The 144,179-nt window shown below is 35.8% G+C and overlaps 1 pseudogene; it reads right to left on the minus strand.

The window, feature by feature from the left end:
* Positions 1-19,839: 19,839 nt before the first annotated feature.
* Positions 19,840-112,658, minus strand: LOC149558643 (uncharacterized; annotated as a pseudogene).
* Positions 112,659-144,179: the final 31,521 nt, after the last annotated feature.

Below are 144,179 nucleotides of genomic sequence, written 5' to 3' on the forward strand. Positions count from 1 at the left end.
TAGGTTTAAAGACATCTTCTAGAAGAGTCTAGACTTTGGATGAGGATAAAGACTTTCTAGAATAGTCTAGAATTTCCTAGGATGAGGATGAAGACTTTCTAGAAGAGTCTAGAACTTCTTAGGATGAGGATAAATTAGATTTTTAGGAAATAAATAAAGTTTTATTTATTTCAAGGGTTTGGGTTGAGGAGATATTTATTAAAACTTTTTTAATAAACATGAGGATTAATATTTAATCTTAATTAAATATTTTGAGTTGGGATTAGGGGTAGGAAATGATGGGATTAGCCTTTAATCAAAATTAAAGAAGGATTAGAAGATTTTGGAAGAGGTTAGTGGTCTTAAGGAAATTGGCTAAGTTTTGGGCAAAAAATAAATATTTTATTTATTTTGGGTTTTTTGGTCAATTTATTAATTAAATAATTAATAAATAAGGAAATAATGTTTAAATAAGATTTAAACATTTCTGGGAGGGATTCCTTAATTAAATATTTTTAATTAAGATAAAGGGATTTAATGGCATAAAAATTAATTAATTAATTAATTAACTAATTAATTAATAAATGATGATGTCATCAGGACTTTTTCAAAAAATAAAAATAATTTATTTTCTAAAGGTTTTTAGGTGTCTACAGTTGGAACTCGCCACCGTGAATATTTCCGCCGGACGCTATGTCGCTATGGAGATTTTTCGGCCGATATGCGATAGTGACATAGCGCCAAGGGCATCAAAGAACTTTTCTGACCCACTGAATGCCAGACCCACCCCTGCAACGTGTCGACAGGGCATCATTGCACTATCATAAATATTGTGCATTTCCTTTATAGTGCGATGGCGCCAACTGTCGGTACCACTTAGATCTTACGGCCAGAAACTCGTGGGTCATATCATTAAATATTAATTCGAGACTAACCGTTGCACAAGCCACGCATTCAAATTTAAATCCTTGGCGGTAAAACCAAAGGTAACACTTCTGGCGACTTGCAGGGGGCATGAGCCTACTCAATGCATGACCAGTGCCTGAGAATGATCCATTGGGCCATGGAGTCAGAAAAGAGGGCCTGGAAGGTATGAAACTGAGAGCTGCAAGAAACCCTAACCCTTAATGAGGAAATCAAAACATTAAAAAACCCTTGAACTCTGGCTCTGCCCCTATGACTTGGAAACAAAAATAGGACCTCCTCAGCAACCTGAGACTTGTCAAAACTTCGAGAACTGGCGACTCAAGAAGTGAGCCATGTGCACGCGCACTTATTGCAATAGGAACGAATAGGAAGCAGCTAGGCTAACTATGTACATGGATTCACAATCCTTCAGAAACAGGGCTTCAAATGGATCCCATTGACTGGAATGGGCAAAATTTCACCATTTGGCCTGCTTAGCTGGAATGCATTGGCCTGTTTGCAACTGGAGATTAGATAAGGGCCACTCCATAGGGGATCAAATTTGGAGTGCCTTCCTAGTTTTGCTCTGTCTGAGTCCCACTTGAGAACTAAATCTCCTTCTCTAAAGATTCTGGCCCTTACTTTCTTATCAAAACTCTTCTTCATCTGTTGCTGGTGTATCTCCAGGGTTTGCATAGCTTTGTTTCTCTTTTCTTCCAGTAGAATAACTTTTCCATTCTCACTGACATGTGACTATTTTCAACCAATTCCAGCTGATGAGCCAACTCCAAGGATGGGAATTCCAACAAGATTGGAAGTCTAGCCTCCCTACCATATACCAGCACAAAAGGTGAATTCCCAATATATCTCTTGGGTGTTATCCTATCAGCCCACAGAGCAATCCTTAATTTTTTATGCCAAACCCTTTGACTGTCTTCTATCATTTTCCTTATGATTCTGATCAGATTTTTGTTGGAAGATTCAGCTAAACCATTGCCCTGCGGGTAGTAATTCGATGATGTGCTCAGATAGATATTGTGACTCATTGCTCATGCACAAATTTGGGTTCCAATAAAAGATTTGGCATTATCTGATATGATAGTAGAAGGAGCTCCAAACCTAGATACAATTCCATTAAGGAATTCAACAACTGATGGCTCTATAGCATCCTTCAAAGCAACTGCCTCTGTCCACCTAGTGAAATAATCGGTAGCAGCCAAGATCCATTTGTGACCTACACTAGATGGAGCATTAATGGAGCTTATAAAATCCAACCCCCACTAGGTGAAGGGCTGATCCACCTAAATAAGATAAAGAGGAAGAGCTGCAAGTCTCTGTAACAATCATGGAATAGAGATGGCCAATAATATCCAGCCCTCATGATCTTCATGGCAGTTGTTCTCGCAGAGAAGTGGCCACCATCAAGGCCATCATGAAGTTCTTTAATCATCCTCTCGACCTGATCCTCTTCAATACATCTCAACAAGGTCCCATTAAAATCCCTCCTGAATAGGATATCATCAATCACAACATAGGGAATGGATTGCAGTCTATATTATCTTCTTTTAGCTCTGTCCAATCCCTGAGGGTATCCATTCCCTGATAAAAAGTTCCTCATGTCATCCATCCAACTCCTTGGGGCATTAACATTTCTTTCCTCCTACTGCTCTGCAATTACCATAGCAGTCCCTTCATCTGAATCCTGACCTGATAACATTTCTTTGCATAATCCTCTCCCTCTTACCAATTTGGTAATCTGAATATCAACATCATATTCCATTACCCTAGTGATCCATCCAGCTCTCTTTTCACTGATGTCCTTGCTTAACAGGAAGTCTTTTACACTCGCATGGGGCACCAACAAATGGATCCTATTGTGGGATAAGAGGTGTCTAAATTTCTTCAAGGCTCTAATGACTGCAAGGGCTTGCTTCTCAAAAAAGCTATACTTATCTTCATACTCCTTGAGTCCTTCACTAAAGAAGGCTATGGGCTGCTCCTCATTCTTGTCATTTGTCTGAGTCAAGACAGCAGAAACACTTGACTCACCACCTAAAGTGTAGAGGATGAAATCTTTCCAAAATTTGGGTTCATGAGAGTGGGGGCTGAGGCTATGGCTACCTTAATTTCTTCAAAACTCTCCTTCCCCTCCTTGGTCCATGAGAAGACCATATCTTTCTTAAGCATGGCTGTGAGGGGTTTCACCATGATGGCAAGATTAGGAATAAACCTTCTTACAAAATTTATCCTACCAAGGAAAATTTGCAGCCCTTTCTTGTGTTTAGGGAGAGGAAGGGAAAGTATTGCTTTTGTTCTTTCTGGATCAATGGTCAACCCATCCTTAGATACAATGTGTCCCAGTAATTTTCCTTGGCTTGTAGCAAAGACACACTTGACTGGGTTGAGGGAAACCTCAAACTCTCTACATCTTAGAAATACCTATCTCAAATGATCAAGATGATCTTTTACATTCTTGGAATATACAGTTATATCATCAAGGTATACTAAGACAAACCTGTCGATTAATCTTTTGAAAGCTGCCTCCATCACCTTTTGGAATGTGGCACTTGCATTTGTTAGTCCAAATGGCATCTTGAAATAAGCATAGGTGCCCCATTTAGTAGTAAATTTTGTCTTATATCTGTCATATTCTTTAACCAACACTTGGTTATAACCAAAAAATCCATCAAGAAAAGAGAACCTCCTTGACCCACTGACCTTGGATAGAATTTGCTCCATAGAAGGGAGAGGATGGTGATCCTTAAGGAAAGCCTGATTAAGATCCCTAAAGTCCACACACAATCTGATTTCTCCATTCTTCTTCCTTACAGGGACAAGGTTAGCCACCCATGATGAGTGTTTCATAGGAAAAATTATGTTAGCTTCAATCAACTTGGATAGTTCCTTCCTCATTAAGGGTTCAATCTTGGGATTCACTGGCCTTTGTTTTTGCCTTACTGGTTTGACCCTATCAACTAAATCTATGGTATGCTGAAACAAACTAGGGTCAAACCCCTTTAATTTATCATATGACCAAGCAAACACATCATTAAATTCTTGACATAGACGAATGAAATTTTCTTTCTTAGCCTCAGAACATACCTTCCCCATGTTAAGATATTTTCCATCAGCAATAGTAACTAGAGCATGATCATCCTTTTTTGCAGCTAGATTTATTCCTTTGCCCCTTGTCTGATCATCAAGATTAAAGACACTCTCCAAGGTAATGAGACCCTTGGGAAACTTGTTGGAACTGAGGTGAATGATCTGATCACCATAATGATCTTGTAGTCTTGACTGATTTCTTTCTAAAAATTCTGCTTCATTCTGCAAGAAACTTACAATCTGCTCATCAGACTCAAACACCTGCCAATGAGTATTATTATTAGGAATAGCAGGCCTTATTACCACCCTTATTTGTTGCTTCTTCTCTTCCTCAAGATTCCCTGGCACATCATAAGATGCACCCACTGCTGCAAGTCTATCAGCATATTTGTTTTCTTTCCTAGGAATGCTTTGGATATTAAATGCTTGGAAACCCTCAAGCAAATCCCAGACTCTGTGTTTGTAAGACTTGAGCAGGCCATTTTTGGTGATATTCTGATTTCTCACTTGGTTCACTACCAACTCACTATCTCCATATACTTTCAAGGCTTGAATTCCCCTCTTTTGGGCAAGTAGGAGACCTTGGATCAAAGATTCATACTCGGCCACATTATTGGTACAACTGAATTAGAGCCTAAAAGAGAAGTAGTATCTTATTTGTGCAGGGGAGATCAACATAACACTGACCCCTACTCCATTTCTATTCCTTGAGCCATCAAAGTACATATTCCATATTCCACTCATGTCATTATTAGCTCCAACAAGATCAAGAACTTGAGCCTCCTTCTCTATTATGCAATATGTACTAAGACCTGCCTCAAGAGTTTCTGACATAGGCTCAAACTGACATGTATTTGCCCACTCATCTAAGAAGAAATAAGGAATCTCTACTATGGAGGTGGCAGGCTCATTCACTATGCCATTTTCATCCATCTCTAAAATAGGGCAATTCATATTAATGAAGTTGGGGGTGTAGGGTTCAGTGTGATGAAGGGCTTGAGGTTCTTCTCTAATTGAAGCATTGGCCCCATATCTGGTCTTAAATGACATATAAGACCAATCAACAGATATGAATCCACCTATTTGGGCATTGAAGTCTCTTGAAAGATAGATGGAAAAATAGGGCTTGACTTCAGCAACAGATATGTCTTGAATCACAGTACAACCAGGGCATGCATGTAGGGCCATTTCCACATTCTTAAGGATGCCTACGGTTTTGATAGTACTCCCATCTAATTGTAACATATCCCTAATAATGGGCTCATATTTCATTCCTAAAGCATCAGCAACACACCTAGGCATTACTGAGCTACTAGCCCCTGAATCTATCATGCAATTATGGAATAAATTGCCCCCTATAATCAGAGAAACATAGAATGGAGGAGGTCTAACCTTTTTATTTGTCTCCACATCACCTGATGGTTGTACTAAACTAGTGTCACTCTCCATGGTAGATGACTGATCTTTGGGTTCAATCTTTTCCAATTCTTGCTGCAGCATCCTTTTCTGCATTGGTATGGTGGCAATTGCATCCCACATGGAAATGCTTACATTGGTTTTCTTCATTTGTTCTACCACACTCAAGGGTGCATTAGGAATTTTAGCAGAAACTTTAGGAGCTGTACCCATGAGAGGCTAAGATGGAGCAACATAGGGATCACTTGCATCCTCCTTTCTTGGACCTTGCCTTTGCTATTGTGAAGTGTTTGTCTTCTCATTTTCTTTTTGTGTATGAGGTATAACACTCGAAGTTGAGGCCCGCTCAGGAGAAAGGGGGGCAGTATGTTCCATAGCTCTCTTCTTGCTTCTTGTGTTATGAGCAACGGAATCCTGGTTTACATTACAATGCTCCTCCATCTGGTGATTCATAAAAGAGCAATCACCTTGCCTCTGAACATATGAGGCCTCCTTGGGATGATCTTCCTGGTGTGATTGCTTTACTACGGACTCCTGGACAGTTAGGGCCAAATAAGATTCTGCTTTTTGACATAAGTAGTAGGTATAAGAATAGTTACATGAAGGACAGAAGTCTTGATCTTGGGCTAAGTTGTTTTGAGGAACTAAAGCTCTATTCTGATTTGAGCTTGACACAGAAGCATGACTATTTTTCCAATTATGATCAAAAGGGTTATTCCAATGATTAGGAGGCCTACCACCACTTGGAGCTTGATGTTGTAATTGGGGAGGCTTGCCACTTTGGGCTTGCTGCCTTTCTAAGGCCACCACCTTGTTACTCATTTTTTGTATTAGAGAAAAACTATCCTCTAATCTCTTCCCTTGGTCCTTCAACTCCTTCCCCTGCTCTTGAAATTTTTTATCCAGAGTCCTCTCTCTTTTATCTATATTCAACATTAGACCTTGGAGCATTTCCTTGAGTTCATCTATTCCATTTGAGGATGTGGAAGCTTGGGGAATTGGAGTAAGGGCTTGTGATGTAGAAATTGTAGGAAGGGGGGCTATCACTGGTTGGTGGTTGGGAACATCAGGAAAGAAAGGCATAGGAGGCCTTAGAGCCAACTTTCCTCCTTCTATTAGGATGTTCTTAGCTTTTATAGCTATCTCATAAGCATTCGGTGACGTATCTCCTCCCATAGTTTGGATTGTAGTGGCAATGTCACTATTGAAAGCTCTAAGGTAATGCAAGAAGGCATTACCAGTGGTAGGTTTCACTATAGTAGGTATTCTATCCCATGTCTTTTGGAATCTGTAATTAAAATCAGTCATACATTCATGGGGGGCTCTTTTTATTGTAGTCAGCTGCTCTAGTAGTGACAAATGGTCACTCTTATCCTCAAAATGTTTGCATAATCCTGCTCCTAGTCCATCCCAATCAGTTATGGAACCATGAGCTAAGCCTCTATACCACTGTAATGCTTTTCCTTTTAAAGATGAGGCTAGAAGTCTGACGGCAACATCATCTTCTGTAATACCATGAATATTGCAGACATTCGCTACCTCTTGGATATGCTCTAGAGGGGAAATAGAAGTTTCACCAGTAAAATCAGGTGTACTTTTTAGTGCAGATACTGGTCTATCATGTCTTTGGGCTAACAACGAAGGACTTCCACCATTAAAGGTGGCAAAAGCATGAACTCTTGGTTGTGCCATATAAACAAGTGTTCTATTGATGAGTGTTGATGGAAATCTTGGCCGAGTTCGAATAGTAGGGGGAGTAGAGACAGATCTTACAGGTATATCAACTGTTATTCTACCCCTAACTGGTGATAATGAAGTTCTAGTCCTTCTTCTCCTACGATTTGAAAGAGAAAGCTCTTGATATTGAAATTTACCTCTAGAAGATGCCCTTGTTTCAGTTTTGGGCATGAATTACTACAAACTTGGTCTGGAACCAGACTTTTGATGTTTAGAGTTGCCAAGTACTTGAAGAATCAGCCTCTTAAAGGCTCAAAAACTGAAGCCAGCACTACTTCTTCAGCATTTATCTCTAGAATTCTTTCTTCTTGACACCAGTAGACCTAAAATATTCTGATATGAGTCCCACCGAGCGTGCCAAAAATTTTTGTCACTTAGGTTTGCACCCTTGTCCAAGGCCTATGCGCGAGGACAACCTAGTGAAACATGAATCAACCTCCAAGTTGTGGGACTTGAACTACGAGGCTGAGTCTCCAGAGAAGGCTGACTTCCTCTTACTGTCAGGGCATGCCTATCTATTCTCAGAAGGAAAAGGGAGAAAGAGAGCACTAAAGCAAATCTACCTAGTCTAATCTAAGGTGGTGATGCACCAAAATAGAGTGTTCAGACTCATTTTTGCCCATATACGCACTACAGAACTAGGGTAACATCCAAAGTCATACATTCATTCAGACTTATATCGACCAACAACCACATACAGATCAAGAAACCAACTGAATAACACCAGGAATGGAAGATTTCACTTGTATATTATTCAATAGGCCAAAGATAGATATAGTATGCAGACCACTGATCTCAACAATACATCAATGAGAGGTAAAATGATACACATACACGTTGATGGCTAAAAGAGATGATACAGGATGCTTATATAGCTCAGAGACAAAGGGATTTTTACCCTGCAAGTCTGCAAGCAGTAGCAGAGAAAATCAGGGAGAGTCGACCCTAAGAATAGATCACCAAATTGCCTTTATAGATTAGGCATAATTGAAGATTTCTGCATTTCATTCACTTCTCACCTACTAGCATTAACTTTCCATCCTGAGAATCCAATCAAAGATCTGATTGAACATGGTTTGCATACCAAGAAATCTGATATCCCTCCCAGAAAGAGCCTAGAGAAGACAGGAACGGTGCCACAACATTCCCTGACATGGTAGATGGATCAACCAGATGGATGGAGTGTCCTCTGTGCTTGGCATTCATTCTAAGTTGGTGGCAATTAATCACACCATCAGATTGTGGCAAAACCCAGATTTCTCATATTCATGATTCATGCATCCATCAAATCGATCAGTCAACAGGCTCAATGAGCCAACTGAGCCATGCAGGCCAATCACACCTTCGATCTCGCCACCCTGGTAGTCTCTTTATGTTTGACTGGGTGCTTACCACCCTTTCCGTGAGACTGGGTGCTATGTCGCTATCGAAAAAGTCTTCAAAGATCTTGATAGCGCCATAGCGCGTAAGGGTTTCAACCTGACTGCGCCACCTTTACCATCTAATCGCAACTGCGCCCTAACCACTACGTCGACTACGATGATCGCAATGACTGCCATCCATTAACCATCTTACTTATTGTTCTTCCAAAACTAGGTCCACGAGGACACGCAGCGCACGGGCGCTAACTCACTATCATAAAATTCGCGCGGCTTCTCCATGGCGAGATAGCGCCCGCCGCTAATCTTCGCAGATTTGATGGTGTAGAACTCGCCCCTCCAACGTGTTGGTCACATCAAGAAGCTTGTCCCATGACATATCCATACCCTAACCTAGCATGTGTGGCGATTCCTGATTCGTCATGGACCTTCCAATCTGCAACTGGGCCCATCCTGTTTAGCACCACCTCAGCGACGCATCCTGGCGAGACTTGACCCCACCGACACGTGGCAAAAGGGTTCCAAGCCACGATGCTAAAAACCCTATAGCTTCGCCATGGCGAGAGGGCGCCTGCCGTTGATCCTTTCCAATCTGACAGTCACAAAATTCTCCCTCCCATGACCCTCCTTTTCTCGTGATTCGTCGGGCCCATTGATACGTGGCGTCTCCAAGATGGTCTATTGGTCACTTAAATCTAACTACACTGGTAGCATGGAATGTGGCCCCTCTAGGACATGTGGTGCACGGGCGCTATGTCGCCGATGTTAGCTCCCGAGCAGTTCTCGATAGCGAGACAATGCCAATCGTAGATCCTTGCAGATCCGACGATCGTGAAGACTCGCCATTTCTTCTGGAACTACTGGGCCCACTATATGTTGTTCACTGACTCATACACATGGCACTTCCCTATTTGGTTCAATGAAACATTAGCTGGCAACCCAAGACCTAATCTGCAGAGCGACAACGTGTCAGCTAGGCACCATGTCGCTATGCAGAAATCGAGACCAAATTCCCATAGCGCCATAGCGCCCACTGACAGCATGCCTTGAGATTTACACGTGTCCCCATTTGATTCACTATCTTGATGTCAGGCTGACAAATTGCATTGCAGAGTACCGACGAGACCCATCTGCCTGATCCTTCCTCGCCACGGTGAACTTTCCGTTTGGGCGCTATGTCACCATCAGAAAATGCATTGGTTTCCTGTTGGCGCCATGGCGCCTCGTCGTTTTTTGAAACCTCTGGGCTGTGAAACTTGTTTTCCTGCTGCCATGAAGCTGCTGACCTACTGTACTCTGCAATCTATGATCGAACTTTGAATGACACCTGGCAATCCTTGGTGAGACCTGGCCCATGTCGATCCACCTGGTAGATGGTCGCTATGTCGCCATGATAAAATCCATGCATATCTGCCATAGAGAGATGGCGCTTACTGTTGATCTGAGCTAATCGGACGGTGGTGATCATAAACCCCAATTGTGTTAGCCGTGCCAATAGAAACTTCGACCTGGCACACGTGGTTCCTTCTGATTTGTCGCCATGAAACCTAATTCTGTCAGTTGTTGGAACTCGCCACCATGAATATTTCCGCCAGGCGCTATGTCGCTACGAAGCTTTTTTGGCTGATATGCGATAGCGACATAGCGTCAAGGGCATCAAAGAACTTTTTTGACCCACTGAACGCCGGACCCACCCCTACAACGTGTCGATAAGGTGTCATTGCGCTATCATAAATATCATGCATTTCCTTTATAGCGCGATGGCGCCAACCATCGGTACCGCTTAGATCTAATGGCCAAAAACTTGCAGGTCATAGCATTAAATACTAATTCGAGACTAACCATTGCATGAGCCACGCATTCAAATTTAAATCCTTGGCAGTAAAACTAGAGGTAACAGGTATCATCCCCACCATAGTTTACTTTCTATTTGGAAGGTTTGTAGGTCACCATATCTTGTGTCAATATGTTATGCATGTTTTATTAATTTTAGCATTTCATGCATGCAATTAGATCAAAATATATATGAAGGATTAATTGGTGAAGTAAGATTAATTTTTATTTATTCCTTATTCACCCCTCCCCTCTTAGTAACCTAGCTTATCCTATATTTCTAAAAATTGGTATCAAAGTAGTTGTGGTTCTGAAAGAAGAGGTTTAACAACTTGAGTAAAGATTGAAGGCAATGGAGTTATATAGGGTAGATAAGGCTATTGACAATAAAAAACTAGATTTGGAATTGGCTATTGGGAAACTAAAGAAAGCAAAAGAGAAACTTTCTCAATCATTGAAAAGAAGAAAAGATCTTGTAATACAAGTAAATGATAATCTCTACATAGAAGAAATAATTGAAGACATCTATCTAGAAAGAAATTTAGATGAAGCTAATGAAGCAATCAAAGATCTATTAGAAAAGAATTCCAATCTTCAAGAATAAATTAGAAAATTGAAAAGAGAACAAGAAATTAGGTAAGTAAGATTATGTGAAGTTATAGAAGAAAAATACAAAGCCAAAGAAGAAATAGAAATAAAGAACAATGAAATTTAGCATCTACCTCTTCAATAGGCAGACTTCATCGATCAACTCATTGATGAAAATGAAGAAATCATGAATCTAAGATCAGAGAATGAAAGATTGCAAAATGATCTAAACACTAAAAAGAAAACCAATGAGAGGTTGATGAAATCTCAAGCAGGCATGAATCATTTAAATGAGCAAAGTAAATACAAATAGAAAGGCAAAGCAGGAATACGATACATAAAAGAAGGTGAATCATCCAAGCAAGGAGTTCAAAAGAATCAAATTCCTACTTGCAATAACTATGGTAGGTTAGGTCATACATCAAACAAATGTTGGAGTAATGGTAAAGCAAAATTCAATGGAAAGTGTTATAATTGTAATAAGCATGGTCATAGAACAAGTGAATGAAAAATGATATAGACACTAATGAATGGTTCATAAGGCACAACATTTGGTGAAGATTTTGCAAATGGGGTTGCAATATTTGGGTTTAACCATGGAGGAAATTCCTTAGTTAAGTGTGCTTAGGTTGGAGTAGTACTGGGATGTGTGACCTCCCAGGAAGTCTTTGTGCTTCACCCCTATGAGCATCACCTAGATCTAATGAGTCCTAAGTGTTCCATTTATTCTCATGAGAGATGGATTCATGTTGAATCACTAATCATGAAATATGGGTCAATGCGTTTGACTCAAAATCACACAATTAAATCCTGATAGAAATATCACACTTTGACTTGCAATGGAAATTATCTCCTACTTATCAATTCATGAGCTTAAGGGGATTTATAATGAATGTTTCATAAGGAATAACACTTGGTGAAGGTTTTACAAATGGGGTTGAAAGCTTTGGGTTTAACCATGGAGTAAACTCCATAGTTAAGCATGCTCAGGCTAGAGTAGTACTGGGATGGGTGACCTCTAGGGAAGTCTCGGTGCTTCACCCCTATGACCATCACCTAGACCCAATGAGTGTTAAGTTTTCCATTTATTCTCATGAGAGATAGATTCATGTTGAACCACTACTCATGAAATATGCATCAATGAGTTTGACTCAAAGTCACACAGTTAAATCTTGATAGCATTATCACACTTTGACTTGCTACGGAAATTATCTCCTACCTATCAATTGATGAGGTTAAGGGACTTTCTAATGAATGGTTCATAAGGCACAATACTTGGTCAAGGTTTTGAAAATGGTGTTGAAATATTTGGTTTTAACCATGGAGGAAACTCCATAGTTAAGCGTGCTCAGGCTAGAGTAGTACTAGGATGGGTGACCTCCCAAGAAGTCCTAGTGCTTCACCCTTGTGAGCATCACCTAGATCCAATAAGTGCTAAGCATTCTATTTATTCTCATGAGAGATGGATTCATGTTGAATCACTACTCAGGAAACATGGGTCAATGAGTTTGACTCAAAATCACACAGTTAAATCTTGATAGCAATATCACACTTTGAATTGCTATTGAAATTATCTCCTACTTATCAATTGATGAGCTTAAGGGGATTTCTAATGAATGGTTCATAAGGCACAACAATTGGTGAAGGTTTTAAAAATGGTTTTGCAAGATTTGGGTTTAACCATGGAGGAAACTCCATAGTTAAGTGAGTTTAGGCTGGAGTAGTACTGGGATGGGTGACCTTCTGGGAAGTCCCGATGCTTCACCCCTTTGAGAATCACCTAGATCTAATGAGCACTAAGTGTTCCATTTATTCTCATGAGATATGGATTCATGTTGAATCACTACTCATGAAACATGGGTCAATGAGTTTGACTCAAAATCACACAATTAAATCCTAATACCAATATCACACTTTGACTTATTGTGGAAATTATTTCCTACTTATCAATTGATGAGCTTAAGGGGATTTCTAATGAATAGTTCATAAGGTACAATACTTGGTCAAGGTTTTGAAAATGGGGTTGCAAGCTTTAGGTTTAACCATGGAGGAAACTCCATAGTTAAGCGCACTCAAGTTGGAGTTATATTGGGATGGGTGACCTCCTGGGAAGTCCTGGTGCTTCACCCCTATGAGCATCACCTAGATCCAATGAGTGCTAACTATTCCATTTATTCTCATGAGAGATAGATTCGTGTTGAATCACTACTCATGAAACATGGGTCAATGATTTTGACTCAAAATCACATAGTTAAATCCTGATAGCAATATCACACTAAAAAGAAAACCAATGAGAGGGTGATAAAATCTCAAGAAGACATGAATCAATTGAATGAGAAAAGTCAATACAAATAGAAAAGAAAAGTAGGAATAGGATACACAGAAGAAGGTGAATCATCCAAGAAAGGAGCTCAAAAGAATCAAAGGCCTAGTTGTAATCACTGTGGTAAGTTAGGTCATACATCAAACAAATTTTGAGTAATGGTAAAGAAAAATTCAATAGAAAGTGTTACAATTGCAATAAGAATGGTCATAGAGAAAGTGAATGCAAGGAGAAACCTAAGTTTGAAGGTAAATGTCACAAGTACAATAAATAAGGGCACAAATCATCTAAATGCAAAACTAAGATATTAAACCCAGTAGAACAAATTGTGAAAGCTATATTGGGATGGGACTACAACACTTGGTGTAGATGCCACTACTATGGAGAATTTGGGCACATTGGAGAAAATTGTGTGAAACATCACATGAAGATAAGAGACCACTTCAATATGTTTTATTTGTAAAGAAATTGGACATCTTGTCAAGAATTTTATGAACACTGGAAGGATTGAAGATGAAAAGAAAGCCAAAGCTAACAATATCAAAAAGAAGATGAGGTAGTAATGGATTCCAAAATCTTCAAAGAATGCAAGTCTGAGTTATGAAGCAAATGTCACTCAAGAATTGGGTGACTCAATAATTTCAACTTGATCTCCCATAGGAATGAATGGAATTGAGACTCTAAAGTAGATATCTTACATCAATTCTAGCCGGCCAGAAGGAAAGATCCATATCAGCATTTAAGATGCAAATGGATCAAAGAGTTGTTGCATAAAACTCAATACCTTACCGAGCTAGGTCAAGTTGCAAGACCCTAATAAGCAAGGTTTGGATAAACTAAAACATTGTGTGTACATTGAGCAATGAATAACTCTACCAAGCATTAATGTTAAACTGAGTAGAAGATAGTATGTCACCAAATGAGCAATCGTACCAAGCATTTATGGCTATTTGAAAGGGAAATTTCTATGCTTTCAAGTGATCTGTGTGTTTGTTGTTGAAGATTTTTGTGTTTTCTTATACCCTATTAAGCATGGTGTCTTCCAGCAACAAAACTAAGAAAGGATCTAAAAATTTAGTTTGTGGAATTGAATGGAAGGCACTAGACTTCAAGTTGAGTCTAGCAATTATAGAAGCGTAAAAGCACAAACCTATGTCACCCTTTTACAAAGGAAAAGACTAACAAAAGTGTAGTTGTTCACATTCAATGTCATAAAACTAGTATTATTATTTAGAATTTTAAAACAGAGTAAACTAATGAAATGTGTAGAAATTGATGAATTTTAGGATTATAATTTCTAATAATTATTTGGAATAAGATATTAACTCAGTAACTCAACACATGAAGAGTGCTACAGTAACTCGACACATGAAGGAATTCTACAATAACTCGGCACATGAAGAGTGCTATAGTAAATCGACACATGAAGAATGCTATAGCAACTCAGCACATGAAGTGTGCTACAACAACTCAGCAAATGAAGAGTGCTACAATAACTCGGCACCAACTGCAGAATGAACAAAAATGAGCAAGATAAAAAGGCAACCCAGGATGGTCCTACATCATTGGTTTATGGTGCTAAAGCAATATTACTTATTAAGGTTGAACTCTCATCCTTGCACATTTCTTTGTGGGGCCAGATATCACATGAGGATTATAGAGTGGCTAGGCTTACCCAACTCAATTTACTTGATAAAAAAGGCAACAGGCCTATGACCACCTCATGGACTACCAAAATTGCCTCAGGCACAACTTCAATAGGAAGCTCCATCCATGCCAATTTCAAGGAGACATGGTCCTCAAAGAAAACATGAAGGTACAAGCTGACCAAGAAAAGAAAGGCAAGTTCGAGCCCACCTTGTTTGGTCCTTATGTTGTCACAGCCTCTTTTAGCTCAAGGGCCTATTAGTTATCCACACTTAAAGGTCAAGTTTTGACTGATCCCACCAACATGATTCACCTCAAGAAATTCTACATCTAAAAATCCTTGGTGTATCCTACCCCCTTAAGGAGCAAAAGGTGGAAGAGATGAGAAAATAGAAATAGAAAAAATAGTAAAGAGAAATAAGTGTCCAATGGTGAAAACTTGGCAATTCAAGCACCCTAGATTGGTACCCTGGTGAAAACCTAGCAATTAGGCACCTAGTGTACTTAGCCTTTTTCATTATCTATTAATGACCTACACCTCCCCCATCACCCCTTTGCCCTCATCACCCATCTTCCTATTTTTCAAGGTGTTCCAAGAAGTTTTGTCCTCGCACTCCACAACCTCATGCTGTCTTTTTCAACACCCGACCTAGATCATGTATTCTATTGTATCCTGATGTAGCTATACTATCCTTATACCCTACCACTTATGACATATCATATGTATCATATCCCTATAACAATAGCAATATCATATGTATCATATCCTTGTACCAACAACAATATCATATGTATCATATCCCTGTAACAAAAATATTATTTTGTGTATCATATCCTTGTAGCACTACCAGTATTATATGTATCATACCAATGCAACATCAACTGTATTGTATCAATACTATCTCCTCATCTTGAGCATTTCCCCAACATATGCACACCTGCTACTTCTATTTTGTCATAAGTCCTTGCATCATCCACCTATTGTATCGTCATGTTTGCACATTTTCAAATTCCTATAATAAAACCCATGTTAGTAGCCAATTGTACATAAAAGGTTATAGTTGCCAATTTTATCATTATCTTAACAATATTGTCATTGTATTTCTCTGGGACATATCCTTTCTCCTATTAGCTTGTCAGTGTCTAATCATCCCGATCTCTTTGGCAAACAGGTTACTTTATCATGGCTTTTATTTTAAACATTGGGTTTTCAAGTATTTTTATTTTTTCGAAGATGGTCGCCATGATCTTCTATATCATGGTGCACTGTGAATAGGGAAACTCAAGAGTATGGTACTAACCAAGGTCTTTTTCTACTTGTGAGTCAGTCGGATATCACCATTGCATATCCAAAAATGTTTTCATTCCTGATCACATGATGTATTTGGGGACTACCATTTGTTTGTGGCTTACCTAGTATTGTTTCCACACTGATTTCTATGGAACTCATGTGTGATGTTGGGACAATCCTTGTGTGCTTTTTCAAGTCAGTCCTATGTAATATTGGGGAAAAGGCCATGATGTTCCTAGTAACCTTGGCATGTCCCCAATATTCCTATATCAAATAAAGTACTCACACTACATGGTGGTACGTCCTTATGAAGTACCCCAACCTAAAGCTTCCAGTATTTTCCTTTCACTCTCACCCCTTTTATCCCATAAGAAAAATGTCTTGTTCCTATCACCTTCACATACATTGCACTAGTTTCATCCTACAAACACACCTCCCCTCTCTATCCCCACTCCCTCAAAGGCTCTTATCTCCTTTACCATGTCCATGTCTTTCCAAAACTCCTACCCAATCCCCTCCCCTCAAGCCTCCTACACTTGTGTTTTTAAAATTGTGCATACCCTTCCCCCCCAAAACCAAGGTCATGACCTATGAGTGATACGGTGCACCATCCCAAAGTAAGTCACCACTCATCAGAATCTCTCAATTCAATTTCCTTATTCTTAAAACATTTTGTTCATCTTCATTATCATACTATTACCCAACCCTCATCCCTCAGCTATGGTTTTACCATCACCAAATGACATTCTTTATCATAGATCACTATCCTAAAACTAAGTGCATTTACCCTATTTTCTCTCATCGTGGCTAGAGTTCTCTTTTCAATTCATTTCCCATCATCATTTTCTTGAAGATCATGTTTCTCATTTGTTTCAAGATTCATTCTTTATCATCATTCATCATCATAGATTACATTGTTAATCATATTCCTAAATCATAGCTTTTAATTCCTTTATCATTTTTTATCATCATAGCTTATGTTTATTTGTCCTATCCAACATCATCATGTTAAATGAATCTAACATGATTGAATCATCCTAGTTTGTGTTCATTTATCATGTCTATTATCACAGTTAGGATTTATCTTTTCATGTTTCCCCATCATAAGTTCCATTCATTTATTCCATGTTAGGTATATTTCTCATGGTTGATCATCCTAAAACCTTTAGTTCATTTATCCTATGTTCTCATCATAGCTTTGAGTTCATTTATCCCATTTTCTCATCACGTTTGGTGTTCCTTTTCTTATGTTTCATTATCATAAAATCTCATGTTCAAATTATCATAGTTTGCATCATTTTATCCTACGTCATTATCATAGCTTATGTTCTTTTTATCATTTCTTATCATAGTTTCATGTTTCTTGTTTAAAAACATAAACCACCATCATAAGTTCAATCATATTCTTTATTTCATTTTTTATCCTACCTTCATGTTTCATCTCTTAGGTCGTGATTTTTGTCATTGTTCTCTTTCTAAAAACATTCATTTCCAATTATCTTTTCCCATAGTCCATACATATCACATTCATTTCTTAGGTTTGTTTTTTACTTATTTTTCTAAGGTTATCATAAAACAAAGCATCATCAATACAAAATTTTCAAAATCTTATCATAAGGCTCATTACATCTTGCATCATAAATGTATCAAACACTATCCATCACAAACCACATCATAAAAGAAAAATCCTTCATCATAAACTATCAATACAATCAAATCCTATCATCATAAAATATCATACCCTACATCACAACATAATCATCATTATCAGTACAAATCCCATCATAAATGACATATCCTACATCATAAACTATTAGTAACATCATGTCTCTCATAAACATCACATCCTACATCAAAACACATCAGTCTCTTGTATACATCTAAAAACATCCACATCATAAACAAAATCATGACATCATACATCCATACATCCATATCCCACCCAAAGAATGTCTGCTCTATATATATTTCATCCACTAAGAATAAAGAATAGATCACCCATCCCTGCAAAAATTTCAAACGTCCATCATAGTCCAAATATCCAATGTCCATATCATACAAGCAATCATATCTATACATAGGATCTACACCCGCAAAAACTACAACTAACAGTAGATCTAAAAATCATATATCAAAATTGGCATATCACTGGTCTCCCTTATTTGTCGCCTCCTCATCATGGGACTCCTAGGTTTCCCTCTCTACCCTTGGCCCTATGGGTGGTGGATGTGGTAGCATCACCTATCCTTCTCTTGTACCAAAGCTATTTGCATCATCCCTCCTCCAACCAGCCCCCTATCTCACATCTAGCTCTGCCTTATCCTGTGGCTATGCCCTATGGGCTGAGACCCGCCTATCCTCTAAAAGCCCCCAATGCTCCATCCACTCTCCCCCCTCCTTGTATACTTGTGTGGGTCCTAGCTATCCCAGACCATGTTGACCATCTATAATGCTCTATATGGTTTGCTAGAACCGTTGAATGGTACCTCCCCTGGTAGAATCGTGTCCTCTCTCTCAACTCCTCCACCTCTGCCCATAATCTCCTCAGCTCCTCGATCCCTCCACCAACTGCCACCTGTACTCTCAAGGTCACCACCTCCACCACTAATCTATCTTGCTCCTGCTAAAGAGTGTCCACCATCACCTATGTTTCCTGCCTTTCCAAGCTCACCAACTCTAATCTCCCCTCTAATCCCCCACCCTCCACCCGTAGTGTCCCCACCTCTATCCTTGCCATGTCTTCCTATCCCTGCACCACATCACACTCCTATCACAGTTGATCTTGCTCTATACTGAGCTAATCTCTCTCCTGTTGGGTGTCTCATAGAAATTGACTAGTAGCATCGTGTGTATGTTGTAGGGATGCATATCAGACTGTCCATCCATCATCTCCCCTCCTTAACGATGAGCCCCCACTGCCACTCCCATCTCCTCCAGCCACTGGCCTCTCCTCTTGCCTCTACTCCCCCTCCACCTCATGTCCCCTCTTAGTCATTGGCCTCTCCTAATGCCTCTCCTCTCTCCTCTACCTCTTCCTTACTAGCCCCACCTCCTATACTGTAACCTTTGCCTGCTGTCGTATCCCTCTCACTACATATCTAGCCTATTTGGATGCCTAGGCTATCTCCCATGCTACTATTTTTTCTCTTATCACATGGCCTCAACCTACTAGTCTCAATCGCTCAAACCATTCTTGGTACTTCTATGTGGAGCCCTCATCTACTAGCCCAACAAACCAATCACACTATTGTGGTGCTAACTCCTACCAAGCCTGAAGTAAACCATCTCGCTAGAGTACTAGCCCATACATAGACATTGTCTCACAAGCAACTTGTTGGTACCAGTTTGGATCCCTTGGAGCCACCTGCACATATCCAAACTGCCACAAGGCCCTATTTGGCTGGTACTACTCTACTATGTACTCCCACTGCCCAAAAATAAAACTTGGTGATATAGTATACAAAAAATAGTGTCCCTCCTTCGCTCATGGTCCCAAACCCATATATGGTCTCCACACCAATGCCATGATCTCATCTACCTAGAATCACCAATATTCCACATCTTCTATATGTTTCTAGGTTTAAGGCTCCCCCCAACTATATACCACTAGCTCATCTTCCTACCTATCCCTCCATCTAATCGGCCTGAATGTCACAATGTTCTCCCATGCCCAAACTTGTAATAATGTAGGGAACCCCATGCTCCTCCCCTACCATCCTACCCCCTGATACACTATCTGGTGCAGATCCTGACACAACTCTACCAACATCAAATATCCCTAGGCCACTGGGACTCTCACATCCACTATCAGCATAATCACTGGTATTAATGCCAAGGTAAATCATGTCCCACCTATAGTTGGAGCAATGTACCCTGATACTAATGCACATACAGAGAAATAAATATGCCTCTCTACAGCTACTCAATCCAAGTTCTCATCCAGTGGGAACTACCCTGTCTGAATCTGAAATGCAACACCCAGCCCTACCATCCCCTATAGAGATGCCTCTGCAATCATCCCCCTTGTCACCATCACTAGCATTCCCCACACTGGTAATCTAAAAATCTTGTATACATCCTCTAGTGTGACAATTATCTCCCCTGTAGGCACGTGGAATGTGCTAGTCTCGCTGTCACCGCTTACACAATGCTATCACCATCTCCATATAAGTGCTTGTATGGGACAACCTAGCCAAATATTCTAGGTTGATGCCCTCAATCCTTGCCCAATCTATCGATGTCAACTGCTTTGCAGCATGTAGTATGGTTGACCATCGCTCATGTGACACCAGAGCATCAAAAGACCACTGCACATAAAAACCACTCACACATCAGTATTCCTTTTCATAATTTGCATCCCCTCACTTAAAACCCATCCCCCTACCAAATCTTGTGTTTTCTACATACCTTTCACATTTTCTCCCCTTTACCCTGCATTCCCACCACCGCATTCTCGCAAATGTTCACCAACTCATGATCCCACTAACCAATGTTCTCGTGGGATCACTCTTTGACATTTGACCCCTCAGACCGCTTGACTCGCATTCCCATGTAGGATAAATCTAGAAATCCCACTGACCAATGTTCTCACAAGATCTTGCTTGTAGCTTCCCCTCTCGGTCAAACCCTATCTCATTCTCGCATTGACCCGACCCTTTTCACAGGATCATGCTCCCGTGGTTATATTTGTGTTTTTTCTTGCAGGATCACGATCCCACTACCTTCCCAACAATCTTGCCAAAACTCCCTACCCAAATTTGTGATCCCACAAAATCTATTTCCTAGGCCTCTTTTAACCCTTACCCTTTGCCACTTTTGTGGGATCGTGATCCCGCTGATCCCTATAGTGATCCCACTAGTCCCATGTCCACGGGATTGCATTTTCTACATCAAGGGAATGCTATAACTGTTAAAAAATGAAAAATGCAAGAATTCTTTTCAATCCTACTGAATGATTTGGTGTCCATCGCACTTGTACTTGTCATACCATGTCCAATTGATGCTCTGGTCATCCAATCATAGCCATCATCTCCTCCAAATCATAGCTCCTAATAGCAATATCTGATCATCTGTATGAAAGAAAATAACCCTTTCTAGCCCCCTTCCAGCCCCTTATAGGCCACTCAATGTTCCCTATCTTCCTCTGTGACTCCTCCAGTGACCTTCTTTTCCACCCACCCTATTTCTTGTTGCCATTTACTATCATTTTTACTTTCTTTTAGCCCTTCTCTATCCTCTTGCCACCCCTGGCTTACTGCAACTTTTCAAAAAATTGTTTTGCCTCACTTTCTTTCCCCACCACCTTCTTGAGCGGGCATCATGCAGTCCATTCTCTCATTTTCTACTCAAAACTAGGCACCCATGTTGCTTTAGAAAGTCCTCTTCACGTCATTTATATTCAAACTTCTTTGAAATAGTATTATTCTAGCACTATGTCAAAGAGGGGCAAACTGTAAACACCTAAATCTGATTGCATCATTAAATAATCATATTTAGTCATCTCCTAAGACATTACTGATTAAATATTTATTATTTAATTAATTAATCATCATTCCCTATTTTATTTGTTTATTTAATTAACTATAGTCTGATTGATAAAATCAAATGATAACAAAAAATTAATTTATCAATTAAATCCTTATTCCTCTATTAAATTAAATAAATCCTCAAATCTATTTAATCTAATCTCATATCCCTTATTTATTAAATAAATAATTTAATAAATTATTCAAGCCCCTAAAATATCCCTAAACCCAACTTTTACCCCTAATCCAACCCATTCACCCATACTAACCTCACTTAGCCTCCTAACTAGCCTATCCCATCAAAGCTAAGCCACTTGCCCCCAAACGCCCTTTCTAAGCTATACCTAATCCCCCTCCTAAACATGTGCACAACTTAAGAAAAGGTTAAGACTTGCTAACCCAAGCCAAAGTCAACAATCTCATCCTCACCCTCACCCTCAAGCATTTATGGCTCTTACACAAGCATTAAAACCTCTTACGAAGCATTTATGAACATTTATGAGATCCTTATCTCTTAAGCCTCTTTTGTTGACTATTCATCTTGCCTTTCCCTCCATCCAATCACTCTATGACATGTGTCACCTCCTAATTGGCTCCAAACTAGCACAATCCATGTGCTTCCTTTTAGGACATCCCAGCCCTCCATAAGCATTTACCAATCCTTGAATCTTGGTCATTCATCCATCTACCCCTTATCCTATAAATGAAACCATCTCCCTTCACAAATATCATTCACCTTCCATGCAAAGTTATCATGCTATTTTGAGAGCCTAAAAACTACCAAAATACCATCATAATGTTGAAACCCCTTCATACATCCATTGTTGAATCATCCATCCACCCCCATACTTGATCATCATCCATCAATTGGACGCTTGAGCACACCATGAGAACACATCTCCATCCATTAGGGACATATCTACATCATCTTGAGTTATACCATAAGGAGCTTACCATTTTTGGTTTGCCTTCTTTCTTGGTGTTAACCTCATCCTATCTTAAGTGTTAACTATTTAGTTGTGTGAGTACTTTTGTTTATTAGTTACTATTCAATATGGCACTACTAGATTAGGTGATACAATGTTGACCATATTAGTAGTACAAGTGGGATATTGTTCATAAGGTCTTAAACCTTTTGGCTAGGTGCAATTACGAGCTACCAAGTTGTAAAGCCCTCTAAGCATGATGATGATATCATCATGAGGTTAGTAGAGTCTAAGGATGGATTGGGATGTTGTTTTTACCTTAGTTGAGGTTCTTAGTTGAGTTTGGGAAGCAATGGAAGTCATTTCGCTAAAGTTGGGAAAAGTTGCTAAAAATATGCAAAGAGAGAGAGTACAGTTAACATTTATTATTAGAAGCTACAAATTTAATACAAATATTATCATTGCCCATGTTCTCTACTACCAAAGTTAAGTTGAATCAATTCAAAAATCTTTCTATAAATCACGTTTTTATGAAATAGATCATATTCCTACACAAATTTCTTTCTTTACTACATTTCCTACACAAAAACTTACAAGAGATAAGTCTTTTACGAGTGAAATTGCTTATTTTAAGAAAATGGTCACAATATAAGAGAACATGATGGTCCCAATATAAGAGAACATACTTCTAGTTTCTATTACTAAGAAAGAACTTGTAATTCTCTAAGGAACTTTACTAAGATGCTTATGTCTCCTCTATCTATAAAAGGAAGAAAATAAAGGAGACTCATGTAACTTAATTTAAACTTAGCACGTCTAATGTCAATGCTCATAATTATAGAATGACTAAAAGTTTAATAGGAACCATTTGCAATCCTACTTTAGTATTTATTTTCACACATTAAAAAAACTTATGAGCTCTCTCAAAAGATTATGAATGAGGAATACATGTTAGCTTATGTGCAAATGATAGAAATTATAAGAATCTCAAAGACTTGGAACGAGAAAAAAAGAGGCTTGAGCTTGTGAGTGCCACAAAATGTCATGAAAGAATTTTTTTTTCTTAAAAGAAATAGAGTACAAGATAATCATAGAAAATCATATTTTGTAAGGAATAAAAAATTACCAGCAAATGCAATTGATGGGTGTAAAACTAGATTTTATAATCCTTATCAATGCTTCCACTATTTGACAATTCCCTTGATGAAATGGATGTATAGATTTTCAAAAGTGATCTTTTTAAATGTGATGATTTTGTAATTTTTATAGTGAAGCTATTCATTCAAAACTTCTTCTCAAGATTGTTTCACAATTTTAAAAGCATAGGTTTCTTTTCATCAAGTATCTAAGTTAAACCAACATACAATAATCTTAATGGATGGTGTTTTGCATAATGTATTTTGAAGATGTGTTTTAGATGTTTTTTAAAAGAAAAAGTGGGTGAGCCACTAAATATATTTTTATTATTTTTTCAAAAAATTGATTCAAAAAAGCTCAACCAAGAAAGAATCAGTAAGAAAAACTAGCATCATTGCTCAAAATATAATTATTATTGATATTTACAACTATTTATATCAACAATTAATTGCTCAAACATACAAACGAAGATTATCCTTCCTCCCATATTTACAAAATTTGAGCAATTAAAATACCAAGTCATCAAATTTTAACATTGTTTAATCAAATTTCAAAATGTCAAAACTTTGTGCTTCCAATTTTACTCCTCCATATCTATGCATTCCTCCCCAAGAGTAGCCCCCAAATGTGTTTTAGATGATTTTCATTGTTCAACATTTTTAAATAATATAATTGAATAATTTTTCAATGAGATGATCAATTGAGTGGTGAATCCTTTTTTGCGATTTAGTTTCATATCAATATTAAAAATATTTTAAATGATAAAAGATCTGTGACATATCCTTACATTAATCATTAAAAGAAATACAAATATTACATACTACTACATGTAAAGGTGAAGGGTAGTAAATAAGAAGATCCATTGAAGCCCACCTCAATTTGATAAAGAAACTCAAACAAAATATGATCGACTCCACCCAAACCATAACCAAAACAAAATATAACTAGAGAAGGATTGCAACAAAATAACAGCCACCACACAATAAAATCCACCTAATCACTTAACAGCCTCTCTAAAACATTTCCTAATTCATTCCAATCATTTTATTAAATCTAATGACCTATTATTTCAGGGCATTACACATTATATTTGATTAAATAAATGAATGTCATATAATATAGAAAATATACACTTGCAGTCTCCTAAAACTATTAAGAAGCAAGATTTTTGATATAAAAGTAAAAGATATTGCACATAAAATATCATGATAAATCATAACACAACCAAGTTTTCACTCAATGATTTTTGAGGAACTTATATAACATGACATTGTTTTGATTAAACTAAAACTATGGAGAATTCTAAACTATGAACCCATGTTGGCATGGCACCAACAATAGCATCAAACTCTATCTCATGACACTCTAAATGTATTGAAGGCCTCCAAAGAAGTGGTGGTTGGAGTTTTGAATGAAACTATGAATGTATTAGAGGCCTCCAAAGAAGTATTACTATTACTATTACTATATAAGTATGATGATCTTGATGATCTTGATCAAAAATATTTGCAAAAAAGAACATAAAAATCAAACACAAATTACACTCCCATTGCAAATTATCAACGCAATTTTCCTCCAAATGTTGTAGTGTATAGTACTTACAACTTCTCTCCAATACTTTGTTGAAATATTCTTCTCCATCATCAATTTCCTTATACAATCCATGATTGATCTATTCCTTCTTTCCACTATACCATTCTGTGGTGGAGTTCTTGGTGCACTCATTTGTCTCTTGATTCCTTTGTCCTTAATGAAGAATGTATTGAGCTCATCTAATATGAATTCACCTCCTCTATCTGATCTCAAACAATTCAAACCCTTTCCTATATTTTTTCAACTCTAGCCAAATACTACTTAATCATTTAAAATGCATCGAATTTTTGTTTTAAAAACATCACAATCATCATTCTAGAGAAATCATCAACCAATAGAATAATGCATATTTCACCATAATTGCTTTGCACTCCAATAGGACCACATAAATAAGTATGAATTAATTCTAAATTATCTTTAGAATAACAAGTCTTGCTCTTGAAAATAGATTTTTGTCATTTTTCCCACTTGACATTATTTGCACATCATCTCATCAGATTTTCTCAATCTTGGTAATCATCTTTCTCTTTTCATCTTACTAATACTCACCAAATTATCAAATTTCAGATGACATAGCCTCTTATAACATAACCAAACATCCTCAAATAGGTCTAGATAGAATAAATTACATCTTGTTTGATCACCACTTCCAATTAGTTCACCAATAGCATCATAAATCTTTGCCTTCATATTTTGGAATTCAACTCAGTACCCTAAGTTGTTCAACTATACAACATTTTATATTTTGAAACATCAACCCGATGTGCATTAACACATTTGATCTTATCATTTAGTCTAATTGATCCTTTACCTTTCACATAGCATGGTGCGTCATTTACAAACTTAACACTAATTCCACTATAATGTTCTAGATTTTCAAATTTACTTGTGTCACCAATCATACGATGTGAAAAACCAATATAAATTATCCATTTTTCATTCTTATTTACATGTGAAACCAATTAATTTTGTTCATCTTCATCTTTCATTGCAGCATACACAACTTCATCATTTTCATCAAAATCGCTATCAAAACCATCTTCTTTAGCAATGTGACAACATTTCTTACCTTTTAGTTATCACATCCCTGGTAGTCTTTGTTACCTAAGTTTTTTTTGTTATCACTCCTTTCTTAGTACTTGTTGTCTTTCCTTTCTTCCTTCTCATCTTTGTTAGGACATCTTGTAGCAATATGACCAACTTTGTTACATGTAAAAGGGAGTTTTCCTTCGTATTTACCTTTTCCTTTTGGTAACCTTCTTACTAGTATGCTTCAAGATCATCAAGATCATCATCTGATTTACTATTACTATCCACATACTTACTCTTTTTCTTTCTTTTGGATCTATCAATGGTTAGTTGAGACTTGAAAGAAGATTCAATAGTATTAGGTATGTGATCATCAAAGTTTGACATTTCAAATGCAGCAAGGCTACGAATTAGACTATCCAAGATCAGATCTTTACTAGGTGTACATCTTAGTTCTTATATTGCATATACTCTAATTGCATAAATAGGAAGTAAAGTTCTTAATACCTTGTTGATCACAATCTCATTAGTTATGTCTCCTTCAACTCCTTTAATAGCATTCACAACCTCTTTGATATGGCCACAATATTATGCAATAGTTTTACCTTCTTTCATTCTCGTGTCATCAAATTTGTCTCTCAAACTTTCTGCTTTAACTCTCAACACATTTTTTTCACCTCCATGCAGTTTTGCTAGCTTTTTCCATATTTAATTTGCAGTAAAAAACTCCTTCACATCATCAAATCCAATATAAATCATGGAAGATGCTAAATATATCATCATTTGATAATGCTCCTTCTCTTTGATTTGTTGAACAAACATGGGTGTCAACACTTCTATGTATTCATTGTCTAAGTAGTTTAGTGTAGAATCTCCAATTCTAGAAAGATGTTATCTCATCAGTCTTTTTTGTGTTGGGAAGTTCTCTTTATTCAGCTTGGGTACCTTTCTCTTGTACATCTTGATCTTTAACTTAAGTCCCTTCAAACTTTTCTTAGAAGCACCATAAGCTCTGATGCCAATTGTTAGAATATTTAGACTAACTGAGAGGTGGGTGAATCAGTTACCCTCGAGTCCAAATGCACCAATTCAACTTGTACTAACTTCAAACAACCTAAATAAACTCATAAAATCACTTGGTCCATATAGAAACTCATGAGCAACTTAACATATTGATTCATCACTTAACTCTTTATTCAATATATGTCAACCATCAGTCAATAGCATTTAGATCACATGAACAAAATTCACCAATGTATGACATGAGGATTTAATGTAGAAACTCAATTTGGGAAAAACCATCAAGTAACATGATACTACTTTTCACTCTTCTGAAGCGAGCTTGGTTAAGAGCTAACCCTGTTAAAGGTTACAAAACATATTATTAGGTGTAACCCTGTTAAAGGATTTAATCACCCTATTAGAAATGGCCTAGTTAGAGAACTTTAGAACATCCCATGAGAATTCCACTTTGATTACAATATGTACAAAATGATTATTAGGTGAACCTTGACTAAGGAATTTTTACTACTATAAAGTTTAGAAATTAATAGTGTAGGTTTTCTGTATTAAGATACAACTCACTTTACAAATTCAAATGTCCATTTGGCTCATTTTTTGGGTTCATTGACTAGACTTCGTTATAATTTCCATCTCTTATATACTTGGAAACCCTTAAGCAATCACACTTCAACAATGTTTTCACTTTTCCTCTGCTACTTTGTTCTTCACGAGTTCTCCTTGAAATTACCAATCAACAAGGAACCAACTTTAGAAAACATCTTGGGTGCATCCTTTAATATGTAGCTTTGAATTTTTTCCTCTTAAACATCATCGTAGATCTTGGGGTTAGGTTAGATTCATTAAACTCTCCATCATTTTTTCCTTCTACTCCTTTCTTAATACTTTTAGAAACTTCTATTTAAATCCCTACCTTTGATTGCATAACAAACTCAATTTCTACATTAAATATGCCAACTCATCAATCCTTATCATCCACGCATTTTGACTAATCCAAAAATTTAATTTGTTGGCCTCAAACTTGATTCTTTCACAAACTGTTATTTTGTTGACACTCAATCATTGTTGTGTTCTTTTGCTCAGTCTCTGCTATGTAGCGCGTTTACTATAGATCTATCTCACTCAACTTACACTAACTCACTTGGTCTTCACTATGTTTTCCTTCTTTAACTTTCTTAGCCATAACTATCACTTAGCATGTGTACTTATTCTTCTCAGCATCTTCTTAAGTTCCTTAATCTCCTAGTTTAATTACCGACTGAAACTGATACTCAACAATGTTTATCCTTTTGACATGTTTCAACTCTAACATTTCTATACTTCATCTCAACAATCTCATTTGCTTCATATATTGAATAAACAACACATTATCTTGTCAAAGACTAACTTTTAAAGTGTCCATTGTAATTCTTTCATACTTACTTCTCTTTTCTCAACAACTCCACTAGTTCATCTAGTTACCTATCTTTTCAAATCCTCTTCATCAATCAACAGATATGAAACTCTACACTATTAGTAAATATATCTCTAGTAGGTTTGACATCAATGATAACATTTAACAATTGCTCCAATTGTAGTTTCCATCAGTTTATATCACAACCCAAGAGTTGATTCAACGAGTTTTACAATAATCCCTCAACCTAGAGACTTATTCTTTAAAAGACGTCCAAAACCAAGAAGAAACCAAACACTAGGTTTCCATCTACAAATCTAGAAAATCCTTCAATGATGTCGCTCCACCTCAATAAGAGTTGTAGCCACTTGAATAGGAAAAGAGGATAATGAAAAAACCATACAAAAAATCACATCACTATCCACTGTCATGAGAAATCTAAATATCCACCTCCCACATTGAGAATAGCCTTTCCCACATTGAGAATATCCACCTCAATAGAAGATTGCTACACCTCAATAGGTAAAGTAGAAGAGCTAGAAGGGGAGAATTACAAATATCTATACTTGAATAAATGTTCCAATAAATCACTTCACCTCCATAAGATAAGGATCAACCTCCATACAAGTGTAGAGGGGATGGGAAGAGTAACAGCCAACACAATCCTCAACAAATATTACTCAGATAAGCACAAGTTCCAAAAGGGGGTCACAAATGCATAAATAAAAGAACCATGCTCCATAGAATATATATTAAATAAAAGAGAGCAGCTAAAATAACCCCACATAGAAGGGCCCAAAAAGAAAATATCAAACCAAAAACACAAAGGCCACAAGAACCCTCTACTCAAACTACCCAAAAAATGGCACAAAAAGATAAAAATATAGGGTTTGAAACAACCTTCGTAAAAAAACCATTAGCCTCAAAGACCTCAGTTTCCATGCACCAATCCGACCAAAACTAGTCCAAGCTGCAAAGAAAGAGGAACAAAATCCAACCAAGCCACAAAACATCAACCATGACTGGGACAAATAACCTATGGAACACCATCAAAAATAAGCAAAGGGACCACAGAGTAGTCTATAGGGAACCTAAGACTGGTAAGATTGCAACACCTAAAAACTGAATTCAACCCAACAAACAAAGTGACAAATCCTAGAAAGGCATTGTAGAAATAGGGAAACATGTGTTGCACACAAACACAGGCCATTTAACGTCACTCACAAAAGGAACAAATAAATCAATGCATACCACACTAGACCCCAACTAATACGAGGCACATTATTCTATCCACAAGCATAAGACCCATCTCCCCCTGCCATAGATGTAACAACATATGACATAAAAGGTTGATCCAAGCACAACAACACCACACCCCAAGAAGTCAAAACACTAGATATCATCCCAAACACAAAAAAAAATTTCAGTGTTTTTATCATTGTCATCTTCTACCTCGTTTGGTATCTCCCCTATTAGAGCTCCCATGTAATGATAACAAACCCTAAGTTTCATCTTTATCCATTATACTTATGTATTATTTTATACATAATACATGCCTACATAAAACTTATTTATTGACTTATCTATAATAGCTAATCTTGTTATTAAACCCAAATCAAGAAGCTAAGTTAAACTTATATTTCCAACCCTGCCCTAGCTTTAACTAAACTTATATTTCTAAGCCCATTCTAACTTTAACTAAAATATTGAAGAAAAAAAGGGTACCTAACTGAAATATTGAAGGAAAAAAGGCTACCTATAATTGTGTGTGTGTGCGCGCATGCATGCGTGAACGTGTGTGTGTGAGTGTGACAACTAGAAAACCACATTACTATGAATATATTAACATATTATTGCTTGTTAATTATTCCATTTTAAATAGAGAAAAAATATTTTTAATAATCATTAAGAATTATAAATTTTGACGTCTCGAAATAAAGACAACAAAAACAACATCTGCATATATACTATGAGAAGAACTACAATACATGGGAGAAAACATAAGGTTTTGTAAAATACAAACAAAATAGATCGTCTCAGGGTTCATTTGGTTTGTGGAATTGTAGAAATCGAGATTTGTAATCTCAATTTAGTCAAATCAAGGTTTTGCAAATCTTTATTCATATTTATGGGATTTCATGAACCGTTTGTTTCACTCGGAAGATGACTGTGAAGACACATTTTTATGCATAAGCTTGGAATTGAAGGCAGACTGCAAAAAGTAGTCCAATCTATTGTTTTTACACCCCTCAAAAAACATAACCAAGTTTTGATTTTCAATTCCTACTTGTTAGTAGGAAGTCGGAAAACCTGGTTTTGAGACAAAATTAGACGTCCGGTTTTTGAAAAAGCCAATTCCTGATCTTCCACGAACCAAACGGACCCTCAAAGAAAAGATATGGAGAGAATAAGAACCGTCGTCACGAAACATTGGTAAAAGAGGATTCTTGATATACCGGGTTCGCGAGATAATCCCCTGCGAAATTCACTTTTAATCCAGCTCCCAAGCCGTTTCAAAGCTCCCCTCCAACGGTTGGCCTTTCTAAGAGTCCTTGCCAATAGGTACGGAAAGACATATAAGTATACAACTAAATCTGGCACTAATACTGCAATCCATATGTCGAGTATCCAGAACGATTGATATTTCTTGAAAGCTTCCTTTTACTTGCTTTCCAATTTATCATAATGATGGGGTACTATGACGATAATAGTGGCAGCCACAAATGCTACTACCGTCCAGAAGATTGATATTAGCAAGTTCACTTCAGAAATATCGGAGAGCTCATGTGGAATTAAGGTAGCCAAAGGTGTTTCTTGCCAGTGTCGCTTAATTAACCAAATGACCACCACTGAGAGAGATGTCATGAAGGCCGCTGTGTCAGAGAACACGAACAATCTGAAAAGTTTGCTGAATGCCATTTTGGCAGCTCCATAGTGTATACTGTTTCTGTCATCTTCAATTCCTCCTGGGATTTGAAAAACAGCTGCAAATGTAACGGTTGCAATGAGTGATGCCACTACCATGTGCGTATTGACAATATCATCAGGAATTCTATTAGAAATGTGTATGGTGTGCATGGTTACAGCACGCTTTAGTTTCCTTACTATCTTCAAATAATCAGGGTTCTCTCTAACTGCTAAGGATGCTATGTCAAGTGCAGTCATGCCATCATCGTTCTGGGCATCCACGTCTACCCCTTCAAGTAAGAGGAGGTTAAGTAACTGCACCCACAATAAAATCATGTTAGGAAATTATTAATACACTTCTTTCCTATAATGCATTATTTAAATTTAAATATAGTAAAAGTAAAATTTAAATATTTTAAATATTTTTATTTATTTATTTTAAATCTGAAAAAATAGTCGTATATGTACATACATACATACATGCATACATATATATACATACATACATATGTTTGTGTGTGTGTATATATATATATATGTTTGTGTGTATATAATTAACATAATTTTATATAAAAATAAATTTTTATTAATTCTATTGTTTATACATTATATATGTTTATGTTTGTTTGTTTTTTTTTTTTTTTTTTTTTAACCTTCTTAATTTGTATTTATAAATATTTTGAAAAGTTCATTGAAACCATATTTTGACTATATTTAACTTTTAAAAAGTCATCCCTCTTTTTAAGAAATAATTTGTCATGTGATGTCTAATATATGAAGTGTGTATAATTTTCTTCAAATTTGTGATGGTCATTATTTATGGAGGATTGAAGGTACTACTATATTGCAATTATTTCTTTTAACATAAATAAATTGGTTCAAGATTTAAAACTTAAGCTGTTCTCTAAGAGTTTTCCCAAAAAAAACATTACGTTGAGTACAATATTTTAGTGTTTATCACATATAAATTAGCTAATTATATTCCTTATGAATTTCGATCAGCATCAAATAGTGAAGACAAGAATGCATTTCTATGAATTTCCTCACCTTTAGTAAATATCATGATACACTCAATCAATCTTAGTTTATGTGGAAGTTATGTATAGTGGATATCTTTGTATTAGGAAGGGTGGAAGGACAACTAATCTGTGTCATGGGAAGGATGGAAGGACAGATGGACTTCTTGATAAAGCAAGATTTAAGTATGAAATTGCGATGTGTTAGATTACAAATCCATAACCCTTAATTGAGTCTATTTTTCAGATTTAATTCTTTTCGAATACAATTCACCTAATATCTCTAGAAAAAAAAATTAATAAATTTCTAGTGCCTACTTTTTGTAATAGAAAATGTTGTAGCGCTTCAAAATAGGAGTGAAGAATTTATTGTAAAAGAAATTGAACTCAAATCTATTTAAAACTATTATTATGCTGAGAGGCATTCTATACAATGGCAGCCTAGCACGAGAATATGCCAAGTTTCATTGTCAATAAAAAAGAAAAAGAGCAATTAAAAACTTCTAAATTAAATATTAAATTATTAAATTATAAAATAAAAAAGCATTTCCAAAATAATAGGAAGCCAAATGGAGGCTGAAATAATAGGCCCGAAAAAAAAAAAGCTCGAAAAAATAAGACTCGAAAAAATAGGGCCCGAAAAAGTAGGACCTAAGAAATGGGGCCCAAAAAATATGCCCCTAAAAAATATGGCTCAAAGCAATAGGGCTGCAATAATTTCAATATGATTTTTTTTTCTGTTAAATATAATTTTACATGCACATTCATGCTTATTTTTGTGGGGAATGAGGGAATTTGAAACAAATTCATGGAATGTGAAGAGATATCTATTGGGGGATATGAGGAGCTTCTCACAAGTTATAAAACAAAGGCTCTCCATTTCATTTTCATTTTATGTTTTTGTACGAATGAAGAGGTGGAGATTATTGGAGGATTAGATTGGAATTTTTGAACAAAAGTAGATTGAAGTTTTGAGTAATTTTTTTGCAGATGAGATTTCTAATTTTTATTTAGATTTTCACTTAGATTTAGATGTAGATTCAAAATTAATTGTAATATTTTACTTTGTTTTAGATTTCAATTTTAATTAGTTTCATTTAGATTTAGAATTCTATTCAAATTTGTTTAGGCTTGCATTTAATAGTTTAGTCTTACATGTTTGATTTAGATTTAGATTTGCATTCAAAATCTATTTGATTTATATATTTTATAATACTTTTCATTTGCATATTTTAAAAGTGCATGTTTCAAATTAGTTTTAGATTTTCTTGTTTCATATTAGTTTAGATTTGCATATTTCAAAATAGTTTTGGTTTGCATGTTTTAGATTAGACTGTTTCATAATAGTTTTACATTTGCATATTTCAAAGTATTTATATTTTCATGTTTCAAAGTATAATTTTATCATTAATGTAGATGACAATGCCACCATATCAATACAATTTGTATTTTATTAAAGTTAATGACTTATTTAAAGTAGATGAATTATATATTTAGTATATATTTTATCATTATTATATTATCAAATAGAAAAACATTCTTGAAATAATAGTTGGCCAAAATAATATGAGGCCAAATGGATGCCGAAATAATAGGGCCCAAAAAAAAGGGGCCAAAAAATAGGACCAGAAAAAATAAGGCCGAAAAAATAGAACCTAGAAAAAATAGGGCTAAAATAATTTCATTAATTTTTTTAATATAAAACAATTTCTTTTTTTTAAATACATTTTTGCATGCACATTCATGCTTATTTTTTGTGGGGAGTGGAGGGATTTGAAACAAATTCATGAAATGTCAAAAGACATCTATTGGGGGATATGAGGAGTCTCTCATGGGTTATAAAATAAATGCTCCTCATTTTATTTTCATTTTGTGTTTTTACTGAGAGGAAGAGGTGTAGATTGTTGGAATTCTTTTTAAATAACTAAGAGGGGGGTGAATCAATTATTCAAGGTCCAAATGTACAAATAAAACTTTTCACAATTCAGTAAACTCATATAACATTCTTAACCATGCATGCATTCATTGTGTGTTAACCAAAACTAATATATTACTATTAATTCAACTAAAGCATAAAACACAACATATCCATCAGCACACTTGACACAATGATTTAACGTGGAAACACAATTTGGGGAAAACCACTAATAACATGTTACTCCTTTTTCACCTTTTTTGAAGTGATGCCATGTTAAAGGTTACAGCACAGACTGTTAAATGTGACCCGGTTAAGGGATTTCAATCACCCTGTTAAAAGTGAGCCTTGTTAGAGGACCTTAGGCCATTCACTTGGAATGCCACCTTATTAAAAGATTTTCCAATGACTATTAAGTAAACCTTTCTCCAAAGGATTTACCCTAATCCGATATAATTGTTAGAAAGTAACAGTAAAGCTTTGATCTGATACAATTTACAACTTTATTTGGAGATTATTGATCACTATTCAGTCCTCAACTTTCCTTGGCTTCCAATCTTTGCAATTCTAATAGCTTGTTCACCCTTCAAGCATTCATCCTCATTTAGCCTTCTTACTTAGTTTTCCATTGCATACTTCTTCCCTTGGGTCACTTGATGAAGAAAACCCTCTTCCTTCTTCTTGTCAGATTTTCACATCCAAAACTCTCTAACCTCCATCCAACATTGCTTCATGACTAGACATCCCTACATATAGGAAATTAGAACTCTTTTTCTTGCTTATTATCCATCTCAAAAGTTAGGGTTTTCAATGGATTACGTAGGGTACAATGTATAATAAACTTCTCTTAGAATCCATTTGAATTTGCCTCTAAAATAGTTTACATAAGATTCTATTCCTCTAGCTCATCAATCTTATCTTCCTCCTGATTTACAAGTTCCAAGAAAACAAACTTGTCGTCCTTTATTTGGTGAATCTTCAATCTTTTTCATAATGCAGCAGCTCACTATTATCAATTTACTAATGCTCGACACATACTATGTTACTCAGCATCAACTAGATTTTACTGGTGCTTAGCATCAACTAAAAATCACTCGGCATCTACTATCTTGCTCGGCAGCTACTAACTTGCTCGACATCCACTAGTTTATTTTGCATCCACTAGAAATTTCTTTCACTTGGCTCCAACTTATTTTTTGCTCAGCTTGTACTAACTTCGCTCAGCACCTTCTATCAACTTGGTCAAGCTTAGCAAATGAACTCTGTCCAACCTTATTCTTCTAAACTTTCTACGTGTAGCCAATCATTTTGTAACCTTAAGTAGATTATCAATACATTATGTTATTGCTATCTTAACTGATTCTTGCACCTCATTACATAATCATAACTCAACCTTTCCTTTAGGTACTTTTGTTACATCTTGTTAATCAAATCCTATTCATCAATCAACTAAGTGATAATGCTTGAAACATATAAGCAATTGTCTTACCATCATATAGCAGGTTTGACATTAGTGAAAAAATAATAATTGAAAACACACAGTCTTCTTTCAACATTCTTCTACTTAAATGATTTTTTCAATCATATATCAACAATCTCCCTCTTTCCCTTGTCGAGGCCGTTGGTCGATTGTTGGTCAATTCTTGTTGGATGCCTTTGCTCTAGCCCTAGCCGTGGTCACTAGTCAGCTCTTGCTGGACACTCATGCTCCAACCCTAGCCAATGCCACTAGTTGGCTATTGGTTGGTTCTTGCTAGATGCTCCAACTCTAGCCTTGCAGTTGTCGTGGCTGCTAGTTGGTTTGCTAGTTCCTGTTCGTGTTCACTGTATGTTGGTTGTCATATGGCTTCGGCTCCTATTTGTGTTCTTACCCATGGGTGTTCTCCTACCGCTAGGGTTTCTGTCACAGTGCCAGTTGAGAAGGGTGTGGATGTTACTGCATCTCCCTTTCCTTCTTTTAGTGTGGCCATTTCTATTGGTGTTGTTGTGTCTAGGGCAAGGGGGAGTGTTGGTCCTGCCTCCTATGCAAATGCTACTACCTTTGAGGTAGATCTTCATAGGGTTGCTCCTTCTGGTGGTCGATCTTCTAGAACTTCTAAGAAATGTGAGGCTACTCCTATATGTGTAACTAAACCTCTTCAGGTTTTATTAGACTCTGTTACAGTTGATGAGATTCTCAATACAGAAGAGGTTTTCTCTTCTCATGCTACTATTTTTTGATTTAGGGGTTTTTGGCCTTCACTTCCTACCCTTCGTGATTGAATTGCTAGGAGGTGGAGACTGATTTTATCTATAGATATTTAGATATACCTTGATGCTAAGGGCTTTTTTATTGTCAAGTTTGAAAATGCTGAAGATAGGAGGACTATCTTATGTGATTACAACTTCTCATGGGAGGATCGTTTCCCCCTAATGGCCAAACTTTGGCATAAGAATTTTGACCCACTTACAGAATCTTTTAATAAGATCCCTATTTGGGTTAGGCTTCTGAATCTTCCTTTGCATCTCTGGTTGGATTGTTTTGTGGTTACTATTGGGGAGGCTCTTCAGGATTTTCAGATTGTGGATTCTGTGACCTCTAATGTTATGCATTCGACAGTTGAATGCATCCTAGTTGAGATGGATGTCTCTAAGGGTCTCCCTGAGAAGATTTTCCTAGGTTTCCCACAGGGTTTATGGACTCAAGTACTAGATTATGAGAGTCTGGTCATGTCGCGGCTCGTTGTTCCTCTGACAAGGCAAGATCTTTGCGTAAGCCTACCTGGTGGACGAGTTCTTTTTATGAGCATTACACTATTACTAAATCTTCTTCTATTCAGGGGCATGATGATGAGAAGTCTCTTGCCTCAGATGGTTCAAGGGATACTACTCCTGATGTTTTTGATCAGCCTATTTTGGAGGAGGCTCTTGCTTCCTAGACTACTAGTCCTGTTGTTTCGCCTACTGACACTTCTCTATCTGTTGTTTCGGAACTTCTGCTTGCTAAACCTTCTCAATCTGCTGTCTCGGGACTTGATATCTCTAGACCTTCTATTCTGATAGTTTTGGATTTGGGTATGCCCATTTTGGCCTCTCCTAGGGCGAGTTTTTTGTTGGATGATTATTCATCTCCGGTCTACCTTGTGGATTCCATTGTTTTTTTAGGGAATGGGCAAAATGATGCAACTAAGCTAAAGGATGGATGGACAATAGTAAAAGGAAAGAAATCTCAGCCTTGGCCCTCCATCCCTCCCCTAGATATGAATTTGTGGTCCAACAAGGAAGGTTCTAAATCCAAATCTAAATCTTAATCTCCCTTTTTGAGGATTGATGTCAGTTGTGGTGGGAATTTTTTGGTTGTTCCCCATCTGTGTTTGATGATTCTCACTGTTGTATTTGGGCCTTTTATTTTCATATCTTTAGTTTTGTTGTACAAGGTTTTGGGTACTTTCAAAACTTTTTTTTACTTAATTAAAACAATCTCCCTCTTTGACATTGATGACAAACCAAATTGATCAACCAGTCAAACAAATGATGAACATCTTGTTTTATCAAACTAACTAGGTCAACATAGTAAGGCAATACCATAAAGAAAGTTTGTGAATAAAAATTCTCCCTCTATCAACAACTCCCTCTTAGGTTACAAAATATAACATTTTATTCTTCCATTCAATAAACCTTCTCCCTCTTTTTGTTTTCTTCCTTCTTCAACAATCTCTCTTTCTTTCTTTCAGTCTCATGATCTTCTGATGATGTACTCTCACTTCATTGTCACTCTTTCACTAATGTACTTTCTCCCTTGATTTTTTTCTTTGAGTGTCTCCCTCTTGATCAATATGCACTTGATCAGTTTAGTGTACTTTTCCCCTCTTTGACAACAATGACAAAGACATATACTCAAAACTTGACATCTTGATAGAAGTAGACATAGGCTTTTGCAGGCTCTTTAATTTTCTCCCTCTATCACCTTGCTTGTGACTGATTTGAAATTTCAGTTCTATAATTACTTTAGGCAACTCCTAAAGCAAGATCCACTGCATCAATTTGTATGAAATGAATGTCAACTTGTTTGATGGAAGGTGATTAATCCCTCTATCTTTTACATGGCCTTTGATAGGGGTATCACCCCTAATTTACCTCTCAGATACTCATAAGCATCCTTAGGTAATGCTTTGGTGAAGATATTAGCAATTTGCTCTTTTGTGTTGATATATTTCATCTTCACCTCTTTGTCTTCAATAACTCCCTTACATAATGATACTTTATCGCAATGTGCTTTGCCTTTGTATGCATTACAAGATTCTTTGATATATTTATAGCACTTGTATTATCACAATAAAGTGTTACTGGTTTCGTGATCTCTTCCTTCATTCCCTTTAGTAACTATTTGATCCATACAGTGTTTGTGCAATTAATAGCAACAGCAACATACTCTACTTCAGCAATAGATTTGGAAGGACAACTTTTCTTCTTGCTTGTCCATGTAACAAGTCTTCTACCTAAGAAGAATGCTCCTCCACTAGTGCTCTTTCTGTCATCAATATTTCTAGCTGAATCAGCATCAGTGTAGGTTTTCAATTCAAACTTTTCATTCTTCTCATACTATAAACCATACTCTTATGTTCCTTTCAAGTATCTCATTATCATTTTCATTGCCATCAAGAAATTCTCTCTAGGGTTAGTAGAGAATCTAGCAACTATCCCCACAACTAATGCAATATCAGGTCTATTGTGTACTACATATTGCAATTTTCCAATCATGGATCTGTATAACGTTTGATTGACCTTAGCTTAATCATCATTCTTTGATAGCTTGAGTACTATTACCATAGGTGTACTTACTGGTTTTGAATCCTCAAGTCCAAATGTCTTCAATATCTCCTTAACATATTTTCACTGAGTGATATATACACCATATTTCATTTGATAGACTTGTAATCCCACAAAGAATTTGATCTCACCAAACATTGACATTTCAAATTTTTGCTTCATCTGTTTTGCAAAATCTTTACACAAAGCATCTTGTCCTCGAAATATGATATGATCAACAAATATTTCAGATAATAGTATACATTTTTCTTTATCTATCTTCATGTACAAATTGTTGTTATCATTTTTCCTTTTAAATCCAATCTTAACAAGATAAGTATGAAATATCTCAAACTATGCTCTTGGTGCTTGTTTTAATCTATATAGGTTCTGTGCAGTCTACATACTATGTTCTTATTGTTCTTATCCACAAATTCTTATGGCTGATCTATTTAGACCTCTTCTTCTAATATACCATTTAGAAATGCAGATTTGACATCCATTTGATAAACTTTGAAACCTTTGTAAGAAGCATAAGAAAGCAAAATTCACACTACTTCCATTCTTGCAATAGGAGCAAATGTTTCACCATATTCAATTCCTTCTTGTGCATACCCTTTGCATACTAGTTTTGCTTTGTTTCTTGTCACTTCACCATTCTCATCTAGCTTGTTTATGAATACCCATTTTGTGCCAATCACATTCTTGTCTTCTATTCTAGGAACTAGGCTCCAAGTCTTGTTCTTTTCTATCTATGGAATCTCCTCTTCCATAGCCTTGTACCAATCATCATCTTCTAAAGCATCTCTCACTGTCTTAGGTTCCTTCATGCTTAATAAACATGATTCACTTATCAACCTATTTCTTGTCATTGGCCTTTATCTCCAATGATTTGATCTAAAAAGTGGTGTCTTTTGACATATTTGGATAGTCTAGGCTCAGTTCTTATGGCTACATTTTTTCTCTCAACTTCAGTATCACTATGTGCATCTCTGTTAGGTATTTCAGCATCTGTTTCATGTGTGCCAATCTCAGAGTCAGATTGTGCATTCTCCTCATTCTACAACTTGGCATCTGAATACAACTTAGCATTCACAAGATGTGACTCAGTAGTTGTTGAAACTTTTTGTTGGCTTGCTGCATAATTTGGAGCCTCTTCTTCAGTAGGCATTCCTTCATAATAGTATAAAAATGTCTTGTAATCTTCTAGTTCTTTTGTAGATTTAGCCTCATGTGCTTCTGTAAACTTATCAAAATTCATATTTTCACTTTCCATGATTTTGTCAGTGTTAGTAATTAAACACTTATAAGTTTTACTTCTTGTAGAGTAACCAAGGAATATATCTTCTTCACTCTTTGCATCAAACTTTTCACTCTTAACATCTTTAAATGTATATGAGCAATGTTAGTATGCTAATAGAAACCAAATTTAAATAAAGCTTCTACAAACTAAACAAAATTCATAAACTTCAAGATAGACTAAGATGAGCTCTCAATTAAGAATATGAGCCATTAATGGGCTCTCTCAATAAGAAGCTCTCTTGTTGAGTGGCTTTGTCTAAATAGATAGGATGTATGCTCAAGCTTATGCTTCAAAAAGGGCTTCAAATGGAGTTAGAATTTGGGTGTGAGTGTATGATTTTGATGTAAAATGGCTTCTTAAAATGGCATTATGACTTTACTTCATGGATTGTGTTATTTTTTAAAGGGGAAGGATCCAATTTATAGGCAAGAGGCTTGAGGGATTGAGGGCTAAGATGCAAGGATGGGAAAAAGCTCATGGAGGGCTCAGATTGCATGAGAAGAGAGCACATAGATTGTGCTTCCTTACAGCCAATCAAAGAGTGACACATGTCACATGGTGAGAGGATGGAGGAAAGGGGAAGGATGAGTCAACAAAGGAGGCTCAAGGGATAAAATCTTCATAAAGACCCTCATAATGACTTGTAAGAGCAATAAAAGGGCTTGTAAGAGTCATTTATGGCCTAGTGGACTTCATAAAGTTTTATGGTTGAGATATTTTGAGAGAGATGAGAGAAATTTCGACTTGGGCTTGATTAGGAGGGTTTTAAGCTTGCTTAGGATTGTGCAAATGATTAGAGGATGGATTAGGATGGTTTAGGATTAGCTTAGGGATAGGCAAGTGGATGGCATTTAATGAGGATGGATGAAGGAGGAGATATTTGTTAACTTTGGCTTGGGTTAGGAAGTTTTAACTCATGTTTAGGGAATGTGACAAGGTTAGGAGGGGAAATAGGATTAGGTTTAAAGACATCTTCTAGAAGAGTCTAGACTTTGGATGAGGATAAAGACTTTCTAGAATAGTCTAGAATTTCCTAGGATGAGGATGAAGACTTTCTAGAAGAGTCTAGAACTTCTTAGGATGAGGATAAATTAAATTTTTAGGAAATAAATAAAGTTTTATTTATTTCAAGGGTTTGGGTTGAGGAGATATTTATTAAAACTTTTTTAATAAACATGAGGATTAATATTTAATCTTAATTAAATATTTTGAGTTGGGATTAGGGGTAGCAAATGATGGGATTAGCCTTTAATCAAAATTAAAGAACGATTAGAAGATTTTGGAAGAGGTTAGTGGTCTTAAGGAAATTGGCCAAGTTTTGGGCAAAAAATAAATTTTTTATTTATTTTAGGATTTTTGGTCAATTTATTAATTAAATAATTAATAAATAAGGAAATAATGTTTAAATAAGATTTAAACATTTTTTGGAGGGATTCCTTAATTAAATATTTTTAATTAAGATAAAGGGATTTAATGGCATAAAAAATAATTAATAAATGATGATGTCATCAGTGATTTTTTCAAAAAATAAAAATACTTTATTTTTTAAAGGATTTTTAGGTGTCTACATTAAGAATATAGCATTTGCTTCCAAATACCTTAAAATATTTCACATTAGGTAGATGACCATACCATAGTTCAAAAGGTGTTGAGTGAGTACCTTTCTTTACTTGCACACGGTTCAACGTGTATACAACAGTGCTTACAACTTTTCTCTAGTATTTTAGAGGAACATTTTTCTCTATCATAAGTGTTCTGGCACAGTCCATTATAGATCTGTTCCTTCTTTCAGCAATTCCATTTTGTGGAGGGGTCCTAGGTGTTGATATTTGTCTCTTGATTCCTCTATCATTGCAAAACATCTCAAACTCATGTGAAGTGAATTCACCTCCTCTGTCTGATCTCAAGCATTTCAAGCTCTTGCCTTTTTCTTTCTCAACTATTGCCAACTACCATTTAAACATTTAAAAAGAATCTAATTTTTGTTTTAGAAACATGATTGTCATCATTCTAGAGTAATCATCAGCAAGCAACATTATATACCTATCTCCTTTGTAACTTTGCACTTCAATGGGTCCACATAAGTCAATATGAACAATTTCAAATATTTCCTTAGAGGTATAAGTTTTACTTTGAAAGCTTGACTTTGTCATCTTGCCTAGCTGACATTGTTTGCACATTATGTTTTTTAGTGTCTTCAACTTAGGAAAACTCTCACTCTTTTCATGTTGCTGATACTAATAAGATTATCAAAGTTAACATAACATAATCTCTTGTGTCAAAGCCATACATCATCAAATTTTGCAATAAGACAAGTGGCATCTTCTATATCCAAATAGAATAGATTACTCCTAGTTTGATCACCTTTTCCAATCAAGTTTCCATTTGTATCATATATCTTGGTTGATTTGTTTTCAAACTCAACTTTGCACCCCAAATTATTCAATTGTGACAATCCTTCAACATAATAGGCATTATCACATGAAATCTTGTATGTGAGCTTGATAGACCCTTTTTATTTTATCAAACATGGTGCATCATTACCAAATCTTACACTATTTCCATCATAACAAGTTAAGGTAATGAACTTTCTTTTCTCTTCACTCATGTGATGTGAGCATCCACTATCAATGATCCATTTATTATTCTTGTTCACACAAGTCATAAGTGTAGTAGCCTCATCCTCATCTGACTCATCATTCATTGCAACATATACCACTTCATCATCATTTTCATCAGAGTTATTTTCATCAGTAATGTAGCATGATTTATTGCCTTTATCTCTGTAGTCTCTTCCATCATCTTCTCTTCTATTTTTGTACTTGCTCCCTTCTCTGAAGTTCTTTTATATACATCTTGTAGCAATATGACCAACTTCATTGCAATTGAAACAAATGATAGGTAGCTTACCTTTGAATTTACCTTTTCCTTTGTTGAATTTTCTTGCCAGCAATGCTTCCAATTGTTCAATGTCTTCCTCATCTGTACTGTTGTCACGGGATGCATACTTTATCTTTCTTTTCTTCTTCTTTGGCTTTTCCTCCTTAGAATCCTTCGATAACAATTTTTCTTTGAAAGCTGATTCAATACTCTCTGGTCTGTAGTTGTCAAAATTAGATAACTCAAAAGCGGTAAGTCTTCCTACCAAACCTTCAAGGACTAGATCATTTCCTAGCATACATCTTAACTCTTGGATTGCAGACACTCCAATTGCATACACATGCAACAATGTTCTCAAGACTTTACTTAGCACAGTATCATCATCTATCTTACTAGTAGCTCCTTTTATTGCACTAATAACTTCTTTTATTCTAGCAAACATATTGAGCAATGTTTTCACCTTCTTCCATTTTCATATCATCAAACTTATCTCTGAGGTTCTCTAACTTGGCTCTTTCAACATTTTTTTCTCCTCCATAGATGGTGTCTAGGGCATCCCACATATGCTTTACACTTTTGAGGTCTTTGATGTCATCAAATTTAGTATAGCTTAGTGCAGAGGCAATCTCCAACATAGCCTGATTGTGCTCTTTCTTTTTCTTCAAATTTTTAGTAGTTAAGGTTCCTGCTGGATCAACATGTTCTATTGTAATGCAAGTTTTTGCATAATCTTCAAGTCCTCTAAGGTGCAGCTTCATCAAACTTTGCCATGCAGGAAAGTTATCTCTATTTAGCTTGGGTACCTATCTTTTTGACATCTTGATCCTTATGCTTTTTGTACCTTAAAAATAATCCTCTTCAGCAATGGCGCTCTGATACCAATTCTTGGAATTCTTTTAGAATAACTAAGAGGGGGGGTGAATAAGTTATTCAAGGTCCATATGTACAAATAAAAATTTTCACAATTCAATGAACCCATATAACATTCTTAACCATGCATGCATTCATTGTGTGTTAACCAAAACTGATATGTTATTGTTAAATCAACATGCAGAAATGTAAAGCATAAAACACAACATATCCATCAGCACACTTGACATAATGATTTAATCTAGAAACCCAATTTGGCAAAAACCACCAGTAACATTCTACTCATTTCTCATTCTTCTGAAGTGATGCCTTGTTAAAGGCCAACCCTGTTAAAGGTTACAACACACAATGTTAAATGTGATCTAGTTAAGGAATTTCAATCACCCTGTTAAAAGTGAGCCTTGTTAGAGGACTTTAGGCCATTCACTTGGAATGCCACCCTATTAAAATATTTTTCAATGATTGTTAAGTAAACCTTTCTCCAAAGGATTTACCCTAATCTGATACAATTGTTAGAAAGTAACAGTAGAACTTTGATTTGATACAATTTATAGTCTTACTTGCAGATTATAGATCACTATTCAGTCCTCAACTCTTCTTGGCTTCCAATCTTTGTAGTTCTGACAGCTTGTTCACCCTTCAAGCATTCATCTTCATTTAGCCTTCTTGCTTAGTTTTCCATTGCAGATTTCTTCCCTTGGGTCACTTGATGAAGCAAACCCTCTTCCTTCATTTTGTCAAATTTTCACATCCAAAAATCTCTAACCTCCATCCAAAATTGCTTCATGACCAGACATCCTTACATATAGGAAATTAGAACTCTTTTTCCTACTCATTATCCATTTCAAAAATTAGGGTCTCTGATAGATTAGGTAGGATACAATGTATCTACCCCATATCTTGTCTTCTCTAGAAACTTCTCCTACAATCCATTTGAATTTGCCTCCAAAATGGTTTACATAAGATTTAGTGCCACCAGCTCATCAATCTTATCTTCCTCCTAATTTACAAGTTCCAAGAAAACAAACTTGTCTTTTATTTGGCAAATCTTTGATCTTTTTCATAATGCAACAACTCGACATTATCAATTTACTAATGCTCGGCACATACTATGTTACTCGACATCAATTGGATTTTACTGGTGCTCAGCATTTACTATCTTTCAACACCTATTAACTTGCTCAGCATCCACTAGTTTACTTGACATCCACTAGTTATTACTTTCACTCAGCTCTAACTAACTTTTTGCTCGGCTTGCACTAACTTTTCTCGACACCTTCTATCTACTTGGTCAAGCTTAGCAAATGAACTTTGTCCAACCTTATTCTTCTAAACTTTCTAAGTGTAGCCAATCATTTTGTAACCTTAAGTAGATTATCAATACATTATGGTATCATTGTCTTAACTGATTCTTGCAGTTCATTACATAATCATAACTCAACTTTTTCTCTAGGTACTTTTATTATATTTTGTTGATCAAATCCTCTTCATCAATCAATTAAGTAATAGTTCTTGAAACATATAAGCAATTATCTTACCATCATATAATAGTTTTGACATCAGTGACAAAACAATGATTAAAAACATATAGTCTTCTTTCACCATTCTTCTACTTAAATGATCTTTTCAATCATATATCAATAGAGATTATTGGAACAGATTAGAGTTTTTGAAGAGTAGATTAAAGTTTTGGAGTAATTTCTTGCATGTGAGATTTATATTTATATTTATATTTTTAATTTAGTTTTGCATTTAAATTTAGATTTAGTTATGTATTTAGATTTAAATGTAGATTTAGTTTCAAAATTAGTTATGTTAGAGTAAATAATTAATTAATCGTTAATTATTTATTCTATTACTTAAGCTTACTTAGGTTAATGCATAGTTGTAGTGATGAGTTGTTGACAACATGGGAGTTTGTTCCCTTCTAGCATACTTATCCTCTCATCTTGATCGAAGAGTCTCCACCTTTTGTGGATGTGTGCTTAGTTGTTAGCCTTATCTTCTACATCCTTCTAGCTTGTTCTATAAGCTTCCATGAGGCCTTTATATTCGATCTCTCCATCGTAAAATCATCCATTCACATAGTAATTCTAATTTTCTATTATGAAATATTCTCTCTTGCAATTTTTTGCTTCAAGCTCTTGCTCCTTAGGTTTCTCTTTGGCAAGCTATTTAAACTGCAAGTGATCTTGGCACATTTCGGAGTTAGATTTACTCAACTCCTACATGGTATCAAAGCCTCCCTGTTGCTTCTTGTTCGAAAGATTTTTGAAGCCGTGATTTGGAGACACAAACCCTAGTTTGTTTGTGCATTTTTTTTTAATTTAGGGGTAGAGCAATTTTTCAAAGCACTTTAAGGTTAAATCGATGCTACTATTGGATCCTGAAGGCCGTTTGCAGTCAGAATTCATATAAAATTTTTTGATTTTGGTGACACGGTGTCTAGGAAAATTTATTTTAGGCCCCCAGGAGGTTGTCGTACAATCATACGGACAAATTTGCAAATGAAAATTTAAAAAAGGGGTGGGCCACTGCCACACCACCACGAGGCTACTATCACTCAACCCGTGGGCCATCATAGCTGGCTATGCAACGGCCAAGCCACCGCAGCAACACCGTGGCCAAGCCATTGCTCCCATCAATGGTTCATCTGGTTGCTCTACCTGATTCCTCCACTTCTGCAGCACCTGTACCACATTCATCGCTCCAGCACCACCTCCTACATAGTCACTACCACCTCCTGCACAGTCACTACCTACGAGGCACTTTTTGCCACTTGGCACAATGTGCAATTAACACATGGCATGGGTGCCATGTGGCACTTTGCCACATGGACCCTGCCACATCACCTCTTTGCGATGTGGCATGCCACATGGACTCTTTTTTTGCAATGATGACCCTCAAGCCATCAATTTTTTTTCCATGATCTACTAACGTCACCCTACATCAACAACCCTGCCAGGCCCTCTATGGTCATTTTGACCTACTTGCCATTTTTTGGCCATATCTTGAGCATACAGAGGTATTTTTCTTATCTGAAAGAAGTGCTCGAAAGTTGGTTCCGAGATGGAGACATTGGTGCAGGTGTTTTGAGGTTTTTATGCAATTTTCTTATTCATTTTTGCAATTGAAGTCCAAAGTTCATTTTTTGACTTCGATAAGCTTTTCTTTTGCATCCCATGTTCATTTTTTGAAAACATTATATTTTTGGAAAGTTGGTTTTGTCATCTTTTCAAAATTGTTGTCATTTCTTTCATATTTTTCCCCATGCTCTTTCTATCATGCTTTTGGCATTTTTGTTCTATGGTGGATATCTTAGGTGTTTCAGGTTTGAAGATCATTTTCTTGGCATGGGATCCTTTGTTTTGGGTTGTACTATCTTTTGTATTAGCTTGTTTTTTTTTTTTTTTATCATTGTAGGCATTTTTATGTATATGCACTAAGATAAAGTACCCCTCTTGCATTTCGAGGGTTAGGAACATTATTTTGAGACAATTGTACTTGCACTATTTTTATAAAGCACCATGGGGAAAATAGTTGTTTCTTGTTTTGTGCCCTCTTCCTTTGTCAAGTGAGTGTCCCTTCCATGACATTAGCCCTATGCAGAGTCAGTGACCATGCCTTTATGGCTGTTTGTACCTCGTCAACTCTCTCATCGTTCTTGGTTTTTTCTGCAAGAGACTTTGGCCCACCTTTTTAGTTGTCTGTCATCTCACCCTGTCTGCATTAAGGGGGGTTATTATGTTCATCTAATGCTTTCGTGGTTTGATGGTTCATTAGTGTAAGCTGTGTATTCAGTGGTTTATTCTATATACAAGGTGATTGCAATGGCTAGCTACCTATGCATTTTGGTGAGATAGATCATCTACCATATAGACATGCTCATTTTGTGTCTTCTTCTTCCTTGGAGGTTCTTCAGATCGGCAGTTTCTTTTTGATGACAGATTTGCGACTTCTTCGTGCTTTAGTGATGCTCTTCATGATCACTTTTTGTTCTTGTTTTAGGGGACATTTCCCTAGTTGGAGGCTTCTTCAGTCCTTCACTAGGTTATCTCTTTTTGGAGAAGGGTTTTTCCCATGGGGTTTTCCCTCTTTCTCCATTTTTTCAAAGGTTGCATTTCTTATACATTTTATATGGGTACCTAACATGGCCTTGTTTTTGTGAATCATTTTTCATTTTCTCTTTGTTTTGTGAGCTTAAGGCATTTCCCTAAGTTGCACTTAAGGGAGGGTCCTAGAGTAAATAATTAATTAATTGTTAATTATTTATTCTATTACTTAAGCTTACTTAGGTTAATGCATAGTTGTAGTGATGATTTGTTGACAACACGGGATTTTGTTCCCTTCTAGCATACTTATCCTCTCATCTTGATCAAGGACTCTCCACCTTCTGTGGACGTGTGCTTAGTTGTCAACCTTATCTTCTACCTCCTTCTAGCTTATTCTACAAGCTTCCATGAGGCCTTTATATCCGGTCTCTCTTTCATTGTAAAATCATCTATTCATATAGCAATTCTAATTTCCTATTGTGAAATATTCTTTCTTATGATTTTTTGCTTCAACCTCTTGCTCTTTAGGTTTCTCTTCGGCAAGCTATTTGCACTGTAGGTGATCTTAGCACATTCTAGAGTTGAATTTACTCATCTCCTACAAGTTATAATATTCTCCTTTGATTTAGATTTCAATTTTACTAAGTTTCATATAGTTAGCCTTGCATGTTTGATTTAGATTTAGAATTCAAATTGACTCAAAATCTATTTAATTTAGATATTTGATAATACATTTCACTTGTACATTTTTAATATGCATGTTTCAATTTAGTTTTAGATTTGCATGTTTCATATTAATTTTAGATTTGCATAATTTAAAATGCTTTTGGTTTCCATGTTTTAGATTTGTACATTTCATAATATTTTTATATTTGCATTTTTCAAAATATTTATATTTTTCATGTTTCATAATTAAATTTTATCATTAATATGGATGGCAAGGTCGCCTTATCAATAAAATTTTTATTTTATTTAAGTTAATTATTAATTTAAAATAAATGAATCATATATTTATATATTTTGTCATTATTTAATTCAATTATGTATGTGTTTTATTAAATATTTTTCATATCATATATAGATTTTTATTAATATTTATGTTTGTAATGTTTGAAAAGTGGAAGACATTGCCACCATATTTCAAACATTACAATCTATCTATTTCATCTGAAATAGTTTTGATTTTTATTTATGTTATTTTGAACATTATTCATTTGAAAGAATTTATTTTAATTATTAATACTTTTTTATTCTAATTATTTCTATATGTTAATTTTTTTTATAAGTTTGATGGTTACTATTTGAGTTATGGATGTCTCGAACAGAGAATCAAACATTATTTGATACTAGTTTGACTACTTCAATGACCTTAAATGATTTCTTTGAGACTGAGTTTGACAAATGCCTATAAATAATCAAAGAGACGTGCACAACTATAATTAAAGTTGTGGAGAATGCAATATTTCCAATTGACTATATTGAGGAAATAGAAGGAATGCATATGAAAGATGCATAAAAATCCCTACGTGATACATCTACAAAACTGGATCGGCTTCCCTCAATGATGAAAGAAGTCTTTCACAATCATTGTTCGAATAAAGGTTGCAAAAGAATCCTAATCATTGAAGAATGTGACATGCATTTACACCATTACAGAGATTTTTTTTTGTATATAGTTCATTCTTGTCTCCGGTTTCAGAATTTTACTTCTAATTAGTTGTATTGGCAGTTTTGTTTCTCCATTGTTCTATGTAACTTTCATGAAGATAACAAGAAAAAATAAATTTATTGTTGTACAAAATATTTCTTCAATGGATGTGGCTACTAAATACGTTAACTAAAAAAGAAAAACATAAGTCTAAATAGATGCCCTTAATGATAGGCATATTTATTGATTACAATTCTTAACCATTGCAATAAAAACTGTGTTAGAATTATTAAAAATTCAACAATATATAATGTTCTCACATCATTATGGAGAAATAATCTCCATAAAATTGATTATTTTATATTCTTTCACACTTTTTGCAACATCTAAATAGTTGTGTTGGGACTTATAATTTTCCTTTCATGAATTAAAAGTTTTCCACTATTCAAGTTATTTGTATAACATATATCCAAAATTTGACCATAGTTGTACTCCAAATACTCCAACACTACACCTAAATCTCATACTTCCCTTAACCATGTCCCTTATTTTAGTGTAACATTTAACCACTTATTAACCCTAACCATAACATCGAGTGTCATATAAATGAAATTGTAAACCTTGGATCCTAACTCTAACTCTTACTCTATATATGATTTTACTAAGAATTTAGTAAATTATACACCTTAACCTAACCCTATATGTAAAAATAATATTATATTTTTTATAAGTGGCAATCTAGAGAGAGAGAGAGAGAGAGAGAGAGCATATCTATAGACAAGAGGGAGCTCATATTATGTTTCTTATAGAGACATGTTTTTAGTAAAGAGAGAGGGAGAGATAAATTAGATATAAGGAAAGAGATAGTCATATGATGGTATATCTAGAGAGAGATAGATTAGGGGGTTTATCTAGAGAGAGATAGATTAGGGGGTAGATCGCGTGCGCGCGCGCGCGCGAGAGAGAGAGAGAGAGAGAGAGAGAGAGAGAGAGAGAGAGAGTTATTCATTCATTAATTCACACCATTTTTATTTGACTATGTGGCATAATTATGTGGTGTTAATTTTGGAACCTTAATGTTTCCTACAATGCAAGGAAAGAAAGATAACAACAACAAGAAAGGAACACAACACCATGAGACCCCCCCCCCCCCCCCCCCCCACCCCCAAATGAATGCTTTAGGCACTTAGTACTTAGTGTAATTCCAATAGCCACTTACCAAATTAGGGTGTAAATGGACTTCTAATTTTGATGTTTACAATCTCTTCTTGGAGTTCAAATCTGGTACTTAGCAACATTGCTCAAATATACAACAATTTTGAAGTTTGATCAAAGCAATATAATGCAAAAAAAAACCTATTTCTTAAAGTGATATTTCTGTCCACGCAAGCCTATAATCTGATTACATATCTAGAAAGTAGACAAAAACTTATGCACTTTCAAAAAAAATAGAACCTGAATATGTGTTCAAATGAGCTCATACGGAGTATTTGAAGTTGCAAAACGCAAGATTGGACAAGTACAATCACCAAAAAAAAAAAAATTCTAACAAATTCGAGAACCGAAACTAGAAAATAACATCACCACTAAAAAAAAAGAAATTTTAGCCTAAATCAAAAAAAATTGCACCTGATTTGGAGTCCAGATGACTGAGATATGGCCTCCCAAATTTGGACTATCAAATCAAAACTGCATATGGTGAAGGGTTTGCCTTGATGATGTCAGCAAAACACTATGTTGAAATTGACATCCAAATGGCTATCTCGATAGCACAATTTGGCCTGTTGGTGACGGTCAAATGGTCGTCAAATTTAGTCTCCTCAATTTATGATGTCAGCAACAAATTCGGTTGGTTGGCTGACATGGCAGTCCATAAAGTGATGTGGCAGTACGATCGGATGACATGGAAAATGACATCAGCAGTGACTGGTCACTAACGTGGTGTGATGCATGTTGCTTGTTGACTAGGCCACATGGCATCTAATTTGGTGCTGATGTTGCATGGAGGATGTGTGGCAACCGGAGTCAGAGCAGAGGGAGTGAATGTCGACAGAGTTGGAGTGGCCGGTGATTCGAAGGGAGTGGCAATGGTGAACGCCGATGGAGGAGGAGTGGTCAATTGTTGCATGGGCAGTGGTGTGGGAGTTTTATCCCGCATGCACTGTGTTACATTTTTATGTGTTTAAAAACATAGTCATCGATAGGTAAGAAGGCTTGCGAGCCACATTGAACACCAGTTGTTTATGAGTCGATTTAGTGTGGAAAATATGTTGATCGCAGTCTGTGTCTAACCGCAGGCGACTGGGGTTTGACCACCCAATTTTCCTGCAAAAAAAAATGCACTCCTACTGGCCTAAAAGGCCAATTTTTTCTCTAGATTTATGAAAATAAAATGCATATCCAATAAGAAAAAATGAAGATCCAAATAAAACAAGTATGAAGAAGCAAATAAAAATGCAGATCTAAAATATTAATTGCACAGATCTATAATGGTCATACCAATTTCGCAAATTGGGCCTTCAGGTTTCAGTTTGCAAAAGAAAAATTCCTCAAATTTGACAATAGCCTTGGGTAGGCAAATTTATAGTCAAAATTTGCTTAATCGATCCTCTGAATGCAATGGTGAGGTCAGATCTTACTCAAAACACTCCCAATTTCTACAGATAGTTCGAATCTGAATCGTGGTCCTCTGAGAGGTTAAGAAAAAATAGTGTCCAATGGCTATGTGAAGAGATCTCCTATGGCTTTGATACCATGTAAGAATTTTCCTTAGGGAAAAATGACACCAAGATCAAGAAGCTCAAGCACTAACACAATATGGATCAATAATGGATGATCATAATAACAATAATGAGAATGGATATCAGATGAACACACACTAGAAGTGCATCTATATAAAGGCATCTAGAATGACTAGGAGTCAACAAAGAGATAAACATCACAACTAAGCACATGTCCACCAAGAGTGGATTATCCTCCATTGAGCACAAGAGTTTGTGCGATGATAAGAGGATAAGTTTACATAGGTGTATCTTGTAAAGAGATGTTGTAGACACCATGTGCTCAAATAAGTTGCTAACTCCTATGTTGTCAACAAGATAACTCATATAACTATGCATACTCCTAGGTGTCTCTACATGACAACTAATATGCTAATGCATTAACCTAAGTAAACTTAAGTAAAGTGTAATAATAATTAATTATTTATACTAATAGACCCTAACCCTAACACTAACCCTAACCCTAATTCTAACCTTAACCTTGGCCTTAACTCTAACCCTAACCCCAACCTTAACACTAGCCTTAACCATAAACATAGCTCTACCTCTAACTCTAACCCTAAATATAACTCTACCATAATTGGACTCTAACCATAACACCAACCCTAACTTTAATCTTGACTCAAACCCTAACCCTAACCCTAATTGTAAATCTAACATTAACCCAGACTCAAACCCTAACCCTAACCATAACTCTAAACCTGACCTTAACCATAAGCATAACTCTAACCTTGACCTTAACCATAAACATAACTCTATCCCTAAATCTAACTCTACCATAATTGGACTCTAACCCTAACCCTAACCCTAACATTAATCCTGACTCAAACCGTAACCCTAATCCTAACTCTAACCTTAACCCTGACTCAAACTCTAACCCTATAATAACCCTAATCCTAACTATAACCATAACTCTAACCCTAACCTTAACCGTGAGCATAACTCTAACCCTAACCCTAACCCTAATGTTAATCCTGACTCAAACCCTAACCCTAATCCTAACTCTAACCTTAACCCTAACTCAAACCCTAACCCTATAATAACCCTAACCCGAACTATACCCATAACTCTAACCCTAACCATAACCAGGAGCATAACTCTAACCCTAAATCTAACTCTACCATAATTGGACTCTAACCGTAACCCTAACCTTAACCTTAATCCTGACTCAAAACCTAACCCAAACTCTAACCTTAACCCTGATTCAAACCCTAGCCCTAGCCTTACTATAACCCTAACCCTAACCCTAACACTAACTCTAACCCTAACTTTAACCATGACCATAACTCTAAACCTAACCTTAACCATAACTCAAACTGTAACCCTAAATCCAACCCTAACCCTAATGCTAACCCTAACCCTAATTCTATCCTGAAGGTTACATTAATTGTAATGGTAACTTTGTCCCTAACCATATATCTACGCTTGACTATAACATTTTAAATTACAATATCCCAAAAATAAAATATCTAAATTAAACTCCATATGTTAAATTTAAAAAAATGTTTTGAAGCATAATTTTATTGTAACTTTATGCAAATCTAATTATAAATTAATTAACAATTTTATAATAACCTTATCAAAATATAAATAAAAAGTAAATATTTTTACTATTGTGTCACGCTTGCCACTAGCTTATATTTACCTATATATATTACGCTGAGAGTAATTGTTCTCGAGGCACCTATTTTCATAAATCCCAACTGTGATTAAAATAACCTTGGGATTAAATTAAAATAGGCACCTTGAAAATGATTAGTCTTGGCATTATATATATATATATATATATATATATATATATATATATATATATATATATATAAAAGAAACAATGGATGACTATATTATGTTCTTTTTCAATCAAGGAAAGAAAAAATTAATTTTAGGATTTCTAAACATCCCACCTATATCAATTTCAAAATGCACAATATAGGTGTATCAATAATTATCAAGAATTGTGAACATAATAGTATTTGTGAAGCTATGGGTTTTACTATTAGATCTCTTGTTAGGAAAAATTTCCCACCCAATTCTAATACCTACATTTGATTTAATAATTTAATAGTTTTTGTAACATATACACCTACAATGTTGATACTTTTAGTAGATAGAATTACAATACCTCTATTTCTATATTTAGTAATAAAGATATATACACATGCATCATGGATTTTATAACAAGGTATCTTGTAACATATAAATATAGTTAAGATTATCAATTATGTTGTCACAACATAGTAATATTACCAAGTAAGAAGAATAAGTTGTTTTTTATTAAGGAAAATAGGTTTTGAAGGGAGCCTAAAACCCTTTACAAATCATAAAATTTTCAATGAAGTCTAGACCAAACAAAACTATAGACCAAAGGTGAAACAAGTCACCTAGCAAGACACAATGACCAAGGTGCAATCACAAATAATACAGTACTCATCAATCACACAAATAGGTTTTGAACGGGCACCTGAAGCCCCATGGTAAAGAAAGAGGAATAGACAATAAGTCCCTTACCATGTCAAACAACAAAGAAACAATAGGCCAAAAGAGCCATGAAAACCAACGAAAGGGACAACCACAACTCAAGCTTTTCCTTTCAGTCCCAACTTTTGAGAATGTAAAGCCATATCAAAAGGAGTGGAGGGCTTGACCTTTTTTCCTTTAACTGAGGTTCATCCATCCTCCACCAAACCAACTACCTTCTACCAAGCAAAGTCAGCAACACCACAACCATCCCCTAAAACCCCCGTAGCCGAGGAACAGACCGCAACAAAAGAACGATCAATAACATCTAGAGATGGGGCACCAATATCTAGAGACGAATCCGTAGGTGGGACAATAGTTGAATTGCCAGAGATAGAATGTGGACGAGAGTTAGAAGAGGTCTCCACCGTAGGGAGAGTTGTGCCATTAGAAATAGTAGTTGAGTTCACCACCAAAGTGTCCTGAGAAGAGTTATCATTCCCAATAGAGGAACCTTTCTGAACCATGTAGTGATCATCTAAAACCCCCTTCCACCAAGGAGACTGCTTTGGTTTAATTTTTTTAGAAGAGCAGTGAGCAGCAAGGTGGTCAATCTTGTGGCATATCTTGCATCAAAAAGGGATGCCCTCATAATCAAGAAGTTGGTTCCAAGGGCCATGCAGAGATTTCAACTTAATCATTTCAGGGAGTCCCTTAGAGACATTGGTCTCAACCAAGATACGGGCATATGTCATCCTAAACATATTGAAAGATGCGATATCTACCAACAAGAAGTCCCTGAGGGCTTCCCCCACCTCCTCCAAGAAAAAATCCACCCTAAAGTGAAGGGGGAGATTTGGAAACCTGACCCACAGAGGGATCTTATTAAAAGATTTTGTCGATGGGTCAAACTCATACCAAAGTTTAGCCATCAAGAGAAATTTTTCCCCCATGAGAAACCACAGTGCAGGATGGCATTTCTGTCTTCAATAGTTTCAAATTTAAAAATGAAAAAACCCCTTGTAATAGGGTGTATTTGAGTTGTACCTGAAATGAATGGCTTCCAAGCACATGTGATCCAGGCATATAGTTCTGACAGAGAGGGCCAGAAACCCTTAAAATGAAAGATAGCAGCATTGGAGGAGAGATCATCTACATAAACAAAGACCTCATCAACAATATCTGGCTCTAAATCAATCATTATCAGGTTACTAACTACAACTAGCATAGCATCTTGGAGCCTTGAACACACAGGCTGCCCTCTAATGCCTGCCTCATAAGTAGCAACATCAGTGTAAGATATTGCAGATTTTCCAACACCATGAGGCGGAGACACCGTGGAGAGACCACCAACCAGTTGTAACCCAACCCCAATGTATGAGTTAGGGAGGGCAGAATGGACCCCTGCTAGGGTAGAGCCACAAAAGTCAGAGTCAGAGGTAGTCAATGGAAAAACTGACCCAGGTCCCCCAGCCTGAATAGCTACAGCCATAGATGCAGAGATGGAAGCTAGATTGAGATCAGGCCTAGAAGCAAAGAGGGTTGCGGATGCAGACTTGGGCAGAAAAATGAACATAGGCACCATTCAAATCTCAAATTTCAATAGAATGTTTACCATTGAAAATTTTGAATATTATAAGGAGAATAAGTTGTTACATGAGTACATGTTCCACATTGGTGAGAAAGCAAATTGGACTATGCAAAAAAGTATTATTGAGGAGTTATCATGTTGCTCTCTTAATCTTGAATGTTTTTAATATCATATATCATTGTGTATAAAATCAAGTTCAATTATACTTTCACCCTAATATTTTTGATGAAACTCTAAAACTTATATAGATATAGATATAGATATATGTATCTATATACGTATGTATATAGAAAAAGAGATGTATAAACATATATCTATATCCATGTGTGCATGTGCGTGTACGTGTGCGTGTGTGCGCACTTCTAATTATATAAGGTAAACAAGAGTATACATTTCTAATGCCTACAAACTAAGTTATATCTTATTCATAAACTTAGTTTTTCACTTTTCAATGGTAACAAAAAATATTTCTATTTTTTGGACCATTTTAAATGTCACTTTTTTAATGAAATAGATAAGTTATCTAAGGGATTGGTAAAAAATATCACTAAATATGGATTTAATATAGTTGGATAATAAAAAGTGAGTAGTTATTTTTATTTGTTTGGTTAACTATATTCATAAGCTTTTAATTTATAGTATACAATTCATACTCTCTACTTCTTTTTTTTTGAGGGAAATCCTTATATTTTTAGTTTGAGGTTGAATAAGGTGGTCAAAATAATTTTTAAGATCGTATTCTAGCATATCAACCTTGATTCATCAATAGCCTTGTTTTTCAGAATGTCACACAACACTATGGGTGTACATCACACATCACTATTTCTCATATGTCGATTAATATCCTTTATATGATGACTACAAGACTAGTTAGTAGTATTATCTATAGGAATCCATTTTTCTTAATGTTCAAGGTCTTTACACATCTAATCCATAGAATACTATGAAATTATTTCTAATATGAGATATCACATATCCTTAAATTGACTTCATGATGTAAAAATATCATATAATCTCTAAATTAAACTCTATTTAATTTCATCCAGGTTTATCAAATGAATTCATTTCATCCCCAAAAAACTGATGTCAAATTAATATTTTTTCAGCATTCTAAAACATGTTGAGACTCCCCTATAGGTATGAATGAGGAGTAGAGAGGTTATATCAAAGAGAGTTTGATATAGGAGACTTTGATCTAATATTTTTAAATTATTTCTTTGGAATGGAACCTCTCAAGACTTAAATGATCACATTTCCCTAAAAATATTTGATGTGAGTAAAAAAGGGATGTTTAAAAAATTGTAACCAGGCATTGTAGGGTCACCAAGGTAGATGATCAATGTATTATGTTTGCAAGTATGTGAACCACTAGACATTAGCAACATTGTGCAAAATTCCATCTATAATTCAGGTGTCAACACAATGTGCATTTAGAAGTAAAAATAGTGATGTAGATCTCATACAACACAATAGTAAAAATAGTATTTATCATTTCTTAAGTAATCACTTTAATATATTTTTTAATCTTTTTGAATGAACAATCATCTATTTATCACTAATAATCATGGTGTACAACTTGCCTAGCAATTTTTCCTCGAATTCCATAATTCTAATTTATTGTACATAAGTTGAATAGTTTTAAAATAAATGAATTATGTTGCACAACCTCCTAATACATCATACAACGTTCTACTATGTCTTGTACAATCCTTTTATGACATGTCATATTTTAACATTGTACAAATCTATAATCCTAAGAGTCAAAAGATAAAGCATTATTAGTGGGCCCTTGATTTGCTTGTGAAGTTGAATTATTCTAAACGAGCCCATTAGAGATCAAGTGTGTTAGAATATTCTAGAAAGGTGAGATGCTAAGAGAGGGAGGGGTTGTGAATTAGAATTTCTAAAACATTTGTTCCTTACTACCTTTTACCCTTAAGATTACCAAACTTAGTTTGCATGCATATTCATGATAATATTTGATGAATATCATTAAGTGAATGTAAGAACTATGAGAGTAAAGACATCATATGCAAACATTGATACATTTAACACAATTGACACTCAAATTTGGTTATGCAGAAACCCTTGGTTAGAGGGAAAACTGCAATGGGGATGGCACCAACAAATCTTCACTGATGCAGTATAAAGATTGTTTGTTAGGGCATACAAAAGTGTCACTTCTAGTGACTTACCCTGTTAGGAGTAATAAAATAGTAATTTTATAAGTTCACCTCGTTAGAGGATTTAGTAACACTCTTCAAGTGTGAACTCAATTAGGAGATTTTACATAAGTATTGTTAGGTCCACTCTATTAAGATATTTTCTACTATAATGGTAAGAAAGTAACAGTAAATGATCTAACAATGTGCAACTTACTTTTCTTTATTTCAGATACTTTATACTAATATCACCTTCAATGACTTATTTTAACCAATCTACCCTTATTTGTCGCTTGATAGCTCTGTTCTTCTTTGACTTAGCTATAAATTCAAATTGTCATTCCTCCAACCTTCTTAGTTTATTTTTTATTCTCATTATATAGAAAAACTTTGGCTTTCATCATACATGACCTAATTAGGGTTTAGAATCTTCTATATTTCATGATCAAACAAATCGATGATCTATATTTATCCTTATCATCAAGAATATTTTGCCTCATTATTTTATTGATCCAAATCTCTACCTTGGGATCCATAAAGTCATGTTTCATTTCCAATAAATCTTACCTAATCTTTGTCTCAATCCGTGTAAATTTTTCATAGCTTAGTAGGAATCAACTACATGAAATTATGTGTAGTTACTAACATTCATATACTTCATGTGTCAATCAGTATATGGAGGTTCAAATTCTTAGTAAAATTGTTTCCTTCGATAATAGCCATGCTTAGTCATAATTGTACTTGGTTACCATATTGTTCGGTTATCACTATGCTTGGTACTCATTCTTATTACTAGTTTGACTTTATTCGATATCCATAACTATTGAGTGTTAGAGTTCACCGACTTCTTTGTCTTCCATTAACTAGCCTTTTCTTTCCATTATAGATTTTCAGTACTGACAACACTTGAATGCAAATAGGGAGAACATTCTACCCCTTTGGCATTATTGAAAAAATTCATTCATTTCCTCAAAAATTGTTCGTGTAATCAAAATTTAACTTAATCAAAACTTGAGTACTACCCCTAAACTTGTACTTCTTAGTAACTTGGGTTTTTCAAAATCTATATCATCCTTATATCTCCTGTGTTCGCTTGATAACTTCATCTCCATATCAAAATTGTTCACATACTTTCCTCTATTCTTCATTTGATTATCCTCATCTATCTCCCTTTTTCATATTGTTATCCTCATCTATGTCCCCCCTTTTTTATTCACTAACTCATACTCATCTATCCCCCTTTTTTCACAGTAATGCCAAAAAGTCATAACAAAAATGAAAGTATGTACAATATAAAGTTACAACTTAGCAAACAAATATTTGTGTGCACTCTTTTCACTTTTCATGATGCTTTTAGATCTTGTAAAGAAATTTTTTGGCCCTATAACTATGATGAGAGTTCCAATAAATGATATGTCGTTAGCCTTGTTGTGTTACCATCTCTCTTGCCTTCTTTACATTTTTCTACATAACCTCCAACAATGGTATGAGGAGTTCCTATAGCTCTAATATTTCAGCTCTTATCTTGTCTTTCTCTCTCCTTAACTCTAACACTAAACCCATGATGTGCTTCACATTTTTATAATGAACCTTGAAAGACCAAGGTTCCTTGGTTAATTTTCTAGTACGTACCTTTAACTCTTCCTCTAGCTTCTATAGCTTCTTCACAATCTCTTGTGTGAAGTAGGTACATTGTTGGCCCCAACTGATATTGTAATTAATAGCAAGCAATTTTTAGATGATGATGCTATAAATGTATGTAAAAGAGTCATATCAATTCCTGTATTGTCATTTTTATCAAAGTCTTAGTTAGATAGACATTATAATAACTTGGGAAAGTACCATATTATTAGATTGATGAAGAGGATTTGAAGTAAGTATGATGAAGACAGAGTCCATATATAAGGTATTCAATGGGTACTTCAATAAGCTAAACAATTATAATGTATTATTGATTTGATTATTTTACGCTCATGTATTTTTGCAAGATCACAAGGTTAATGAAGGGAGATTGTATACACTGGGTAACTAGAGTATTCCTTGAGCTATTATTAAAGGAAAAAGTAAAAAATAGTGTTGCCTGAGTGAGTCAGTATTAACCAATTTTTCTGTTGTCTGAGTAATGTTATGTTTACTGAGTGGCAGTTAGATGAACAAGTTTGGTAGATAAGAATTTGAGGCCAACTTTTGATGAAAACATGGAAAGTTTGAGAAGGTCTAAAGTGAGAGTCAAAGTTTTTTGCAAGATCTATGGCTGATAAAATTCAAGAAGGATCTAATGAAGGAAATTGAATGAGGATAAGGATGGACACAAATAACTATGCAAGGTAAGAACTTTTATTTATCAAAACTCATTGTATGAATGAATTCTGTTATAAACCTAAGATTGATAATTCTAATTAAGTGGAAAAAGATGGAAGAATCTGGAAGCATTGAGAAATCTATTTGAGGAGAACAAGATAGTTTTGGTTGCTAAATAATAATTGATGTTGATTACATAGTTGATGTTGGTTCATAATTGACGTTGATTTCATAGTTAACGATGGTTCAAAGTTGTTGATCATATTGCTAAGGAGAGATCATAGTGTAAAGAAGAAAATTGTTAAGCCAAGTGAACTTACCAATGAAAGGAGAAGAAAAAGTTGTTAAGTAGCCAAGTCAAAGTACGAAGTGAAAGAAGGTCTAAGAAAGATAGATAGTGGAAAACCAAGAATAGACATTTGAAGAAGAAAATATAGTTGTTATTCTTAACAAATCACTTTATACTATTTTTGCTTAAACATAATAGAAAAAAATCTTGGAAGTACCGAGTGGACTTAATAAGTCTATAAAATCCTATTTGGTAAAATCAATTAGTGGTATTTATAAGTCCTTTAAATTAGGCCAAGCTTTTTAGTCAAGAACAAGGAGTGATAAGGTCTAGATAATCTTTTGGTGAAATCCTCTAACAAAGTGCATGTAACCTGTAACAAGGTTTTCTCCTAGAAAAGCTCACTTCAAAAGAGTGAAATTTATGGGTTATCGATCCCAGGTGGTTTTTCCCATAACATTGTCTCCACATTAAATATTGGTGTCAATTTGTGTGGATGTTATTTGTGTTGCAAGTTATTTTATATATTTTGATAATTTACTAAAACTCGGTAATAACTAAGATATCACTAGGTAATAACTAGATATTTACTATTAGTCAATAAAGAAAGGAACAGTTTGATAACAGTTTTGATTAAAGTATTTGAAAGAGTTGGTTAATGATTGCACCGAGTGACTGAAGTTATTATTGTTGATGTTTATGATGCTTTGATGGTGTTGATAAGTTTGAAGGGACTATGAAATAATTAGACATAATTTATTCACCCCTCTCCCCTCTCAGTTATATAACATACATAAGAAAAAATTTAAAATAGTTAGATAAGAGTTTTAAATGTATTCTCCAACTCCGTTGTTAGGGTATCAAGTTCAACTTTATAAACTACAATAAAATCATTGACATTCTCCATGATTTTATTCTATAACTTCTTCTCGGCTCTTTCAATTAGATTTTCTTGAGTATATACATTGGATGCATTAACATGCTTGATTAATATCCCAAGCTGATCAATAATTTATGCCTTCTTATTCAACAGAGTGTCTATTCAAACATTTTACAACAATATCTCTTTGATATCTATTGATACTTTTTTTATTCTTCAATTCCATCCTTATCTTTTCTTGGGAAGCTTTTCTTTTCCATAATTCGCCATATTTTGTCAATTCATCAAGAGACAATTTGGTAGGGTCACATTTTAGAATCATTATAACTTCATCAAGTGTGACCAAACTATTGTTTGTCTTCATCTTCTTTTTCTTCTCCTTCTCATGTGAAGTAATAGGGCTAGTGCTCAATGATGTGATCTTAGATGGCACTAGAGCATGTTTCTCTTTATTATTATTTGATTTCTTAGCATTGGGAGGTGTACCTTCTTTCTTCTTATCTTCCTTTCCTTGTATAGGATCCTCAATGCCAATAACTAGTGCAGTTGATGGTACAGTTCTTAAATTGTATTCTATTGTGGAGGCTATACCTCGATAGATGATACATTACAATCCTTTTCTTTTTCTTTCTCCCTTTCTTTTTCATTATTGTCTCCTCTATTTCCTTATGTAACAGATTGGTGTGCACCTTGATCTATGTATTGTTAAATATGTGCTTATTGTTTTTTTTTTTTGTTGTATCTTTACTTGGCTAGATGGTTGCCTCACTGCCAACTTTTTACTCAGTTACCTTTTGTGGTTCACCTTGGTTACTATCTCCAAATCGCTAAGTAGAATTATTTTCATTATATGTATTAGTTTGAATATTAGTTACCAAAGAATAAATAGAACCAAAAGAATTAATTACATTAACATTTTTGGTGGAAGGAGTTGTGTATGCTTGGATTTTCCCTAGGATTGTAGCTTCCTTCATTAACTTCACAATGGTTGACTCGACAACTGGAGTCTCTTTTGCTAGTTTTTTGGTACCTTCCATAATATCTTGATCTATAATTATATGTTTATCTAGATCATCATCTGTAACATCTTCAATTTCAATTCTTTCTTCAATTCCCACCACCATTTGTGGAATGTTATGATCACATCATTTATTGTTTCAGTGGGGTTCTCATATGGATTATCCAATTGAGTTGTTTCTTAGGGCTCAGTATCTAGGGCTTCATCTTGTTCATTTTCAAGCTCATATACTATCCTTCAAATCTTTAAGCTTTCGTTCTCTACTTATTGAGCTATCCCCATTAGTACTTTCAGTGCTTGGCTCTTCCCCCTAAATTGTTTACTATGCAGTTTCACTCCATCAATTTCTTCTATAGTAAATTATGGATATGTTGCTACAAGTTTACTTTCCCTTATCCGCTTCTCAGTTTTGAGAGCATATTTCCATCTAGCAAATAGCTTATCATACAATTCATTTAGAATATAGCTAGCAACTTCAATTGGACCAAATTTTTGGGTATACATTCAATAAATAATAGCCTGTTCAATTTTGAAATCATCATCATCATTTAATGTATGATATTTAATAAGGTGAATATTAGCTAACCCTCATGTTTGCCTAATTGCCTCAACATTCTTATCAATCGATTTGGGAACCAAATTACTTACTACTTTAAATTGGCTAGTACCATCAAATTTAGTTTGCTCATTATCATCATGTTTCTCCATCTTTCTATGTTTCCTTGGTGGCTTTGTCATAGACTATTGAGAAGTCTTCCTCTTTTAATATGTCTTTGTTTGTGTGTTCTCGATTTGAACTTCTTCTTTTTTTCTTCTCTTGGTAGGGGTTATAGATGCAGTAAGATATGTAGTCCTAGCTCGGGTACCCTTAGGACTCTATGGTTTCTCCATTTTTATCTTCTTACCATTATTTTCTTTAGGAGCCTCCTTACTCAATCTCTTCTTTCTCAACTTCTTCTTCACCAACTTCTTCCTTTTCACACTTGGTTATCATTTCAATTGACTCTTCTCTTGCTTCACATTTACTAAATTCCCCTTCTAGTATATCAATCATTTTCTTTGATGTCTTCTCTATCTTAGGTACCAGGTTATCCATCCCAGTCTTCTTCTTGGCTTTCTCATAAGTGTCATAAGGCTTTGCCTTCCTATTAACAGGTTCTTTCAATAAGGCTTTGATGGCTTAGGTTTCTTGGTCAATGTTGAGCTTATATTCCATTGGTTGAAGCCATGTTGTCCTCATTTAAAAACCTTGATCAATGGCATGTCAATGTCTACTACAAAGAAAATGGTGTCTTTGTACTTCTCAACTAACTAGGGTGGAATTTTGAATCTCTTGTGCATTCTCTCCTTGAATTGAGAAAAGTATTCATCCATAACTCTTTCAAAGTTGTCAACGATACTCTTAATGTAATCATTAATTTGGTAAACAACTAGTCTATTAACATTCCAATTCATATTTCCAATGGTAGGAAAGTAATTTTCTACAAGTAGAAAAATAGAAATACCAATAATGAGCCATGTTTGCTTGGGTTTCTCTTTGCGACTCAAATTTTCTTCATGTTCTCTAAAAATTTCTTCAATGGTAGCTTGGTTAGGTCAAGTTTAAGACCCTTCTTCACAATTTTGCAGGCTAGGTCCACCACTCCACATGGCACATTATATGGTACTCTAGACTAGTAGATTTTGTATGCAATTATATAAGTGCCAAATCTTGTATGAAAACCACTGATTATTTTTACCTACAATCCTCTGCCAACCTATTGTTCTATGGTGTTCTCCTCTATTTCCTTCCTTGGTGTGGCTGTTATAGTCTTAGCCTTCTCAATAACAGGGTATCCAATGATTATGTGGATAAACTTATTTGGTTGTCTTTACTAGCTCATCTAGCCACATAGTTGTCTTATGCACTCAGCTCAATACAATACAAATCCACTCAGTTTTGAAAGCTTTCAAAAAGTGCAACATGCATTAAACCTTTTATATCCAAGTATTTGTTCTTATCTCTCAATTGACCATGTTTGCATGATTAGGCATATGTTTGTTGTAACTCATTGTCCCCAACTTTTCCAATTTTGTAGTGAGTGTAAGCTCGTATGTCTCATACTAGCAGAATCATAAGGGCTACCAATGATAACTCTCTAGCTTCACCAATCTTTCCAGAAACCTTAGCATGCAACATATAGTTTATTTCTTCACATCCTTGTTTCTAATCAATTTCTCCTTACCAACCTTTGATGTCTTAACAAGTGTTGAGATGGATTCCATTGTTGCAGTTGGTAAAACTAGGATTTCATAAAATATAAGTAAAATAGCTCATTTTTTCTCAAATCTTCTACCAAATATCTCTTGCAGCTTAAATCTTTGACAAATCCACTCTATTTATCTTGGAATTTGATTGCTCACACTAACAGCTAGAAATCACACAAATTCATTATGTAATGCTCATGAATGCAAGGTAAACAATGTATCAAATAAATGCCCTATTTATAGATAAAGTGCATTTAGGGTTAGGTAGGGTGCAATAAATTATTTACTTTCCAACTTGGTAACATTTTGACTACCATTCTTACTGATCTCCAATCTTAGTCGGTTAGTAGTACATTAACATTGACTAACACTCTGATTCGATAAGCACAACACTTTCACTGACTACCATACTCAATTGAATTCACTAACTATATTGACTTTCAATTTTACATGATTTGTCCTAATGCATCTTGCCTTGTGCTAATATGGACTTCATTGCATGAATTTAAGGAACTAATAAATGATCTGAAAAAATTATGTAGCTCTCATACACACCTTTGTTATTTAGTTTGAAGTTGTGGAATCGCCTAATCTAGTGAATGGGGTGTTTCCGTGATGTATTTTTAGTCTCATTTTCTTCACATTTCCTTTTCCATGCCGTGTTCATCTGATTTTATATTTCATCAATATTAACCTTACCTTTTCCTTTGTTTTCATCTTCATTCAATGCTAATGTTTGTTATCTACAATTTTTCTTAGGTAACTATCCTAATGACAATAAAAACATGTCATGCCAGAGTTCTTCCAAATTCCAGATCTTCCTCTCGTATGCATACTCTGGCAATTTTTTGCAATGTGGCCATATCTTCCTCATGTTGTACATTTCACCCATGTGTTGTAATTCCTATTGGCTATATTACCTTTTTCTACTTAGTTGTCAATTTTGCTTCTTTCATGATCTGCAATCTTGTATCTTATGTCCATACGTTTTGCAAGTATAGAAACAACCATAAAACTTATAGTTTCTTAGGAGTCTTGTTAAACTTGTATCTACACTCATATGCATGATGTCCATACTTATTACATTTATAACTGTATCCGTCAAATTTAGGAGTAACTTTAGTAGTAGCATTAGCCTTACTGACCTTGCTCTTGCAGACATTGGTTGTGTGTCCCAAATTTTCAACATGATAACATGTTGGATTCTTCTATTTTGGGTTGGCATAAACATTTCTCTAGTCAACTTTCTTTGATGATTATTAGTCAACTTTCTTTGATGATTATCATCGCTTAATTTTTTAATGCTCGGTATAACCTAGTCTCGTTGTATCTCTTGGTTGCCTCTGAATTCTTAGTTGTTCTTCCAATTTTCTAATTCTCTCCTCATATCTCTTCAATCATTCATTGGTTTCTTTCTCTATGTTCATCACATTTTTCAATTGTTCATTCTCTGACCTCAATCTAGTAATGTCTTCCATCTTTCTACCAGATTCATGGTTCACATAGAGTAGTTAATTTACCATGTGATAGTGATTTTGTGTCAATCTTTTTATATTTCAATATCTTTTAATCCACTATTGTAGTCATGATCCTCTCATCTTCAGCCATTCTATTTTTATCTTCATCTTGTTTCTTTTGTTCTAAAACTTTGCACATTCTCACTGAGTGAGCTTCTTGTTCTTTCTTCATCAATTTCATCTACTCAATTAGGGTTTCATTCTTTTCAATTAGATCTGATATTGGGTATTCAAATTCGTCAAACATGCTTCTCTCCAATAGTCCTTCAAAATATACTTCCTAATATAGTCTGGCATTTTGTTGATGTGCCAATTTCCTTCTTTTTCTTAATGATTTCTCCATCTTCTCTCTCATTTCATCGATATGACCTAAGGCAGTCCTTAGTTCCAATCTCTGGTTCTCAATTTTCTTATCAAGTATATACCTTTCTATCTCTTTGGATCTTTTCTCAAGTGGTTAAACTTCTTACCAGAGACCACAAGCTCTTATACTAATTATTAGAATATTATGGAAAGGTGAGATACTGGGGGGAGGTGGGGTGAATGAATACCTCTAAAATTTTTGTTCCTTACTACCTTTTACCCTTAAGATTACCAAACTTGGTTTGCATGCATATTCATGATAACATTTGATGAATATCTTTAATAAAATGTAATAATATAATAGTACAAAGACATCATATGAAAACATCAATGCATTTAACACAATTAACACTCATATTTGGTTACATAGAAACCCTTATATAGAGGAAAATTTGTGGTGGGGATGGCACCCACTACAATATAAATATATCTTGTTAGGGCATACAAAAGTGTCACTTATGGTGACTTACCGTATTAGGAGTAATACAATAGACCCTGTTAAATTTAACATTGTTTTAATGCAACCACTAAAGACACATCTTATTCAAATATTTATAGGGTTTTAGGTAAGCTTAATTATGTTAAAAAATGGATCTTTACATAAATCATTCTATACCACTGTTTATCTCACTTATATTATCTCCCATGCAAATAGAAATGTCTGAAGTACTCAACCACATGGTATCAATATTGGAGCCATGGTTTGAAGTGTTTTTAAAAAGAGTATGGTCTTCCATGTTAATAAACAAAACTCTTTCTTTGTTCCTTTTCATTTCATGTTGTCAACTTTGTATCTGTTTGGCATATTATGCCAGAAACATTGTGAACTACCTATAAAAATGTGTATGAGTTGAAAACCATGGTTTCTATTTTCCTTTGCTAAAACATGGCTCTATGCTATATGCTAAGTGTTTCATCTCTATTATATGTTGTATATATCCACACATCTATTAGAACTTGGTATTGAAGTTGATTTGTAACATCTTTCTCTATGCTCTTTTGAAATTGTAGGCTTAGTTTTCTTGAGTTATATCTGTGTGTGTGTGTGTGTGCACACGTGTGGGTGTGCGTGTGTGGGTGTACGTGTAGGTGTACGTGCATATGTGCGTGCGTGTGTTCGTGCGTGTGTGTGCATGTGTGCGTGCGCGTGCGTGTGCGCGTGCACGTGTGCGTGCGCGTGCGTGTGTGTGTGCGTGTGTCCGTGTATGTGCGTGTGTGCATGTGTGCATGTGTGTGTGCATGTGTGTGTATGTGCATGTGTGTGTGTGTGTGTGGGTGCGTGTGGGTGTGTGTGTGTGTGTGCGTGTGTGCGTGGGTGCGTGTGTGTGTGTGCGTGCGCTTGTGTGTGTGCGCGTGCACGTGCGTGTGTGTGTGTGTGTGTGTGCACGCGTGTGTGTGTGTGTGCATGTGTGTGTGCGCGCGTGTGTGTGTGTGTGTGCGCACGCGCGTGCGTGTGTGTGTGTGGGTGGGTGTGCGTGTGTGTGCGCATGTGGGTGTGCGTGCGTGTGTGCATGTGTGCGTGCGTGCGTGTGTGTGCATGTGCGCGTGCGCGTGCGTGTGCGCATGTGCATGCGTGTGTGTGTGTGTGTGTGTGTGTATGTGTGTGTGTGCGTGCGTGTGTGTGTGTGTGTGTGTGCGTGTGTGTGCATGTGTGTGTGTGTGTGCGTGTGCGTGTGCGTGTGCGTGTGCGTGTACGTGTGCGTGTGTGTGTGCGTGTGCGTGTGCGTGTGCGTGTGCGTGTACGTTTGCGTGTGCGTGTGCGTGTGCGTGTGCGTGTGCGTGTGCGTGTGCGTGTGTGTGTGTGTGTGTGTGTGTGTAATTTTATGAATAGAATAATGTTTTCCAAGTCTTATATTATTCCCTTTCTAATTCTTGCCTATGTGTATATTTTCCGTGCTTAAAACAAATTTAGGTCCTCATCTAAAAAAAGTGTTTTGTAGAGCACTTACAATTAAACTCAAATTCTCAATGTAAGACAAAGTTTAGATTAATATTTATTTAAACATTTAAATTTACTTACTGATCAATTATTCATATTGATGAGTATGCCTGGTAATTTATATTTTTATGCAAGAAAATATTGGATCTCTTACATGAATGTAATTTTTACAACATCTTTATTATATGACTATTAAACTAATTTAAAATAATATGTACTATAAAAATTACTTCTTTTAATGTATATATATTTCAAAACTATAAAATCTTCATTTGGTTGCAAGAATTGGATGTGAATAAGAAAATTTAAATACCTGCATTCACCAAGTTGATGTTTGTTTGCAACATACAAAATTGGAATTAGAATTCGCCTATCCTAATTTGACTCCAAAATGAGCATAGCGGAATTCCTTAAAAAAGATAGACTAAGAATAGCTTATTCTTATTCCAACTTTTAATAAACACAATTTGATGGGTTGTCAGGTCCATGACTTTTCCATTTGATTGTATTTTGCCACTCAAATGCATTTTTGGACTATTTTCACCATTCATCATAAGATATAAACTAGGTCAACATCATTTAAAGTTTAATATGTGTTTTTTTTCAAAGACAAAAAAAGATAAATATCAGATTTGATATCCTTTCTAAACTTTCATAAAATTATCTTTACAAATAAATCTTGTGTTTAGTCTTATAATTAAAACTATGTTGAAAGATCATTTAAATATCATACTAATGATCTCGACTTATTTGTATTTTTTATTTTCTTTAATATATTTTAAAATAAAATGATTTTAGTTTTGATCTTATACTCATTAAAATAATTTATTTAATTTAGTAATAAATTTATAATATACAATACAATATGTCCCTTGAATTACAATGAATTTCAAAGGTTGTGGTATATCTTTCACTTATAAAGTCAATTTAAAAAATAAAATAAAGGCTAATTAAAATAATTTGGCTTTTTAGAAAATTAATAAAAAATGTGTTTATATAGATTAAAAAAATCTTATTTTTCTAAAATATTACCAAAGTAAAAATAATATTTTAATTATTAAAATTTTAAAACAAAACTTACTCCAATTCCAATTTCAATTGTTGCAACCAAACATATATTATGCATATTTCGACTCCTCTTCTAGGTGAACCAAATAGGTCCAAATGATATTCCAGAACTTATTTTAAGAATGCATGAATACCAGAAGAGAGCTTATTCCAGCATAGATGAATGTTGCATTTAGCAATTCTTGCAGCCAAATGGGGCCTAAATTATTAGGGAACCATTTCTTCAAGTATAGATCCTCTATTAAATTGTTTCATTGCATTTAAAATAGTAGAAGTACAAAGCATAAACAAACAATGCAAATTTTCAAACACTAAAATTTTCCCTTTAAAATTTAAACTAAGTGCATCTAAAAGGTTTATTAAATGTTTTTATTAGGAAAAACAGGTTTTGAAGGGACCCTAAAACCCATAACATAGAAGGTTTTAAACAAGGGGACTTGAAACCCACATTACAAGATATTCAATAATCTCTATCAAAAGAAACGAAATCAAGACAAGGCAGGACAACAACAGAAAAAGGGGAAGCAGGAAAATAAAACAAATGAATCACATGCTGCCCACACCCTAAGAGAAACATAGAAAAGATTAATCTTTTCATTTTCCCCCTTTTATCTAGGGAGCACAAATTCAGATCAAATTGAAGAGGATACTTTTTTTACATTTTCCAATAACACGAGTCTACCCCTCCTCCACCATAGAGGCCTTCTTCTTCCAATCTTAGGAAGCCAAGCCTCGAGTACCCAAAATAGTAGATGTAAGACTAGCAACCTCACAGACAATAGCAACAACAGTGCCAATAACAAAACTATTGGCAATAGTGGTAGAGCTAGTAACAACTCTAATGGCATCAGTAATAGATCCAACTATAGGACTAGCATAAATTTTAATTTATTTTAGAAAACATAAATTTTTGGGTCCTTGAAACCAAACAACAATAGGAATACGTACCCCCATTTTCTATTCCAGAATAAGTATTCCTATTCCCATATTTATATTCCCTCAGCCAAATGAGCTAGGGTCCATTTGATTGTTGGAACTAAATAACATTGGAATTGTCGAATTGTTGAATTTGACAATTTTGGAAGTTTCAAATCTGCAAAATAATTTTGGGAATATGGGGGGAACCATTTTTATTTTCCAATTTCTAGAATTGGAATACCACTTGAATAAGCATATTTTAGATTTTATTGGGTCGGGAGCAAACCATACAGTGATGGATAGAATTGGTGTGGTGACCTTCATGAAGAATCTTGCTTCCCTGGTTTCAACAAACACCGTGGCGATCATCTCCAACACAAAAAGAACCTAATTCAGAGTCCTTGCATTTGCTTTAATCTATTTCTCCTCACTGCATGGCATCCTTGCCGATGTCCAATCAACAGCATAATTTGTTTTCTCAGAGACGACTTTCTTCGTTGTCTTTGTCAACTGCCCATTCTAGCCATTCACATCATCCACAGACCTTTTGTTCTGCATAGACATCTCACTCACGGGCTCCAGTATTGGTTTCAACCAGCGAGCTAATCCCGCAATGTTCATTAATATGTTCGATGAGCCATAGATTGTACAAGACCCCACTTTAGGGTAAATGTGGACACGAACCATAAATCTATATAAAACTTGATTCATAAATAAAGTGGAATTCGAATTGTTTTTTCACTTCCACGGTATGCTCATTTTGCACACAGAAACACAATTTGGAAAACAAACACATAATTTGTAAATTTAGACCTTATTAGAAAATTCTAATTCCTACTCAATTCCTAAAACAAACAACTCTCATTAATCTAATATGAAAATATAATATTAGAAAGATCACACTCAATTATGTTAAATCAGATCTCCATGAAATAAGTGGCAACGTTAGACATCAGTTGTAACTGATTAAAGAAAATGCTGACCCAAGGTTATCTCCACCGATAACTAGTTAGTTGATTGTTGTCATTCAAACAAATTAGAAAATTAGGATTAAAAAATAAGGAGAATCACTTACTTGGAGCTCCATGTTCATTCCTACTTGTAAGCCTCTTGTGTAAACAAGAGTGCTAGTTATTGTCAAGTTAGAAATTAAACTTGATTTGGACAAGTCTACAGTCACACAAAACATTGAGTCAAGTCTTCTTCCACAAATGTGCTTCATGCATGGAGCTATTGGAGTCTAGAAATTTCTGAACAATACTTGAGTGTAACTGAAATTAGATTTATGTGTGTGGAGTAAAATGAATTTGGTCTCTGCTGTAGCAGAACTTTGCCCGTGTTAATTCCGTTTGTATACAAATTCTTTATATTGTTTGAGTGTTTTGTTCTGCCCTGTTTTAGAATCTACGTGTAATTATGCCCAAGGCATACCTTTTCTGAAATTTTAAAACTTCAATTTTGGATCAACGGTGTACGATATGTGAAAGAAGTTGCAAAACAATTGAAATAATCACGATCGTTGGTTATTTCTTGTTGTGCCGACTTAAATTCTGCAATTAGAGGCTGTGGAAGAGTAGTCGTTTATCAGGTTTTCCACCTGTTGGATAAGGACAATTCCTATCAAACGTCTGAGTTTCAGACGACACCGCTCTATGAACAACAGTAACTGGAAGAACCAAGAACCAGTTCACGTCCACAAAGGACATAACATTCACACTCAAAATGCACAAGTGCAGATTCATCACAGGTACAGAGATCAATTGTTTGGCATGCCCAATCTGCTCAAATTATTCTTAGGTCCTATGTGTTGTAATCAACACAATCATGCAGGGCCCTGTGCCTCTGCATATACGTATTTATTAGACGGTTCGTAACAATCACTAATATCATTTCTAAGGGCGCGGTCACATGCAGAAAGTAAAGGGAACCAATGTTTCAATGGCTTTGTGGACGCATGTCTCAGAAATGAAAATTCAGTCTCTGGTGGACACACAGAGACAACTCCTCCACAACCAGATCGAAGAGATGCAAAAGATAGTATGCTTGCAGTTGTAGTGCCGGCTTATAGGCATAGATCCCCTCGCACAAGAAATGATAAGCAATTTATTTCGAATTGTTCTTGTTTTATCAAAATAGTTCTCAATTCGCGATCTCTACAAATCTTGATCTCCGAATTTTGGACTAATGCATTTCTATAGCGCTATGTTGACATACCCTATCGAAGCAGCCAGCCACTCCACTGCTGCCAATAATCTGATGAGATAAACGAATAAAACAGAGCAAGATATAAGAGCAGAACAGAGGAAAGTAAAACAGAACAGCTGTGAAGAATATAATCTTTATTGCACTTGTATTTCTTGTTACATTCATAGACCACAGAGGCTGTCAATTTATAATCTTCTTCTCATACCTCTGGAAAGTTCTAAATAGCCACAATAAGCAGAAGAAGCGGAACATTCTGGAATTTTGGACTGTACAGATAGAGAATTCTAGATTTTATAATTAATGCTCATCTACTGAAATATCAAATAAACATTTTTCTAACATAATTGAACTCTATGTGAGGTTATGGATTTCCATCAAAGCATGATGGATAATAGAGTACATATGCATTGTGCATGAGGTTTTTTGTTCCAGTTCTTCCGTCACCGAAAATGGCATTTGTTGATTGCCTTCTTCCATCGTGTGCTCCGGAAAGCCGCCATTTAGTCTTGTCAATGTCCCAAAGTTCCTTTATTTTCTTCATACGCAGCCTCATGTCATCTCAACGTGGTATTTTTTTGTGCCTAGAGGTTCTACAGGGAGAAACATTTGCAGCCAAAGGTTTTTCTTTCCTCTTACAGCGAGCAGTTCACTCTGCATCTGCACAATCATACTCTTTTCCACCATCTGGTGAGCATACATTTCTTAGTTGTTTTTGGCTCTTTCTTTTGACTCAACAATCACAACGTTTGTGAAGAGGATGACCTTTTTGTTTTCCCATTTGTTAAGGGCTTTAAATTTTTGGTAGTGTTTGTGGTATTAAAAGGTGTAAATAACCAGTCCATGGACCTCTGCAGTTGTAACTGAGAACTTGAAAATGACCAGTTCACCCTTTCTCTATTATCTTTTCTCTGATGTTTTTTATTTCTTTGAATTACTGCATTTTGGGGAGAAAAACATTTGTACCATGTAAATGAGTTTTAAATTGTTTAGAAATATCTCTTCTTAGTGTGTTTATTAATTTGGCCTATTTTGACGCTTCCCGTCTTTTTCCCGATGGGTACAGATATTTTGATGTTGCTCTGTCTTTTTCCCGCTGGGTAAAGATATATTTCTCATGCTAGGATGTCATTAGATTTTCTGATATGTTCATAGTATACTCTAAACTATATCAAAATAATCCTTGTAAATAAGCACTGACTTGTACGTTTTCTGATTTTTCTCTTTAGGGTTGTGTGGTTTTGCAAGACATTTACATGATACTGGCATCAAAGGTGAAAGAACATGTAAAATGCATCTAAATTTTCACATGAAAGTACCCTGGTTATATTTTGACTTGTCTCTCTTTGTAAATTGTTTAGTAGAGGTAGTCATTTGAATAGCATTTCTGAATTGGAAATACTATCAGGTTATTGAAAGATTCAGTTAATGGGATCACAGAGCCATTTGAATTAAATACAAATTTAGGACACCTGCTAGCAGGTCAGAGGGTGTCACAAATGATCTGCAGAGCAAACATATATCACTATCTGTAAAGTCACTATTACAAATATTCTGGAGTATAAACTGACTACTAAAAACATCTTTAGGTATATCTCCATTTCCCTTGTTCACTATTTACGTTGTATCTGGGCATTACGGATCATAAAAGATACAGGTTGAATTGTTTTAAGATGTTTTTGATACATGAACTGAAATAATTGTTGTGGTATTGTTAATAGAATTCATTTGTGTAATTTTCCAGTCAAACAATGAGATTCAATTGTATAATTTTATAACTATATTACAACCTATCTTATTATTCCAAATATCTCCGACCTGCCAAATATCTCCTACCTGTAAAAAAAATAATTGAGGCCCACCTCTTTCTAGTAATATTATTTCACTCATTGTATAACGATCAATGCTAATTTTGTTTTTCAAATTGTGTCACACTGCTGAATGATCTAATTTAGGCATCTCCTTGTTTGTGCATGTATCGTGCTCCCAGTCAATACGCATCTCATGTGTCTCTAACATGTATAGATATATCCATACACAAACATGCTAATATGGCATCATTAAGATCCATGATCAAGTGTCACTACAGATCCATGGATAATCAGCAATTCATGCTTGTAATGATTACTCATAATAATTAGTATAATTATTATGAGTTCATAACAACCAATCCTCTAATTGTGTTTATTGACTAATCATAGTGACAAACATAACTAATGGTGAAAAGAGCTCATGGTGCCTATTCAAAAGCTATATATCATGAAATTTGATCAGCTATGGAGGGGGTGAATGAAGATTTTATTTTATTATTGTTCTATTTCGGACTTTCGCTCTATTGAGCATACTGTTGCTATTGCAACAATATAGTCGCATTCAAAGCGCAAGTAACATGCAGCAGAACAAAGATGGTACAATACAAAGCAAAGTTACATTTCTATATCAAAGACAACTTTAAGGAAGTAGATTGCATAAACACTTAAGATAATATCAGAGATGGCATACTGTTGGTGATCTCCCTACTATCGCTGCATATAATTCACTATCTATCAAAAACGGACAGCAGGGAATGTGCATGTTCCACATTGTCATATCAGAGACAGTCATAGAATCACATTGAAATTTGAAATCATCGCAGACATAGCCTTGTAAGCTTCTTGTATTCCTTTGTGACATTGGAATTGCAATTTGTCAATGTAAACATATTATCCATCCAATACATATCATTGCATTATACATTATATAATGTTGCATTACTATACCGATAGTATCATATTTGATTAGTTCCTTTTATCCATTATAGCATTTAAAATTACCAGTCATATATCATTTCATTGTTATTGCATTCATATCATATTGCATTTGCACACATTTGTAGAAGGAATCTAGTAATTCCCTTAAGTGTCCTAATATTAATAAAAGAGGACATGATGATTGCTATCAGAGCTATATTCTTTCCAGCTAGTGGGAAGAATATGGAAGCAATTCTGAGAATTGTATAACAAAAGGTTTAAAAAAGGAAGCAAATGAAAGAATTAGTAACTGCTAGGATCAGTTCATTGTAGTTCGAAGAGGTATTCAAGGAAACTTAGCTTAGTTAGTGGAATTATTAACCCATTTGACCATAGCATACAAACAGGAGGAAATAAGAAGAAATGATGAATATCCAAGCCATCGTGCCCTTTAATATAGACCAAACCTTCCTAATAGAATGAAAAGAAGTTAGTTTTGCTGATTTACAAGATCCATAGTGACAAGAGTCAAAAGCAGTAAATATATATGAACTGTCTTGACATGATTAGTTGTATAGTAGTCTCCAACAAATATTTCTTTAGATGATTACATTATATATGTTAGTTTTAGGTAGCTTGGACAGCTGTTTGTCCATATGTGATTAATTGACAAATAATTGTTAGAGTTACGAAAAATATTTGTTAATTAATTGACTACTTCTAGAAGCCACTAGTAACCTATTGGTTAGGTTGTTTTAATCGAGAAGCAACTAGAAACTTTTTGGTTAGGAAACAACTAGAGACTTCTTGGTTGAGTTGTCTTAATCAAGAGGCAACTAGAAACCTCTTGGTTAAGTAGTATAAAAGGGGGTCAAGGGAGGCATTTGGAGGACAGAACAGAATAGAATAGAGAACAATAAGAGTTGTAGAAGCATTTGCAGTGTTAGAAAATGTGTTTCCAGTGATAGCAAACAGTCTTGCAATGTTAACAAGGGCGCCGTGATAGCGTTAGGGATAGCAGTGGGGAATATCAATAGGAGAAATTAGGAGGTTGTCTGAATTTTGCCAGTGGGAGGCAAGGAGTTTTGTATCTCTTGATTTGCTGAAGTTAAAATATTTTTCATCTGTAGAACAGGTTTTCCCTTAGGGGTTTTTCCAGGGACAATTTGTGTGAAAATATTGTGTTCTTTGTATTCTAAATTTCTTTCCGTATTTTATTGGTGAAGTTGCAATTGTGTTATTTTTCGATATTAGCTGTGAATTTGTTTCCAGCAATTTAATAATCATTTACAATAGGAGATTAATAATTAGTGGCTACAATAGTGTGATCTCTTTAGAATTATTATTGCTTTAATCCATTGAGATGGCATCAACTAGTTTGAGAGATCAGGACAGATTGGATGGTGCCTCGAATTTTGGCATCTGGAATGCCAGAATTTCTTTATTGTTGGAAGAGAATGGTATCAAGGATTATGTTACCAGTGTTGTAGTTGTACCAACGGATGCAACACAGCTTGCAGCATATAAGAAGGACAATGCCAAGGCAAGAAGGATTATCCTTGATGATGTCAAGGATCATATTGTTCTACATATCTTAGAGCTAGACATAGTGAATAAGATGTGGGATGCCATTTTGAATTTGTACCAAAATGCTACCACCAACAAGAAGATGATTCTCAAAGAGAAATTGAAGAATACCCGAATGAACCAAGGAGAAGACATTACAAGTTACCTCACCAGGCTTAGACTTATCAAGGACGAGTTAGCAACTGTTGGAGATAATCCTAGTGATGACGAGCTAGTGAGAATAGCCCTAGATGGGTTTTCTAAATAGTAGAGTGTCTTTGTTCAAGTTGTCAGTGGACAAGATACCTTACCAAGTTGGGATCAGCTATGGGCTGATTCCACTCAGGAGGAGTTTAGACTAAGTCTTGTCAATGGGGCCAACAAGAGTTAGAAAAGTGAGGTGGAACAGGAAAACATTGCCCTAGCACTGTAATGGGCGCCCTAGAAATGTCCAATAACTGAACCAACTAATGTCTTTGCATAGATTTCAATTCACATAACATGAGCAAGAAGCAAATTGAAGATTGAACTGCTACTAAAATATTATTAATTCTCAAATGATAAAATCAAGTACATAGCAATGTATTCCAAAGGCCAAACCCCAAGGGAATGACATCTAGAATGTTACAAGAGAGGATGAACATTCACTAATGCTAAGAAAGATATGTGACTCAGACATCCAAGCTCTTATCAAATGCAATTCACAATCATCCGATGCTATACAATGAGACCCACCCCTATTTATCCTTTTCCTTCACCCTTCTAGAAGGAACTAAAACATTAATTAATTGCATTTACTAGAGGCTTCCCCCTTCCAATAATTAATGCATTCTCTACAAACTCCTCCCTGTCAATACAATAATTAATCGTGCTTTTAGATAATTAAATTACTAGAAGTTTCTCCCTTTCCAATAATTAATACACACTCTAGAAGTTTCTCCCTTGTAATACAAGAATTAATTAAATTAATTAAATATAAAGTTACCTTTTAATTTTTAATTTATTTAATGACTATAAGAAATTAATTTAATTCCCTCTTATGCTCCACTTAGCCTTTGGAGAACGTGAAGGCTAAAAGATGGGGTCATTACAGTCTGCCCTTCTTGAAATTGCTTGTCCTCAAACAATCTCAGTCATGTTTTTTATAGCACCCGCTCACTCTCTCAAGTAGCATCTTCCTCTAGAAAATATCTCCATTTGACTAAATATTCTTTAATCAACCTGCATCATAGAGTCCTTTCCCTAGTATCCAGAATAGCCTCAGGAATTAATACGAGCTTTTCCTCCTCATCTAATGGTGGTAATTCTACTAAAGGCACAACTCTCTAACCAATGGCTTTCTTAAACCTTGACACATGAAACACATTATGCACCTGACTACCCTCTGGAAGCTCAATCTCATAAGCAACCTTGCCCACCTTGCGAATCACTCTGTAGAGGCCATAAAACCTAGGCTCCAACTTCTCTACTCCGCTTTTCTTGAGTGATGACTATCTGTATGGTTGTAGCCTCAAGTAAACCATATCCCCAACCTTGAAACTGCGCGCTATCTGGTGTTGGTCAGCATACAATTTCTGTTGATTTTGTGCTTGCTGTATATTCTCCTTGAGCAACCTCAAAATATCCTAACTATCCTGCAAAAAATGTTTTGCTTTGGGCACTCTACAATCCCCCAAAACTAGATCCATGAAACTAGGTGCTTCATAACCGTACAGTGCCATGAATGGAGTCATCTTGATGGACATATGATAAGTGGTGTTATAATAGTACTCTCCCATATGTAACCATTTGACCCAAGCCCTCTGTTGTGCAGTCACATAGTTCCTCAGATATCCTTTCCTCAGATATCCTTCCACCCATTTATTCACAATCTTTGTTTGTGCATCTGTCTATGGATGATAACTAGTGCTAGGTGTAAGATCTGTACCACACAACCTAAAAAATTCCTGTCAAAAAGTACTCATAAATTTATTGTCCCGCTCACTAACAATGAAACTAGGTAGCCATGTAACCTAAATATCTCTCTAAAGAAAAGATCGGCCACCTATGTTGCTGTGTAAGTGGATGGAATAGCAAAGAAGTGAGCAAACTTTGTTAGCTGGTCAACTATCACATAGATGTAATCTTTCCCCTGTACTTGTGGTAACCTGGTGATGAAGTCCATAGAAATACTTTTCCATTTCCTATCCAGAATGGGCAAAGGTTGTAACAACCCTGTAGGATATGTGTGCTGCCCCTTGTTCTGCTGACAAATTGCACACTCCCTGACATGCTTCTGAACATCATCCTTGAGCCCTTTCCATGTGAACCACTCACTGATCTGCCTGTAGGTCTTAAAGACCCCAGGATGTCCAGCTGTAGGTGCATCGTGAAATGCTTTCAGTATTACCTCCCTAAAATGTGATGAAGGAATCAAATATATCCTACCCTAAAACTTAATCAATCCGTCCATCACCACGTAACGATCATCATGTATGGCACCTGCAATTACTCCAGAAGCCCAAGTGTCTCTCGCATACTCTTCTGTGATCTTATTTCTCCAATCTCCTATAATCTCAGCTAGAGCACAAATATGAGGTCTCCTGGATAAAGCATTTTCCACCACATTCTTCTTACCTTTGACAGACTCAATGTTAAAGTCATAGGCCTATAACTTCATAATCCACTTCTTTTTTCTATCATTCAAATCACATTGGCTCATGAAGTATTTGATGCTGTTGTGATTGGTTTTGATAACAAAATTTCCCCCAACTAGGTAGGACCGAAACTTAGCCAATGCATGCATTATAGCCAACATCTCCCAATCATAGATGGAATAGCTCCTCTCCACTCCACAAAGCTTCGTGCTCTCAAAAAAAATGGGATGCTTCTCCTACATCAAGACCACCTCAATCCCATCTCCTAACGCATCACAATGAAGCTCAAATGGCTTTATGAAATCTGGTAGAGCTAGTACAAGACATGATGACATCACCTTCTTGAAATGATTGAAGCATCTCTGAGCTGCCTCTGTTAATGTGAAGGCCCCTTTCCTGGTAAGGTCTATCAAGGGTGCAATGATCTATGAAAATTCCTTAACAAATCTCTTGTAAAATCCACAGAGACCAAGGAATCCCTTAAGTTGTGTAAGATTCGTAGGAGTAGGCCAATCAACAATAGTCCTAATCTTTTCAGGTTCTACCCGAACTCCATCTGCGCTGATGATATGCCCAAGGTATAGTAGCTCAGTCATCCCAAACTCACACTCAGATTCCTTGGCATATAGTGACTTTTTCTCCAAAGTAGACAGCACCATCTCAAGATGTTGTAAATGCTCCTCCCAAGTCTTACTAAAGACTAAAATCTCATCAAAGAAAATCAAGACAAATCTCCTAAGCTGCTCCCTGAATACTTGATTCATGCAACTCTAGAATGTAGCAAGGGCATTGGTTAGCCCAAATGGCATAACCAAAAGCTCAAAGTGGCCATAGACTCATAGTGACACTGAAACACTATCTTCTCAATGTCCTCCTCCCTCATCCTGATCTGATGATACCCTGACTGTAGATCAATCTTTGTAAAAAAGAATGCACCATGTAACTCATCAATCAGCTTGTTTATTCATGGGATGGGATATATGTTCTTAATGGTCTTCTTATTTAATGCCCTGTAATCAATGCACATGTGCATTGTCCCATCCTTCTTCTTTACCAACACTACTACTGAAGCAAAGGGGCTCTTACTAGGCTTGATATGCCCCATCCCCAACAACTCCTTAATTGCCCTCTCTATCTCATCCTTGTGTTTCTTAGGATGACGATAAGGAGTAATCATGACTGGTTTGGCTCCCTCCTTGAGCTCAATAACATGCTCTATCCCTCTGTCAGGAGGAACCCCATGCAGAATCTCACCAAATACCTTAGTGTGCCTATCAAGTATCTCTTGGATATCTGGTGGATGACTCTTCACCTGTGGCTCTCGTGAAGTTGGCATAGTGAAACATTCCGCTGCCCACTCTATGTTATTATGCCGAAAAAGTCTCTACATTCTCCTTAGGGAAACTACTCTGCAACTCTCATCTAAAAGTCCTCTAAGTACAATAGTTCTTCCCTCATGTTGAAACCTCATCTTCAATTTTGCTAGGTTAAGTGTGAACTCTACTAGTGAGGCCATCCATATCATGCTGAGGATGACATCATAGTCTCCCATGTCTACCGCATAGAACTCATCTTCTAACTCATAGCCATCTCCAAACCTAACGTGAAGATTAGATATCTTCTGAGTGCATAATAGTTTGTCACCATTAGCTACCATGACTCTAAATCTGGCATGCTCCTTGGTCTATAGACCTCTCTTGGCTACCAATTGTGCATCTATAAAATTATGTATAGCCCCAGTGTCAATGAGTGAGATCACTTTCTGCCCTTGGATAGTATCCCTGACCTTAAATGTGATTGCCTTTTGAGCCCCCATTAATTGTGCTAATGACTTCTCATTCTCAGAAATGCTGCTCTCCTCTATAGTGCTATCCTCATCTGAATCAGAGTGTTGAGCCTCCCTCTCTGACTATGATTCTTCTGCTGAGAAAGATTCCATTTGATTTGCCTTGGCTTTGAGAGGACACTTATGAGATAAATCCCAAGGCTCTCTGCAATGAAAAAATAACTTCTTCTTCCTTAAATCATTCAAGGTGTCATTATCCAACTTATCTCTTTTGGCTAAGCATCCTTGTGAGAAGTTTTTTTGTCCTTCTCCTTGTCCTTTGTCATATAAGAATCCCTGTGCTGAAATCTGCTCGTTAATGAAGAAGGTGCTAAATCATGAACTTTTTTAGTGGCCTCCTGCAATGTAGTTGGGTTATTCCCCTTGAATCAACCTCGCAAGGGTTCTGCGAGTCCATCCATAAACAACACTAACAACCTCCTCTCTGAAATATCTATGACCAACACAGCTAACCTCTGAAACTCACTAATATACGTCTCAACTAATCCCCACTGCTTGAGTTGTGTGAACTCCTTAAACTATAATTTGGGATCCCTAGTATCAAATCTTTCTATGAGCTTCTCAGTGAACTCCTCATAAGATGTGATCTAATTATGCCCCAAGGTTACCATGCCATGGTGCCATCACTCATGTGCTAGTCCATCCAAGTGAATAGTTGCATACTTAATAGCCTCCTCTTCAAGCATAGGATTCAACTACAAGTATGTATGCATCTTCTACACCAAAGCTCATTCGATCATCTTCCCTGAAGCATCATAATAAGGTAAAGAAATTTTCCTAACTTTCTTTCTCAGCTCAAGGTCTTGACTTCTTCCTCCTGATTTGGGCATGTGTCTCATCCTCAAGTCCAAGTAATCTTTGAGAGAAATGTCTACCTGAAACTCTAGTCCATTGGCCTCCCAATCCCTCCTGAACTGATCTTATAACTTCGTAATCTTCGGTTCATTAATTGGTTGAACTAGATCTCTGGGTGGGAAGGTGGGTAGAAGAGGTCTCGAGTTGGCTGTTCAACCTAGGTGTGCAACATGTCTAAAGTTATCAGCCTCATTCTCATTGTTGTCATGTCCATTATTACCATTAATGTTGCCTTAGCCTCTATTATCATTGCCCCTATTATTGTTGTTTCCATTGTTGACATCACCCGGATTAATATTGATGTCCATCTGTCTAGCCATTAGCTACAACATCATATCCATTCGCCTATTCTGCTCCTAAAATGTATCCAGTAACCTGAATATTACATTTTCCTAATCTAGACCGGTATTCCTATCATCTTGGTCACCCATACTGCTGTCTTGTTCAAAGAATATCTACTCTATATTTGTATGACTAGATTGTATGTCCCTTTGCATAGATGAACTACCCTATTCGTTCTACAAGTCTGAATTCCTACTTTGTCTTGCTCTAGTATTGCGAAAATTATAAAGCCCTTATCGTATGCTCAAACATAGATGTTGAAGATCTCCATAGGATGGAAGGACTTATAGCTTTGATACCACTATAATGGGCACCTTGAAAATGCCCAATAACTGAACCAACTAATGTCTTTGCATAGATTTCAATTCACATAACATGAGCAAGAAGCAAATTGAAGATTGAACCGTTGCTGAAATATTGTTAGTTCTCAAATGATAAAATCAAATACATAGTAATATATTCCAAAGGCCAAATCCCAAGGGAATGACATCTAGAATGTTACAAGGGAGGATGAACGTCCTCTAATGCCAAGAAAGATATGTGACTCACACATCCAAGCTCTTATCAAATGCAATTCACAATCATCCAATGCTAAACAATGAGATTCTCACCCCTATTTATCCTTTTCCTTCACCCTTCTAGAAGGAACTAAAACATTAATTAATTGCATTTACTAGAGGCTTCCCCCTTCCAATAATTAATGCATTCTCTACAAACTCCTCCCTAGCAATACAATAATTAATTGTGCTTCTAGAAAATTAAATTACTAGAGGTTTCCCCCTTTCCAATAATTAATACACACTCTAGAAGCTTCTCCCTTGTAATACAATAATTAATTAAATATAAAGTCAGCTTTTAATTTTTAATTTATTTAATGACTTTATAAGAAATTAATTTAATTCCCTCTTATGCTCCACTTAGCCTTTGGAGAACGTGAAGGCTAAAAGATGGGGTCATTAAAAGTAGGTAAAGGGAAAGCAAAGAAGGGATCTAGCAAAGGATTGAACTCACAAAGTGAGAAGAAGAAGAAGGACCTTTCTAAGGTCAAGTGTTTTGGTTGTCACGAGTATGGTCACTATGTCAATGATTGGTCAAAAAGGAAGAAGGCAAAGAAGCAAGTGGTAGCTTCAACAAGTGCAGAAGAACTCTCCAGTAGAATAGAAGACAAGTTTGCACTTATAGCGTGTATGGTGAGCTCAACCTCACAAACTATCTGGTATATAGATAGTGGGGCATCATTTCATATGATAGGAGTTAGAGATTCCTCCACTCATAAGGAGAACACCAATATCCAAATTTCTATAGGAAACTTGTCCAAACTCAACCCAGTTGGGAAAGGGACTGTTTAGTTTCAAATGGAGAATGGAAAGATAATTCCAGTTCATGATGTGTTGCACGTGCTAGGATTAGGTATGAATTTGATTTTCGTATTTGTTCTTTAGGATAGGGGGTATAATGTACTCTTTAGAGGGACACATGTGTTGATTAAGCACAAGGATTGGAAATCACTCATAACTATTGGAGTTAGGAGTGGTCACCTTTATAGGCTACAATTTGATACTCCTAAGGCACTTATGAGCATCATTAATCCTAAAGATCTTGGAGAGCTATGGCATAGGACGATGGGCCATATTCATCATGGAGCACTCAAATTGCTTCATGAGACGATGACAGGTGTTCCAGAGGTGAACATAGAGCATGATGATGTATGTAAAGGATGCGTGTTGTGGAAGTTTGGGAAAGCATCTTTTCCAAAGAGTGACACCAGATTTGAAGGTGTTCTTGATCTAGTACATTTAGATGTTTGTGGACTGATGTCGACAAAAGCTCTCAAAGGATATGAGTACTATGTTACTTTTATCGATGATTTCTCCAGAAAGACCTGGATATACTTCTTAAAGACCAAAGATGAGGTTTTCAATTGATTCTAAGAGTTCAAGGCTCTGGAGGAGAACTCAAAAAGAAGGAAGATAAAGGTTCTTCGGTTAGACAATGGAGGTGAGTACAAACGAAATAACTTCCAGGAGTTCTATACCAGGGAAGGAATCAAGAGAGAGTGAATTGTTCCTTACAATCCACAGTAGAATGGAGTTGCTGAGAGGAAGAACCATTCTATATCGAAGGTGGTAAGATCCATGCTACATGACTAGGATATGCCTCGCTACTTATGGGAAGAAGCGTGTAGTACAACAGTCTACATTCAGAACAGGCTTCCACACAAGGCACTAGGGAGGATGACACCAGAGGAAGCTTTCACAGGTAAGAAGCCTAATGTTAGCCATTTCAGAATATTTGGGAGTTTGGCATATTGTCATATTCTAGGTGATACACGTACCAAGTTAGATCAGACTACAAAGAGGGGATACTTTGTTCGGTACAGTGAAACCTCAAAGGCATATAGGATATTTATCCCTGGGACTAGAAGAATTATTGTCAGACGTGATGTGAAGTTCATGGAGGAAAAGGCATTTAGAAGGTCCAGAGATTTGCCAACAAATGATCAAAGTGAGCAGCCAACAGAAGCTCCAAGGCCTAGTCAAGGGTAGTAGAGCACAAGTACAGTTACCAGTACAAGTGTAGGCTCAGGTAGTGAAGTTTCACAGAGCATGGAGCAACAGGTACAACAGGAGATGCATCTACAAGATTAGAGGTTGATATTTCATCCTCTATAGTTGGTAGTGAGAACCGTGAGGTTCAAGAGACACAAAGGGATACTCAAGATTTTGTGAGAGCTCCTAGGAAGAGTACTAGAGAGTGGAGACAACCAGCCAAGTTCAATGATTATGTGGCATTAGTTAGTCAGTTGGTAGAGAGTGAACCTTCCAACTATCAGGAGGTTAAATGACATCAGGTATGGCAAGATGCTATGGTTGAGGAGTATAACTTGATAGTGCAGAATGATGTGTGGGAGGTAGTTCCTAGACCAACAAACAGAGCAGTAGTTGGACCATGCTAGATCTATAAGATAAAGCATAGTGCAAATGCTAGTATCGAGAAATACTAGGCAAGGTTCGTGGCTAAAGGGTTCTCTTAGCAGGAGGGAATAGACTATGAGGAGACATTTTCTCTAGTGGCTAGGCATACTTCTATACGAGCTATGATCTCATTTGTAGCACAAATGGGATGGTAGATCCATCAAATGGATGTTAAGACAACATTCCTTAATGGTGAGTTAAAGGAGGAGGTATACATAGAGCAACCAAAAGGCTTTGTAGTACACAACAAAGAGACCCACATATGCAAATTGAAGAAAGCATTGTACGGACTCAAGTGGGCTCCCAGAGCGTGGTATGAGTGCATTGACACATACTTGCAGGAAATGGACTTTGTGAAGAGTGAAGTGGATGCTAACCTCTACTACTTGGTGGTTGGTAGTGAGCTTCTAATTCTTGTTCTTTATGTGGACAACTTGTTTCTTACAGGTTCACTAGGGCTCATAAAAGACTGCAAGAGGGACCTTGTAGAAGAGTTTGAGATGAAGGACTTAGGACTCATGCACTACTTTCTAGGTATGGAGGTGTGGCAGACAGATGGAGAAATTTTCCTTGGTCAAGGGAAATATTGCATTGAAATCTTGAAGAGATTCGGGATGGAAGATTGCAAAGCCATGTCTACACCCATGATCACGAATTGGAGGAAGGTAGATACATCTGAGGAGAAGGATGTAGATCCCACCTTATACAGACAATTGATTGGTCCGCTTATGTATTTGGTCAACACTAGGCCAGATATAGCATTTGCAGTAAACTCTCTTAGTTAGTTCATGGTTGAACCAAAGGGAATGCATTGGACAGTGGCCAAGCATGTATTGTGCTACTTGCATGGTACAGTTGAGTATGCGATTAGATATGTTTGAGGTGAAGGTATTAGGTTGATGGGTTATACTAATGTAGATTGGGTAGAAAGTACAATGGAAAAAAGGAGCACTTCAGGGTGTTGTTTCAATTTGGGATCAGGAGTTGTTTCTTGGTTCAGCAGCAAGTAGAAATCCGTGGCTTTGAGTTCAACAGAAGCAGAATAGATAGCAGCTAGCATGGCAACATGTGAAGCTATATGGCTTCGAAAGTTGTTAGTAGCCTTGTTTGGTCAGAAGGTTGAGACTATTGTGATACACTTCGACAATCAGAGTTGCATCAAGTTGTCTGAGTCCCTAAGGGGTTTTTCTCAGAACAATTTGTCCGAAAATATTGTGTTCTTTGTGTTTTGAATTTCTTTTCGTATTTTATTGGTGAAGTTGCAATTGTGTTATTTTTCGATATTAGCTATTAATTTGTTTCCAACAGTTTAATAATTGTTTACGATAGGAGATTAATAATCAGTGACTGCAATAGTGTTAATTTTCACAATCTACGAATGAGGTATGAGCCTAAAAAGAGAACAAGTCACCAATTGATCTTAAAGAAAGAAGATGGGAAGTGTGAAGACTTCAAAGAGAAGAAGATGAATGCTGATAAAAAATCATTGCATCGAACCTCACAGAACCAACCCTCATAGTACATGATGCATTGTAAGTGATTGAGCTAATTGCAAAACTTGAGAACCTAAGAGAGGACCAAGCAAGAGATGATCAACAATTACTACAAGGAACTGTAATCACCAACTATTTGAAAGGAAATGTAAAGGAGGCTAGTGAATCCCTCTTATCACAAGTGAATTAAGCACCCATATCCTTGAGGATGATAAGGTTGACCTTAATTCATTTGAAAGATCAGGCACAAGAGAAGGTGTTAGAGAGATTGAATTAAGAAATCATCATGCAGATGGCAAGAATAACAATCACAACTCTCTTCCATCTATAGTTCTGAATGAAATAAATAATGTGAGAGTCACCTCATGTATCCACTCTCTTCAAATTAGAATCAATGATGATGGGACATTAGGAAGAGGAAGCCCTAAAAGTGATGACATAAATAAACCTCTTATGGTGGATAGCTCTGTTTCTTTTGAACCAATCTCTTAGTCACTTCTTGCATGTTTCGGCAGAGTTTTCTGGAATTGAGGGCTTCAATTGGGCACATTAATAACTAATTTTTATTTCATTGTGGTGGGCATAAATTACTCTTAATTTAAGTTAAGATTCCATTTTATCATCAATTTTTGTATGATCAAGGACAGGTAATGTGAAACAACACTTTAGTATATCTTCAATTACTAAAAGGCTAAGTTGCATGATTCATATTATACTTCGATTGTTTGAAACGGGTTCCTTTCATCAGATTAACCAGTGTAGTGTATGCCCAGCTTGTTTTCTCATGGTAAGTAGGTTTGCTATTATCATTAATTGAAAAAAGGGCACAAAATTTACCAGGGATTCTGCCAATCTTCCTGCTTTTCTCTAGTACTTTATTCGCATGTTTGTCTATCTTCCATCTTCAGTAAGCACTGCAAGCTATACAATCTCCCACCCATTCTCCGAATTTGGCCTCACATGCCTATGACTTAACATTGGATTTCCTGGAATTGCTCCAAAAGCTTCACCAAATCAGTTCTTTGCTCTTACATAGTAAGTTCGGTTTTGTAATTTTTAATTCCCTCGCTCCAATGTTATTTCTCCATCGGTGTAACCAGATTTTAGAAGTGATTTTGGATTGAAAGCTAAGCTATTCCTGATTATTACATGCTCTGACTGTAATCTATTAACAAAACTGCTGGTCTTAGATGATGTGTTCATTTATTTCCAGAGTGTTATTTTTATATCAAATGAGTTGTGATTTTTGGCCCTACGCCTGTCAATTTTTGCTTACGTCAGATTTAGTTTCTGCCCTTCTACGATTTCCATCTACTGTGATTTTTCATAGTGGTTTTTTTAATTCTCTCATGGGTTCTTCTATATCTAAATGTGTCATTACACCATTTTTCTATGGCCTGGCAGTGCTGAATATAACAATGACCTATTCCAGAAAACTTGTTGTACCTGTAGAAATTGCAATGGCTATTGCTACTTAGTCTGTGAATGTGGTGTCTAAAATTCAATCTGATTTGAAAGCAAGGCAAAGTCACTTTCTCGTCATGGGATTACCATCACATCTATCTGCACAGAGCCTATCACTTAGAAATACCATTATGGGTTTTAGTGTCCTTAGAGTTAGTAATTTGCAAACAACTTCCTTTGGCCAGGAGATAAATTGGGCATTTCAACTGTCTCTTGGTAGTTGAAGGATGAGAAAGAAGACACATGGTACAGGGAGGTTTGTGTAGATTCAGCCATCACTATTCAAGGTTGCTATTCTTGGAGCAGCAGGAGGGACTGGTCAACCTCTCTCCTTGTTGATTAAAATCTCACATCTGCTTTCTAAATTGAATCTTTATGACAATGCAAATGTTAAGGAAGTTGTGGCAGAAATTAGTCATTGCAATACCCCTTCTTATGTGTTGGCTTTCACAATTTCTAGATTGGATAGGAGGAAATCAATTCTTTAGCATTTGCATTATTCATTTTGAACAAACTCATTCTCAATTCTTTCAACTGTGTGAGCTGGTTTTCACGTCCAATCTACTGTTCTTCTTGAAATAACTCAACTGGAATCTATTTATTATTCTAGTGTCATTGCTCCTAGAACATCATCTTTATTTCATGATTATTGAACGAGTATTAGACAGTAGCTAGCACTGCTTGCTTCTAGGTCACGAATTTGTCAATTTTTTAACAAATATGAAATCAATGTTTTTGTATCAGGTGAAATTCAAGAGCTAATTAAGAGGATTGAGATTCTTCTGAATAAATTATTAATTACCCTCATGCTTCACTTTTCTTAGTTTATTAGCTTTTAATCAAATAGGTGCATTATGGTAGTTTTGTTGTAGGTTATTCACTAGATCTGCTTCCTTGGCTTTATAAGCAAGGCATATTATTTCATTCTTCTCAATACTATTCATCTTTCGGGTAATTATTTGTCACTTCATGACAGTTTATGGTTCTGTGTTCTATTGGGAGGTTGATCACAGTTTGCAGTCAAAAATTCTATTAGTATTGAAGCTAGAACCTTGTGTCTTTAGCTTATCGAACTATAAAAATTGTTAAGCACAGGTACTATGAATGTAGGTATATTAAAGATACTGTTACTTGTTAAATTTGTAGGGTTCCTAGCATGAGCATTTAAATCCATCCAGTAACCCCCTTCTAATGTTGGATCCCCCAATGGTCCTGTTGTAACTGCTTCCTGTGTTCATCTTTCATATGGTAGACATTTGACTTATCACGGAACACAGAGTTCCAAAAGAGAGAGCTAAGTACAAAGTTATTTTCATGCATGGTTTTATCAGATCTAGAAACACTTCCCTTAATGTTTCTAAGGTAAGGCTGAGATACAAATAATTACTTACAGAATTTAGCGATTAATACTTCTGAATGTATGATACTAACATATCTAAAAAATTAGGACATGGAATCTTGCAGGAACTTCAGGAAGAATTGGGTGTGTACATTGGAACTTTTGGCAGAGCTGGGTATGGACAAAGTGATCTAGATCCTAAGAGTTTAGAAGATTCTGATTCTGATTATACAATTTGAGATAACATAGTACTATAAAGCCTTATAGGTCTCTATGATTGCTTGGTGTAGTTCTATTAGATTATCTTTTGCAAGGAGCTGTTGGGATTATTTTTCAATATGTATATAACTCATGAATTGCAATATTGCAGATTGCTTTTCAATTAATTCCCCTGCTTACATGGTTCATCAACACTGTACTTCAAAATCGTATTATTAATTTGAAAGACATAATCTATGTCAAAAACTAGATTTGTTGACGCTCATTACCAAAAAATGTGTATCATGCTTGACATGGTCACTAGTTTGGACTTTATTTTTATTGAACTTTGAACTCTTTGCATTAATGAAAATATTGAAATCTTCAACAACATGAAATCTTCTGACTATGCAGAAAGGTCAAACAAATGAAGGAATTTCTCATATTACAAAACATCTCAATGATGTTGAAACAAAATTGAAAGTGAAAAAATAAAACTATCATCTTCTTAACTAAGCTGATGCTTATTTATCAAAATATCATATGAGCCAATCGACATGATGCATGGCTCAAAAACTTCCAGTAGAAATTATTTATTGCTTAATTTTCAGATTTGGCCAATTTTATGAGCCTCACTTCATTGAAATCTCTTGTAACTGCTCATAGATACGGATTGTAGGATTTCTATGGGATCTTCTACTTTTAGGGGCTCCACAGGTGCTTTTCCCTTAGGAATCAAGCGGTTTTGGCAGGTAGTCTACTGTTTCAGACTGACTCTGACTTTTTGGAAATCTCCCTTGATTGGGAAAATAAACATTTGCACAAAAAATTTCAATGTTTGCTATTCATTTTCCAAATGTATGTCCGATTTGTGATACTTATTGTAATGTCCCCATTTTAGCAGTTGACCAAGTGTGTGTGCATTAGCCTTGTTCTACATGGTTCTGAGGGCTAACGAAGGGTTTAATGGGATCCAGGAGTGTTTTGGCCTAATTATTTTCAGTTTGGGCCAAAATGAAGTTGATTTACTCAGTTTCAGGCATACTTACTATTTTTAGTAAATCGGTAGGACACAGTACAGGTAAATTTTGGTGATTGGATTCGATACTCCTCGGTGATAGCTTTCCGATGAGCTATCACTCGGATTATTCGGAGTCCGATTGCTAATACATTTTAATGCCTGAAGTTTTATTAAAGTAACGTCTAATTTAATTGTAAAATATTAAAGTGTTACTTTAATATTTATTTTATGGGGATGTGTACCCAAGGGAGACATAAGGGGTATTTTAATATATGTTTTATATATTACACATCTTTTATCCCACATTGCCCATATGAGTTGAGTAGACCTTTGGAAATAGAATAAAAGGAAGCATTTGTGGCTTCATTACACAGGTTGAATATGAAAAGAAATTGGTGTATGAGTTGCAGCTCCGTTCTTGGCATTTGAGGACGTTTATTCTCTCTTGTAACATTCTAGATGTCATTCCCTCGGGGTTTGGCCTTTGAAATTCTTTGTTATCGGCTTCATTATCAAGCAGTTTAGTTGCATTTCCAGCTACAGGCAGATTTGGTATTTTGCTCATATCTTCCTCACTTCTTGTTCGATGCTTATGCCGCTTTGAGGGAATGATATTACGAAGGTAGTGGACTAATTGAAGGACAAAGTACTATAGCAACACTGTTCATGCGGCACTATTCATGCAACACTATTCACGCGACATCATTCACGTGACACTATTCCTGCGACACTATTTGTATATGAGCAATGTTAGTATGGTAATAGAAACCAAATTTAAATAAAGCTTCTACAAACTAAACAAAATTCATAAACTTCAAGATAGACTAAGATGAGCTCTCAATTGAAAATATGAGCCATTAATGGGCTCTCTCAATGAGAAGCTCTCTTGTTGAGTGGCTTTATCTAAATGGATAGGATGTATGCTCAATATGCTTCAAAAGGCTTCAATGGATAATTGTGGATTTTTGGTGTGGATAGATGGCTTTAGTATGGATTTGGCTCTCAAAATAGCATTATAACTTTACTTCATGGATTGTGTTATTTTGCAAAGGGGAAGGATCCAATTTATAGGCAAGAGGCTTGAGGGATTGAGGGCTAAGATGCAAGGATGGGAAAAAGCTCATGGAGGGCTCAGATTGCATGAGAGGAGAGCACATGGATTGTGCTTCCTTACAGCCAATCAAAGAGTGACACATGTCACATGGTGAGAGGATGGAGGGAAGGGGAAGGATGAGTCAACAAAGGAGGCTCAAGGGATAAAATCTTCATAAAGACCCCCATAATGGCTTGTAAGAGCAATAAAAGGGCTTGGAAGAGTCATTTATGGCCTAGTGGACTTCATAAAGTTTTATGGTTGAGATATTTTGAGGGTGATGAGAGCAAATTCGACTTGGACTTGATTAGGAAGGTTCTAAGCTTGTTTAGGCTTGTGCAAATGATTAGAGGATGGATTAGGATGGTTTAGGATTAGCTTAGGGATAGGCAAGTGGATGGCATTTAATGAGGGTGGGTGAAGGAGGAGATATTTGTTAACTTTGGCTTGGGTTAGTAAGTCTTAACCCATGTTTAGGGAATGTGACAAGGTTAAGAGGGGATTAGGATTATGTTTAAAGACATCTTCTAGAAGAGTCTAGACTTTGGATGAGGATAAAGACTTTCTAGAATAGTCTAGAATTTCCTAGGATGAGGATGAAGACTTTCTAGAAGAGTCTAGAACTTCTTAGGATGAGGATAAATTAGATTTTTAAGAAATAAATAAAGTTTTATTTATTTCAAGGGTTTGGGTTGAGGAGATATTTATTAAAACTTTTTTAATAAACATGAGGATTAATATTTAATTTTAATTAAATATTTTGAGTTGGGGTTAGGGGTAGGAAATGATGGGATTAGCCTTTAATCAAAATTAAAGAAGGATTAGAAGATTTTGGAAGAGGTTATTGGTCTTAAGGAAATTGGCCAAGTTTTGAGAAAAAAATAAATTTTTTATTTATTTTAGGATTTTTGGTCAATTTATTAATTAAATAATTAATAAATAAGGAAATAATGTTTAAATAAGATTTAAACATTTTTGGGAGGGATTCCTTAATTAAATATTTTTAATTAAGATAAAGGGATTTAATGGCATAAAAATTAATTAATTAATTAAATAATTAATTAATTAATAAATGATGATGTCATCAGAACTTTTTTAGAAAATAAAAATAATTTATTTTCTAAAAGTTTTTTAGGTGTCTACATTTTGCCCCTCTTTGATGTGATGCCGCAAGTGGCATGGTATCAAAGATAAGAAAATAAGATGCCCAAGGCTAGAGCAGAAGAGGAGAGAATGGACTATGAGATGCCCCCTCAAGAAGGCAGCGGGGAGAGATAGCGAGGCTCGATGGCTTCTTGAAAAGTACAAGAATCTCGGATGAGCAAGGAAACTCAGATTGGCAAAGAGAAGGGGCTGAATTAGCTCAAACTCTCACTATGGGAGAATGATAAAGGAGAATCAGATGCACAAGAGGAAGCAAGCTTAAGACTTTAGGGAAGGTGGAGGAGAAGGAGCAGAGCGCTATAAAAAGGAATCCAGGATAGGGAGATGGATGAGGGGATTAAAAAAGCTAATGCAACAGGATTTCAAAGAGTCAGATTGGTGGAAGATGAGTTTCAGAGATCCCTAGGACTAGGATTGTGGATCTCGAAAGATGAGGCTTGGTGGATTGATTTGGATTGGTGGATCCCTAAGACTAGGATTGTGGATCCCTAAAGCTAAGAGTGATGAGTGATTCAAAGAGATACTTATGCATAAGTTGGGGTAGGAGAGATGGATGCTGGATATGGATGGGGGATAATGGAGATGAAGGAAAACCATTGAAGCTTTTTGAGCGGGGGGGGGTACTTCAAAGAGAAGCACCACCATGTAGTTGAGCACTAGATTTGCTATAGGACTGTTGGTTAATTGCCAAGGTTACCAAGAACATCAAGGCCTTTTCACCAACTATCCAGAGGACTGACAAACTGACTCAAAACAAACACACAAGGATTGCCCCAACATCACACATGAATCCTAGAGGAAGCAGCGTGGAAACGACACTGGAGAACCCACAAGCAGAAAAGAAAAACAAACGAAAGACCTGATCAAGACCTTACGCTCTGATTGCCCCATTCGTAGAATACCATGATATGGAAGATCATGGCAACCTCGAGGAGGGAACAAGGAGATTGCTTGGAAAAGATATTTCAAGACCCAACAGGGAAGAGTCCAAATCAAAAGAAAGTGAAAATCCAAAAGAGAATCGTTTGCCAACGAGATGGGTAGGACGAGGTACTAACAGACCAAGATCAGACATGAGGAAAGCTATATCTTGCAAGGACCTATCGGAGAGCACCTAAGTTGCTGGATTTGGATGAGTGATGCGTCTGGCAAGGTGAACTAAGAAAGATAACACTTGGGTGACAGGAAATCTAGCTAAAGGATGCATTGGAATAGCTAACCAAGATGTGCGATGGGTGTAAGATGCTGATCAAGGACGAACTGACATGAACATTGGATAGATACAATGGTACTAAGCTAAAGAGGATGTACAAGCTGATGGACCAAGATATGTTACAAATGTACAAGTTTTTTCACATGTATATGTTTGTGAAGGATGGGATGTCTATAATTGTTGATAGGTGGATAGGTAGATGGTTTGCGAAAAGCTTAAGGAAAATGGAATTCTTTGGGTGCATGTGATAGGATACAAGCTAGGATACAAGATTATCTACAATTTGGAGTATGGTACAAGATTTGGACAAGATTTGGATATACAAGGTATGGTACGAGATTTACAAGGTATAATACAAGCTTTGGTACAAGATTTTACAAGCTGTACAGGAGGTATTTACAAGCTTCATCAGATTTTGGATATTTGGTTGGAACATCAAGAGAACAAGCAAGTGTGTCTAATGGGATGGTGGGTGAATGGATGAGGGATAGGATAGTGATAGATAATGGATTAGTCTTTAGTACACAAGGTGCCTGAATTACCAGGTTTTCACCAAGGTACCTATCCAAGGCGCTTGAATTGCCAAGTTTTCACCATTGGACGCTTATTTCTCTTTACTATTTTTTTTTTTTGTATTTTTCAAAAGGTGGGTATACCAAGGATCTTCAAGCATAGAACTTCTTGAGATGAATGATGTTAGTAGGATCATTCAAGAGTTCTCCTTCTGGTGTAGATAGCTGATAAGCTCCAGAGCCAAAGGAAGCAGTGATAACATAAGGACCAAGCCATGTAGGTTCAAACTTGCCTTTCTTTTCTCGATCTGCTTGGACTTTCATGTTTTCTTTAAGGACCATGTCACCTGGTTTAAAGTGTCGTGGAAGCACCTTCTTGTTGAAATTCCTTTTGAGACGAGTTTGATAGACTGTGAGATGATCATAGGCTTGTTGTCGCTTCTCGTCTAAGAGATCTAGCTGGGTGAGCCGAGCTACTCTATATTCTTCATCTGATATTTGCCCTTGCAAAGATATGCGCAAGGAGGGAAGTTCAACCTCTATAGGTAGTACTGCTTCGGCACCATAGACTAGGGAGTATGGAGTTGTGCCTGTGGATGTACGGAAGGAAGTTTGATAGGCCCATAGGGCTGGATTTATTTGTAGGTGCCAATCACGGCCGGAATCATTGACAACTTTCTTTAGAATTTTGAGGAGGGTTTTGTTAGTTGCCTCTGCCTTGCCGTTACCTTGTGGGAAATATGGGCTAGAAAAGCGGTGATGGATGCGGAGGGAAGTGCATAATTCTTCCATGTTGAGATTTTCAAAGTTACCTCCGTGGTCAGTGAAGATGGTGGATGGGATGCCGAAGCGGCAAACAATGTGGTACAAGATGAACTTGGAGACCTGAACTCCTGTAGCTGAGACTAGGGGGACTGCTTCCACCCATTTAGTGAAATAGTCTGTAGCTGTTATTATCCATTTATGTCCATCAGATGAGAGGGGTGTGATAGTTCCAACTAGATCAAGGCCCCAACAAGCGAAAGGCCAAGGTGGTGCAATAGGCTGTAGATCCTGTGCTGGAGCGTGCACAAGATTTGCATGCTGCTGACATGGGAGACACTTTCTGACAAAGTCACAGGAGTCTTCTTCAATGGTAGGCCAATAGTAGCCTGCTCTAAGGATTTGTCACGCTAGGACAATACCACTCGTGTGGGCACCGCAAAGTCCAGAGTGTACTTCCTTTAACACCATCGCGGCCTCATTTTGGTCTAAACATCGAGAGAGAGTATCGTGATAACCCCGACGATATAGGGTATTGGCTATGATAACATAGCGGGATGATTTTCGGATGAGGTTCTGGCATTGGGTACGTGTGAGGTGAGGGGATATGATACCATCGTTAAGGTAAGCGTGAATCTCATGGTACCAAGGGGATTGGGGACCAACCAAGATACAAACACGGTTTGAATCCTCATTCGCATAGGCGGGTGTGAGGAGCTACTCCACTAAAAACTCATACTGTGTAGCTACTTGGGGAATTTCCAAGAGCGAGCCTATAGTAGCCATAGCATCTGCTGCTTTGTTCTATATTCGAGGCACTTGTGTAAACTGAAGCTTTGTAAAATGTTGGGTTAGCTGATCAACTAGCTCTTTGTAGGGTAATAGCTTTTCATCTTTGATTTGATATTCATTTAGGGCTTGCTTGATGATGAGCTGAGAATCGCCAAAGATTTGTAGCTCAACAATGTTCCATTCTACAGCTATCTTTAATCCTGCTATGAGGGCCTCATATTCAGCTATATTGTTGGTGCTAGGGAATTGTAGCTTGAAGGCTTTTGGAATGTAATCTCCTTGAGGTGTGACCAACAATATTCCTGCCCCTGATCCATGAGATGTGTATGAGCCATCAAAATAAAGTTTCCATGGGGGTTGTTCTTCAATTAGACAGATATGCTCATCTAGAAATTCTGTGATCAACGGATAAGCATCTATTAGAGGTGCATCAGCTACGTGATCTGCTATAGCTTGCCCTTTGATTGCCTTTCTATCCACATACTGGATGTCAAATTCACTAAGGAGCATAACCCATTTGGCCAAACGGCCTGTAAGTGTTGTTCTAGAGAGCATATACTTGAGAGGGTCAATCTTGGAGACTAGTTGGATGGTATGACTTAGCATGTAATGGCGAAGCTTTTGAGTTGAGAAGACAACTGCCAAACAAGCTTTTTCCATAGGAGTGTAATTGAGTTCATAACCAACTAGGGTTATACTGATGTAGTAGATGGCTCTTTCTCTTTTGTAGTCATCAAGCTGTGCTAGAAGCACCCCTAGAGCAGTAGGTGTTGCTGATATGTACAAAATTAGGGGACGACCAGGAATTGGTGGAACCAAGATAGGGGGATTGATGAGATACTGCTTGAGATGGTCGAAGCTGCGCTGACATAAAGGATCCCACTTGAAGTTCTCATCCTTCTTTAGTAAATGTGAAAATGGTGTACACTTATCTGCAAGCTGGGAGATGAAGCACCGAACAGATTGGAGCTTTCCTTGAAGAGAGCGAAGTTGTCGCAGTGTCTGGGGAGGAGGCATGTCTAAGATAGCCTTGACCTTCTTGGGGTCAATCTCTATACCTCATTTAGAAACTATGAAGCCTAGAAGCTTGCCAGATGTGACCCCAAAGACACATTTCTTGGGATTCAGCATGAGATGATATTTGGCTAACCTATCAAAGACTTTCTCCAAGTCAGCAAGATGATCCATGAAGGTATGAGACTTGACCAAGATATCATCCACATAATCCTCCAAAATGCTATGGATGAGATCATGAAAAATGGCTGTCATAGCTCTTTGATAGGTAGCCCCAGCATTCTTTAGGTCAAAAGGCATCATGTTGTAGCAAAAGGTTCCCCAAGGGGTAGTGAATGATGTCTTATGCTGATCCTCTTCTGCAATCTTGATTTGATTATACCCAGAAAATCCATCCATGAGGGACAAAATTTCATGTCCAGCTGTAAGATCTACAATCATATCTATGTTGGGCAAGGGAAAATCATCTTTTGGACAAGCTTTGTTAAGATCTCTAAAATCAGTGCAGATTCTGATGTCACTGGAAGGTTTAGTGACAGGGACCATGTTGGAGATCCACTCTGAGTAGTCGATAGGTCGGATAACCTTAGCAGCTAACATTCTTTCTAATTCAGCTTTGACCAATAATGCCACCTTGGGGTGCATTTTTCTAAGCTTTTGTCTGACGGGCTTGATCTTTGGATCAACTGCAAGATGATGAACTACAAGCTTTGGATCAAGTCCTGGCATGTCCTGATATGACCATGCAAATCGGCCAATATTCTCTCTTAAGACCTCAAAGAGGAGGTCAGCTTGGTCTTGTGATAGGGATGTAGCAATGTGAACAAGTCTAGGGATCTCTGAAGAACCAATGTTGACTTCTCGAGTATCCTCAATTAGAATAGAAGACACCTCTGGTCGATTATCTTGAGGAGGCAATGCTAAATCCTCATGTTCTTCTTGTGGCTCTGGATTTTCTTGCTGAGGGGTTCTCTTTGTTGCCTTAGCTAGTCTCAGATTCACCTTAGTTCCAGTTTTGGGTGTATCGAAACTAGGTTGGGGATTTTCTCCAAAATACCCCTTGGGATCTAGCTTGTAGATATAGGCAGAATCTGGCTTTGTTTTCTTGTGAGGAGTTTCAGCTCCCATGAATCTTAGAAGTGCCTCCTCTGATGTGAACTCATCGATGTGCATGACACTTGGTTGGTCCCAATCTATGAGTTGTGGATGGGCAAGTGGTAGGTCAATGAGGTGGATGGATAGTTCTTGGAGAACAGAGTCTCCGAGGGAGATTTGGTCTAGGATATCGTCGTAGGCTCTCTTTTCAACTTCCTCAGGAATGTCTTCGATTTCAACAAGGTTGCGGTGAATGTTCAAAAAAGCGTGACCGTTCTCATTGGTGCCCCCAGTTGTGGGTATGCCAAAGCCAAGACCTGACTTCGATTCCCACTTGTGTGCGTCGATGGGGCACTGCATGCCTCTTTCTTCTAGTCCTAGACCACCACCTTGATAGTTCCATTTGTCAGTGATGAGCTTATGTTCTTGGGGATACTTTTGGCTGAAGTGATCAAGGCGTGCTTGATTTCTTTGAGGTGCATCCTTATGTAACCATTTGTTGATATCTGGAGTGAGCTCCTCATGAAGAGGGATTTTCGAGGATACAAAGGTTGTTGGGCCAAACTGTTTGTATTGAGGAGGTGGAATTTCCTTAGCTTTGTGATATGTCGGTCGTCCATGAGCATGTGGATCAAGTGGGAGTGCCCCGACAGCAAATGCATCTGATAGACTATACTCTCCACAACCTTTGTTATTGATCTTCACGGTAGACAGGGTAGAGGCAAGGATGGTTTCTGGGTCATTATAAGTGTGGGATGAGCTGGCGATGGATGTGCCGATATCAATTCCAGGGCAATGGTTTGTATATGAAGCTTCAACCGCATTGCAGTAAGCAAAGGGTTCTGGATCGGCATGGATGGTTACCTCAGTGCCTTGATGCAAAAATTTGATGCACTGATGGTAAGTGGATGGAACGGCTTTCATGGCATGAATCATGGGCGACCGAGGAGGATGTTAAATGGTAGGCTTAGATCAATAACATGGCAGAGTGTCTCTTGGATGACTGGCCCAACCTTGATTGGCAGCAAAATAGTTCCTTCTGTGGTTCTTTCCAAGTTGTCATAAGCTTTGATGGTGATAACCTCACTGATGATATCTGCCTCAGTATACCCAGCTTGTTTTATGAATTTTAGGGTGCAAATATTCAAGGCTGATCCATTATCTATCATTACTCTTTTTACAGCAAAGTTGGATACCATGATGGCTATGCGAAGCGGAAGGGTGTGATCTGGGTCGACCACGGGTATGTCGGTGGATTTGAACGATAGGACACATGAGGATGAGAGGTGTCCAACAAGATTATGAAAATCAGTAGCATTGATATCAGAAGGGACACGAGATTCTATGAGAGCACTGTCAAGGATGTTCTTGTACACAGGACTAGTGCGAAGAAGGTCTAAAATGGAGATTTGGGCTGGCATGTTCCCAAGGTGTTCCAAGATATTGTACTGGCTTTTTGATGGAGCTGATGGTGTTGGTGTAACAGGTGGGCCTGTGATGTTAAATCACGCTCTTCGAGTGGTGACTGCACACTCATTGTTTGGTCCTTGGATATTGATAACATTGACGGAAGGCTCTTTCTCGGATATACAACCTATAAGGCTACCATAGTCTATATAGGATGAAGTGTGGTCATTGTTCTTCCCATGCTGTTGGTTTGGCTGACGGTTGTTAGTGTTGTTGTTGTTGGTTTGGATAGGTGCTTTTCCAGGATTTTGGTTGTGGTGTGGAGGAAAAGCATTTTGATAGATCTGTAAGCCTGCATTGGGAGAGGTTTGGGCACCAACAGTGATTTCCTTCCGATCAATGAGGTCCTACACATAGTCTTTCAGTTTCATGCATCTGAGGGTAGTGTGACCTTTTACCCTATGAAATTTGTAGTACTCATTATCTTTGTACCATGCAGCTTTGGATTGGCTTGGGTCAATTTGCTGGGTAGGAGGAAATTTGATGAGGTTTTCTTTGACTAATTTCTCAAAAATGACATTCAATGGCTCACCAAGGGGTGTATAGTTTCTAAGTGTAGGTTGGAATCTAGGCTTTTGTCCTGCAGCTACATTGATGGCATTAGCTTGATTGCTAGACCCTTGAAAGTTGGGTCTTGGAGTGTGGTTTTGATAGCTTTGGTTATTCTGTTGTTGGTAGTTGATAGCTTGTTGATTTTTTGGTTGATATGGTGGGTTGGACTGGTTGTGAGAAGGACCAACAATATTCACATGTCTGGTGTCAGTGACGCCATCTGTTGCAACGTGCTTGTTTTTGTTCCAATACCTAGACTTGTCATTGGAATGTGATTGATTTTGGTTGGCTTCCTTGTAAAGCTTGACCACACCATCTTTAATGAGTCCTTGCTCAAGGATCATTCCTTTCTCTTTGATATCTTTGTAGGTTTGCAAACAGTTCATGGTCATGTGGTGAGCCAAGCTAGGATGGGCATTATCAATAAACATTTTCACAACATGGCGTTCTGGCAAGGTGTAGGATATGCGGGTGGTAAGGGTTTTCCATCTTTGCAGGTATTCGGCAAGGCTTTCTCCACCTTTTTTCTTGGTGTGGACAAGATCAACTATTGATAGCTCGGTTTCAACAAGATGGGCATATTGGGCTACAAATGCCTCAGATAATTCAGCAAAGTTTTTAATTGTACCATAGGGGATTCTATAAAACCATTCAAGAGCTGGTCCAGCTAAGCTTTTGGGAAAAAGGCGCAAGAGGAAGACATCATTGTATGCTACGTCCTGGCAGTGCATGTAAAATTCTTTGATATGTGTGACAGGGTCTCCTTTTCCTCTGAATTTGTCAAATTTGGGTACCTCAAAGTGTTTGGGAAATGGTGTCATGGTAATGGCTCTGTCAAATGGGTAAGGACACACATTCTCAAACTTGAATGTCTTCGGATCATTCCCTTCTTGGATGGCTTTCAGAGCTATCTTCATTTGCTCCCATTCTGAATTGATAGGTGATGGCTGGGGTGCCCCCAATGTAGGAGTGCCTTGAGGTAGGTATGTGTTGGATGGGGCCACTGAATATGGATGGCTATGAGGGATTTGCTGATAGGGATTGTACATTGTTTGGGCATCTGCATGGTGGATGACAGGTTGCTGAGGGGGAGGTGGCGCATATTGCTGCATGTGCTGCGAGGCTTGCTGTTGATATGGGATTTGAGGTTGGGATTGAGGAACATAAGCTGGCTGTGGGATAAATGGATTGCTTTGTGGAGGTAAGGTATAAGATGGTTGAGAGGCTTGGGGAAAGGATCGGGGGGCTTGTGGGGTTTGACCAATATATGTGGGTTGTGCCCCCATTTGGGATGGTATCTGCAAATAATTGGTGGTTGGCTGGGGTGGTGGATTACCTCCTAGAAGTGGCATTGAAAAGTAGTTGGTAATTGGAGGTAATGGATTAGTTGGTGGTGGAGGTGGTGGGAATTGAAAGCTTGGGAATGGAACTGATGGGGTTTGATAGCTTTGTGGTTGGATTTGGAAGCTTGTTAGAGTGGTGGCAGGGGCTGGGGTCACTTGGGAGCTTGGTAGAAAATTGGTAGTAGCTTGTGGGATTTGATAGCTTTGTGGAGTGAGGGTAGTAGCTTGTAGATTTGTGGCTAATGGTATTGAGCTCCCAAGACCTAATGGAAATGATGGGATTGTGTGTTGGGCTGCAGTGAACAAGCTGGGGGTGATGAAAGGTTGATTACTTGGCCCCATGGGTGGCATCCCTGTTGTATATTGCTGAGGTTGGCCAAAGATGCTAGCACTGATTTGGGAGATGGGTGGATTTGGAAGGCTAGGTTGGGGAGCAGCAGCAACAATAGTGAAGGGGGTGAACGGTGAGCTATTTTGGGTAAAGGGGGTTTGGAGCGGAGAGGTATGAACCAAGGATGGAGTGGTGGTGGCTGGGTTGGCTTGCGGCATGGAGATTTCAACTTGGGTGGATGATGGTATGTTTGGGTCTATTGGATCATATGGATTGGCTGGAGGCTCTTCTTTTGGCATATATTGAGGATAATTTGGATCATAAGAGCCTATGGGTGGTGGTAGCTGCCCAAAAAATGGGTGAGATGGATCTGATAATGGAGGGGGTCTTCCAAAGTCAAAGGTTCCTACATTTTCCCTTTGAAAATTAGCCATGATTGTCTCTTTGTTCTTGTCTATAATGGCATATACCAATACTGCATTTCCTGGTTGGTTCATGAAAGCTTCAATGTCAGTACATGATGGCATAGCTTTCTCTGGGCTGAAGGATGGCTGAGTGCTCAAGGGGGGTGAGGCTTTTCGATCCAAATGATAGGGCTCCATTGTTTCTTTCTTCTTGGCTAAGCGAGTGACGGGTGGCATGAAAAATGCTCCTAGGGATGAGATGCAATAATGCTGATGGATGCAAAAGGGGGAAGGCTTCTCTATGCAAATGATTTCCTAGGTTAAGGCAAAGCTATACAACAAAACCTAAGGAGGATTGGGTTGGAGATTCTAACTTCAAAGATATGTTGCCAAAGCACGAAAGGTCTGCTTTCCTATGTGTAAGCTTGGTGGTGATTGTGTCAACTTAAGGATAGACTGATGATCCTTTAGGAAGAACACGAGATTGACCACTTGTGGATCCCAACCTTTAGCTCAAGGTGATGAGGGATAACAAGTGACAAAGCTGGATCACCCTAGACAAAGCTCTGTCAAAGGGATAACCTTGGTGAGATTGATGGATTTGGAAGATTTTAGGAGTGGCAAACTTTTGGCAAAAGTGACAACAATTTTTAAGGCTTGGATGTGAGGTTTTGATTGCTAGCTAGATGGTTTGATTCTAAATGAGATGGATGAGCTAATAATGCTTAAGGGGATAACCTAAGATGGCTGGCTTTTCTACAAAAATGACTCTAAAGTGAAGCTTATCCAAGAAGATTTGGAGAAACAAGGGTGTCTAATCATAGAAATCATGCCTAGTTGGTAAGGCATAAGAAGGATTAACTCCTGGATGTTGGCTAAATTTGATGGTGCGCTCTAACCAGGCCTCTTGAAGTGCTTCATCGGTAGCTTTGTCCTCTACTTTGTGGAGTTTGGCAATTCGTGGGCTTGGTGTTATTTCTTTTCTCTTGGTTGAAAGTTCTTGGTATGCTAGAGATGGTTTGAGTTTAACTTTGTGGAACTTCTGTTTGGGTTTGGGTTGCTCTGACATCAATTTCTGAATCTGCTTGGCTTTGAGAGATCTTGGTTGTTTTGCTTCAACTCGTTCAACTTATGGAATAGGTAGTGACTACGCTAAGTATGCCCTAAGCTAGGATTGACCAAGTTTGGCAAACATTCATTCAACAAATAAAAGATCAAGCAATAGATAGAAACAACCAGATAGAAGTTTTTGATTCTGAGAAAGTGATACTTGCGCCAAGGAGTGTGTATGTTCTACAAATGTTTCGATCAGTCACCTCAAACACATTAACATCCTAGATGGTTGTCTACAAGGCTGACAGTTGGTTTTAGCTAAGGAGTCCTCAATATACCCAAGGTACGTGAGGCCCAAATCCGTAGATGAGACCAAAAAGATGTCACACAGCCGAGAGGAGCGGTAACCCACTTCTCCTCTTTCACTTCTCAAGGGTATAAGGTTCCTTGAGGCTTAGCCCAAGTGACAAAATCTTGATCCCAAGAGAGGTGTCTTTCGATTCACCTTCCGATTCTTATACTCCGCCAGAACGCTGGAGTTGAGGTCGTCCAAGGGGTGATGAAATCCCCAAGCAGGCCTCCTAAAAAGAAACAAGGTTTTGGATCCTAATCTTATGCACCCAAGATGGCCTCGAAAGACGACAAGGGGAGAGAAGACTTGGATGACCTTGGGCTAAAAAACACGCTTGTTCTTTTACCAACTGACGCTTAAGTTTTCTGATCTAGACTTTGCAAGCACTCATGTTTAAGATACAATGTTTATTCCAACTTGAAGCGCCAACAAAAGTAAATCGATCGAAGAATGCAAACAATAAGAAGAGTTAGGGTCAACAAAAGAAAACTCGCTCGCCCAGAGGCCCTCCACGTCAAGTATCGATTAATTTTCTTTAAGGCATTCAAGATTGAGTGTGAGTTTGTTTTAAGCCCAAAACAAAAGTGTGTGAGATTCGATTTCAAGCGCATGCCCGGAGGCTCTCCACGTCAGTTGTTGTTCAATTTTAGTGTCCAAACTTGAAGTGTGATCGATTTAATCTAGAGTTTTGATCATTTAAGAATTTTGATAAAGTTAAAGCAAAAATTCAAAGACCAAGTGAGTGAGTTAGATTGTGGAACATTTAACACCTTTTTCAAGTAGACCCATCCCCATAAATGGCGCTGAGATTGCAACCAATGGTTAATATTTGATGGGTGATTAGAAAAGAGGCGAGTCCAAGGAACTACTCAAATTTATTTTTGCAAATTTGTATTTTAACTTAACAAGGTTTCTTAAATGTCCAAAAATCAAACTTTACCTAGATTGCATGTGGAAAAGAGATTTGTTTTGTTCAATTTTTAGAAGCTCCAAATGAAGTGTTTGATATTGCAATAGTTAATTGATCCTTAGAATTCAAGATTGGATTTGTTGTTTTAACCATGCATTCAAGGAAAATTTGATTTTAATCCATGGCATTCAAGAATTATTTTAGCAACATGCATTCAAAGAAAAGTGGTTAAACATTCAAGTGTTTTCTTTTGAGCATTCAAGATTGAGATTTTGTGTGTTGTTTTAAGAACTTTGAAGTGCTTTGTTTTAACCTTAGATCATTCAAGATTGTTTTGGACTCAAAATTGAAAATGACTCTTTGGACTTTGGTTTTCATTCAAGATTTTGTGTTCTAGTTTGCATATTTTAAGCCCAAAAATGATATTCCTAGATTGTTTTCATGCATGAAAATCCTAAGAAACATTCAAGATTTTGCAATAAGACATTTGTTTGGAACAAATAACAAAGCTTTTAGGACAATTTTTGGCAACCATTTAGGACTCTTAGTTTTCATGAGATTTTTTTAAAAGAACTTTAGTGTGCACTTAGTGTTGATTTTGAACCTTTTGAAATGGAAACTTGAAGTTCTTTTTAAATTCCCAAAAATGAAGTGTTCCTAATTTTGCATGAATGTATCTAAAACCTTGATGTTGCAAGGATGCAAATGATTAGATTGGTTTAGTTTCACTTGTTAAAAGATTTTTTCTTTTTTGCAAATTTTTAATTTTTCAATGGATTTAAGTATGATTTGGGGGTTCATTTTAAGCACTAAAAAGAAGTGTGTATGATTTTTCTTCCTTTAAAAAAAATGGCCAAGATCTCCCACAAGAAGAAGAAGAAGAAGTAGATGGAATAAGAAGAATATAGACAAGAAGAGGAAGAAGAATTTCAAGTTCTTTGTCCACCTATAAGCTTGAAAAATCTGCAAACACTATGAGATAGATTATGAGTTCCTTTGTCTTCTTCATGCTCATGTGGACCTACAAAACCAATTTATACAATCCTACCAATCACAAAAATAAGAAAAATTAGCCAAAATCAGCAAATGACATACAAAACTTGACTAAAAAAGCTAATGAAGATGACCCATGCAGGGTCCCACCGGGCGTGCCAAAATGTATATGAGCAATGTTAGTATGCTAATAGAAACCAAATTTAAATAAAGCTTCTACAAACTAAACAAAATTCATAAACTTCAAGATAGACTAAGATGAGCTCTCAATTGAAAATATGAGCCATTAATGGGCTCTCTCAATGAGAAGCTCTCTTGTTGAGTGGCTTTATCTAAATGGATAGGATGTATGCTCAATATGCTTCAAAAGGCTTCAATGGATAATTGTGGATTTTTGGTGTGGATAGATGGCTTTAGTATGGATTTGGCTCTCAAAATAGCATTATAACTTTACTTCATGGATTGTGTTATTTTGCAAAGGGGAAGGATCCAATTTATAGGCAAGAGGCTTGAGGGATTGAGGGCTAAGATGCAAGGATGGGAAAAAGCTCATGGAGGGCTCAGATTGCATGAGAGGAGAGCACATGGATTGTGCTTCCTTACAGCCAATCAAAGAGTGACACATGTCACATGGTGAGAGGATGGAGGAAAGGAGAAGGATGAGTCAACAAAGGAGGCTCAAGGGATAAAATCTTCATAAAGACTCCCATAATGGCTTGTAAGAGCAATAAAAGGGCTTGGAAGAGTCATTTATGGCCTAGTGGACTTCATAAAGTTTTATGGTTGAGATATTTTGAGGGTGATGAGAGCAAATTCGACTTGGACTTGATTAGGAAGGTTCTAAGCTTGTTTAGGCTTGTGCAAATGATTAGAGGATGGATTAGGATGGTTTAGGATTAGCTTAGGGATAGGCAAGTGGATGGCATTTAATGAGGGTGGGTGAAGGAGGAGATATTTGTTAACTTTGGCTTGGGTTAGTAAGTCTTAACCCATGTTTAGGGAATGTGACAAGGTTAAGAGGGGATTAGGATTAGGTTTAAAGACATCTTCTAGAAGAGTCTAGACTTTGGATGAGGATAAAGACTTTCTAGAATAGTCTAGAATTTTCTAAGATGAGGATGAAGACTTTTAGAAGAGTCTAGAACTTCTTAGGATGAGGATAAATTAGATTTTTAGGAAATAAATAAAGTTTTATTTATTTCAAGGGTTTGGGTTGAGGAGATATTTATTAAAACTTTTTTAATAAACATGAGGATTAATATTTAATTTTAATTAAATATTTTGAGTTGGGGTTAGGGGTAGGAAATGATGGGATTAGCCTTTAATCAAAATTAAAGAAGGATTAGAAGATTTTGGAAGAGGTTATTGGTCTTAAGAAAATTGGCCAAGTTTTGAGAAAAAAATAAATTTTTTATTTATTTTAGGATTTTTGGTCAATTTATTAATTAAATAATTAATAAATAAGGAAATAATGTTTAAATAAGATTTAAACATTTTTGGGAGGGATTCCTTAATTAAATATTTTTAATTAAGATAAAGGGATTTAATGGCATAAAAATTAATTAATTAATTAAATAATTAATTAATTAATAAATGATGATGCCATCAGGACTTTTTTAGAAAATAAAAATAATTTATTTTCGAAAGGTTTTTTAGGTGTATACATTTTGCCCCTCTTTGATGTGATGCCGCAAGTGGCATGGCATCAAAGATAAGAAAATAAGATGCCCAAGGCTAGAGCAGTAGAGGAGAGAATGGACTGTGAGATGCCCCCTCAAGAAGGCAGCGGGGAGAGAAAGCGAGGCTCGATGGCTTCTTGAAAAGTACAAGAATCTCGGATGAGCAAGGAAACTCAGATTGGCAAAGAGAAGGGGCTGAATTAGCTCAAACTCTCACTATGGGAGAATGATAAAGGAGAATCAGATGCACAAGAGGAAGCAAGCTTAAGACTTTAGGGAAGGTGGAGGAGAAGGAGCAGAGCGCTATAAAAAGGAATCTAGGATAGGGAGATGGATGAGGGGATTAAAAAAGCTAATGCAACAGGATTTCAAAGAGTCAGATTGGTGGAAGATGAGTTTCAGAGATCCCTAGGACTAGGATTGTGGATCTCGAAAGATGAGGCTTGGTGGATTGATTTGGATTGGTGGATCCCTAAGACTAGGATTGTGGATCCCTAAAGCTAAGAGTGATGAGTGATTCAAAGAGATACTTATGCATAAGCTGGGGTAGGAGAGATGGATGCTGGATATGGATGGGGGATAATGGAGATGAAGGAAAACCATTGAAGCTTTTTGAGCAGGGGGGGGGTACTTCAAAGAGAAGCACCACCATGTAGTTGAGCACTAGATTTGCTATAGGACTATTGGTTAATTGCCAAGGTTACCAAGAACATCAAGGCCTTTTCACCAACTATCCAGAGGACTGACAAACTGACTCAAAACAAACACACAAGGATTGCCCCAACATCACACATGAATCCTAGAGGAAGCAGCGTGGAAACGACACTGGAGAACCCACAAGCAGAAAAGAAAAACAAACGAAAGACCTGATCAAGACCTTACGCTCTGATTGCCCCATTCGTAGAATACCATGATATGGAAGATCATGGCAACCTCGAGGAGGGAACAAGGAGATTGCTTGGAAAAGATATTTCAAGACCCAACAGGGAAGAGTCCAAATCAAAAGAAAGTGAAAATCCAAAAGAGAATCGTTTGCCAACGAGATGGGTAGGACGAGGTACTAACAGACCAAGATCAGACATGAGGAAAGCTATATCTTGCAAGGACCTATCGGAGAGCACCTAAGTTGCTGGATTTGGATGAGTGATGCGTCTGGCAAGGTGAACTAAGAAAGATAACACTTGGGTGACAGGAAATCTAGCTAAAGGATGCATTGGAATAGCTAACCAAGATGTGCGATGGGTGTAAGATGCTGATCAAGGACGAACTGACATGAACATTGGATAGATACAATGGTACTAAGCTAAAGAGGATGTACAAGCTGATGGACCAAGATATGTTACAAATGTACAAGTTTTTTCACATGTATATGTTTGTGAAGGATGGGATGTCTATAATTGTTGATAGGTGGATAGGTAGATGGTTTGCGAAAAGCTTAAGGAAAATGGAATTCTTTGGGTGCATGTGATAGGATACAAGCTAGGATACAAGATTATCTACAATTTGGAGTATGGTACAAGATTTGGACAAGATTTGGATATACAAGGTATGGTACGAGATTTACAAGGTATAATACAAGCTTTGGTACAAGATTTTACAAGCTGTACAGGAGGTATTTACAAGCTTCATCAGATTTTGGATATTTGGTTGGAACATCAAGAGAACAAGCAAGTGTGTCTAATGGGATGGTGGGTGAATGGATGAGGGATAGGATAGTGATAGATAATGGATTAGTCTTTAGTACACAAGGTGCCTGAATTACCAGGTTTTCACCAAGGTACCTATCCAAGGCGCTTGAATTGCCAAGTTTTCACCATTGGACGCTTATTTCTCTTTACTATTTTATTTATTTATTGAAAGTTCTCACCTATTGGTCCCAATCATAGAAAATGATGGTATATGCCATATCCAACATTTTTTTTCTAGGCTTCCAGGTTGTGTTGGAATGTTTATTTCTCCCATCCAATACATTTTTGACTTCACAATCTCTCTAATTTTATTATTATCACACACTTTTGCATCAACCATTATGTCAAACAGTAGGTGGCCATCCTCTGTTCCAAGTTCTTTTTGCATTTATAGAAAACTTAAACTAAGGGGTATGTGACATTGTCATCTTAGTTTTGGGATCTATATCCTCACTTGAGAGGAGTTCACTCACATATTCACACATCAAGAACCAGTTCGAATAGGGTCCCATGAATGCACATTTCAAATGTAATGGTTGTCATCCCCAAGCTAGAACATTACCAATGCCTACGTACCTATAAATTTTGTGATGATGACATTTTTCCTTAATCTTTCTACCTTTAAGGTGAGGAACTCACACAAAATTTGCACAACTAGATTCGCATGTTGGTACATTTTTCACTTAATGGTATTCACATTGATGCAGTTTAAGCAGTGCCCTGCATTGAGAATGTAATCACAATGTTTCTATTAATCACACATGGCATGGTACACTTTTGAACTTCTATACCTTCTAATGCAATTGCTACTGTGTATATTGTCACTACTTCAATAATCGTCTTACAAATTCGTTTGGCTACAAGCATAGGAATGGAGAATAGGAATGCAATATTGGGAATAGGAATGGCTATTCCAATAACAACTATTTTTTAGAATGGGTATAAGCTCATTTTAGAGGTAAAATGGGAATATATATTCCTATTCCCTATTACATTTGATGAATCAAATAGAGAATAGAAAACGCATTCCAAATTTTCTATTCTTATTCCAGCAACCAAACGGACCCTTAGCTGGATGATTTGATTGAAGATAACTAATTGAATGTTGAACAATACTCCAGACTTCAGAGTTTTTGAAAAACCAATTGAATGTTTAACAATACACTTGAATTCATAATTTTGAAATAAAATAGTACCATGATCGTCTCTGATTTTTAATGTGAATACATTTTCTACGTTGTTTTACAATGCTATTTTTCCACTATTTCATTGTTCTTGTACTTACATTAGCTAAATATTGCTACAAATGTAAGCGTTAAGTTTAACCTTAAAATAAAAATGAATTATCCGAACTAGACAAATACGAAAAGTAACAAAGGTAGTGATTTCAAACCTCGAGATCCACTGGACATTTCATTGCCAAATGCAACACTGTATTGTGAGAATTGTCACAATCCCTGCTAACCAAATTTTTTTTAAAATCATTTGTGTCTTTCAGAAGATTCTTTACTACTTCAAGTTGATTATACTAGACAGTAAAGTGCAAAACAGATTTATGGTCCGAACTGCGAATTTCAATAGAGTCTGGTCTTTTGGAAATAAATTCTATGATTATGTCCCAACGACCATGCATAGTTGCTACATGAATTGCACACCTTCCAGACTTATCCTACTGTTTCACTAAGTCATCATGCTAGGTGCCATGATCTAGTATTTGCCCTACAATCTCAACAGATACTCCCTGAATGACTGCATATAGAAGGGAGGTCTAGCACTGGCTAGCGGGCAACATATTTGCACCTGGTCAAGCCGCCCAAACTGAATGCTATGCCATATCATATGTAACATCCATCATATCGTACCTATGCAATTTTTTGCAGCATTGGTAAAGGTCAGTACCATCCTAACATTATTTTTGATATAACTTAACAATCTGAATTTAGCTTCAAACAAGAGACAACATTGCGTCAAAGATGTTGCTAATAGTTAAGAAAGAAGGAAATTAGAGAGTAAAATGTATGAAGAGAGTTAAAAAAATATATTCCTTATAAAAGAAGTAAAATGGATATATATATATATGAAGACAAATTGAAAAGAGAGATAATAATCTTAGAGATTTATAGATAAAAATAAAGGATATGAAGGATATGAAGAGATGTAAAAGAGAAAAAATGACATGTTATTATAGGGACACTAAATAAAGATAGTGAGAAGAGAATTTAAAAATAAAATAAAATTAAAGATTATGTTATTTTAAGAAATATTTAAAAACAATTATAAAATTGAGTTAAATCAATGAAGTATTTGTTTCTACTTTTTATAATATAAATTCAAATATTAAATTTTAAAAAATAAAATTTTGACTACTTGATCCAAACCAACAAAAGAGTTAGTAAGTTTGAAGAATAATATTAGTTTTACAAATTTTTAAATGCAAAAAAGAATTAAAACAAGATTGGAAAAAATTAGCTAGTTAAACATAGTGTGAAAATAGCTAACATTTTATGATTAACAAAAGTAAGGAACAATGTAAAACTAATAAATATATTTAAAATAGAAAATATAAAACTTTAAAAACTAAATTTAAATTATTTTTGTAACAAAATTTATAATTATTTTTAGTATAAATTTATCAAATAATTATTTTCTTAAAAACATATTTTTGTTATTTATTAATTTAATTATAATTTAGAATAAAAATTAATTTTAAAATTTGAATAAAATAATTTTAAATTATTGTGAAGAAAAAATTAAATAAATGTATTTTAAAGCAATATGATAATTAGTTTTTAAGTAAGATTTTTAATAAACTTAAACTCACAAGATAGATTGATATATTTACAATCTTTAGTACAAAAAAAAAATTTAGTTATTATTGTTGATTAGACATGCATTTATGTCTTAGGTAGTGAGGTGGAAGATAAAATAATTACATTTTGGAAACTCTAATCAATTTATCACAATTGTGAAAAAGATAAAGCTATCATTAATGCATGACATCATATATGTGAATTTTTGTCTAGGAAAATTGATTTTTCTCCCTACCAAAAATAGTATGGACCAATAGAATGAGCACAAAATGTCATTTATAAAATAATGAAAAATGAAAAATAGATATACACATTGTAAGGTGCATATAAGCTTTTAAATTATTTGATTTGATTAGTCAAATTAATGTCATATCAGCACTAACATGAATGCATAAGTATTCTTGTCCATAGTAGGAACTAATAATATTTATATTAAGATGACAATCATATTGATATAATTTATACATTAATAATATCATTTCGGTATTATTGAAATATATAAATTAGATATCGACTAACTTATTTGTTAATCCGTGATACTACTAGCTTATTATTATTTTGTATTAATATTATTAATTTATATGATTACTTTTCTCTTTATTATTTTTATTGCAATTATATAGATTATTTTAAATTATTAAAAAAATGTATTATACAAATAATAAATTAATATATAGCAACTATATTATTTATTTCATTTAATATTCTAATATTATTAATTTATTAATTTTATATTAGAATTTTTTTAAAATGATAATATATATTTTAATCATATTAATATAAGTATTCTATTTCTATTTTTTAAAAATAATAATTTTTTATTTTTAAATTTTTTTATCTTGAATTTTTATGATGATGTTTATATTTGAAATTTTAATAGTCCATTGTATTTCATGATAAGAAACAATATTAAAAATAAAATATTTTTTTCAAATAAAATAATAATATCATTTATAATGAAAAATTCTAATGTAAAAATTATTATCTTCTTTATGTTTCTCGTTTCCTCTTAATAATTTTTTACCCCTTTATAGTGTTATAATCTGTACCTGATTTGTATCTATAAGGGATATAGATTATCATTTGATTTAATTTTTATTATGAGATATACAAATTATTTAAATATTTAGCATAAACACATTTTATAATGTTCCAACTCTATTTATCCAAGACTAGCTAAATATGAGGCTTACAATTCCCTATTCATATTGTGTTGTAATAAAAAAAATTTAAAAAAATTTAAAAAAATAAAAATGTAAGTTTGTTCTATATTAACATGCATTTATAATTATATCAAAATATATTATCAAATTATCTTTATTAGTTCCTGCCATTCTCAAATTATCAAATTATCTTTATTGAATGTTATTTTGTTTTTTCCCTCAACCAATCAAATCATAGAATTTTTACCTATGTTTCTACATTTTTAATTTTTTTAATTTTCTTTTATATAATATTTTTTTAAAGAAATTTTTTATTTATCTTCCTATTGGCTAGTACAATGAACAGTCATGGTGGAATAGTTCTAATATTTACTTGATATCAAAATGAAATATTTTTCATCAACATTAACTTTTTAAAAAGTTTTTCAAAAAAATTGGGTGGTTGTAATTAATGCAATTTCTACAAACATCTAATCTTTGTCCAAAAAAATCTGTCCACGTGTTTGTTTTTCTTCCAATGTGGAAACATCTATTTTAATGCAATTTTTACAAACATCTAATCTTTGTCAAAAAAAAATCTGTCCACATGTTTTTTTTTTTCCTTCCAACACATTCTAGAAACATCTATTTTTGCCCAAAAAATCTATCCACATGTTATCTTCCCTTCCAAAACAATTTAGAGAACATTCATAATCATGTTTTTAGGCCATGAAAATATTGTTAGAATTTACATGTTACATATATGTTGACTGAATAATCAGACACCATGGAACTTGTGTGCAATGCATTCATTTCTTTCTTAAGCATCGAGATGTAGATATGTTTTTTTTCAATTTTTAGCTTTATTTTTTGTATTATAAAATTTAGATTACTTAGCTTTTAATTTAAGTTTCTCTTTTTTCCTCATATCATATTTTTCTGAATTGAAATAATTTTGAACTACAAGCTAGATTGATTATTTACAATCTTGTTGCCCTTCCTATGAATGTGTGGCTAAAGACATGAATGATCAGCAATTGGTCTCTATCATGGAAAACATCAAGAAAAATCCCACGGAGACACCCTTTTTAGAAGCAACATAGACTCCAATTGGAGCCTTCAGAGAATGGAAGTTGTTCCTGCCTTCCATTAAATTCATATTCTGGAATGAATTCTATGAGAGATTCTCCTTCTATGGCCTCAAGGCAATTCTGGCCTTGTTTCTCACAGATCGTCTAGGCCTCTCTGAGCTAAAGGTGATAAAAATGCATGGCAAGCTATGGCACTCCAATTCTTAGAGCCACTATTAGCAATGTTTACCTGGTAAAAGAAAATATATTATTTAAGAGATTTAAAGGTTTTATCAATTATGGTTATAATGGCTTGCAAAAAAAATGCTATTATTGATCATGCTACCCATCTACTTCTATGTAAATTTTTGACTCTACAAATGCAATTAGTTGATAATATTTGAGCAATATGGGGAAAAACTTATGTGATCACACTTTTTGGACAAACCCAAAATCTTTGTAGTGTAAGGATGATTATCTTTTTGTAAGTTTAATTGCAATTTAATTTGTTTAATAAGTGAAAATGAATTTTCTTGGAAGGGATGTCAAATCGCTGGAAATGCAAGACTAGTCATCATTCATGGGGATCACAACCAGCGCCTAGTCCTAACTCTAAGATTGGAAAATTACTAGGATTTAGTGTTCTTTAAACATTACAACTTGTGTATAACAATAACTACCCATAACTATAAGAGGATCAAGGAGTTACAGCCTATAGGTAGCAACACCTAGGATCAACTGTTATAAGTCATAGGGCGTTCCCAAGATTTGGGTGTCATTCTTACGAGATTCAATCTACAACTAACAATATCTAATGTTGTTATTGACACATCACATCTTGCATGTGCAGTAAAAGTAGAGCTTACCAAGAGTTGGTGTCATTCTCGGGAGTTTCTGTCTATAGGTAGCCCTATGACCGAAACTTGCCATTTTTGTAGTAATCTTCCATTTATCTACCAATAGACCAAATACCCCAAACACTTAAATTTCAATTTTAATATAAATTTGAATATAGATTAGCTGAAGGTAATGGAAATATCCTTTTAATGGTAGTAAATGATAAGCCCTTCTTCCTTATTGATATTTCTATTGTTATGGATGACTAAACTTGCTAAGCCTATTGATCTACTACTAAATTGAAAAAAAATCATCTTATAGCTTGAAGCCTTTTTCAACTTTCAAATTTCTTTTTTTTTTTCCATTTCTTATTTATGACAATGTCAAAGAAATTATATAGTTTAACCATTTAGAGTAAGGATAAAAGTAAAATGTATTTAATATTTTTCAAAAAATCTTGTGTATTGGCCTTTGAACCAAATTTAATAATATCAATGTTTTCGAGTATCCTCAGTGGTGCATTTACTACTTATTTAAAGCAACTCTTTTTTCAATCAGTCTACGAGGAGAAAAGATAAGTATACTACCAAAACCAAGGTAAAACAATGGCAAGTGAGGCATGAAATAAATATGGAGAATAGGCCTCTTGATAATGAGATTCACTCACATTATACATTTTAACACATAATAACTTTCTGAAAAAGTTTATTTTAACATGTGTTAAGGATACTTCTATTGTAATGCAATTTGAAGGATTTGCCTATTCTTATTTTTTCTTAACATTTCAATTATATTCATTATTAAAAATATATTTATAAATTCTATGAGCTCACAACTTCTAAAATAAGACATATAGTTCATACACATTTTTCTTGACTATTTTCTAATGTTATGTTTTGATACACATTATTCTAATTTCATTTACAATTAATAATGGTCATTTCCAAGTGACAACATTTGTCCTCCTTATGAGGACAACAAATCATAAATTCATATTCAAATCATAAATTAATATTACTTCTTCCAACTGGATACAAAGTAAAACTACATTACTATTGGTATGAACTAGATGCAATGCTTCCTTGTTATATTATTATAACATAATCAAATCATTATATTTACCCATAGATTGTAAAAATAGATATCTTTGATTTAAGATTTTAAATATCAATAAAAATTAATATTGTAACTGATATCATAATATAATTTTATTTAATATAATATAATTTTAATCTTCATAATTAAAAAATATAATATATATTAATGATAATTTAGTAATCTTCCCAATCATATATTTCTATTAATAATTTTAGAAGTCTAAACATTACTCATCATTGTCTTTTTTATTAATTATCAATTACAATTATTATCTCAATTCACCAAACCATTAAGGTAAGTAATATTATTCTCATTGTTAATTGAAACATTCACTGATGCTACAAAAGAATGCAGAGGTACGCTATGATGGATGTAATGTACTATACGATATAGCGTTCGGTTTGGGCAGCTTGACCGAGTGCAAATATGTTGCCCGATAGCTAGTGCCAAATATCATAGTCGACCTGTACAAAATTTTTACACAAATTTGTGTGGATGTCATTCAAACAAGACAAGGTGCCATTTTTGTGGAAAAAAAAAATGTGAAAAATAAAGAAGGATAAGATGTAATTTTTTAAGCTATCTAGAATGATAAATATATACTAAACATGAATATGTTAATTTAGTTTTAATAAAAATAGTATCAATTTATCTAAAATGGACCATTTTGATTCATGAGGATGGATCAAACTAAGTTTTGATGGATCTTCTATTACTAAATCTAGTTGGGCAAGTCGAGATGCCCTCTTAAGAGATTCTAGAGGCACAGTGTTGATTGTTTATGTTGTCAATGTGGGAGTCCAAATGGCTTACACGGAAAAGATCTTAGCCCTTTTTCATAGGGTGACATTAGCATATGAAATGGGTTACAAAACAATTATTGTCAAAGGGGATGCACTTAGAGTTATGGATATTTTGAACCGAAAAGCAGGTGTGGGTGGCAAAGATGTGATACTATCAATAGAACAATAAGTCTGCTTAACATGACAAATGATGTGATTTGTTAACACATTTTTTGTAAGGGAAATAATGTTGTTGTTGGTGTAAATACCTATTTACTATTTACACTTACTTAAGTTTACTTAGGTTAATGCATTATTTTATTATTTTATTTTGTGAGACACTTTAGGAGTTTGTGCACCTTTTTGAGTTGTCATGTTGAGAACACAAAAGTATGTAACTATATTTCAGCACATGGTGTCTACAATAGTGGAGTTTGCATCATTCATTGATTTTTCATGTAGAAAACATAGTTATTCGCACTCCCTTATTAGCACATGTTGTTTACAACACTAATTTGCGTGTTTCACCCTTGTAGGTTTATCCTCTCATTATCACACTTACCTCCATGCTTAATGGAGGATAACCCATATTTGGTGGACATGTGCCTAGTTGTATGACTTATCATGATGTTGATTCCAAGGCATTCTAGATGCATCTTAGAGGCCTTTATATATAGGCACTCCTAGTGTACTCTCAAATGCATATGGAATGAATATATTGTCATTCTAATCATCCTCCTTTTAGGTCTACAGTTGCGCTTGTGTTTGAGTTCTTAGTTCTTGGGTGAATTTTTTCCTAAGGAAAATTCTTACATGGTATCAGAGCTTGGAGATTTTCTCATCACATAGTCATTTGAGACCATTGTTGCTTCAATACCTCAGCCTAAATCTAGAGTACTCCAGAAATTGGGAGCATCTAGAGCCAAATCTGACCTCACCATTGTGTCTAGAACACTAATTCGGTGTGAATCGACTATAAATTCAACTACCTTAGCCCAAAGTCAACTATGAGGCAAATTTTTTTTGCAAATCGGCACCTAAAGGCCTCGATTTGCAACACAGGTATGATCTTTAGATTTGCAATTTTTAAATTCAAATCTAGTATTTTTGTTCAATCTTTGCAATTATTTTGAGTTTCCATTTTCGAAATAAAAAAATTGCCCTCTGGGTAGGTAGTAGAGAATTTCTTTTCGCAGAACCGTGCTATTAGATCTTAGCCTTGTGTAGAGAATATTCTATACTGCAAAGAATATTCCTATAGAATATTCTATTTAATATTACGTGAGCATTAGTCAAGAACGACAGTCAAATTTAGCATAGCTAGTGACTAGAGCAGCCACTACATTCACTAGTGGCAACTTACAATTCCACGGGTGTTACACTTTATTTTACTCCCCGCGGGCTCTACGTTTTAAATTGGGCTTCGACACCCTCAACAATCCATGTGGGATTTTATTTAAAACCATCAGTGCCCATTTTTGTCCACTAGAAAGTGATCTCCTACCTGCTGTCACAAATTTTTGGTGTTGTTTTTTGAGAATTTGGCAACGAAATTTAAAACTTGACATACAACACAGTTTTTCAGTGTCGCGTTACCAATACATGGCTTCCACTGCATTGAAGACTAATTCAGTGAATATTCCCTCCCGACAACTTTCCAATAGTTATGTCTGCCATGCAGATTGTTCATTAGTCACCATGTGGAGATGACTTCTTTTTCCATGAAGTGCACACTCAATAGCCTGCTCACAGGCCTATCCACCATGTAGACTAATCAGGAGCCGCCATGCGATTTCCTTGCATGAGATACACCATGTGGAACAGAGCCCATGTCAGCACACTGACTATGTTTGCCATGTTAGCCACTCTACCAACTCAGGTTTGACGTCAACTAGCCAGTTAGTAGGTGACTTAGTGTACACATCAGCAGCATCTAACATGCATCAGCCTCCAACTATACCTGGGATGTCATCCATATGACTGCCACTGTATAACCAAGTCAACGTATAGATTTTGACATGTCACCTACCACACATAATCTGACTCAAAAATTTCACACTAACACATGTCAAAATTTTGTACTATTTGCATGCCTAGTCAGCTACCATGTCACCTTGGGCTGCTAATTTTTTGTTGATGTCAACATTTCATAGGAAAAACATTGACGGTAGTCTAATCGTCATCCCAAGAAATTTTGAACTAGTGCAACAGCCTTTTGACTATCAAATTTAAGCACACAATTTTTCTACCAAACCCCTCTCCATATTGCTTTTTGATTTGGCAACCTGACTTTGCGAGCCCATAACTTGGTCATCCAGGCTCCAATTGAGGTGTAACTTTTTTTGAATTTGGCTATAATTTCCTAAACTTTCTAGTCGTGGTATTTTTTTCTAGTTTAGGTGTAAGGATTTTGCAAAAATTGTGTTTTTTGGTGATTGTACTTGCATAATCCTACATTTTGCAACTTCAAACACTTCGTATGGGCACATCTATTCACTTTTTCAGTTTCTATTTTTTTTCAAAGTGTATTATTTTTTGTCTACTTTCTAGATCTACAGTCAGATTCTAGAGTTGTGTGGACAAAATTCTCACTTTCAAAACTAGGGCTTTTTCTACATTGTAAGCTTTGATTACTTTTTAGAATTGTTGTACATTTGAGTTGCAATGCTTAGTGATAGATTTGGGCCTTAAAAGGAAGTTGTAAAAGCAAAATTAGAAAGTCCACTTTATTCATTTTGAAAAGTGGCTCATTGTACATGCACTACTTATAAAGTGCTAAAAACTTCTTTTTTGGGAGGGTCTTTTAATTGAGTGAAAAGGGGAGGGGGGGGGGGGTTGTATTGTGTTTTTGTGTCTCTCTTTTTTGCTCTTTTCAATTTCTGCATCATGGGTTCATTTAAATGTCCACTTCTAACTTCACACAATTATTCTACATGGAAAGATATTGCATGGAGTAGATTAATGGAAAAAGGTTACAGTCTTTATGTTGATGGTACAATTACCAAAGCTACTGATGCTAAAGAACTCATTGAATGGAGAAAAACAAGACCAGTAGGCTTTAGGAGTTATCAAAAGTTGTGTACATAGAGATCTCTTCTTCTACATTGTTAGTTTCACAAAATCCAAACTAGCTTGGGACAAACTTGAATTATTGTATGGTAAGAAGGATGAAGAAAAGGGATTTCATATTGAGGACAATCTACTTCTCTTGGATCCAAAGAACTTTGACACAATTCAAGATTACATGAACAAAGCCAATGAGTATAGGGCACTACTTAAAGATTGTGGAAATCCTATGAAGGATGAAAAGTTGATTCATCACATCCCGAAGAGGCTACCTTTAGAGCATGCTTCCTTTGTTTTGAGTTTTAATACTCATAGGTTGACCATGGGAACTTCTTACTAGAAGCCTATATTTGATGCATTTGTAGAGATGTTGATTGTTGAACAATCTCACTTGATAGATTTAGGACTTCTCACGACATCAAAGACCAAAGCCTTGGTGACTAGTGATGAGAACCAATCAAGTCAAGGAGGGAAAAGTTATAGCAACAACAAGAAGAAGCAATGAAAGTAGAAAATACAATCTAAGACACAAAAATCCTCCTCACAACAAGGAAATTCTTCTTCCAACAAGAAGGGAACTAATGAAAAGAAGGATGAAAATTTTTGTGCATATTGCAAAAAGCCAAATCATGATGAGCATCATTGCAAGACTAAAAAAATTGATGAGTTGGAAAGCCTACTCAGGAAGAAAAAAATTCAAGTGCTAAGTACTTCCAAGGATACAACTCCAACCTCTTCAAAGGGAAAAGGGCAAGCACTTATAGAAAATTCAAGTTCTTCTTCGGAATGGATACTTGACTCAGGTGCCTCTTACCATATGGGTTCTTCAAAGGGAAATTTTTTTTTATTGAAGTAGTCAAAGGTACCACACATCTTTGTGGGAGATGATACTAAAATGGAAGTTGAAGGAAAATGACATGTGGAAATGGAATTCAAAGATTTTCTCTATGTTCCAAACCTTAGTTCCAATCTCCTCTTAGTTTACTAAATCACTCACCTTGGAGATGGTCAAAAAGTTGAGTTCCTTCCAGATTCAGTGATGGTGCGCAATCTCAAAGATGGTTCATTGGTTGTAGTGGGGAAATTCAATGATGACGAGAGGCTTTATTCCTTGTCCCACTTTGTGCCTAAGTCTCCTTCTCAAGCCTTGTGGACTCACTCTAATTCACAAACCAATTTATGTCATGAGTGGTTTGGTCATCTTGACTTCTGCTATCTTCAGCAACCTTGCTTTAAACACATGGTCAAAGGTCTACCTACCATCAACTTTTCTAAGGGTGAGCATTCATCATGTTCAATGGATATGCATCTCAAAGAGAAGTATGATAAAGGGAAATCTTCTAGAGCACCAATTGTTCTTCAGTTAGTTCACATGGTTTTAGCAGGACCCTTTACAGGGACTTGAGTCAGCCAAGGCCACTACATCTTTACTTTTGTTGATGACTTTTCACAATTCACATGGGTCTACTTCCTTCATCACAAGAATGAAGTGGTTCATAAGCTTCAAGCCTTCAAGACTCACGTTAAACACAAATCAAGGAAAGCCATCAAGGTACTACAGGTGGACAATGAGAATAGATATGTGGATAGAAGAATTAGAGACATTTGTAGACATGAGGGAATTGATCTTCAGAATCCACCAATATTATGTTTACACAAGATAGATGTTTCAAAACTAAGGATTAGGACTCTCAAATCCATGGAAAGTTGCATGATGAAAGGAAAGTATCTTGATCCAACACTCGAAGTTGAAGCCATTAGTAGTGCTACTCACATACTTAACAGGACTCCTCATAATGCCTTAGATAGGAAGACTCCTTTTAAGGCATGGTGTGACAAAAAATTAGTTGTGAGTCACTTTAGAGTCTTTGGTTGTCCAACATGGGCAAACCTATTTTCTAGTGGATGAAAGGTACCAGCACCAAGGCCTTGTACTTTCATAGGATATGAAGACAATGTGAAGACTTATAGACTTATGGATCCAGAGATACATGAGATCTTTGTGGAGAAGGATGTTCACTTTGAGGAAAGTTCACCCGACTTATCCTCTAATCATCTCCGCACTTCATACATAGTGGAAACTGATAGTGAAACCATCGATAGTGCTTCAATAGATTCAAAAATGTGGGGTTCTATCAACAGTTGCAGTGAGAGGTCACAACATCAATATAGTCCACATGCTTATATTGCCATAGTGAAAGGCCTAGCTCAGCATGGTACATGTTGTCTTCCAACTCTAGCTTCAGTAGATGACTACATGGAAAACATTACAGGTTTGTTCATGGAGTTACACACCATAGACTTGGGAGATAGTCTTGAGGATTTACATCTTCTCTTTGATGAAGATGATCCTTCTACAGTTGTTTTGAGGGCTCACTTTGACCCTCATGTCCATTCTCTATGTTATCAATCTTCACAGGTTGGCGTGATTGTGGATACTTATGTACAATAGTTGTCAGAGGCCTCTTTGTTAGTTGAGGAGATAGTTGGTTCATTAGAATAGGTTCAACAGACATCCTTGCTTGATCTACATTCATTCTTTTTAGCACAGTTGGAAGGCGAAAACATTAGCATCAACACAAGGATACTTGAGTAGGTTTTAGGGCCACCATACATCCTTAGGATTGTACCTTTGCCTTTGTTTCTTCCAAAGGGGAGGAATAGCATTCAACACTCTTGGACCAACTTCTTCATTAGAGCAGCTTTCATTGATAGACATTCTTCATTTTTTTTTGGTATTGGGGGGGGGTGGGGGGGACTACCTTGTCTCTCTTCCTCTTCTTTCTTATGGGGGGGGGACATTTTCCTCTTATGAGATTTTGTTCTTCTCATTCTTCACTTATGTATATACTTGATGTATGTCATAATGGGGGGGTCTTGATTACTCCATCCATCCATGCATCCCTATTTATCTCTCTTTTTGGGGGAGGGTTTTTCCCATGAGGTTTTCCCTCTTTCTCTACTTTATGAGAGATTGAATTTCATTATGTATATGGGTACCTAACATGGCCTAGTAGCCAGGACCCATCTTGCATTTCATCCTAATTTTCATAAGCTTAAGGGTATTCCCCTAAGTTGCACTTAAGGGGGGGTGTTGGTGTAAATACATATTTACTATTTACACTTACTTAAGTGTACTTAGGTTAATGCATTATTTTACTATTTTGCATTATTTTATTAGGTTAAGTGTACTACAGAAGAAAGAAGTAACAAAGGTAAGAACACTAAACCTACTTGTTATTTTTGTGGTAAAAAAGGACATACCTCTAATGTGTGTAGGAGCAAAAATGCCCATCATCCTGACAAACCTAAGAATGTAGGTTGTTGTCATAAGTGCAAAAAGCAAGGACATCAAGCATATGACTGTAGGACTAGGACTATTAGAACACCAAAATTTGAAGGTCACTGCTACAATTGCAAGAAGTATGGACATAGAGCTTTTGAGTGCAGATCAATGCCTATGTGGACACCTAATCAATCAACAAGGGCAAATAATCATGGACATCATTATAATTGGGACTAAAACACTAGGTATAGTTGCCATTATTGTCAGGAATATGGACATATCCCATAAAAATTGCATATGAACACATTTTAGTGGAAACTACAGTAGATGGCTCAGCCAAACTACATGTTTTAGTTGTTTGAAGATTGGTCATATCAGTAGGAATTTCCCAACAAGGTTAAAGGCACCCAGTTCAGAGTCTAACAAAGGAAAAGAGAAGGTAGATGTTGAATACATCAGAGGATAAATGAATAAGATATGGAAGAAGAAAGATGGGAGTAGCACATCAAATGAAGGGATCACTTCACCTAAAAGGTCAAGTGGTCACACTTCATACAACTAAGAAAAAGAAGACATGTGGAACTAATATACAAAGCTTTATCATACATAAGTTCCTAAACAAGCAAGTACTAAAAAGAAGAGATCAGCATGAATAAAGATGCAAAGTTAAAACTTCAAGTTTTTACCAGTGTTGTCGAACAAGAAAAGTTGTCTTTAGATGCTGAGTAAACTTCCAATACATGCCGAGTTGATTGCCAAAGTCACTAGAAGCCAAATGACAAGTTAGAACCAAGTTGGTAGTGGAAGCCAAGTGAAGAAAAATCTTAGTTGAAGCTGAGTGAGGGATACTTTAGTGGATATCGAGTGGTGGAAAGACAATGGAAGTTGAGTTATGTAGAAATGCTTAAGAAGCTAAGTGGATAGATGTAAATGCACTAAGCATTAAATGCTATGAAAATAGGGTATATGATCACTTTTTGAATCATTTTTCTTCATCGCAAACAAAGATTAAAGATGAAGAAGAGTGCGGAATTACTTCAAAGCAAAGAATCTAATGTTTGAGCAGATTTCAACAATGATTCAACATAGTTTCATCGATTTCAAGGTATTTACACTAGTGCTGAGTTACACAATTTTAAATTTCTTCTTGTTAAAAACCTAGATAGAATTAAATGGCCTTTAGTTTTAGGAAACCATAGGAGAAAGAGCTATTTGAGGTCCAACAAAGTTAAACAACTTGATTTCTAGCCAATCCCTGAAGTAGCATACAAAAATGACCCAGCTAGAGCCCTATCTATTATACCTCCTAAAGTAGTTATGGTTTAGGATGTTAGAAGATATTGCAATTGTAAAATTGGAGCCATAGGAGATATGGAGATGAGGGAAGCCTATGACAAGTTGTGTGAAAATAGAGTCTTGAAAGAAAAGTACCAAATCATTGAGAGGAAAAGTTTGACTCATGCCCTAGAATTCCCTACTATTTTAAAAACTGAATGGATCAGGATAGTGCTCAGTAGAATTCATAATGGAAGTTTGTGGTTGGAAGATGGTCTAGTGGAAATAACAAAGAAAATAACAAAGAGGATTATACATAGAGTAAGAGGGTATCCAACCCTAGATCGGCCAAAGACCCTTAGAAGTGACTCAAAGGAAGCAATTGAGAATAAAATAGGTGCCAAATGGAACAAGAGAGGAATGACTATAGATACTATCCAAGACCCTCTTGTTGACTTTGCTATTAGAGTCATTTCCCATTAATTTTATCAATCTAGCAGACTTAATAGTGTACCTTGCATTGTAGTGGATGTTGGTTACAAACTAGTGAAAAAGGATCATACTTATGATCTTGCAGAGCTGCAATTGCAACAAATCAATGAGAACTTAGCAGCAATAAGGAGAACTAAGGGAGCATAGTGCAAGTTTGGTGCAATTTTGATCTATATATTTTTCTATGTACAAAATAAATTTCCATCCTTTGGAAAACTAAACTGGAAAAACAACAAGTCAATAGTAGCTCAAGTAAATGAAAAAATTGAAAAATGGGAGCTAATTTTGAAACTCTTATGACAAGTTAAATTGAAGATTTCAAGAAGATCATGAAACAATGATTAAGGATACTAGTTTCATTGGTAGAAAAACATGTGAATGATGTATGTTTTCTTGTAGATATTGATTATACTTACATACAAGCAACCATACCAAGGGTTAGATGGCTAGAGATAAACATAGATGAGGCATTTGTAGCTATAATTGCACTATTAGCAAAGGAAGTGGGCAAAAGTGCACCACAGTTTGGGACTTTTGATGTGGTGAGATGAAAGGTGGACATGGAATTGAAGACTGCCTCTACACTAAATAAAAAGGACAAATTGGTTAAGAAGTTAAAGTCAAAATTTGGTGAGGGCACTGCTGAAGAAGAAGAATATGAAGAAGTTGAAGATGAGTAAGATGAACAAGGCCAAGAACCATTAGCATTGACCCAAGGCATGGGTGAGGATGTAGAGGAAGAAGAAGGTGTCAATCATGAAGCACCCAAGGCTGAACCTAAGAAGAGAAAAGCACAAAAATAACCTGCTACATAGCCCAAAGGGAAAAAGAAAACAGCTAAGTTGAGCCCAGCCAAGCCTACTACAAGGGAAAACACAAGGGAAATAAAAAAAAGTGGATAAGGAATAGGCAAAGAAAAAAGCCATAGAGCAAGGAAGGCGAGCACAAAAGAAAAGAAGAAAATATGTTGCAGCCCTAGAGTAAGATGAAGAGAAGACATAATCTAACAATGATCAATTTAGAGTGGTAAGACATTCCACTAAATCTAATTTGGAAAATGTTTGTGATAATATTAGGGATAATGCAGATTTAATTGGTTTAAATACCATTGATTTTAATAAATTTTCAAGAGAAGAACATAACATAGTGGAAGAATCTATCTACATTATGATGGCTAAGTTCAATACTACTCCACTTGAACTTGACAATTCTATGCCCAAGGAGCTAAGCTCCATTGTTGAAAATAAATGCCATTACTACCTAAATATGGAGAAGGAAATAAGGGAGTCAACATTGGCTTGTGTAATGGTAAACCTTAGAAAAGGTCAAATAAGTAAGGCTAGTAAGAAACATGGGAGCAAATTTGCACCCAAATATAGAGACTTCAATATTTTACACAATAAAATTGAGGATGTTGTAAAGAAATCCACACAAATGTGGAAATTGATTTATGGATTGACCAATGTCAAGGAATGGAAAGAAGATCCCTTTGAAGGAATGATGATGAGGAAGGAGAAGAAAATGAAAAGAGGAAGAAGGAGAGAAAGAGAAAGAAGAGGTAATAGTGGAGGAGAAGACACATAAAGGTGATGAGGCAATAGCTGAGGAGTAGCAGCAAGAACAGAGTGTCCATGACACCCAATTGCCACTACCCAATCATCCACATGAAATACCTACATTTTCAAAAATTGTAATTGTGAAGGATGTTCCTGACACCTCAAGTCAGAATATCAATCCATTAACTGTAGAGGATCTCAAAAAGATCCTTCACCAAACAACATTGCAATCCCAGTTGTGCACAAATCTTGTTTTAGTGAGTATAGAGGATTTACAAAAGTATATAGCTGAAATAACCAAGGAAAAGGTGAATACACAAGAACCACCTTCACAAACTCCCACAACTATAGGTGATCAACCAAAAGAGCAAGCAATATAAGACACAATTGCTAAGGTTGACACTACAGTTATAGTAACTGTCAAGGAGCAACATAAGGAGCAAACAAAACAAAAGGATCCTATAGCACAAATCCAAGGTGCACCTCCTCAAATCATTGCAATTGATCAAGGTAGAAGTGAAGAAGATAAGGAAGAGGAGAAAATCCCCAAAGAAAAAGAGTAATAGGCAATACAAACATTGGTTAATTTTCCTACCTCAGGGACTCCTACTAAGTATCTGAGCACTAATGTAGTACCTTTACAAATTTCAACACCAGGCTCGAGCTCCACCAAGGTAGCAAGGGTACTTCACTATGGAGACCCTGCACTTGATGAGGAAATAGTAATACCAAGCTATGACTACAAGACAATGAATCTAGCACATATAAATGAAGTACAAGAGGCACTTAAAAAGAAGAAGAAGCAAGAGATACTCAGAATTGAGTATAGAAAAAAGTAAGCATTAGTAGAAATCAAAGACATATTCCTTGATGAATTTAGCTTGCTAGTACCTAATGAAACAAAGACCATTATGGAGCAATTGTCCAATATAGTGACCAGGTGCAAAATGAAGACCTTGATACTAATGTCAAATTATTAGAATGGTTTGAGAAAAAGTTTCAAATGAAGGTTAATGAAAAGATATCTAGTGAGATAGCACTATCATAGGTGGAACTAGATAAGAAGGTAGATAAGGTGAAAACAATACTTGAGAAGATATTCTCATTGTACTCCAAACTATGTGACTCTTCATATTTCACACAAGAAACTAGCCAGAGAATATTGAGCTTGGAGAGGAACCTTAAGATATCTAGCACACAGCTACCTAAGGATCCAACTTGAAGTGAGAAGAATTTTGCCACAATGCTTCACAATTAGAAGTTAGCTATATTAACAATAGAAGAGGCTAATGTTAAGGCCATACTAATGTAGATTCAATCTATAATCACTCTACATCTAGAAGTATTACATAAAGAGATGACCTATGTAGAATTTTTTTTAAAGAAAGATCCTAATCTTTCTACACTACAAGGCCTAGTACATCTTGTAGCAGAGATAGCCATCCAGCTCAAAGCACTAGAAATGGCATTGGACAACTTGGATGCTTCTCTAAAAATGATAATGGAGGTAAATAAAACATTTTTGGCTAAATATTCCATTCATTCTTAGGACCCTTTGACATAAGTGTCAAAAAGGGGGAGATATTCATGTAAGGGGGAGATATAATAATTTAGGGTAGATAATAAATGAGACCCAAAGGAAAAATACCCAAAGGGGGAGATAATCAAAATTTTGAGGAAGTAGTAAGGAGATATAGCCAAAAAGATGCAAAAACTGCAAGGAGATATGTGAAAGGGGGAGCAGAAACAAAGGGGGAGTACAAATAGAGCAGATACAGACCAGACACAGAGCAAATAAGGAAAAGAGTATCAAACACATTGTCATGAGACAAATTTAGCTTAAGGGAAATTTGGTTACAGAAATGGCACATCGGCTCAAGGGGAGTTACAAGTTCTTAAGGTATATAGTCTTCTAGAATAAGCTTTTGAAGTTTTGTATATATGTTGAATAGGATGTGTATTATACTCATAGAGATAAGATCCATAATGATTAGTTAAGTTTTTTTGCCACTCATGTCAAAGGGGGAGATTGTTGGTCTCAAATTGGTTTTGACAATTGAGTGTCAACACACTTAACCAATTTCTAAGTTGATGCCAAGTATAATATAGATATTGAGCTACAGTGTGTGTTGAGGCAGAGATTCAATAGGTACTGAGTAAACTTTAGGTGCTGAGCAAGTATCAAGTACCGAGTGATAAGTGATGCTGAGTCACTATAGGTTCCAAGAAAAGTATAGATGCCGAGGTAAAAAAAAATACTATAGGAGCTGAGTGAGATACAATTCCTATATGTGTTGGGCATCAACAACTAGTAAGTGTTGAGTAACATAGAATCGACATATGAGTTTGTGTCTTCACAAACTCAAATGTAAACCATTTTTGAGCCCACTCAGGATGAATCTCAAAGGATCTTAAAGATAAGATCGAATATTTTTCATTCCCTATGTAATCAGCATGCAACTAATAAGAAAAATGGAGAAAGCATGCAACCAATAGGAAAAGTGAAAGAATTGAGTAGGAAAAGAAGAATGAATACTAATTGTAGATTCATACCTAACCCTAAGTCTTTAAAAACCTTTAAAAGGAGGATGAAAACCCATTATTTATTCATGTATGAGTAAGAATTTATGGGTGAATGCTAGTGAAGTGCAAAGGGGTGCAAAGACTTAGAAAATGAAGAACAACATTTTAGAATCTAGTTGATAAAAAAAAAGTATCAAAACTTCAAGGAAAGAAATATCAAATTAAGGAAGAATCAAAATAGAGAGAGCATAATGTGAATCTAGAATAAAAAATTAAAGATTGCAAGTCATTAGGTCAAGACTTTCTAATACTCTCTAGCCATTGTATTAGGAATAAAATCCTATGATGATAGGTTGGTCTAATAGCCATGTATTAATCCTTTCAACAAGGTGCTATAATAGTGTAACATTCCAAGTGAGTGTTTGTAAATCCTTTAAGCATGCCACTTTTAATAGGGTGTAGAGTCTTTAATAGGACAAGCCTTTCACAAGACAGACCATTGGAAGTGGTCAAACTTTGTAACCTTAAATAGTTACATATTTTTGCAATGATACTTTGTGGGTGTCATCCCCACCCTAGTTTTACCTTCTCATTTTGGAGGGTTTCTGGGTTACCAAAATCTTGTGTTATCTATTTTCATGCATGTCTTTATTTTTAATGTTAAGTAGATATGTTAGATGTGTGTGAATGATCTCAGCTAAAAGTTGTAAAAGGTTAAATTTAATTACTTCTTATTCACCCCCCTCTTAGAAGTAAACTCTCCCCCTTGTAAATTCCAACATAAGGTTCATAATTTCTAGTTCAAAATTTCATGTCAAGTTCACTAATACTGATGTCCTAATTCTTCATTGCCACTTAAGGCCATAGTTTGGCCCATCATGGTCTTGTGCATACCCTAATATAATAAAGCTTAAATTATATCATTTGAAACATACTTCATAAGGATATACACTTTAGAGGGTGGTTCATCCTTTTTTGACCCTTATAAGTAGTTATTTATGTCAATTGATAAATACGGTCTTATATTATGTCCCTCACTAATGATAATTTTATTATCTTTAGGATAAATGTGTCTTAAATTAGACCCTTTCAAGTTCCTCCCACAATATGATTTGGATAAATGAGACCTATGTCTATCAACTTTGTTTTCTTGTTCTCCAACAAACAATGATGGGATCATGGTGCACTACATAGAGAGTGGATGATCTTGCAAATCTCTAACCAACGAAGGTGATACACCTTATAGATACAACCTAACAAATTTTTATTATAACAAAAAAGGATCTGACATGATGTTATTGCCTCTACTTATCTTAGGTTATTTGATTAAAAGGTGATACTAGACTACCTTTTCCCAAATACTAACTATGAATATTTTACTTTTAAAACCCTATAGATTGTATTATGAGGCACATCCCTATCCCACCAAATACATTTCTTTCAGAATTTACCCTTTAATGAGGCAAGATATGAATAAGGGAAAAACATTATTTGTTGATGCACTCAGTGGGACCAAGAATAATGCAATTACTAATTCATTGAATGCTTTGGGATCTATAGATTGACTGCAGAGAGAAAGTGTACATGATAAGATGCATTTAAAGTCCAATTAGCGCATAGACCAAAATTATTACAACTATGTTGATTAGATTTCTCCTAGACATTTTTATGTAGACCCACTTCCTAGCTCCCAAATGATGTTGATCTACTTTAGGTGTTAGATAAGATGTTCCTTGGCTATGCTTGAGATCTTTGTTGAGGACTATAGTTGGTAGCAAATAATGTGATGAAGGACTACATCATATATGAAGAGGCTCTATAATTTTTATATCCATTTGGAAATGAACTAGTTTGAGGTGATTTTTTGGAGTTCTCATTCTTCTCCTTGACACTCCATATAATTCATTAGTTAAGTGAGGTTCCATGGTTCAATGACTAAAGAAAGGTAAAAGATAGGGTTAGAAAGGCCTAGAGTTAACACAAATAAGAAAAGTCCAAAAGGAAGATAACCTTACCCTAATATACCCAAAATCTAATTATCCATTTTTTCTTTGTTAAAAAATACATGGATTTGTAGAACATGGTGTGATTCTTACTTTTAAAGTTTAGAGATTTTAGAGATTCCTTCAAAAGAATTTCCTTTGTAGGAATCCTTCCTTGAAACCTCCAATGAGAAAAGAGAAGTATAAAATGATGATTGTGGCATTTCTATCTAGATTCAACTATGTAGTTTTGTATTCAAAATCATTGAATCATGTTTCTGTTGAGAAAATATTGATACAAGTATGAGAATGTGTTTCAATCATTGTTTTGTCACTAATGTCAAACCTACTACTTGTTGGTAAGACAAATTCTTAGTTGATTTGAGTACTATCATTTGTTTGATTGTTGAAGAGGATTTGATCAAATATGTTAACAAGAGCACCTAGACAAAAGGTTGAGTCATGGTATGAAAAAGAATTACAAAAAATAGTTAACATAGTAATGATACAGTGTATTTATTATCTACTTAAGGTTGCAAAGGTTGGATACACTGATTAAGTCTAGAAGAACAAGTAAGAAGAATTGAGTCCGCCAAGATTGACCAAGTGCATAGTAGGTGTCGAGAAAAGTTAGTGCAAGCCAAGTAGAAAATCAGTTGGAGCTGAGAAAAGTGAAGATTCAATGTATGCTAAGTGAACATAGTGTAAGCCGAGTAAAGTTTAGTTGATGCCAAGCACTAGTAAACTTTCATGTTTGCTGACATATTGATGTTGAGTGTGAATATTCATGTTAAATTGAAGATTTGATGAATTTGAGCTAACTATTTTATTTTCTTGAATTATGCAAAGCATGTGGAAGATAACTATGATGAGTTGGTGGCACAAAATTCAAGGTAAACCCTTTTTTGGTGAACTCAAAGAATATTGAGGGAGAAGTTTCTAAAGGAACTAAATGGAAAATTGGGTAGATTCATTGTATCCTACCTAATCCTACCTAACCCTAAAATGGATGGTTGTGGTTGAGTGGCAAAAGATCTTAAATCTCTATTTATAGAGAGATGGTTAGAAGAAAAGGTTTTCATGTGCAAGAACCTAAGGAAGAAAAGGAGTCTAGGGTACTGCTTCATTCAATGTTTGAACAGAAGAGACTGTTATTGGCAAGAAAAGAAAGAAGGCTTAAGAGTATGAATGCTTGAATGGTGAACAAGCAATCAGAGCTGAAGTGTGTGAGAGCCAAGTAGAATGGAGGACTAAAACAAAGATCTATAATTTGCAAGTGAGTTGTAATTTTTTATCAGATCAAGCCTTGCTATTATTTTCTAATCATTGTATTACTCTAGAGTAAATCCTTTTGGTTAAGGTTGACCTAATAATCATTTGTAAATCCTTTGACTAGGTGATATTCCAAGTGAATTATCTAAATTCCTCTAACAAGGCTCACTCCTAATGGAGTGATTGAAATCCTCTAACCATTTCACATTTAACAGTGTGTATTGTAACCTTTAACAGGATTGGCCTTTCACATGACATCACTTCAAAAGAGTGAGAATTAGTAGCATGTTACAAGTGGGTTTTCCCAAATTGGGTTTCCATGTAACATCCATGTGTCAAATGTGTTATTAAATCTAGTATGTTTCATGTTTACATTTTTGTAAATTTTTTTTGACCTAGGACAGTAACCTACAAAGTTAAAGTGTTGCATGCTCTAATGGATGCATGCATAATAATGTTTTATGGATATGGGTTTACTAAGCTGTGAAATTTTTTATTTGTACATCTAGACCTTGGATAACTAATTCACTCCCCCTCTCAATTATTCTAAATAATTACAAAAATTAGTATTAGAGCCATCTACTTATGAGGATTAGTTTGAAGGTACTAGAAGTAAAAGATCAAGATGCTAAAAAGAGAGGTCCCCAAGCTTAACAAGGAGAACTTCCCTACATGGAAAAGTCTAATGAAGCTAACCTAGGAGGTCTTGGAGACCATGCATGATCTACCATCATCACTGAGCATGTTGATCCTATTGGAGCCCTAACTACTAATGATCTAAAAAAGAAGAAAGAACACAATTAGGTAATGTTGGAAATTGCCTCTAGCCTAAGTTATGTTGAGTTTGATGATATCAAGGGTTGTGATTCTACAAAGAAGATGTGGGATACTCTGCACACTATTTATGGAGGATACACAAATGTTTTAAGAGAAAAATCTGAAAGTCTCAAAGGTAAGTTCTATGACATGAGGATGCAAGAAGGTGAGAATGTTTTAGATTTTCATAAAAGAAAGTTTTGAAGGGACCCAAAACCCTTTACATAAAATTTAAAATAAACATTAAAGCACCACCAAGTTTTACAAGGACTTGAAATCTAAAGTTTAAAAACATCAAAACCAAGTTTTATAGGGTACTGAAACCAAAAGTATAAACCAAAAAAGTGACCAAGTTTTATAAGGACCTGGAACCTAGAGTTTAAACAAGCTGGAAAGAAAAAAGTAAAAAAAAAGAAAAACTACCCAGACCAACAACCAACACACCCACTCCACAACTAGCACCTAGAACAGCTCTTTGATAATGTTTGCAACCTCTTTACCTACTTTTGTAATACTCTAGATTATGTTAGTCAGAGTAAGAATAGGAGCCTCAAGAGCCTCAACTACCTTTTTCCTTGTGCTCTTCCTTGGTCTCTTACTAGGACTGCTTAGACTCCTCATCCTTGTATTACTAGGAGACAATATCTCCTTGTTACTCTTCTTACCTAGACTAGTCACCGCAACACTCAAACTAGAAGTAACCTATTCCATTTTTTCACCACTTTCCTTTATAAGGTAATGAAGTTCCTTCTCATATTATTTAAGCTTACCATGAATGTTACCATTTTGCACTTCCATTTGAGTTCTCTTAGTGCATTCAACATCTAATTCTTTTTGCATAACACCCAATTTCATTTTAACAACCATTATTTCATTATATAGCCAGGAGTCACCCTGATAAGAAGTCTCCTCTTTAGGCTTAGTAGTCTGAAGAAAGGAAAGATTTGCATCCCGAGAGTTGTCCCTCCCATCAACCAAATCCCTAGTCTCAAAACGACCCACAATAGTCATAGTATTGATCTTGGTATTGGTATTAATATCTAGAATCTCCGTCCTTTCCTCAATTTCTTCTTTACTCTATTTGTTGTCCTTACCCACAAGGTCTTTTTCTTCAATCTCCTTACCAGTATCCTCCTCCAATTTTTCCTCATTGGCATTATGACAAGGGTGATCACTCTTTTTTTCATCATCCTCCTTGAGAGCTTCCGACCCAACATTTGAGTTAGTATTTCTATCCTTGCTTACCTCCACATTGTCTTTACAAGTTAACACCCCTTTGCTCCCAAAGTAACTATCCAAGTTAGAACTAAGTTCCCCTATTGTTGTTTTCTCATCATTATCCAAATTATTAGATTTAGTGATTTCCTCAACATGTTTCTTAGTCCTCTTCCATTTGAAAACCTTCTTGTTATCACTAGCCCCTTCTCCCACCTTTATTCTCTTAGAGTGTGGATCATTACCAGACCCTTTCCTCTTCTCTAGAATTGGGAGGGCTTTATAGCCTTACTTATACAAAAAAATATCAATAAGTAAAATTAAACCTTCATGAAGCATATGAAATGAATCTTTCTTCCTATGTGCATATAGGCTTTGAAGCAAAGAGTATTTCAGAAAAAATAGAAATGAAATCGTTTCTTTGTGCCTAAAATGATTTAGGAATACAAAGTAAAATTTATGGAGTCCCTTAGCCATACCATCAAGAATAAAATACTCACAGATACATGATAGCACATCCCTCCAGATAACTTTTATTTGATTCAGTTCGTAAAAGTCACCATTTTTCTCCAAATTCTTCTCTTGAGCTTTCATCTTTGGAAATTTCTTAAAAGCTACATTGGATATACTAGTCTCCTTGCTGAATTTAATCCCTTCCATAGGAAGCCTCATAATCCCAGCAATAAAATCTTCAATCAATTTCATTGTGACCCCATGCAAAGTGACCCTATCTTTAAACTAGTTTTTAAAGGACTCCATAATATGAGGTTTATACCCATGGAGTCTCTCAATGTAGGTCATCACTTTACCTTTCTACAAAATCTCCCACACAGAGGCCTTTGCCTTCTAAACCCTACAATTGCTCAACTCTTTCTTTTTTGGTTCCCCGCCCATCTTGAAATCCTACTTTTCCCTACAAATCACCAGAGTAGAAAAAACTAGTTTAGGTAATAAAATTTTGAAGATTACCAAGGAGCTATTAACCTTACTTACATGCCAAACACAAGTCATAATAGTGCAAAGGTACTTCCTAGGGAATCTCAAACTATCCTCCATAAGTGCACCACTCTTCTTCATAAATTTTCCATTCTTAGGAAATATTTCCTTCTCTAACATGTGTCTTGTCATAATTAACTATAGTCATTAGCTTTGCATCCTTGCATAGGTCAGCATGCCACCTCAACTTTCTTTCTCTATAGACAACTTGGTTGGCAATCCAATTAGCAACTGAATTACCCTCCCAAAAAATATGAGATAATATAACATTATCAAATGTATTAATAAGGTTTTTGATTTCCATAATACTTCCCTCAATTGTCCAACTAACCAAATTCTTGTTATTGAGCATATAAATAATATTAAGTGAATCTCCTTCCATCCAAAGATTTTGATAACTAGTATCCATAGCCATCCTCATAGTGTCATCACTCTTGTTGCTTCATCTTTATGGCTAGTTGAAATCCCTATAGGGATAGCAGTAACATGAAGAATTCTACTAGTATGGTCTATAAAACCCCTCCATAGCTAGTTTTGCTAGGATTAGCTTTAGTAGCACTATCAACATTACCTTTAATCCAACCCATAGGAGGAGATTCCCATTTAACATTCTACCTCAAATAATTAGTTTTGATTTGATAGCCTTTAGTTTGCATAGAGTTGTTGATTTGGATATCAGAATTGATGTTTTCCTTGATAGCTTTAATTATATTATGACCAAGTATCCACTCAGGAACTTCTTTGTCACTAAAAATTCTATTATTTCTTTCTTTTGAGATTCCCCATCAGAGATGGGATAGAGTAATTTTCTACTGAAAACCAATATTAACCTCCTTAGAAGGACATGTCCGGCTTTGGAAGCATTGATCAATATTATTATGCTCAATACTACTTTAAAATAAAAGGTGTTGTTAATGTTATAAGAGGAGCTAATGGTATTATTGATGATGATATAGTATTGAATAAAGTACTAAGAATACTATTGCCCATCTATGTTATTAGAGTTTTTGCCATACAAGAACTGAGATGTATACCAAGTTTAAATATGACTCTGGAAGGTTTGGTAAATAGGCTCACTACCTTTGAGCTCTCTAATTTTGATAACTTTGAACCTGAAAATGTTGAATCTATTTTCAAATCTAAACTATCATTAAAGGAGCCTAAGGAGAAGAAAAAAAAGGTTAAATATGTTTCTATTGATAGTGACACATATTAGTAGGATGTAGAATAGCTTGAAGCATTTCTAGCAAGGAGATTTCATAGAGGCAAAGGAAAATTTAAAGGTAAGTTACCTATCATGTGTTTTAATTGAAATAAGGTTGGTCATATTATTGCTAGATGTCTAGAGAAGAAGAACTATAGAAGTGGAGACAAATACAAAAGTAAAAGAGATGAGGACGACAAAGATTACAAAGACAAAGGCAAGAAGTCTTTCTACATTGCCAAAGAGGAAACCAAAGAAGGATATGATGATCATGATGATGAAGTGGTGTATGTTGTAATAAAGGATGACTCTGATGAGGATGAGGAAAATACTCTAGTTTCTTGTGTGAACAAGAATGCCAGATGGATCATTGATAGTGGGTGGTCACATTATATGATTGGAGATAAAAGTGTGTCCATTACCTTGAATTATTATGATGGAAATAATGTAACATTTTGTAATGATGCACCATGTTTGATAAAAAGGAAAAGGATCTATCAAACTCACATAAAAGATTCTGTGTGACAATTCTCATAATGTTGAACATCTTAACTATAATTTGTTGAGTCTATCACAACTGAATGGTTTAGGTTGCAAGGTTGAGTTTGAGAACAAGATGGCTAAGATCTATGATACTGATGGGAAAGTAATTAGGAAATGTGACCAAACTAGAGGTAATCTATTTTATCTTGATATGAATGATGCTACTTGTCTTGTTGTAGAATTTGATGATGTGAGGCTATGGTGCAAGAGGTTATGTCATGTTAATTTTGATAACTTGGTTAGTATCAGTAACATGATAAGAGTAAGAGGTTTTCCTAAATTGAAGAAACCTGACAATATAATTTGTAAACAATGCCAGTTAGGCAAGATGACAAAATCTAGTTTTAAGAGTAAGACTCACACCTCTAAAGGAATTTTTGAGATTTTTCATACTAACTTGTGGACTAATTGAAGTGCAACACTATAAGGGTGACAAGTACATCATCCTATTTGTTGATGATTATTCTAGGATGATGACAATTATGTTTCTAAAAAAAATATATGATACTTTCCAAATGTTTAAGTGGTACTTAACAAGAGTTGAAAAGGAGATAGGAAAAATCCTAAAATGTATGAAATCTGATAGAGGTGGAGAATTTACATCAAATGAGTTTAAGATGTTTTGTAATGATAGAGGAATAAAAGAAAAACATTTGCAGCTAGGACCCCTCCACAAAATCTATAATGGACTATGCTAGGACACTCATGATGGAGAAGAATGTTGCTTTGAAATACTGGAGAGAGTTGTAAGTATACTTGTCTATACCTTGAACCATGTGCAAGTCAAGAAAGGTACTCATTCAACATCTTTTAAATTGTGGTATGGATGCTTACCCAATGCAAAATATTTTAAGGTATTTGGAAGAATGTACTACATTCTTAAAGATTTTGGGTGTGGTAAATTAGATGCTAAAATCATTAAATAAGGTGATGGGACTCAAAAGTGTGTTTTCATCTTGAGTACCATTCCAAGATTGAGTCATTTTGAGCCCTATAAATGCTTTTCTTACATTTGTACCTGGTTGTCATTTTGAGGCTTAGGAGGCATTTTATGTTTCTAAAACCTTGGATATAGTATATCAATGCATTCTATGATGATAAACTATCAATTTGAGTTGTTCTATGAATTTCTCTTTTTAGCAATGTTCAATTCTGCATTTTTTGCCTAAGTGTCAAACAACAACGGGCAGCCTAGTTTGCATTTGAATATCTTGCACTTGGTTATGTTTTGTGACTTGCCACTTTGGGATTATTTAGTTATTTCAATTTTTTTTTACTAGGTTTTGAATCCCTCAAAGTTGGTTGCTTGTCTCTATCATGCTGATGCAAATTGCCTTGAATTCTAGGAGACCTTGTTTGACCGATTGTAACTTTGACCTTATTGACCATACTGAGAAATTTCCTTTTGCATTACATTCTAGGGGTCAAAAAATTTCTATGTTCTAGATTTGAGCATATGACGAATCTATTTGATTAATTTTTGAATGTTGTGAAATTTTACTAGTGTCCTAAAATGTAGATTGGTTAGCACCCCTATTTGGAATGTCATAATTATGAATCTATGAATGATGAGATCAAATGGTCTATTCCACTATGTTCTACTCTAAAAATTCCTTAAGTGTGCCACTTTTCATATCTTGAAAAATCTATCTGCACACTTTCCCAAGTCCATTCTATTTTCAAAAATCACTATTCTGCTGATATTTCCAATTCTATAAATTTGAGTACCTCATTTTGCAAGCTTTCCAAATGTGCCTTGTTATTCTTCATGAGCCCAAATCATAGAATTATATTCCCCTCATGAAATTGAATGAACACCAAAATTTTCAAGCCTCTAAATATCCATTTAACCTATTTTCAATGCCAAAACCAAATGTACTTTCCTATTTTCTGACATGTTTACAGGCAATTTTAACTGAACAAGTTTGATTGTCAATATCTATTAGTTGAGTGATTGTCATAAGATGAGATCTAATAGGGTGAAGGAATGCAAAATGAAGAACTAGCATGTCAGTTTTTAGAACCTAGTTATCTATTTGGGTTAGTTTTTAAAGCTAGCCTGTAGGCCTCTCTGTTGGAAAAATCTTAGTTAAATGAGTTCTAAATGATGATTCAATTCTTGATTTTGAATCCAGTCAATATCACATGTTCATTGTATTAGTTTGAGGTACCAATTATTTTAGTTTGAATTTTTTTTTAGCCAAACCCACTTTGGGGCCCTACTAATTTCATCAGATTATGGAGATGAAATGTATGTGAAGGCATTTTGAGTCTTGCAAGAGGAATTTACCATAATTTTTGGTTGATATTGGCATTATATTCATTTCCATAGGCAATTATTATAGAAGAAATGCTTAAGATATTGTTACACCAAGGATTTGAATGCAAAAATTATTGCATATAAAAGAAACTCCAAAATGTGATAGTTATAGAGTGTGATCCTTAAAGGCATACTAATTCGACAATAGTATCATTTTCAAAGCTAATTTCAGATACTTAGGAGTATCCAAAATGATTCTATCCCTTCTTGAATAAAAAGGAGGTATGGAGCCCTGCATTATCTATAAAGTCTAGAACCACACCATCTCCATACACTTTCTTCAATAACACCATAGATGAGGGTTATGTTTTCTTCCATGACTATATATAGAAATTGGCTTAAAAAATGGATGGTTGTGGTTGTATCTGAAGCTCATTATAAACTTTTCTTGAGTGTAAGTGGAGGCTCATAGAGATATGCCTAAAGAATCAGAGGCCCTTCCTTTGTGTGCTCATAAAAAATGTTAACCAAAGTCAAATACACCATATTGTGAATAAATTGTTATGTTTATCTTTCATTATCAATTGAGTGATACCCCAGCCTACTGACACAACCATAAAAAGGGTATTCAAGTTGTATTAGTTATCTAAAGTGGTAAATTTTTAAAATATGCCTTGAAATGGATAATGTGATATTTGAAAATTGTTTAGGTTGAAAATTTATAGAAAGGCACCTTGTGGAAAGGAGTTAGCAGGCACGACAATGAGGAAATCACAAATGTAAGATGCAGAGGCATGATTTTTTTAATGATGAAGGCCTTAGTGTTAGTAGCATTCAAAGCTATATGTTGTATTTATGAAGGAGAGCCCCATGGGTTTTTGTGAGAAATCTATGAACCAACTTCAGTGCTTCATAACTTTTGGGATAATATGTTGATGCCCAAATTTACACCAGTAGTAAGTACATGGGCATCCACGATAAGGGAAATAGGACTCGCCAAGAAGAAAAGGAGACCATGATAGTAGTGGGTACTTGGCATCCATGGCAGAAGGGAAGGAGTCAATGGGAAGATGAGAAAAATAGAGCATCAACGGTAGCAAGGAAGCAATGTATGATAGAAATAGAGGTAAAGAATGCTTCCCTCTCCATCAAAATATGAAATATACCTCCACTACGTGAGCTACAAGCATATGCAATTCAAACCAGATATTATGAGCAGTAGCATTGAAGGGTGCATAAACAAAAATACTAAACATGTTATGAAAACTGATGGTGTCATGTTCATGCATAGGAGTTGACCATGGTTAGAATAGAGATATCAAGAGGGATTGTGTGAAGTATAGTCCACACCCTCTCTCATTGTAAAAATTTCCATCAAATGTCTCATAGACTAGTAGATTCATGTAGGATAGCATGAAGTTTCTCATGTTTTTTTAAAAATCCTTAAGTCCCACATGGAGCTAGTTGTGGAACTCTATAGTATTTTAAAGCCCCAAGCCTCATGCCTTAAGTGTCTTAAAAGACACAATAGTTTTTAAGGCCATGAGTTTGCATTGAGGGCCCTGCCCATTTGACCAGTTGAATGACAATCATAAATGATATTTTGACACCATGATGTAAGAGGAGGTGCTATATAGTGCATCATGGAGGCCCATCATAGCGTCAGGATGTGAAGAAGGAAGAGGTGCAATCCTACGATGTTGGGAGATCATGAGGCAATTAAAAAGGACTTAATATGATATGACAATACCATAAGATTAAGGATGGTGAGTTATCAAGTGAATATGTTACAAAAAAAACCTTGACTATAAGATCAAGAGATAGGGGAAATGATGATATGATGCTATACCCATTGTAGGATCATAAAGCTATGACCGTCGAAAGATCATAAGGCACTTCAAGGAGTATTATGATATTATAAAAATAAAGTGATGTCATGAGTTCAAGAGTCTCCTAACTATATAGTTACAATCTTATGAATTGTTGTAAGATCATAAGGCAAAGAATTCAAAATTTTCAAATGGTTTAAAGGTGGGGTCTGCCCAGATGCAATTTGACCAATAAGAATCTAACACATGGCATTTGAGGATTGGGGAAATATGATAAAGGATAAAATGAAATATTAGAATTAAAATATTCCCAGCTAAGTGTGCATTTAAAAGTGAAATATTTGAATTGATTTAAAGATATTATATAGTTTATACTATATAGTTTTAAAAAAAATCAATTTAATTACTCTATTCATAGCATGGGCATGGATATTTCAAACTAACTTTAGGGGCACTATTTTTATCAAAAATATGCACTATAACATATTGTTGGAACGAGGAGAAGATGTAATTTTCATTTTCACAATAATTTCTTGCATAGGTGTCCATTAGGAAATGCTATAGGAATATTTGTGTTTTCAAGGTGTCCTTAGTGCATATGATCAGATTGAGATAAGATAAAATGCACTGAGAAACCATAAAGCAAGATCTGAATGTTTTTTTAAAGACAATTGCAAGTGATATGGTTTTTTTTGGGCAGGATATAGTTAAAGTTTCATGGCAAAGGCAAATGAAGACAAAGAAAATTAGATTGAGAGCTCCTGCATATTATGATGTGTCTCTGACATTCCTTCAAAGGATTTTTTTCTCATTTTCTTTAAAAAAATATATCTGTAGATGCTCAAAAATGGTTCACATCTACGACTTCATCATTTCTTCATACTAATTTGTCCCATTTTATCATTCTACTAACTTTGATCTTTTGGCCAGATTGACCATATTTCGTCATTTGTATCCCCTTTCACATCAATTTCATATAAACTCAAAACCATTTCAAATCAACTCGGAATCACCCCAAATCAACTCAAAATCATTCAAAATCAGTCCTAATCAACCCAAAACATATCAAACATCCCAAATCAATCATCATTTGTCCAACTCCTAGGTATTGTTGTGGCTTTCAGTGCCTTGGAAATCTATCAACCTATCAATCTTATCAATCTGACCTTAGTACTGTCATGGCTCTCAGTGCTAGGTCAAACTATCATTCATGTCATCCAATCTTTGACAGTGTTGAGGCTTTCAATGTCAGATCATGGCATCATTAACCATTTTAATAAAATTGACAATGTTCGTCGATGTTATT

This window comes from Cupressus sempervirens, chromosome 5 (assembly GCF_028749045.1).
Source record: "Cupressus sempervirens isolate cs-2001-9-10 chromosome 5, ASM2874904v1, whole genome shotgun sequence".
In the NCBI taxonomy this organism is placed as follows: Eukaryota; Viridiplantae; Streptophyta; class Pinopsida; order Cupressales; family Cupressaceae; genus Cupressus; species Cupressus sempervirens.